The following is a 144,179-nucleotide window of genomic DNA, read 5'->3' on the forward strand; positions in this document are numbered from 1 at the left end:
CATTCCAATCATTTTGGTGACTGGGTGTTGAATGTGAAATTACCAAACAGTTTTCTCACGTAATCTACAAAATAGGGCCTCAAGGAAACCAAAACATCTCCCAAATAGTAACGAATTTTAGGAAATTTCTCTTTAGAAGCCTAATCTCGATGAAAAACCCATGTTTTTGTTTTCCAAAAGTAATTTTCATTTTCCCAGAAAATGTGTTTGAATTTGAATGGTCAAATCTGGTGTGTTTTTCCTTTGATTTCTTGCTATAGGTTCACGCGTGCAAGATGGGTAGACTTTAACAAAAAAATTCTATTTTGGAGCTTCTAGGAACCTAGTCCATGTGCAAGATTTCCTTCTAAAGTGGTGCTACTACCTTAACCATGGTGATAGCTACAAAAATTGACTTGAGCTGCCGAATCTTGAACTATCCAAACTGTCATTAGTAAAAACAAGAAAATTTCTTCTTAATTCATTATAAATAATGGAAATAATAATAATAAATGATGTAAACATGTATGTGGGAATTCGATGTGTTTATGGAGAAATATGGTTAAAAATGTTGACTATGGGTGAATGGAATGATGCAAAAATGGATGGTTTCATCAACATAATCATGACAAGTTGGAGGCCCAAAAAGAATCTACAGTGAAAGGAAGCAACTCTTAGCAAAAGAATGAGAGATCAAATACTTGTCATGCAAAACAACCATACCATAATAAAAGGGCAAGCTACTCAAGAAGGAATTATACTCCCAAGTAATCCTACTTCCATGGTCAATGCTTCACTTGTCACAATTTTGGTTACAAAGTTGTTTATTGTGTTTCTTATAAAACTATTATGACTAGAAAAGCAAGAAAACATAAGAATGAGATCAGGGAAAAGAAATCTTATTACAATTTTTCTCAACACTTCAAGAAGAAATTGAATTTTCTCTTTGCAATAACTTTGGTTATAAAGAAACTGAATGGAGAAGCAGAATGGGGCCATCTTACTAGCATGAACAAAAGACAATGCCACCCAAGGTATGGAAAAAGAAAATTATTGACTCTAAAAATTGTGGTCTAGTTTTGTATGCAGGAGATCAAGAAAATATGTGGTACAATGACATCAAATGTCCAAATCATATGACAGGTGACAAAGATAATTTTATTTATTTTAATGAAATAAGAAAAGAAAATAATGTAAATTTTGGTAATAACTCATTTGCTGCTATCAAAGGGAAAGGAACTGTGTTGTTAAAGAAAAAGGTCAAGGTTGGAAATGTATTATTTGTTGATGGATTAAAGCATAACTTGTTAAGTGTTAGTCAAATGTGCGACCAAGGGTATGAAGTTGTTTTCAAATCAAAGAATTGCATGGTAAGAAATATGGATATAGATAATATCATAATAAAGGGAACAAGAACTACATGTAATGTCTATGTCTTAGAAGGTGGCCAAGAGCATTGTTATTTAGGAAAGCTTGCTGAAAGTTGGTTTTGGCACAAAAGGTTGAGACACTTTAGCTTTTCTCAACTATAAAAATCAAGCAGAATGGGCGCAGTTCGTGACTTTCCCAATATCTCTCCACCTGAAAATAGAATCTCCAAATCATACCAATTTGGTAGGCAAACCAGAGTTCATTTTAAAGCTAAAGAAGGTACTTCTAGTAAGCCACTTCAACTTATTCATATTTATTTATGTGATCCTATGAGAAATAATTATCCTCGTGGTGAACAATACTTCATATAATTCAATGATGATTTTATAAGAATGCGCTGGATTGGCCTACTAGAGTAATTTGATAAATTTAAAGTATTTAAGGCTCTCACAAAAAATGAGTTAGATATGAAAATAAAATGTCTTATATATGATAGAGGAGGATATTATATATCAAATGAATTTTTCAATATTTGTGAAGAACATGGCATTAAAAGATAATTTTCCATAGCTCAGACTTCTCAACAAAATGGAGTGGTAGAAAGAATGAACAGAAAAATCCAACAAATGGCATGTGCCATGCTTAATGAGTCTGGAACACCTCACACTTTTTGGGGAGAAGTTGCACATACATTCATGGATATTCTTAACAAATATCATGTTCGAGTAAACATTGATAAAAATCCACATGAACTATGGTTTGGTAATCCTACAACTGTAAAACACTTTAGAATTTTTGGAAGAAAATTTTACATAAAGAAAAATGATGATAAGCTTGGAAAGTTTAAATCTAGATCTTATGAAAGAATCCTCCTTGGATATTCTTCTAGAAGTAAGGGATATAAGTTTTATAATAAAAGGATTCAAAATATTGTTGAATGCATAGATGTTGTGATTGATGAAGCATGTACATGTACCAAAAGAGAAGCACTAGTAGATGATGAACCTCTCCCTACTACAAGCCAAAATGTTGTAGGAGAAGGAAATACAGAAGCATCAAACAAGGAAATTAAAATATAGACACATAAGAAAAGACTCCATCAAGGTATGTTCATAAAAACCATTTTGAATCTCAAATTCTAGGTGAAAAGGAAGCATAATACAAGATAGAAGAACTTTTGTTGGAACTTCTAGTCACATAGCCTTACTATCCATAATTAAACCTAAAAATGTGAATCAATCATGCAAATATGAATGTTGGGTTAATGTAGTGCATGAAGAACTTGATCAAATAGAAAAGAACCATATACGGGAATTAGTACCAAGACCTCATGATAAAAATGTAATTGGGACAAAATGGGTATTGAAGAACAAAATAAATGAAAATGTAGAAGTAATTCGAAACAAAAAAGACTTGTATGTAAAGGTTATGCTCAACAGGAAGGTATAGACTTTGAAGAAACATTTCCACTTGTAGCTAGAATGGAAGCCATAATAATGTTTCTTTCATTTTCAAGCTTTCAAAACTTTAAGGTATATCAAATGGATGTTAAATTTGTATTATTAAATGGGGATCTAGAAGAATAATTCTATATTGAACAACCTGAAGGGTTCATTCTTAGCAATGATAGAAATATTGTGTGAAAACATAAGAAGGTATTTTATGGGTTAAAACAAGCTCCTCGTTCATGGTATTCTCAGCTTGACAGATATCTTCAACAACAAGGATTCAAAAAGGGGTTTGTAGATGGAAACCTATATATCAAATGTTATAAAGACAAACTTTGGATAATTCTTGTTTATGTAGATAACATCATATTTGGAAGCAATGTAGAATCTTTGAGTCAAGTATTTGCTTCAGTTATGTAGTAAGAATTTGAAATGTCTCTACTTGGTGAACTAACATATTTTCTTGGCCTTCAAGTTCAACAAAAAATGAATGATATCTTTCTCTCTCAAACCAAGTACCTCAAACATATTTTGAAGAAATATGGAATCGAAGACTATAAGCATGTATGCATACCAATGGTAACATGATGCAATCTTAATGAAAATGATGATTCTCCTTCATTCAATCAAGCATAATACAGATCTATGATTGGAAAGTTCCTTTATATTATAGGTACAAGACTAGATATTAAGCATGCAATTGGCATTCTTGGCTTGTTTCAAACAAATCCTAAGGAAACTCATCTCCTATCATTTATGCTAATATTCAAGTATATGCAAGGAACCCAATATTTTTGTCGAGGGTACCCCAAAAATGCAGACGTTTCACTTTAGGCTTACACAGATGCAGATTGGGTAGGTAATGTTGACAATAACAAGAGTACTAGTGGAGGAGAATTTTATTTGGGACCTCGCTTGTTTTCATGGTTCAACAAGAAACAAGGTTCTATTTATTTATCTACTACTGAGGTAGAATATGTTGTTGCTACATCTTATTGTACTCAACTTTTTTGGATGATCCAAACATTGCAAGATATTCAAGTCACTTGTCATTAACCTATACCCATTCACTATGACAATGATAATTCCATAAGTATCTCTAAGAACTGTGTCATGCACTCCCAAACCGAGCACATTCCAATCAAATATCATTTTCTGAGAGAACATGTGCTTGAACAAAAGGTCAAACTAGAGTATGTTCCTTCAAAGGAACAAGTTGTAGATATATTTACAAAGACACTTATACGTGATTCCTTTGAATATCTCAGAAAGAAATTAGGAATGATTCCTGCCTCATCACTCTGTTGAGTGTTAAAACAAGTATATCATGTTTAGGGGGAATCTGGACCGTAAAATTAATTTAGTTTAACTTTTGTACGTGGATGGAGTGAAGGATAGTCCTGTATGTACATAGTTTCTAAGTTAAATAGACACATATACATCTTAGTGATTAATAAAAAATGGCACAGATTCAGGGGGAGCCTCCTATATGCATTCACCATTTCATGTTTGGTCTTTCGTTCTAACATTGGTTTGCTGAAGTCTATTGGTCAAGGTAGATAAACTATTATAGCCCTATAGTACCTTCTTGGCATTATGGTTTCATAAGCATGTCTTGTTGCATATCATTGCTAATGTCTGGATATTTATACTATTACTATTGGAGATTTATATGTGGTTTTCTTGTCACTAGTTATCAATGATGCATGGATTCCAAATGATAAAGTTATGAATGATGAATATCTATTGGCATGCTTGATGAGAACAATGTGTTTTCTATTGTCAATATTGATGATTGAACATAGTTATCAATCAAACAAGAACTATTACCTCAAAATGGGCACTCTAGCCCCAAAACCCCCAAAAAATGAAAAAGCAAGATCAAAACGAAAAATGTTGATGTTGGAATAACATTTTCTTTTTCGAGGTATAATTTCAACATTTTTTAAAAATGGCAGTAAAAACCAAATTTTTGTGCACAAAAGGCAGCCTAAAAAAAAGAGTGTTGATGCTAGAATAGCGTCCTTTTTTTTACGGTAAATTTCCAACATTGTTTAATAATGGCGTTAAAAATAAAATATCATGACTCTGAAATACTTTAAATTTCCAACAATTTTGATGCATGACATTAAAGATAAAATATCATGTCCTAGAAAAACCTTAAAATTGCAATATTTTTAGGCATGGCATTAAATTAAAAATATCACGTCTTTCAAAAATCTTAAAATTGCAACAATTTTCACGCATGGTGCTAAAGAAAAAATACTTATAATTGTTTTCAACCATAGCATTAAAGATAAAATATCATGACTTAGAAAAACACTAAAATATTGACAAATTTTCAACCGTGGAATTAAAACCAAAGATTATGACTACAAAAAAAATATTAAGTTTTCAAAATATTTCAAGCATGACATTACGGAAAAATTTTATGACTAGAAAAACTTTAAAAATGAACACCTGAATGAAAGAGTTATTCTACCAAGGGTATTTTATTTTTTAAATGGTAATTGTATAGCAATTTTAAAATCTTTTCTTTTTCACAAAATCGGTTGCTGGCTTATATTCAAAAGAAAAAAGGAGGGAGACGGATCTCCAGTTTTCCAACATCAGATGCAGTTGATGATGCTGTATAAACTCTGACAAACTATAATAAAATATAACAGGTTTTGCACTTCATTTTTAATTTTTGCAGATGTGTCGTGTTTGCTGCCCACTGAGGTTACGATCTTTCCGCAAGCCACCATATATGAAAACTAGATCACCCATAGCTGCAGTAGCATGAGGACAACACCTTGTGAGTTCAAGCGATGCTTCCCAACCAACAACATCTACACTATATCTTCTTGTCCGAGGACTAGTAATCACTGACTTCCTGTCGCACCAGACTCCAGCTGCTGTATCCAGAACTAAAAAACAAGCAGTGCAAATATCTTTTATTTCCAAGGGTTTATAACGGAAAGCGCATAAAAACGTTATGCCACTTGTACAGGCAAAATGGACTAGACAAGGACACATCAGAACCTCCTGTAAATCGGACTCGGAGGAATACAAGGTTGCCAGAGGACTAAATTTGGGAGAGAGACACTCTGTCTGGGGGAGTTGAGATGCTGTGTTCGTAGAGCCATGTCCAATATGCGCCTGAGACCGATAGGCTGGAGATAGGAAGAGGTCAACAGGAGTAGGAAAACAATTGATTGAGTGCGAAATGTTGGAACCACTGAGAACGCAGAGCTTTGAGGGATTTGAAAGGGTGGTCCAGAGAGAGTCTGAGTTTGGTGCTGAAGAGGTTAAATCTGTGGTGGCCAATGCCATTGGATAGGAGGCAGAGATTTGGTTCTTCACAGAGAGGCAGGGCAGAGAGCTTCGGAAACCACGAACAATGATCTGCTGTGGGGTGGATCTACAAAGAGGATAGAGCCTGATCATGGCAAGAAAAAGTAATGGTCAGTGTCATTGCACCGAAGGTTACCAACAGGGTGTGAGTAGGCTTTATTTGCCAATTTATCTGCAGTTTTGTTAAGAGATCGAAGGACGTGGTAATAAAGATTGCCTTTCATTTGCTGGTCCAGAGAATGGCATCGCTCAATGATTTGCTGCAGACTCAGATTTTGGGCTTTTCTGTTGCTTATCATCAGACCAATGATAATGGCAGAGTCTCCAATTATAATAGCCTTGGATATACCAAGTTTCTGAAGCTGGAGCAAACCTTGAAGGAGGGCGAAAGCTTCAGCCCTATTGTTTGAAGCATGGCCCAGACCCCATTCATATTCAGTTAACACATCTCCATTACCATTGCAAATAAGACCTCCAGCCCCAGCCATTCTTGGGTTGGATTTGGAGGCTCCATCGTAAAAAAGATAATGAGTATTGCTGTTTTTGAGCCACTGAGCAAATTCTTCATCTTTCATCCTGATTTTCCAGCTGCATCTGGGGTTGTCTCTGCTATTGGGATCACGTCTTTTTTGTTCTATGCTGCTTCTGTCCAGAATATGCCCTATTTAATTCCTTTCTTTGACTGTTAGGTCCAGCACCTTGAGATTCCCATGACATTTTGTGGATAGAGTTTCCAAGTTGAGATTCCAAGCTTTGTTGTAGAGCTTTCTAACATTAGTTTCTATGCCTTTGAAGATCATTCTGTTTCTTGCTAGCCAGATGTTCCAGAGAAGTGTACAGGGTAGGGCATTCCAGACCCTTTGAGTTGTATTGTTTTCTTTTCTTCCCCACGGGTAGCTCTTTTTCCATATGTGCAACACTTCAAATATACTAGTTCCAGGCACCCAGGGGGGATTGTGACTCCGAAAGGCTTCCTTCCAGTAGGCTGAAGCAAAAGAGCAATCTATAAATAGATGTTGGATTGTCTCTTCTTCGTTTTGGCAGTTTGGACAGCGTGATGGTCCAATTATTCCTCGCTTTCTGAGGTTCTCAGCAGTGAGGACTTTCCCTCTTAAGAGGATCCATAAGAAGAATTTGATTTTTGGAAGGGTTTCTGCCTTCCAAACAAGTCTCCAATGTGCCCAGATTGCCATGGGATACTCGTTGGTGCAGATCTGATGATAAGTAGCCTTAATAGTGTAGATAGTGCCTGAAGGATCCCATCAAAATTCATCAGCAAGGTAGCGTTTGGAGGGCGCTATACCATGAAGATAAGTTTTCAGGTTGTTGAGACTGATTTCTGCATCTGCTGGTATATGAGGGAAACTCCAACCTTTCCAGGTTTGGGAGTGGGCTTCCCATTGAGAGATCTGGGCCAGAGTTTGAATACCTACACTGCTGAAAAGAGCTAGAACCTGCTGAGTACCAGGCCGTTGGCTTATGGGCTATTGCCCCATTATTTTGTCTTCTCCAATTCTTATGTAGTTGCCTCCTTTGGGCACATTGGAAGTGTTTTGGTCAAGAAAAGGTATAGCTTTCTTACACATCCTCCAGATTTTAGAGCATGCTCTGTTGGGGAGCTCATGATCCAAAAGCTAGTGCCTTGGGTGGCTGAGGTATTTTTTTTCGAGAACAGTTTTCCACCAAGCATTCCTTCTAGTTATGAGTCTCCAAACTAGCTTGCCAACAAAGGCGAGATTTAGGAATTTAGATGACCTGATTCCCAACCCTCCATTCTCACATGGTTGAGTGACCTACTTCTAGCTTACCAAGTTGTATTTTTTTTTTCATTTCTCCCTCCTTGCCAAAGAAAGTGACGAAGGAGAGCATCCATTTTAAAATGGAAGTTAGCGGGGGCTTGTATAAGTGTAAAGCAGTACAAGGGCAGGGAGGAGAGGCCTGCTTTCAGAAGAATTATGCGCCCTGCAGGGTTAAGCCAAGAAGTGCCCCAATGCTGTATCTTCCTTTTCATTTTGTCAATAATAACTTCCCAAGTTGTAGCTTTCAAGTTTCCGGCACTTACGGGCATGCCCAAATAAGTAAATTGCTCCCAATTCAGCTTACAAGGAACCCCAAGAGTACGAGCAATCCTATGGAGAACATGTGCCAAAGTGTTCCACCCATAGATACAACTCTTAAGATAATTTATCAGACCTCCAGAGTAGCTCATGTATTTGTCTAGGAGGGTTTTAAAATGACGGGCTATGATGTTTGAAGCTCCCCCCATTAGAAGAGTATCGTCGGCAAACTGAGAGTGATTGATGTTTTTGACTCCATTGTCAAATTTGATCCCGGTGATGAGGCCCATGCGACGATTGTAATCCAGAGCTCTACTAAAAGACTCAGCCATTAATATAAAGAGATAAGGTGAGAGAGGGCAGCCTTGTCTAAGGCCTCGAGAGGATTGGAAGGAAGGTCCAGGTCTACCATTTAGAAGAGGGGAGATCCAAGGTCCTGTAATGCAGGCTTTGATAAGGCTAATAAAGGATGTGGCAAATCCCATTTTTTCAAGCACAACAAACAGGAAGGAATGTCTGACACGGTCAAAGGCATTGGCTAAGTCTAACTTTAAGATGAAGCCTTTCTCATTTTGGGTTTGATTGGAGTGTATGGCCTCTTGGACAAGAAGGATGGAGTCCGTAATTTGCCTATTGGCCAAAAAGCCCCCTTGATTTTCAGATATGAGAGTGGGGAGGATAGGTTTTAGACGAGTAGCCAAGATTTTTGTCAAAATTTTATATGATGAGTTACACAAGGATATTGGGCGAAAGCGTGAGAAAGTCAAAGGTCGATTTTCTTTAGGGATAAGGGCAAGATGGGTGGCATTAGTGAATCCTCCAATTTTGCATTTACGTTGGACCCATCTTAGCATTTTGACAAGATCTTTTTTTATTACTCCCCAGTATGTTCTATAGAAATAGATAGGAAAGCCATCTAGACCTGGGGCTTTATCTGGCTGGAGAGCCCAGATGGCATCATGTATTTCTTCTTCATTGATCTCCTTAGTCAAGTCTGCATTAATATCCTCACTGACTCCTTTGGGCATATGCTGTAGGAAGTCTGAATAATCCTCTGTTTCCTTTGTCTCAGTTAGGAGAGTGTTGTAATAGGCTGAGGCAGTTTGCTTGATAGCTTCTTGGGTTTTTTGAGGGCGGCCTTCCTCATCGTTGATCATGGTGACATTATTTCTGACTTTCCGGACAGTTGCTTGCTTATGGAAGAAAGCTGTATTTTTGTCTCCTCCATGAAGCCAAAGCTGTCTTGACTTAATTCTCCATTTCTGCTCTTCTTCTCTATTAACCCGGTACAACTGATAATATATATCACTTTCTAATGCTTTATCCTCTTGGGACAACCCATTTTCCTCAATTTTTCTGTGAGTTTCTTTCAATTTATTTTTTAGCTCATCTTTGACATTTTCTGGTTCTTTGTAATGCTGCTTCACCCATTCCTTCAGGGTGTGTTTTGTATTCTTCAGCTTGCATTCCCAAATGAATCCCGGTGATCCTTCTATATGATGATGCCAGGCTGTTTGGACAATCTGATCCACAATAGGATTGCTACGCCAAAGAGAATTGTATTTGAAAGGCAACGGCCCCAATGGACAATGTGCTTCAAGAACAATGCTAATGGGATAGTGATCAGAGGCTGAATAAGGCAGAATATCAGCATGAGCAGTGGAAAAATCAGAGAGGAAAGAAGTATTTACCAAAATTCTGTCAAGGCGCTCCAGAATGTTATCTCTGCCCAGCCTGCGGTTGTTCCAAGTGTACCTCCGATTTTTTGGGATGATATCTACTAAATCGCACTCTTGCATGATGTTTTCTAGCTTTGCTCTATAAGGATCATGAGTAAAAATGCCTCCTCTTTTTTCATTGGAGTGTAATATAAGATTTAGATCTCCCCCAAAGATGATATTTCTATTGTCTTCAGTTTGGATGTCTTCCTGAAGTGTGGCCCAGCACTGATCTTTATCTCTGAAATGGTTCGGAGCATAAATGTTATAAATGACTATTTGCTTATCCTCTGCTTGTTTTTCTAGTGTGACTTTGATCCAATATGGATTGATAGTTTTGGATGTGCATTTCCAAGTATTTTTGTTCCACATTGTGGTGATACCGCCAGAAGCTCCTCTTGCTTCACATATTTGTCCCTCATAGTGCCTGAGTTGTTCTATAATTCTTGTCATCTCTTGCAGTCTTTGCTTTGTTTCCTGAATCATTACAATTCCTGGCTTCTCATGAGCTGTGAGATCTTTCAGGGCAGCAATTTTTGAGGGGTGCCCTAGTCCCCTACAGTTCCATGATATGACTTTAATCATTGAGTATTTGGGTTTCGGAGGGATGCTTGTCCCCCTTGCTCCTTATGTGTTGTTTCATTGCTATTTTGCCCCAATATATAAGTTTCTATGGGATTTTAAGTTCCCATGGCGATGTCTTTTTGAGCATTTTCGTTCCTTTGCTGTTTACTTGATTTCCTACTAGGTCCTTTTTTTTGAGATTCTTGATTGATTCCATGCTCTTTCGAGGAGCTTCTAGTAGATCGGGCTGGGGGTGGGGTGAGGGAATGGGAGGGGGAGAATTGAGGAAGAGAAAGAAGGATGGGGGGGTCATTTTCAAGGGGGATTAGGGCATCATTATCAGGGAGAGAGAGGGTGCCAAAGGGATTTGAAGAGATCAGGGGAGAACCAGTGGATGGCCCCGAGGTGGGGAAGATGGGTGGACCAAGAGGAGAGGAGGGAGAAGGGACAACTGAGGAGGAGGCTTTGGGCGGAGCTGAAGGGGGATTAGGCTTGGGAGGGGCAGTTTTGGGAGGAGCCTCTTCAAAGTTTGCTTTCAAGCCAGAGGCAGTCTTCTTTTTCTTTACAGTTTCCCATTGTTCTTCTGATTGAGCAGGTTCAACATTAACAATTTTAGAACAGCGATTGGCAAAATGGCCATATTCGTGGCATACCTTGCATTTGAAAGGAATTTGTTCGTAGTCCAGTTGCTGAATATGCGTCCAATCGTCCACTTTTAGTTTGATTGCTTCTGGAAGACCCTTGCCGAGATCAACTTCAACACATATCCGTGCACATGCCTTCATATTATCCTTGGGCTCACATCGATCAATGTATTTTCCAACAGCATTGCCGATGGCTCGAACCGAGTCATCTCCCCAGCAGTGGAGCGGGAGGTGCGGAAGACGAACCCAGATCGGAACAGCATTAGGGACATCCAGCTCAGGATCGAAATCTGGAGTCCATTTGTTCAGGTACAGACCACGAGAGTCCATGAAGTACGGCCCATTTCTGAAGATTAGGTCCTTGTCTGCTCTAGATTCAAAGTGGAAAGTATAATAACCTTTTCCACAGAAACGAATGGAGATTTTTCCATTAACTTTGTCTGCCCAGTTTCTTTCGATCCATCGTTGAACAGTTTTCGGGGAAGGCCATAGGCCGGTGAACTGTCCGATGAGCCCCCGCTCAGCTAAAGAGAGAGCAGCCATTCATGGTATCGAAGGAGGAAGGACAACCTCTTGCAACCCATCCAGTTTCTTGACAAACTTGGACAGCGCAGGGCGAGCTCTCTGAGGCTGAAGAGATTTGACTAAGGCAGAAAACGCATCTGCAGCAGATTGGAAGCACGCATTTGCATCGGGCTGATCAACAGGGCCCTCCGTGGCAGGGTTCGGAGAGGCCATGGAAGGCCAGAGGCCAGAGGCCTCGCGCTGCAAAGAAAGGACCAGCAGTCGGCTGCTAGGTCAGGGGAATGCGCAGGAGGCGCGTGCTGTCGAATTCGAAAAAAAAAACAACATGCGATTTTAAAATCTTACCCTAAGACAACTTGATACATTGCAACAAAAATTTAAAAATCAACCATCAAATTGACACATAGAGTAGGTGAATTGGACCCATTGTAATGTAAACTTAAAGACCAACCATGAAATTGACACATTGTGGAGACAAACTCGATTCATTGTAAAGAAAATTTTAAAATCAACTATCAAAATGCACATAAAGGGATCATGTAGCTAGACAAGCATCCACATGGACCCTATAGAAAAAATAAAAAGTAATAAATAAATATATAAACAAATAAAAATGAAAATAGAAAAGAAAAAAAAAATTCAAATACTAGAAAGAAATAAAAAACAATAAAAAAAAACACAAAAAATTATACAAAATTAAACAAAAATTGAAATATTGAAAAAATAATTAAAACAATTAAAAAAGAAACACATAATTTTTTAAAAAATAATAACAGATAATAAAATATAAAAGATAAAAAAAAATCAAATATAAAAACGACAAAAAAAGGCAAAAAAAAAATATAAATGTAAAAGAACTCAAAATTAACTTGTAAAATTTAAAAATTTAAAACAAAAATATAACAACCAAAACAAATTGGGAAAATATTTCAAAAGTACACGTAATTTAAGAAAAAAAATTAAAAATTACCCAAAAAAGAAAAGAAAATCAAATCAATATTTTTTTCAAGTTAAAAAAGTAACATAAAATAAAAATAGAATAATTAAAAATAAATAAATAAAATAAAAAGATAAAAAAAATCAAAGCAAAACATTAGAAAAAACAATTTAAAAAAAATATTAAAAAAAAAAAACAGTCTCAGGGTGGCAAGGGCCGATTCCGGGAATCGATCCCTGCCACCTGAGGCCTATTGGGGTGGTCAGCAAGGAGGGAGCTGCATGGAGGTCCATCCTCGTCCAACCCCGCAATCGAAACAACCTTGGTGTCATGCCCCTATCTTGGCGGTGGTCTTTCAACCACACATAGGTAGGTGCATCACCACTACCCACTTTCTTTTCACCAATACTTATGAGTATGGGTTATGCCTAACATTCAACACTTAGTTATTTTTCTTTAATTCTACTAAGTATTCATCATTTACATAGTGGAATAACATTTACATCATCATCATCATATCATAAATATGCACAATGGATTACTTTCTTTTTAAGTGGGAGGGGAAACTCCCACGTTAGAGTCTGTCCAATAATCAATAATTCAATATTTTACAAATACATATACAATCACAGTCTTTCTAGGAAACTCCAAATTTACCCTGAGCAAACTTTCCAAGTTTTTAGCAGCTCAGTCTGTTCGTGCTGGGTAGCCCACCTCACCGGGTCGGGTCGCCCTTCGTTCAGTAGTGCCCACCTTCTTTATTCAAGATTGCCCACATCTATCATGTCATGCAACTTGTTAACGGGTAGAGGAGCCCACCTCGGATCACCCTCTGCAGTTCGTTGCTAGGTAGGAGTGCCCACTTCATCGGGTCACCCTCTGCAACTTGTCTACCAGTAGAGGTACCCACCTCGGGTTGTCCTCCACAGCTCACCGCTAGGCAAGAGCACCCACTCCATCAGGTTTCCTTCCACAACTCGTCCACTGGGCAAGAGCGCCCACCTATAGCTCACCTTCTACAACTCTTCGGTAGGGCAGGAGCACCCACCATGGAGACGTGCCCAGAACTCTCTGCCTGAAACCTGCAGCTCATTCCTCCTCGACTTGTCCCTTCGAACCATCCACTACCTATGCTTAGACTAAGCTCGATTGCTCTTCACTTTGTTTGCCCAAGTGTTAGCTCTAAGCTTGTCTGCTTAAGTTTGTTGGATGCTTCTCTCCAACTCACCATCCCCAATATATAGGCATCTTGCATGAGTTAAGGTGGGTCGGCCTACCGAGGCTAACCACACAAATCACCCATGAAATGTACCAAACAACACCTCGGCCAAACAACTTGCTTGTTTCCACACGTCGGCCCGCCCAGGGCATCTGCCACCATCCGTCAGCCCATCTCATCAGTTTTTTGAGACCTCATATAAACTCGTCATGCGTGCACCCATACTTAGTCGATTTCCCACTTCTCGATTTTTCAACTCTCCAAGTAACTCATTGCTCCATCACACAACTTGTCATCGCACAACTGACCGTCGTACACTTGCCGGGGCGTGTTTAACCAAATGTACCTGCTTATCGTCGTAAACCTGACTTGTCTTACATAACCAGAGTTTGTCTCCCACCATCGCTCGTCATGTATGAGCACGCTCACCTTCTGGTCATGACGTACTCCCCCAGTTTAAATGGTTGTCTTCCTCGACAACACCATCTCAACAACCACGATCACTAAGACTGCAAATCCATATATATGGGTATCGAGATGTGTCCACCTCCGACCTACCTCATGCCATCGATATGTCAAACTCTGCAATAAAATCATGTGTTGGATCCCCCTGTGTTGGTGAATAGTTATGTAGCTAATCCAATTGTACATCGCCTCCACAAGAACGCATGCTCCTACATCATCATGACTCATCTCTGCACACTACTGCCAATCATGCCCATCTCACCCCAGATGTCTCCTCAAAATATTGGAGACTCACTGCCATGAGTAGCTGACAATGAGCCTCATCCCCATGTCAGTCTAAGAAGAGAGGGAGGAAGTGGAGCCTGAAGGCTCTTCCTCTTCCTCAGCTAATAGCTCAATCCACTTGTCTAGATCTTCCTCCTCCAATCTCTGCATGTATGCTTCTCGACTCTCCATCTGAATCTCAGGTCTAGCATCTCGAACTCCTTCCACTGCCTCTAGTATGCTTGATATATCCAAGATACTATCAGACAATTCTATAATCACCTGTGACTGCTCCATAAGTTTTTCCTTTGTACAAGACAACCTCTTATAGACTTCTTCATCTCACTTGACTTCCTCCACATTCATCGTTGTCAACTTACACTCAGCTATCGTAGACCCTATGGTTGGTACACCAATGGGATCATCATCATGCCCATCGTAAATGTACAACTTCTTCAAGTGAGACACTATCATAGCTTCAAAAAATTTCATGAATTCCATACCCAGTACAACTTCATAGTCATCTATCTGCACAATCGTCAAGTTGACTTTCCCAGTCCATTCACCTATGCTCACATCAACTTTTTCTGCTACACCGATCATTGAATCTGGTGGACAATTCACTGCTTTCAACTGTGCTTGAACTGGTATAAACTTCATCCCAATATTCCTCGTAGTGTCTTCAGTCATAAATTTATGGGTTGCACCACTATCTACCATCGTGAGAACAAAGTCTTTCCCAATCTTTGTCTCCACATATTCCAAATTGTTCCTTTCAGAATCTTGCCGTGAGACCGCTTTCGTAGCTACCGCAGCTCCCAAAATATGCATCACTCCAATGAAAGCTTCTTCTTTCCTATTCTTCATGACGGCTTGTGCCACAACTTCCACTTTTGGTCCTGAAGGACAATTATTCACCATATGTGGTTCTTAAGAAATCCAACACTTCAGAGGCTTCTTCGTCTTTGTGTTTCCGGGAAAACTAGTGTCTTTTCGATCGACTAGCCCTCTAGGATTGGCAGCTATCCTAGAAACAAATAATCAAAGAAATTTGGGATTTCTTCTATGTATGATAGATAAGAGAGAGGCAAAGGAACCAACCTGGATCTTCTGCTTAACTCCTTGCTTGATCTCTCTCCCCCTTGATAGAGCTTGCAACTCCTCTCCTACTCATCCCGCTTAGAGAATACTTGTAGAAACATAGTAACAAAACACCATCAAAGCATCTTGATCTATTATATCATAAGCATTGTAGAATCAGAAATACAATGAACATACAATGGCATTCACAAATAATAACATTCACAATTGCATAGTTGTATGGAAGAAAACTCAAAGAACTTTATTAAATAGAAGGGAGAATTACAACCCAATTGTCTGATCTAGCATCATCCTCCCAACATCAAAGCCATCTTCACCTCATGAAAAGCAAGATCACACAAACAATACAATGCTCTTTATTAACCACAAACTATCAGCACTTCCTTGCAGATTACAAAATTCTATCCTCTAGATCTCTCAGATGAGGGATCCATTTATAGATGTGTGCAAGGGTGTGAGTCATCTCTGGGGTTTTTATTAGTGTCATTCCACTTGTTGTTCTTGGTTCCACTTGGAGATTTCTTGGATCTCTTACTGATCCTTGGGCGAATTTAGAGAGGCAAGTGTCATAGGAGAAGTTTCTAGAAGATTCCATGAGCATCCACTTAGCAAACTGTTTCGGACATTTGTCCATCCTCGCTCATCACACCCTACAGAAGGCCTCATCTATATGCATCGCATCTGGCTAGTGTAGGAGTCAGTATGCATCACACCCTGACAGTGGAGCAGTCAGTATGGTCCTATTTTGGCTAGTTCTGGATGGCTTTTCAGGTGGAACTTTTGGGGAATGATGTAATCAGTTCACCATGATCCTTTTAGGGTATGAAACAACAACTTTAGGGGTTAAAGAGCCCTAGTTTATTGACATATAAGATTGTGTTTTTAGTGCCCAAATATGTCTATAACAGTTTCCCCCTAAAGCATGAAGTCATAAATCTTTGATGTGGGTGAAATGCTTTATCAAGAGGATCTGAGGTTTTTGAAACTGGAAGGTGACCTATATAAGATACAATACATTAAATCATCATAATATAATTTTCATGATCTAGTTGAGGTGGGCATTCCCATGCTCAACTTTATAAATTCATTTCATGTACATAGAAAAGATATTCATCTGCATATGCAGACTGGTGATTATTCCAATGTAGATTCATCATCCCTGGCTCGGATGACCATCTATGCAGTTTTTGTGTACATTTGATGTCTTTATATCCCTAAATATATCGCAGCCCAGATGGATGAAACTAGATCTGGGGTCTTCAATCTCATTCAATCTTCGCCCCAATGTACGAGTTGATCTATGTGAAGAGATATTCTGAAGTTGAACATGGAAAGACATCGCCTGATTAGTAGCCAATAATGTGAGCTGTTAACAGACACGAGAGGAATCATTGATAATGATAATGACCCTCAAGGTACTACAGTACAACTCACGTCGTGTGAATATATGATTCGATGTCGAAAACCATGCAAAATCTTTCAGTCGAAGGTCGTTGATGTCAACCTGTCACTGGAAGTGAGAAACTTGCCATTGAGGCATGCAAGCTTCAAAGTACTGAAAGGGGTGTTTCTAAGTCAACTTCTTAGATAATGAGCTGATGTCAAAAAGAAGTGACCCATCATAGGAGGGCCTTAATGTATCCCACATCTACGACATGAAATGAAGCAAATGATTTTTGGAGGTGAAAATGATCTGACGACACAAGGTTCAAGAATGGCAATCATGAAAAATGGAGGGTGAAGGTATTGCAGTGGATGAGGCATTAACTGGATGGTGGTTTCTCAACTGAATGACTTCTCTTGAACATATCAGTGACACTGAGATGGATTGGTAGCATTAACCCAAATAGATGGATGGTGCGGAATACCAATTGTGAAATGAGCGGTGAACGGAATAACCCAACCCGACTCAATCAAGGTGACGGAGTGAAAGTGTCATGTTCAAGAGCGACCTGCTACCATAACATTCTTCAAGTTCTCTTCCCTTTTTCCCCAGTCATTGCTGACCAGTACCTCTTTATTTTTGTCAAGCTTGAGGATGATAACATATGATTGTTCTATAATTTTCCCTTCGAGCAAACCTGTCGCCATGATTTAGCGAGTCTAGTGACAGTGAAACTCGTTCTTGTCTAGGTGGACAAGTTTGTCGCTATTGCTTTAACAAGTTTAACGACAAAGACAACTCAGTCCTTTTCATGTTTAGAGAGTTTGAAAAGGAAAAAAGGGACACTCCAGTAGTTCTTTTTCATAGCATAATCCTTGAAGTCTGAAAGAGGATAATATAATATAGAAGGGATGATTTTTCGATCACTTTAGCGAGCCAAAAAGACAAGTGCCTGAACTTCTTCATGAGATAATCCCTCAGGTCTGAAAAAAGATTAAAATAAACAAGAGGGATAACACTTCCAATCACTTTAGCGAGCTGGAAAGGCCAATAGCTCGACAATATTTTCATATTTAACGAGTCTGAAAAGAGTTTAAAGGAGACTCGTTTTTGAGGAACGAATGGCGTTTAGAGTAGCAACTGATTCTGGGTAAGCTTGGAACTTCTCAAAACATGGTGATGTGAAGATGTTGGCTAATAGGACCACTTGTCACAGCTGTTCCTCAAAAGGGTAAACAATCAAGTGGAAGTGTATGATCGGCCAAAAGGATGGAGGTGATGGCAGGAACACAACCAAGGCTCAAAAGGTTGATAGCATGGCAATCACAAAGGTCATTTACCAAAGGCAGGTTCATTTTTTAACGAGCTTGAACTGTGGGGAACTATGCTTAGTGGTAGGTTTATTTTTTAACGAGCTTGAACCATGTGACAACATATGCTCAGTGGTAGGTTTATATTTTAATGAGCTTGAACCATACGATAACTATGCTCAGTTTTTAGTTTTTCCTTTTATGTAAGCTAGAAATGACAAAACTAAGAAGCTAGAAAAACTACAAAAGCTAAGGAACTACTGAGGTTAGGTAGGATGGTTTTGTCTACAGAATAGACAAAACACTTCGTTTGCTTCATCCGTAGCATGGAAAAAGGTGAATGGTGTGTTGGACCAATCACCTAACCTAAGAAGCTAAACAATTAAAAAGCTAAAAAAGCTAAAAAGCTAAAAAACTAAAAAAAAGCTAAAAAATGTAATTGAAAAGGTTTGCATGCCCCCAGCATGATGAAAAGGAGAGTCTCCTGTAACCATATGGAAACTTCTATGGTTACCTAGGATTGTTTCATCCGCGAAGCAGACAAAACACTTCCTTGGCTTCATCCACCAAATAGACAAAGGTGAATGGTGTGTCAGACCAATCACATAACCAACAGGGAAACTCATATGGTAGGATTGTTTCGCCTGTGGAGCAGACAAAACACTTCCTTGGCTTCGTTCGCCAAATATACAAAAGTGAATCGTGTTTCAGACCATTCACATAACCTACAGGGAAACCTAACTTTTCTGTTGGGTTCATTCGCCAAATAGACAAGGGTGCATGCCCCCTAAGCTTCATTACATTCACCGGCCTACTCCCGGCAATCAGGTGGATGGAGTCAAGGTTGAAGAGACACTCTTGATGAAAAAGGACCATTTAGGGATGATGATTGACTTGGAGCTATGCTTGAACCGGGGAATGAAAGCTGGTCAATGGTGACAATTTTGCCTTCATGCGGGAAACACATCACTCGAAAGAGTGTTGAAACAATAGCTTCCATGTTGTAAACATAGTCATGTCCAAGGAGTAGATTGTAATCTAATGGTCCTGGGACTACCATCACATTCAGGTGAATGGTTTTCCTTCCCAAAGTTATCGGTAACTTAGGAAGGATCCCTAACAGTTGACTGATCCCTTTGTTAAAGCCTGACAAATTCTGTGTGACAAGCATAAGCGATGGCGAACCAAGCGCTTTCCAAGCAGTTGAGGAAAGGATACTCACTGATGCCCCTTCATCTATGATAGTGCTAGACATGATCATTTTGTAAACTTGTACTATGATCCGGAATGGTACATTAGAAGGAAGGCGGGATCTTGCTAGTCGATTCCAATCAAAGGAAGTGACCAGAATACTTGGAGGGGGTATCGAATAAACGGTTGAATTAACCCCTTGAGTAGTGCAACTGTGGGATTCTCTTCTCATTGTGAAGGAATGGGTGGATTTCCCCCAAGTTCATTGGACTCTGAAGTGATAAAAAGAATTTGAATGGTATCGTTCTCACTCTCTTCGGGAAGGGTATGATCTTCTGAAGGTAAAACTGGGTCGACTGCCATCTCGACCTATTGACTTTGGTCTGGTATGGACTCACAAAATTCACTTTCAGCAATAGGTGCTTCGACCGACAGTTGAGTTATGTCAGTCAGATTTTCAACTATTAAAGGACTTGGGGAGAGTTTCATGTATCTAGATGGAAGTCACTGCGGTGAAGCAGGACGGCTATGCAAGACTCTTTTGTCTTCATCCAAAAAAGGATAACGGGGAAGGGTATGGTCCCCTTCACATCACCTAAATGGAATTTTGACCTTTCCTTTCTATCCATGAACTTCATTATTACTAGTTGATGGTATACTGTCAAAATGATCACAAGAGGTTGATGACACCTGACGGTGTGAATGGGGAGACCATTCTCTCAAGATCTGAGGAATGCACAGACATTCTCGATGAAAATGGTCTCCTCTACAAATTATGCATGGAGATCTGGGTTTGGAAAGTTTAGGGTGTTGATTTTCACTAGATGCTGCATGGTTTCCCCCTTGCTGATTTGACTTCTTCTTCTTCTCCTTCCCTTTCTTCTTCTTCTGAGCCACTTGGTTACTAGCATCACTACTTTCACCAAGCGAAGAGGAAGAAGGGGAGGGAGAAACAAACGAAGAAGAAGGTGAAGGGTCAACTTCAGTATTAACTGGATGCTGATTCGATTGTTGAGGAATCACGGTATTTTGAACCACAGAGGTTGAGAATAGCCATATTGGCAGGCCAATTGTGATTCCCGGAAGGGACAATGTAGCCATATACAGAGCACCAATATTTCCCCAAGAAGAAAATGGACTAGGATTCCCCTCAAAATGGATCCCTTAATTGGTGGAATCCATTATCTCAACCTAAGATCAACGAAGGAACAGGGCTGTTATTCAGAATTTAATAAATTTTAGTGACACTTTGACACAACTTTGCTTTTTCAATTTTTAAGAGTCGAGAAAAGCTAAAGATGACTCTAGTCCCCTTCAATTTTTAATGAGCCTGAAGTGAGAAGTGTTCAGATGGACCTTTTCTTTTAAAGAGTCGAAAAGGAACGAAAGTGACTACTCTAGAAATCTAGATAAATGGATTACCAAACCAATCGAAAAACTGCAATATACACCTTGGTGATAAATTAAAGAGAAATTACCAAGGACTTATGTACGATAGTCAATCTTCCTGAATGTTGTGTTCAGTACATTACGATCGATAGGGTGGCAGACACGGCTTCCTATGGATAAAGGATGTAAGCCTATTTTGGTCTCCCAATATATACTCGACAATACAGGGAGCACAAGTCTGTGCTAGAACTTGTCGTATCAAAGAGGAGGAATCACCCAACCTTCAATGAAAATGATAGTTACTAGATTTTACAACACTGGAACATGTCTCTAGCCTAGACCTCTAGATGTGTTGCATTAGGTTCCAAAGCGTTGTTAGGTTCATTGAGATTTATTTTAGAGTTCATCTTGTTTAAAAGTTTTCCTTTCAATGGTTCACCGCGTGATGTTGATTTGAAATTCCTAAAAATGCAATCTACAATGATAAACAATTGTTGTTTATTTTGATCAATGAAAATCCTAGCTACTAGGGAAAGAAAATTATGATTCTTTCAAACAAAGAGCAAAGAGCACACTCTAAATGCACTTTCCTAAATCATTTTTTGCACACAAGCTAAACAAAAATGCAAATGCATGTATTTGTTTTTCATTCCCCTTAATGTGAAAAATTTCAAAAAGGAAAACTAAGTATAGCAAAGATCTGAAATATTTCATTCAAATCGACATTTAGACAATTTCTTTTTCAAAATAGAAAGGAAGACTAAACGACACTTTTCAATTTCGAATTGAAAATGCTTTCAACACTTCGAATAATAGCAAATCAAATCAAATACATGGCAAAAAGTTCAATCAACTATTCATAGAAGGAAGACTCCACGACACTTCTCTTTTTTTTTTTTTACACAAAATGACAGTTACGACACTTTTTGTACCAAAACGACAGATCGATTTAAGCAAATATTCGACAAAGGATTATAAATGATGGAAAATACATAAAAACATTTACTAATCCTAACCAATGGAGGCTGATTTACCTAATGCAAGCAGGCTTCGGTAATGAGGCAATGTTCATAAGCAGCAAATCAACTAGACAGAGCTGAAAACAAGGACCAAAAACCCAAACTTCAAGAAGGGAAATAGGCTTAGTCAGTCATCGCACCTGGGCTTTACAGAAACAGGGATGAATCACAATTTTCAGGCTCAGGATGTGTGATGCATACTGGTTGACAGTGACAGACAGTGCGATGGGCCAAGGAGCGCAATTGAGGTGGGTTTTGGCTCAATTTTGCAGCTGATTTTAGTGATTTAAGATGAGATATTATGGACAGTAAAGAGCAAAGTACAGAGGAATGATCTTGGAGGTTACTAAGCTACCAAAATGGCATCTAGAATTCTTGTAAGTAAAATGTTCAATTCATAAACTAAACCAGAGATTGACTAAAGCAGCATTCATCTACTATGCAATTGCAGAGCAAGAGTAGTTCGAAGGCTATCTAGCTAACTCCAGGCTCTGTCTATAGTTTATAAAGCAAACAACAATAACAAACAAACATCTATTCGAAACCTAGCGGAGTCGCCATTTTGTTTCTAGGAAAACTAGTGTCTTCTTTATCAACTTGCCCTCTAGGATTGGCAGTGATCCTAGAAGCAAACAATCAAAGAAATTTGGGAATTCTTCTATGTATGATAGATAAGAGAGAGGAAAAGGAACCAACTTGGATCTTCCGCTTAGCTCCTTTCTTGATCTCTCTCCCCCTTGACAGAGCTTGTAACTCCTCTCCTACTCATGCTGCTTAGAGAATACCTATAGAAACATAGTAACAAAACACCATCAAAGAATCTTGATCTATTATATCATAAGCATTGCAGAATCATAAATACAATGAACATACAATGGCATTCACAAATAATAACATTCAAAATTGCACAGTTGTATGGAAGAAACCTCAAAGAACTTTATTAAATAGAAGGGAGAATTACAACCCAGCTGTCTGATCCAGGATCATCCTCCCAGCATCAAAGCCCTCTTCACCTCATGAAAAGCAAGATCACACCAATAATAAAATGCTCTTTCTCAACCACAAACTATTAGTACTTCCTTGCAGATTACAAAATTTCAGCCTCTAGATCTCTCAGATGAGGGATCCATTTATAGATGTGTGCAAGGGTGTGAGTCATCTCTGGGGTTTTGATTGGTGTCATTCCACTTGTTGTTTTTGGTTCCACTTGGAGATTTCTTAGATCTCTTACTCATCCCTAGGGGAATTTAGAGAGGCAAGTGTCATAGGAGAAGTTTCTAGAAGATTCCATGAGCATCCACTTAGAAAACTGTCTCAGACATTTGTCCATCCTCACTCATCACACCCTATAGAAGGCCTCATCAGTATGCATCATATCTAGCTAGTGTAGGAGTCAGTATGCATCGCAACCTGATAGTGGAGCAGTCAGTATGGTCTTGTTTTGGCTAGTTCTGGATGGTTTTTCAGGTGGAACTTTTGGGGAATGATGTAATCAGTTGACCATGATCCTTTTAGGGTATGAAACAATAGTTTTAGGGGTTAAAGAGCCCTAGTTTATCAACATATAATATTGGGGTTGCAGTGCCCAAATATGTCTATAACACTTTTACTTGTCATTTGATCTTGAAGGCTCTTCTTTCGTAGACTTCTCTTTTGGTCTACCATTCTTCTTCTTACGTTCTTTGATTCCTTCATTGTAATTTTCTACCAAGCGATCAACTGTTGCAAATGCTTCCTATAGTGTCTTGATCTTCTACCTCTTCACCTCATTGCATGCCCAAGGTTTCAATCGTATAATGAAATTAAATACCTTGTCTTTCTCTGCCATATCAGGTAATTCCAACACTGCACTCGAGAACTCTCATTGATATTCTTCTACACTTCTTGTTTTCTTCATGTATTTAATCTTTGTCCTTGCATCCCAAGTATCATGTTGTGGGCTAAAATGAGTCTGCAAATATTTCTTCATGTCATCCCAAGAAGAGATCTTCGTTGCCTCACCATTGGCAATCTGATCCATCTTTCTTCTCCACCACATCTTAGCATCTTTCATCAAGAATTGAGAAGCTACCTTGACTTTGGCCTCATCATTAGGTATACCCAAATGCTACAAGTATTGCTCCATATCCCATAAGAAATTGCCAAGAGATTTCACACTCCTTATCCCATCATAAGATTCGGCTTCTTTGACCTTCACATGGCAACTCCTCCAACATAACCTTTTCCCAACTTCTTTCTTCAAAAGAGCTATCTCATTTCAAGCATCATCAAGTTCCTTCTGCAACTTCGTGATTTCAGCCAAACCTTTATCCCTAGCAGCTCCAATGTCCATGAATTCTTTCTCTGCTTTCACATACATCCATTCTATATACTCGTATCAGACTTTGAGGTCTTCAAATTCTTCCTTCAACTTCATGTGCATCTCCCGAAATTCAACATTCTCAGTTTTCACCAAATCCACTTCAGAAGCTAATTCCTCCATTTTATTGACTACCCTCTCCAAGAAAATTGTTTTTGCATCCCTGCTAGATTCCCCCATCATAACTTGAGGTTGTTCCACTTGATCATGCATCAACCTCACTTGTGATCTCATTGGCACCATAAACTTATCCTATAGTTCAACTTGACCCTTCACTTGTCCCTATCAAACTTTCCAAAGCCTTGCGAAAAGTTTGATACTTGTTACCAAGAGATATCTACTTCACTTCCAGAAATCAGGGGCTCTAATACCATCTGTCACGCCCCTATCCTAGCCGTGGTCTTTCAACCACACATAGGTAGGTGTGGGACCACTACCCACTTTCTTTTCACCAATGCGTATGAGTATATTATACCCGTAACATCCAACACTTAGTTCTTTTTCTTCAATTCTACTAAGAATTCATCATTTACATAGCGGAAATAACATTTACATCATCTTCATTTATCAATATGCATAGCAGAAATACTTTATTTTAATAGGAGGGGAAATTCCCAGATTAGATTCTGCCCAATAATAATAATTCAGTGTTTTATAACTTTATTTACAAGTACAACCTTTTCCAAGAAATCCCAAATTTCACCTTAGCAATTCTCCCAATTTTCAGCAGCTCGGCCTACTCGTGTTAGGTCACCCACCTCACCAGGTTAGGTCACCCTTCATTCAACAGTGCCCACCTTTCATCGTTCAGGGCTTCCCATGCCCATCGTATCGTGCATCTCATCACTGGGTAGGGGCGCCCACCCTGCCAGGTTGGGTCACCCTCTGCAACTCGTCACACTGGAAACCTTCCACAGCTCGTCGCAACTCAGCACCTCCACAACTCATTACAAGTTGGTGCCCTTCACAGCTCTTCCACACTGGGAAAACTTGCCCACAAATCATCTATATCGTAGACCTTTCTGCAGCTCATCCGCTGGGCAGGAGCGCCCACCCTGCGGGGTGGCCTTCGGCAACATGTCCACTGGGCATGGGTGCCCATCATTCATCTCACCAAATGGTTTTCCCACTACAGCTCATCTTATATTTTTCCTGCCCGAAACCTGTAGCTCGCTTCTCTTGGTCATGGCTAGGTAATGCGGCCCTCGGTTTGCTTGCACCTCGCCCTTGCTCCAATTGTATTTTTCTTTGCTCGCCCAAGTGTTGGCTTAATGCCTTATGGTTGAACTTCGATGGTTGCTCTTCCTCCAAGTCACCACCCATACTTATATGTGTTCTCCACGAGTTAAGGTGGGTTGACCTGCGTAGGCCAACCACATAATCTACCCATGAAAATGCCAAATAATATGTCGGCCAACCAACTCTTTCATTTTCCGTACGTCGGCCCGCCTAGGGCATCCACCACCATCTATTGGCCCAACTCGTCATTTTTTCAACACCTCATATAAACTCGTCGTGTGCCCATACTTAGTCAATTTTCTACTTCTCGGTTTTTTGACTCTCCAAGTAACTTGTCGCATCGTCGCACAACTAGTTGTCGTAGAGTTTCCAGGGCGGGTTTAACTGAACACACTCGCTCGTTGTCACAAAGTCAACTCGTCTCACATAACCAAAGTTTGTCTCCCACCGTCGCTCATCACACATGAGCACGCTCAGATCATGATCATGACATACTCCCCCACTTTAAATGGTTTTCATCCTCGACAACACCATCATATGACATCACAAAGTGTCTTTAGCTCCAACATTTGCAAAATATCCATGTTGCCCATCTCTACTCCTTCATCACATAAACCACCAAGGTTCATGACTTCATAAACATGAAGTCTCTTCAATCCATGACCATCAACCACATATGTTGCAATCCCACATGCTGCCCCATCGTGGAAGGTTGGTCCCTCCAACTCAAGCTACATGTTATCACTACAACATATATCGTGTCAACCCCATCATTTATCGTCATCATGTGAACTGCTGCCATGATACTCCAAGTCAACTCAAACACATCTTAGTACACTAATGTCCCCCACGACTCGAACTAGTCGGGTAGCTAATCCAATTGTCACGCTCAAACCATGAGAATTCACCTCCTCATGCCATCATGAGTCGTTTCTCTGAGCATCCTATCACAACATCAACTTGATCAAGAATCCATCCCATTTCCATCAAAATGTAAAGTAAGCCATGCCCATATCGATGAAGTAGTCTCCATCTCATCTACAACATGTTGTCCATGATGTTGGTGTTGATGTGCTGCATATCAATCAGTCGCATCTAACCAAACATCATCATCCATATGTGTGAGGTCCATCTCATCAAAATGAGTAACTCCTCCCATCAAACCAACTCTCAATGTGCCACATCGAGGTCCATGAAGAAACCTCCATCACATCTGTAATATGCCATACCTCAAGTCTATCAAAGGACAAGTATACACCTATCTCATCATCCATGTGCTGCCCATGGTCATAAACCAATCAGCCTCCATGTATATCAAAATGTTTAAGCCCGTTCAACTCAACCCATGACTAAGTGCTACCACCAAGGCATCACCATCACTGCAAGTCCATGAACTCCAAAGTGTCTTGTCTTAATCATCTCCATCAAGTCACTCCTCTGAACACACCCCATAAATATGCCCAAAAGTATGCATCCCATACTGCATCAAAATTAGGTACATCACTGACCTCAGCTCCTCAATGAATCAAATAATCCAAGACCACTATAACATGAATTCTCCAATGGCCGTAACTATCTCAAGTCATCATGAGCTCCATGAATCATCTCCATCCAAAATCTTGGTAAGAATACATGTCTCAACCTCAAATGCCACTGCAAGATGCCTTTGCAATCCATGTAGTAGGAATACTCTCATAGTCTACTCACAAATCCAACCCATCCATGACCTTCTTGTACAAAAGTGCACAACATCCCCATCGACTCATAAGTAAAATATCTCCATGTCACATCAGAAAACCCATCCGCACTGTAGGTTTTAACCCTGTACATAAATTACCCGCATATGAATTCTAAAGCACAGAAAATAAACAATGCAAGAGCATGACACATAAAACACATATACACAGAGATTTTCCCCTACATCCCAAAATCAGGACTACCAGCTTGATTTTTCATTATGTTCCTTTTAATGTTACAATACATATTTATACATGCCGAGGCATCCAATACCATGGATCGAAAACCATCGCGTCCAAAAAACATGTGCAAAATCATGCACAAAACCATAGGTGGGTCCATCCAACCTAACATAGGGTCTAAAACAAAAATTTTCTGGGGCGCTACCTTGGACCCCATAAAGTGGGGTTACTGGTACCCCTCAAACCCCCTGTGACCTCCCCCCCTCTAACCCCCAGTTAACTACATGGGCTAGTCGTGGAAAGAATATAACACAACCAAACATTCTCCCACTTGTTGTTTTCTTTCCACAGGGGGCCACAAGAGAGCTTAGTCATTTATCCATCCCTGCAATGCCCATTGTTTCTCTACGCCAAGAGAACTTCTCAGAGCTCACAGATTTTGTCAATGAATCTGTAGTATTTTTCAAATTGTCCACCTTTACCAGCAACACCTTTTTGTCTTCTATCATATCCCTCACAAAGTGATACTGAACATCAATGTGCTTTGTCTTTGAATGATATGCAGGGTTCTTTGCCAAGAAAATTGCACTTTGGATGTCACAGTCTATCCTTATAGCCTCCTGTACTAACCCCATACTTGAACACAATCTCTACAACCAAACTGCTTCCTTGCTTGCATGAGTGGCTGCCATGTATTCTGCCTCTATAGTTGATAGTGCCACTACAAATTGTTTCTTACTCATCCAACTCATTGCACCTTCAAATAGGTTAAATGGATATCCACTTGTAGATCTTCTCTGATGCAGATCTCTAGCCTAGTCTACATCAACGAAGCCACAAATATCCAACACTCTGTCCAATCCTAGTCTTCTTTGGTAGCACAAACCATAATCACTAGTGCCACGCAAATACCTAAAAACCCGCTTCACTATTGTCCAATGCTCCTTTCCTGGTTTTGACATAAACCTTCTCAATACTCCCACTACATGTGAAATGTCTAGTCTAGTATAGACCATTGCATACATCAGGCTACCAAGTGCACTTGCATATGGAACACGGGACATGTCCTCTTCCTCTTCTTGTGTCTTGGGACACTGTTTAGCAGATAACCTCACACCTACAGGAACAGGAACCTTCACCGGTTTACTATCCTGCATATTAAACCTCTGCAATATTGTCTCGAAATACTTCCTCTGGTTTAACTAGAGCTTCATCTTTGCCCAATCTCTTTTAATTTCCATGCCCAAAATATAGTTTGCAGCACCAAGATCTTTCATGTCGAATTTGGATGACAATTGGATCTTCAAGTCCTGGATACTTTCTTTGTCATTTCCAACCAGCAACATATCATCCACTTACAAGACCAGATAAATAACATGGTCACCAATTAATTTAAAATACACACAGTGATCTGCTTTGCTTCTGGTGAAGCCAAGTCCCGGTATAAATGTATCAAATTTTTGATACCACATCCTTCATGACTATTTTAACCCATACAGAGACTTCTTTAACTTGCATACCAGTTCTTTCTTACCCTTCACCACAAATCCTTCAGGTTGCTTCATATAGATTTCCTCTTCTAGATCCCCTTGAAGAAATGTTTTCTTCACATCCATCTATTCTACCTCAAAATCAAAGTAGCAGCAACAGATAAAAGTAATCTAATAGAAGTTACCTTGACAACAGGAGAAAAAATATCACCAAAATCAATTCGCAGCACCTAGGAATAACCTTTTTCTACCAACCAAGCTTTGTATTTCTCCACTTTTCCTTCTGCATTTGTCTTCTTCTTGAACATCCATTTGCTGCCAATTGGTTTCCTTCCAATCGGCAACTCCACCATATCCCAAGCCTCATTTTTGTGTAAAGATGCCATTTCATCAACCATGACCTCTTTCCAGAGTTTTCCATCCTCTAAATCCACTGCTTCCTTCACAGTTCTGGGATCATCATCAGTAACATACAAACCAAAATTTGAATAGAAAGTAGATGGACTATACCTTTCTAGCTGCCTTGTTTCTCGAACTGATCTTCTCACAGCCAGAGTTTGTGGCTCTTCATATTTTGATTCCTCCTCTGCTATAGAGTCTGATTCTTCCTCCTTTAGCTTAAACTCTATCTTCTCAGGTTCCTAAAGTTGGACTTCATGTTTAATAACGTCTTTCACCTCTCTAAATACCACATCTCGTCTGTACATAACCTTCCTTGTTACTGGGTTCCAAAGCTTATAATCCTTTAAACCATCCTTATACGCAATAAAGATGCATTTTTTAGATTTCCTATCCAACTTGGTTTGTTTCTCCTTTGGAACATGTACACATGCATCACATCCAAATACCCTTAGATGTGAAAGAGATGGTTTTTTACCAGTCCATACCTCTTGTGGAGTCTTATCCTCCAACGCTGATGAAGGTGACTTGTTGACTAGGTAACATGCAGTATCCACTGCCTCTGCCCAGAATTCCTATCCTAACCTGGCACCACTTAGCATGCTTCTTGCCCTTTCCATCAACATCTTGTTCATTCTTTCTACAACTCCATTTTGCTGATGTGTATATGGAGTAGTCTTCTGCTGTGCTATACCACACTTCTTACAGAATTCTTTGAATTCCTTACCACAAAACCCTCCACCGTTATCTGTCCTCAGCACCTTTATCTTCTTCTCTATCTAGTTTTCCACCAGAGCCTTAAATTCTTTAAACCTGTCAAAGACTTCAGATTTATTCTTAAGGAAATATATACATGTATTCCTTGAGAAGTCATATATAAATGATACATAATAGACAGACTTACCCAGTGATGGAACCTTCACAGTTCCAAACACATCACTGTGCACAAGCTCTAATATTTGTTTCGCCCTCTTACTACCAGAGGGGAAACTCACCCGATTCTTCTTCCCATATACACAATTTTCATAGAAATCAAAATCCAAAGAGCTATTACTCATACCTTCTACCATACCTTTACCATGAATTATTCGAAGGCCCTTATCTCCAATATGTCCAAGCCTTTGATGCCATAGCATGGTCCTCTGTCCAGAGACCACTAGATTTTCTGCTCCACTTTCAGGAACCATAGAACTGTTGCACCCATCAACAACAGTCCTACCTTGCAGCTTGTACAAAGTTCCAATCTGAACTCCCTGCATCAATACTAGTGCTCCCTGAACCATCTTAAAGGTATCCTTCTCAAACATTGATTTTACACCTGCATCATCCATCTTGCTTATAGAAATTAGATTTCTGGCCAATGTAGGAATATGCAGAACACCCAGAAGTGTTCTAACCCTTCCACCTTGCAACTTCAACTTTACTTTTCCGCGACCAACGATTCTAGCCTTCCTCTCATCCCCCAAGAAGACATCACCACCATCATATTTCTCATACTCGCAGAACCACTCTCTATGGGGAATGAAGAGAAAGGATGAACCTGAGTCAATCAAGCAAGCCTCATGATGTACATGTGTACTTGAAGAAGCCAAGTACACATCCCCACCTTCATCTGAGGTAGTTTTCGTCTCTGTAGGAGGAGCATCATCAGATATGTTTCCTTTATCAGGAGCTTTAGATTTACAGTCCCTTTTGTAGTGCCCTTCCTTTTCGCATTTCCGACACACCATTTTTACAGATTTTCCAGAAGATTTATATCTCCCACTCGATGAATTATTTTTGTTTTTGTTCTGGGACCGTCGTCATACATGTAAGGCATCACCTTTCTGGCAATAAATATTTTTCTATCTCATCTCCTCCGTCAGCAAGGATGAGACTATTTCATCAAACTACAAGGCAGTTGCATTGCTACCTATTGCAATAACCAGACTATCCCACGAATCTGGTAGAGAACACAACAAACTGATGCACTTATCTTCATCTGAAATTTTAATATCAATAGATGCTAACTAACTTACCACAATATTAAATTCATTCAGATTCTCTATCCCCTTGAAGCCAAAATAGCTCTGATACCAAATGTAGGTTTTAACCCCATACATAAATTACCTGCATACAAATTCTAAAACACAGAGAATAAATGATGTGAGAGCATAACACATAAAACACATATACATAGAGATTTTTCCCTGGATCCCAAAACCGAGACTACCAGGTTTATTTTTCATTATGTTCCTTTCAATGTTACAATACATATTTATACATGCCAAAGCATCCAATACCATGGACCGAAAACCACCGTGTCCAAAAAACATGTGCAAAATCATGCACAAAACCATAGGTGGGTCCATCCAACCTAACATAGGGTCCAAAACCAAAATTTTCTGGGGCGCTGCCTTGGACCCCATAAAGTGGGGATATGGCTACCCCTCAAACCCCCTGTGACCTCCCCCCTTCTAAACCACGGTTAACTATGTGGGCTAGTCATGGAAAGAATATAACACAACCCAACACGCACGACATCCTTTCCTTGGCACTCCTCATTGGATGCCCATAAGTGACATCTCTATAGGTGCTCCTACATAATGTCCCTACACAATGTTTTTCATGCTCCATCTATCCAACTCGATGTCCATGACTCAAGCTGCCCATTTTGTATAACTAAGTAGACCCCTCACAACATCAGTCATCTCATCCTAGTCCTCAATCACATTTAGTGCCCTTGGTCAATGAAACCATATATATCACATCATATCATGTCATAGGTTCCTTCCATCATCGCTACCTCCCCCACTAAAGCTCCACCAAGACTTCCTCTTGGTTACAACGATGAAGAAGTCCTCCTAAGTACCATATCATCAAAACTCTGATGTGCTCTTTCTCCAATCAGTCCATGAGTCGTGTCGGGCACTTAGCCAATTCTCCATATGGCTAAATCATGACCCATCCTCCACAATGATCATCATCTTCCACCCTTTCCATGAGATTTTTCACCCCTTGCCATGAGGTCACAAACTGCCCCAAGAAGCTCTGCAATAATCAATGTTCCTTGCTTCTCTACACAAGGTGTCATTGTAGACATCCATGGTAAGGTTTTCCATTGCATCCGCAAACTACCTCTGCCCTTTCCTTGTTGGGTCCCTATAATACTAGTAATTACCCCATTACTATTGTAGTTATACGCCTTATTTATATTGTTGTGACCCCATTGCCCCCATATTGTTATTAATGTGCCCATAGAATCCCTCTATTGTTATTTTTGTGGCTTTATATTATTATTGTTAGGTCGGCTGGATTATATTGTGACTCCATAGACTCCTATATATAGAAAGGAGGTTTTGTCATTTGAATCATCCAAGAATTTTTCATTTATGTAATGTAAAGGAGGTTTCCCCCTCGAAGAGGCTGAATTCTAGGGCGTTGATCTATCTTTTCTATCTTTTCTTGAGCTGGTTTCATAACATTTGGTATCAGAGCTTTGGATTCTAGGGTTTCGCTGCTCCAAACAGGTCATCGTGGTATTTTCGCTATAACTTTTTTTTCTGTGACATTTCAAAAGTCACAAAAAAAACCCATTTGAGAAGAAATCGCGCTGAACCTTGGGTCCGAATTTCAGAGCTTTTCACGTGATATTTTCGGAGATATGATCTCAGGAAGTTGGTCTTTTTGTAGACTCCTGAATTACATTCAAAACAGGTGACCTGGGGAAAATCATCATAACTTTCTTTCTGAGCATCGGATTGAAATTTCGTAAGAAGGTACAGAAATAGGACGGACTGTAGTTTTTGTTTATATATTTTTTAGAGTCAAAGGTTGAAACAGTGACACGTGGAACTTCATACAAGTTCGCTCTACTAAACTAGTCTATAATCAGGTCACTGCGGGAGATTGTGCATAACTCTTTCTTGGAGAATCCAATTTGGATCAGACTAGTGGCATTGGAAAGAGGACATAGAAGGCTACTATAGGTCATAATTTTAGAACTGGATGATTCGAAATTACAGAGATACATCAGATTCAATATCAGGCTTCTACAAAGTAAAAAAAGGTGTGTAGTTTTTATTTTTTATTTTTGCATAAGCTTGGTTTGAATGAATTCAAAGGGCATAGTAAAGCATTATTATCGGTAACTGATGCCCCGAGGAAAGAAAATGCAAACACCTAGTAAGGAACCTGAAAGCTCTAGCATGACTCATGAAGAAGAGGAAGAAATGCTACATGATATATCAAAATTACAAGAACAAGTGCAACAAATGTCACACTCACAAAAGCTAACAGATGCTAAGATAAATGGCGTGGAATCTAAGATAAAGGGCATGGAAGCTAACATGGATGATCTGAAGACAGATTTGAGGACAGATTTGAAGACAAACATGGCAGATTTGAAGACAGATTTGACAAATTTTCTACAAGAAATACTTACTAATGGTGAAAAGGTTGTAAAGGAAACTCATGATGTGAACAAAAGAAATGTTAATCATGATTCCATAGACTCTAATGTTGGATCGAAGACCCACCATATTCCAAAAATCGATATGAGGAAGTTTGATGGCAAGGATCCCGCCACATGGATATTACAGATGGAGCAATTCTTCGATCTCAATAATGTGCAAAACACACAAAAGGTACGTATGGCAACTTTATATTTGGAACCAAATCAGTTTGTATGGTATCAATGGCTTTGTTCTCGTAAACAATTTATCACTTGGGCAATTTTTACGGAAGAATTGATAGCACATTATGAGGATACAAAAAGCAACACTTTTTTTAGCCAATTGATAAGTCTCAAACAAAAGGGTTCAATAATGGAGCACATTGAGGAGTTCCAAAAATTGAACATAAGGGTAAAAGATATTCCAGAGGAGCATAGGATTGATGTGTTCATAGGGTCTTTAAAGGATAATATCCAACATGATGTTCGCCTTTGGGAACCTGATTCATTAGAGAAGGCATTCAGGTTAGCAAGAAAAATGGAAAGCAAAATTATGGCAACCAGGAAGCATACCACTCACAACTATAAAGACGGAAGTGTTGTTGCCCCTAGTCTTCCACAACCTATAAGGTTGACACCACAACAATTGGAAGAAAAAAGAGCAAAAGGGCTTTGTTACAGTTGTGATAGCAAATACACTAAAGGTCATAAGTGTGCTGAGAAGAAATTATTCTACATAGATTGTGAAGAGGAAGAAGAAAAGGAGCAAGAAAGGTCAAAAGAAGAGGATATACTCCAGGAACAAAGCCTAGATGAAGAACAAATAAATCCGACCATATCTTGTAATGCATTGGCGGGAATTACCACTCCTCAAACCATCAAGATAGAAGGACAAATCAAGAAGAAAAAGGTAATAGTGTTGATTGATTCAGGAAGCACCCACAATTTTATTCATTGTAGGGTAGCAAAAGAATTGAATTGCTTCCTATATCCAGCACCAGAGTGTCAAGTGATGATTGCAAATGGAGGAACAATAAATTGCTCTGGAAAGTGCCATAATATCAAGCTATCCATGGGAGAATATGTATTGACTAGCCCAATGCTTTCCATTCCAATGGGAGGTGCTGATGTTGTACTAGGAGTCCAATGGCTACAATCCTTGGGTACAATAGCTTTTAATTTTCAAGAACTTTTCATCAAATTTTCTGTGGAAGGAAAGGAAGTTGAATTAAGGGGTATTGCAGGGAAACCAGGAAAGATAATCAGCTCTAATGGTATGACAAAGCTTCTAAAAAAGGAGCAAAGAGGTGTAATTGCACAATTATGTTCGCTAGATGTTTCCACATTGGAATCATCTATTTCTCCAGATCTCCAAAAAGTCCTGGACAATCATTCCAAGGTATTTGAGACTCCCAAAGGTCTCCCACCTATGCGTGATCATGATCATGCTATTCATCTGATTCCAGGAAGTGTTCCTCCAAACATCAGGCCGTACAGATATCCCTATGTCCAAAAAAGTGAAATTGAACGTATGGTTGCAGAAATGCTAGAGGCTGGTATAATTCAACCGAGTCAAAGTTCTTTCTCTGCTCCAGTAGTATTGGTGCACAAGAAGGATGGATCATGGCGCATGTGTCCAGATTATAGGGAGCTCAACAAGCTCACTATTAAAGATAAGTTCCCCATTCCTGTCATTGATGAATTACTGGATGAATTGCATGGATCAATTTACTTCACCAAGTTGGATCTTCGTTCAGGATATCATCAAATCAGAATGAAGATTGAAGACATTCCGAAAATGGCATTTAGAACTCATGAGGGTCATTATGAATTTTTGGTCATGCCTTTTGGCCTTACCAATGCACCTTCAACATTTCAAGGTTTGATGAATTCAATTTTCAAACCATTCCTTAGAAAATTTGTGTTAGTATTTTTTGATGATATACTAATCTACAGCAAGTCTTGGAAGGATCATGTTGAACATGTTGACAGGGTGCTACAACTATTGGAGGAGAAACAATTATATGCAAAAAGATCCAAATGTTTCTTTGGAGTCCAGGAGGTGGAATATTTGGGTCATATTGTATCTCATGAAGGAGTTAAGGTAGACCCTAGCAAAATTAAAGCCATTAAGGAATGGAAAATCCCCACATCCATAAAGCATTTGCGAGGATTTCTTGGGTTGACAGGGTATTATCGCAAGTTTGTTAAGAATTATGGGAGAATAGCAGCACCTCTAACAACATTATTGAAGAAAGATGCATTTTCATGGACTCCGGAAGCAACAAAGGCCTTTGAACATCTTAAAGAGGCAATGTGCCAAGCACCGGTCTTAGCTACACCGGACTTCACAAAAACCTTTATTGTGGAATGTGATGCTTCAGGAAATGGAATTGGTGCTGTTCTAATGCAAGATGAAAGACCCATTGCTTTTGAAAGTCGTCCAATCAAGGGAAAGTTTTTAAGCAAAGCTATTTATGAGAAGGAAATGTTGGCAATACTCCATGCACTTAAGAAATGGCGACCCTACCTAATGGGAAGACACTTCAAGGTAAAAACGGATCATGATAGCCTTAAATACTTTTTAGAACAAAGATTATCCTCTGAAGAGCAACAAAAGTGGGTCACAAAGATGTTGGGTTATGACTTTGAAATCATCTACAAAAAAGGGAAGCAAAATGTGGTGGCAGATGCACTCTCAAGAAAGGATGAGGATGTGGAAGCATTGTTGTGCGCCATTTCTATTATCCAACCAGATTGGATAAATGAAGGGAGGAATGGAAGAATGACGAAGAAGTGTGGGCACTTATTCGAAAGCTACAACAAGATTCCAGTACGTCTGATACATTTAGCTGGAAAAATGATTCGTTATGGTACAAAGATCGCTTATACCTCTGTAAGAATTCCCAGCTAAAACAAAAGATTCTTATGGAATTGCACACTTCTCCCTTAGGAGGGCACTCAGGATTTTTAAAAACTTACCACAGGGTTAAGAAGGAATTTTTTTGGGATGGCCTTAAATCAGATATTCAAAAGTTTGTGGCAGAATGTTTGGTTTGCCAACAAAATAAAGTTGAAACAATTAAGACACCGGGTCTATTACAACCTTTATCCATTCCAAGCCAACGTTGGGAGGAGGTTTCAATGGATTTTATCACAGGTTTACCCAAGTCTGAGGGAAAGAGTGTCATCATGGTGGTAGTTGACAGACTTACCAAGTATGCACACTTTTGTGCATTATCACATCCATTTAAAGCCAGTACAGTTTCTACTGCATTTATGGAAACAATTCAAAAGCTACATGGAAACCCAAAGATTATTGTAAGTGACAGAGATCCCATTTTCACTGGAAATTTTTGGACAGAATTATTTTCTTGTCTTGGTACTCAGTTAGCTCATAGCTCATCTTATCATCCTCAATCTGATGGGCAAACTGAGATAGTAAACAAATGTTTGGAAGGATATCTTCGTTGCTTTGTATCTGATAAACAGACACAATGGGTCAAATGGTTGCCTCTGGCTGAATGGTGGTATAACACTTCCTTCCATACAGCAACAAAAATGACCCCATTTATGGCACTTTATGGGTATCAACCACCATCCATCACATCATATTTAAGAGAAAATTCTAAGGTTCAGGCAGTGGAACATCACATCGAACATCAACAACAAGTCCTCCAACTCTTAAAGGATAACCTCGTGTTGGCACAGAATAGAATGAAACAACAGGCAGATCAACATCGCAGTGAAAGAAGTTTTGATGTAGGTGATTGGGTATTCCTACGGCTACAACCATATAAGCAAATGTCCCTCAAGCAAGCTAAGAAGGATAATAAATTATCACCAAAGTATTATGGTCCGTACAAGGTGTTGCAAAAGATTGGTACTATGGCATACAAATTGGAGCTTCCTGCAGCTTCTCGATTGCACCCAGTTTTCCATGTTTCATGTTTAAAGAAGGTTATAGGCGACAAGCTCCCAGTTCAAACAATATTGCCAGAACTTGATGAGGAAGGAAAAATTATATTGGAACCAGAAGCAGTTATAGAAACAAGAACTCGACAGCTACGAAATCGATCAATTTCAGAGTATCTTATCAAGTGGAAGAACTTATCCGCTGAAGATTCCACATGGGAGGATGAGAATTTTATGCAAAAGTATCCAGAACTACTCAAGCGTTGAGAACAACACTTTTTTGAAGGAGAGGGGCATGTTGGGTCCCTATAATACTAGTGATTACCCCATTACTATTGTAGTTATACCCCTTATTTATATTGTTGTGCCCCCATTGCCCCCATATTGTTATTAATGTCCCCATAGAATCCATCTATTGTTATTTTTGTGGCTTTATATTATTATTGTTAGGTCGGCTGGATTATATTGTGACTCCATAGACTCCTATATATAGAAAGGAGGTTTTGTCATTTGAATCATCCAAGAATTGTTCATTTATGTAATGTAAAGGAGGTTTCCCCCTCGAAGAGGCTGAATTCTAAGGCGTTGATCTATCTTTTCTATCTTTTCTTGAGCTGGTTTCATAACATTCGTACATATGTCCCATCCTCCAAATCTCCAATCAAACAAAAGTAAAAGTAATACTTCATCATGAGGCTCCTCCATGTGAGCGCCTTCATCCATCAATGTGTTCAATATGTATGACCCTGGTCCAACTTGAGAAATTGAAGTTGTCGCAAGTTCTTCCTCCATCATTGTCACAACTGCAACATCCTCATATCTCACGATTTCTTATTCTTCATCATAATCTGCAGCTACATCCTGCTCCATTACCCAACCAAGTCGAAGAATCTCTCCTTCAACATTTCTTTCCAAGACCTCAAGTTCATCTCGAATCCAGGGGTTATCTTCTTTCATAAGCCTCAACCTATATAAGGTAAGCAAGAGCCTCCCTTGGCATTCTTCCCAACTTGCCATGTCCTTTCATTCAGCTTGGCCCAAGCACAATGCTTCACGTCTTCTAAACCTATCACAAAGTGCTTTAGCTTTAATACCAACTGCAACCCTGTTGTCATACCTTTGCTTGAATTTTCAACAAAGACCGTGGAATTGGGAGCTCTAATACCACCTGTCACGTCCTATCGTGGCAGTGGTATTTCAACCGCACATAGGTAGGTGTGGCACTACTACCCACCTTCTTTTCACCAATACTTATTAGTACGGGCTACGCCTAACATTCAACACATTGTTAGTTTTCTTCAATTCTACTAAGAATTCATCATTTACACAGCGTAATAACATTTACATCATCATCCTAATATCATAAATATGCATAGCGGATTACTTTCTTTTTAAATGGGAGGGGAAACTCCAAGAGTAGAGTCTGCCCAATAATTAATAATTCAATATTTTACAAATACATATACAATCACAGTCTTTCTAGGAAACTCCAAATTTACCCTGCAAACTTTCCAAGTTTTCAGCAGCTCAGTCTGATCGTGTCGGGTCACCCACCTCACCAGGTCTGGTCACCCATCATTCAATAGCACCCACATTCTTCGTTCAGGACTGCCCATGTCTGTTGTGTCATACATGTTGTTACCAGGTAGAGGCACCCACCTCAGGTCACCCTCTGTAGCTCGTCGCTGGGCAGGAGCGCCCACTCCATCAGGTCACCTTCTGCAACTTGTCTCTGGGTAGAGGTGGACAACTTGGGTTGCCCTCCACAGCTCATCATTGGGTAGGAGCACCCACTCCATCGGGTCGCCTTTCGTAACTCGTCTGATGGGCAGGAGCACCCACCTACAACTCGCCTTTTGTAGCTCATCCGCCGGGCAAGAGTGCCCACTTGTAGCTCGTCTGCCAGGCAGGAGTTCCCACCTGCAGCTCATCTGCTAGGAAAGGGCACCCACCTGCAGCTTGCCTCTACACCCACCGTGCATACCCACCCAAAACTGTCCTCGTAAATCCTCTAGCTAGTTCCTCCTTAGCTTGGTACTTCGGCCCGTCCACCACTTGCTCCTTACTTAAGCTCAATTTCTCTTCGCTTTTTTTGCCAACTGTTATCTCTAAGCTTATTTTCTTGAGTTCCTTGGATGCTTCTCTCCAACTCCCCATCTCCACTATATAGGCATCCTCCATGAGTTAAGGTGGGTCAGGTTGCCCAGGCTGACCACACAAATCGCCCATGAAAAATACCAAACAACACGTCAGCCGACGAACTCACCCGTTTCCACATGTTGGCCTACCCACGGTGTCAACCACCATCACTCAGCCCAACTCATTGGTTTTTCGACACCTCATATAAACTCGTCGTGTGTGCACCCATACTTAGTTGATTTTCCAATTGTCTTTTTTTCAACTCTCCAAGTAACGCGTCACACCGTCACACAACTCGTCATCACAAAACTCGATGTCACACACTTGTCGAGGCGTGTTTAACTTAACACTGCCTCTCGTCATTGTAAACTCAATTTGTCGCACATAACGAGAGTTTGTCTCCCATCGTCACTCGTCGAATATGAATGCGCTTAGCTCTTGGTCATGACATTGGGGGTGGCAGGGACCAACTCATGCACGCAGCTCCCTCCAATCCCACCCCTACAACCTAGCTGACATAGGCGTGGTAGGGTAGACGATGGGGGTGGGCGTGGAGGGAGTTGCATGTAGCTCCCTCTCCGCCCACCCCCAAAGCCCAACAACCTGGGGATAGCAGGGGTCGATTCCCGGAATTAGCACTTTCCACCCCCAGGCCTTTTGGGCCGCAGGGGTGGGTGGGGTGGGCACTGCGCAACTCCCTCCCTGCCCACCCCGGCAGGCCAACAAGCCTAAGGTGGTAGGGAATCTACCCCTGCCACCCTAAGCCTATTTTTTTCAATTTTTATTTTTTATTTTTTTCTTATAATTATAATTTATTTATTTGTTTTTTAAAATTATTTTGATGTTAATGTTTAATTTGTATCCATTTTTAATGTTTAAATTTAATCCCTTTTTTTTAATTATTCTGTTTTTATTTTATTTTATTTTTTTAACTTAAAAATAATTATTTTTTACTTTGATTCTTAAATTATATGTATTTTTGAATATTTTCCCCTTTTTTTATTTTTTATTTTTTGTTTAAATTTTTAATTTTACATTTTTTTTTAAATTTTTTTAATTTTTAACTTTTTTTTTTTTACATTTTGGAGTTTTTTTGTGAATTTTTGTGGTGTTTTGATATATTTTTTATAATTGATTTTTTTTTTCATGTTTTTTTATTTTTTATTACTTGTTATTATTTTTTAATTTTTTTGTGTTTCTTTTATTCTTTTTATTTTTTTCAATATTTGAATTTTTTGATATTTTTTATTTTTATATTTTACAAGTTAATTTCGTTTTTTTTTTTTCCCTTTTTTATATTTAATTTCTTTTTTGTCGTTCTTATTATTATTATTATTTTTTTTTTATGTTTTATGTTTTATTACCAACATGAGAATCACCAACATTTTAAAAAAAATATCTACACTTAATACATTACAAAATTTAAAGTGTAAAAAATAAGCCTTCTAAACAAAAAGGGTTGATGTTGCATCAACACTTTTCAAAATCAAGATGAAAATCACTAACAAAAAAAAATGTTCATACTTGACACATAAAAAAAAAAGTGTCAAAAATAAGCCCTCTAAAAGAATGTGTTGATGTTGCATCAACACTTTTCAAAATCAGCACGAAAATCACTAACATTTAAAAAAAAATGTTCATACTTGATACATAAGAAAATTTAAAGTGCCAAAAATATGCTCGAGAACAAAAATGTGTATTTTGAATCACCGCTTTTCAAAATCGGGTGATTTTTTTCTACCTCAAAAAAGCGAGTAATAGGTAATTTTCTCATTTGATCGGTAACTATGTTATTGGTTGATGTTTGTTGAAGTTACTTAGTGATGCTTCGAAGCATTGCATACTTGGTACCATGTTGATGATGCTGAAGAGTTTGATGCTCCATTGCCCTATCTGACTATCATGATCTTACAAACTCATTGTCGAGGTCCTGGTTTTGGTTATAAATGTCATATCTTTCCCTTGATGTAAAGGTCATGTAAAGACCCATCTTGTAAATCATTGTAAAATTTCGTCATGTATGGGCTATTGGGATCAAGTTATGTCATGTATGTAATCCCATTTTGGGACATTGATGTAAACTATGGGTCGAAAATGTAAACCCAATATGCTGGGTACCTGATGTAATAATGAGTCATTGGTGATAGGAAAGTTCATTTTTGATTGATTCATAAAGTCTTGTACATTATTGAATATCTTCAGAAGATTTAGCATATGCTCAAGGGAGGTATGGTTAGTATGTAGTTTTCATATTCAACAGATCAGACCTACAATGATCCTCTCTACAAAGGGAGAGAGAAGTCTTCATTCAACATTGGTCAGCCATTTTCCCTTGATGTCAAAGGGGGAGAGAAGCTTGGTGTTTGGAGAAGAATGCTTGGAGAAGCTTGGTAATAAGTCTTGGTATTTGCAGGTGTGTTTGCAAGTGTTTACAGGTGATGACCAAACACCAAAGTGGTTTCCATCAAGTCCAAAGGGGGAGATTGTTGGAATTATGGCTAATGTGTTGTCCTTAATGGCAACCTACTTGATAAAGATATCAACATGATGGTTATGTAGATGCTACATATGGTATGAATAGGGAAATGATAGATAAGAGATATATGAATGTTAAAAATTGAAGTTTGAGAAAGTATACACGGATCCTATGAAGAATGGTCACGTGCATACGTTGGTCCTACAAGGGAAAGTTGCATATCGAATCTGAACCATGGCATTTTGGATACCAGGGGTCATTACCATGGTATTGGCCCATAGTGATTGGTACAACAACTATTATTTGATCCCGTCAAAGAATACCAACGAAATTACTAAGGGATTGGCATAAGGTATTGGCTAAGGCTAAAGCTATATAAGGAGATGGAGATAAGGGTGTTATGTGTGCAAAGTAATGGGTTATCTATGTATCATCTGATTTGGAATAGGTGTGCACCAGGGAGCAAGGAGAAGACTCAAATATGAAAAATGTGAAGTATGTTGACATATATGTTTGTTTGATTAACTTATTGAAAATGTCTAAGTAGCTAACAATGATAAATTTGTGGTTATAATGATGATGTGATATGAATGATGTATTCAAAATTCTAACAGTAAAGGTTGTAGACAGTGAAATTGTGTTTGCAGCGAAAGTTTTCATATTTGTATGCAGGTATGTTTCGGAATAGTCGCTTACATACGTTGATTCTACAAAATGTTCTTTTTAGTATGACCAGATATGTACGCGAGTGTTGTGAATTGTAAATGTGTACACCCATGTATATGCCATGTGGAAATGGCATATACAACTAGGTTTTCAACTAATGCTTGATGTTTACAGTTCATGATGTCTCATTTATTTGTTGTTGTATGTTAATTATGTCTCTATCATGATGATATGTGTATAACAATGTTCATTAGGTTTAACTGATTGTGGAATGGAATGTTGATTGATAATGATGCTACAGTACGATCTGTGATTGGTTTAGTGATTGATTCAGTAATATATGACTGATACAACATATGATTCTATGTTTAATTTAGTATTATAGTTATTCAGATTCAGTATTTAATAAATTGAGATATGTACGTGGGTTTTGTACAAAGGAAACACGTACCTACGCGAAAATACTTGAGAAAAATAATGTATACATTTTGAAGTATATCTTATCATGGTTTGCAATGGCAGCACTTTGTTTCAGTGATTTGGTATAATGGTTGTGCATTGGTATGATCTGATGGTTTATATCTCTTATGGATTTTTTTGATCTTGTTGTAATGGATGCTTGAGACTGAGTGATTTGTTTGAAGTTAATACAATGATTCAATTGGTTCAGTGTTTGGTTTCATAATTGTTACTTAGTATTGGGTTTAATGTTGGAAGTAGGTCCAGTCTAAAAATATTGGGCTTAAGAAAGAAGACAAAGAAACAATAGTAGTGCTTTTCTGCCACATTAGGCTTCCACCTAAAAAATCCTAACGTTCTATGTGTGTTGATGTCATTTCTTTATTTTATTTATTGCATACTAAAAAGGTAATTAATCTACTCATAAAATGATTAAAGATAATCATATGATAGAATACATGGAAAAATTATTAAACTGGATATATGCACATTTATTTCTCTAAAATAGCATACATTAGCAGGTTGATTCAATAACAGTAGCGTACATATTTCATAATAAAAAATTTGAAGGTTGAAGTTTTAAAATATTGATTAACTCCCCCTCTCATTATTTTTCCCAACAGATATTTCTTTTCCATAGACCTCTCATGAGACATCCATGACTCCAATTTCTATGAAAATCCCTCTAAATTATTATCTTTTTAAACCTTCCATTGATGTTGAAATTGTTCCTAAAAGTGTTCCATCATTGACTAAGTATTACTTTAATACTCAAACTAAGTTAATTTTTTAAAGAACCAAGAAAATAAAGTTTTAAAGTTTCAAAACCATTTCAGAATTTAGTTGGGAAGCAACAGAAAATGTTGAGGAAAAAGCTGAAGAATCCTCCCAAGTTCTAGGAGCCTTTGTCAATTATAACCAGCACGATGTTGGTGAAATTTCCATTGCCTAAAAGAATAGTTTGCATAATATTAAATATCTAAAAAGTGAAATAGAGAAAAGTAAAGAATTCAGTCAATAAAGTAGGGAAAACCATTTCGCAACCCTTGTAGATAGGTTTACCATTGAAAGAAAAAACTTATAGAATCAATTTCAAAATGAATTGAATTAATTGAAAGTGAAACACTCTACAGAGATCCATGAAATCCAAAAGGCACATGAACAACAAAATAGAATATTGAAGGAAGAATGTGACAATAACATTCTAACTATGACCATAGAAATGAAGGAAGAAATTGAAACTCTTAAGTCTCAATAAATTCAAATCCATGAAGCAGAAAATAGTCTCAATAGTTTTAAGGTGCAATCAATACAAGTTATCCAAATATTGAGGAAAGACCAGGCTAAGTTTTATAAACAAACGGATAAAATTTGTTGATTTTATCAAGAAAATTTGTATCTTCAAGAGAGAATAAAATCTTTAGCAAAATAAGATAAGTACATTAAAGAAAAATTCACATCAATTCTTTAATGGCAAACACAACTCCATCCTAATGGAATTTAGAAAGTCTCTAAAATAGATAAAAGGCTAATGCTTTTATCTTTGATTCAATAACAATTTGAGGTCAAAAAATCCAAGAATGCATCAAAAGGGCCATTGAACATGTTTTGTCAGCATGGGAGATGGGAACAAATTTTATAAAGGAATTCAGTTTATCATTATCCAAATCATTAAAAGAAGAAGAAAATAGGTCAATGGCACATCATCTCAAAGAAAACGCCACGTATGACCAGAAAGTCATAGACAACCTTAGAACCTGTAACCAAGAAAACTTTTAGATATTTCTGTAGCTTTTCTTTGAGAAAATCAAACTAATTTCTAAATTTAGAATCAAATATAAAAAAAAAGGAAAATATTTGTACAAAATTTCATATCTATAGGCCAAGTCAATATCACTTATTTTCATCCTATCCACTTAGGAATTTCTCAATTGTACTTAGGCTAACTACATCCAAACAAATGCACCACATTTTATCAACATGAAGAAAGAATACTCAAATGAGGAAGACGAAGCTTGAATGACCTACAAGATTTCTTTAGAGAAATCCATTAAACAAGGATTGAAATTTTAGAGCACAAATTGTTCTTTTTTGCAGAGAAAATTTATAATGTTTTTTTCATTCTAGACAATTGCACAAACTTACCTTATTTTCGTTAGTATCTATATGACCTCTAACATTGGAGTAAGGGTAAGTATCTTGATGAAGGCCAAGACTTTTATTTTCCAAAGTATTTTTTGAACCCAAAGCTTTTTCAAGATGAAAACTTAGAGTTTAATGCATGTTGCACTGCCACATTCATTTACTTTGGTCACTTTAATTTGTTGATGGATGTATTTGCTACTCAATTCTTAGTTTTACTCATGTTTATCTTTGGCTGAATATTAGCATATTGTGCTCAAGAGTTATTGCGATATGCTACATCTTATTTTGTTTCTCAAAGAAATTTGTTACTTTTCATGTCATTGCATATAGCCTGATATTGAAAATATCACGCACTAAATTTCTATCATTTTTAACATAGTTTCATTTCAAGCTCTTTATTTATAGGTTTACATGCAATCATATTTTTCCAACATCACTTGTATTTCCCAAGAAATTTTTCAAGTCAAAGTTATTTGAAAAAAAAAAACTCTTAGTTGAATGTGTATTGACCTATGGCATTGATTCCATGTCATCACTTCTATTGTTGGATGGATGTATCTGGTGCTCAATTCTTAACTTTATTCATGTTTATTTATGTTTGAATACTACCACATTCTCTTAAACACTCCTTACGATATGTCATACTTTATTTTTCTCCATCAAAGAAAATTGTTTTTTGTTCCATGGTTGCATATCTCTTTGTAAGTGGACCATGGTATTGAAACCATAGTGCAATAAATTTCTCTTGTTTTCGAGATAGATTCTTTTTTATTTTTTTTATTTCTAACATTACACACAAACATATTTTTGTAGCAATACTTGTATTCTGCAATCAATTTTTTTATGAGAAAGCTTTTTGTAGAACAAAACTTGGAGTTGAATGTGTATTGAGCTATGACGTTGATTTCCTATTGTCACTTTAATTTATTAATGCATTTATTTGCTACTCTATTCTTAACTTTATTCATGTATATCTTTGGCTGAATATTAGGATATTCTCTTAAAATCTTCTCAAAATATATTTTACCTTTTTTTCCCTATCAAAGAAATTTGTTATCTATTCTAAGATTGCATATCTATTTCATAGTGAACTGTCATATTCAAACTACAATGTAGCTAATCTCTCTCATTTTAAACATAAATTCTTTTCAAGTAATTTATTTTTTCCATTACGTGCAAATATATTTTTCGGACAAGATTTTTATTTCGACATGAAATTTTCAAGGGAAAAAATTTTGTAGAAAAAAAGTTTGAGTTCAATGTAGACTCATCCAACACAATTATTTGTTGTCATCACTTTTATTTCTTACCGGATGTATTTTGTACTCAATTGTTAACTTTATTAATGTATATTTATCTAAATAAAAGGATATTTTTTTGAACACTTCTTAGCATATCTCATTGTTTATTTTTTATGTGAAATAAAATTGTTATATGTCCTTTAATTGCATATGTATTTCATAGTGAAGCCTGATATTCAAACTACAATGCACTTAATCATTTATGTTTTCATCATAAGTTCTTTTCAAGTAACTTATTTCTGACATCACATGCAAATATATTTTTGGAACAACATTTGTATTTCCCAATCAATTCTTGAAGTGAATGATTTTAGTAGAACAAAACCTTGACTTGAATGTGTATTAAGTTATCACATAGATCTGTTGTCATTAATTTATTTTCTTAGTGGATGTATTTCATACAAAATTCTTTACTTTATTCATATCTAACTCTATATATATATATAAGGATATTTTGTTCAACACTAAGGATATCTTCCACTTTATTTTCTCTATGAAAGAAAATTGTTATCTATTGTGTGATTGCATATATTTTTTATTGTGAACCCTAATATTCAAATGACAATGCACTTAATTGTTCTCCTTCTAAACAAAATTTCTTTCCAAAAAAATTATTTTTGGCACTAAATGAAAATATATTTTCGATAAAATATTGTAATTAAAGAAAGTAAATATGTTACAATGATATTGAATTTAATCATTCCTCCTCTTTCTTCGTAAGTGTGTCATGCATTGTTTTTCATTTTACCAAAATGTTGAAATGAAAAAGGAGTTGAAATATGTAAACCATCCAACGATTTCACTCTTGATATAGCTATAAATGTCAAACCATGCCTCTCTCTATCTCCTATATCTACAATAGCACATTGGAAAGTCACCGCCTAGTATTTGTGTATACTAAAGGTCCACGTCATCTTTAAAGTCATATGTTTAAGATTCCCTATAACAACATGTGTTATGGGCATATTTTTTGGACAATTTATATCAAATGGAACACCTGTGTACTTCTCAAAAATAATTGTAGTGAACATTCAATGTTCAGGTGACTTCTAACAAGGCATATATAAGATATCTTCAACATATCAAATCACACCATTTAATATTCGAACCTCAACCCATAAATTACATGTCAACATGACATGCCTTCCACAACATAAGAACACTTCATGCTCCAACACATCATCATCATTGTCAATTGTTTCTTTTCTTTTGGTGTGCTCTACAAGACACCTCACAATTGGACAATTCAATTATTTTAGCATCGTCCAATTGTGCAAGTTGACCAAACTATTCGTTGCAAACAAGTGAACATAACAATCAAATAAAATATTTCCTCTGGACATAGGCAACATTCAAAACATGACATGATAATATCCCAATCATGCAAAATAAGATCAACATTTCTGATATTATTTAAAATATTGTGAAATGATGTTTGTGTAGGATCATCTCCTTCTTGCCTGAAGATCTTATCCGAAGTCACAACAATATTGAACCTTTCCCACAACACTTTCCTTCCTATTCTTCCTGCATATAAAGGTTTATCCTTGATAGGAGGCAACCGCCCAAGGTCACCCCAGAGAATCATCGACCTTCCACCAAAAGGAGAATCCTTGTCTTTAGGAAAGGCTTCTCACAAATGTGAATCTATCTCTATAAAAAACCTTGGACCTATAAAGCTGATTTCGTCAATAAAAACATAATGAATGTGCCTCATTTTTTCTTGAAACGTTGCTAGGGCTTTCCTGTTCAATGAATTCATATCTTTTATAGGAATTTTTAAAGTTGAGTGTATTTTTTTTCCATGTATATTAAAAGCAGCAATGCCAATAGGAGAAAGAAACAATAGTGGACTTCTAACATCCGTTGCATAAACAAAATGAGCATGAGAAATATAATGAATAAGAGAAGGCTTTCCAGTTCAATTTTTGCCTTGAATAATCATTTTCAAAGAATCATTGTTTCCAGAATCAACAAATTGGCATAAAATTATTTCAAAAGAAGCTTGGTGTTTCTCAAATAAAGAGACAGGTGGAACTATTGTCTCCCCAATTGAGTCACCATTAACAACACTCATAAACTAAACATATTTAATAAAATGGATAGATTGTTCCATAATTTCATCTAGAACCATCGTTTCTTGCTAATTATAATGAATATCGTAGTCCCTTTTGCCAAGATTATCAAGATCATAAATGGTTATATTGTTTGGAGGAATAATCTGAGAATGAACTTGCCACTCTTCAAAATCTATATCAACATCATCTTTATGAACCAGGAACTTGATATCAGTTAAAAATAATTAATATTATTTTGTATTAACGGAGAAAATGGTTACATTGTTGTAACGTTCTCCCTAGTTTAGGATTAGTTCCTAAAGTTTAGGGGTTTGGGTGCAACTTCCTAATTCCTAGTATTGTATTTAATGATGTAATCTTTCATTGATGAATAATAGAGTGTACGAGAGTGATCTCTCTGTTTTGGTGAGTGTAGTCTCCAGGTGCAGGCCACACCTGAGAGCTACATCTCTTTCTTTTCAATTTTGTTCACATTTTATCTTGGTATCAGAGCTCAGATTGGGTGAGCCTGATCTTTTGTCACCTTTGTGGCTGAAGTGCCTTTGTAGCTAGCTTACCTGTGTGGTAGAATTGCCTGTGTCGCATAATTGCCTGTCTGGCTTGAAGTGCCTCTGTGGCCGCGTGTACACAAGAGGTCTGTGCTCAATTGAGTAGGTGGACTACAGAACACCTGGCTCAAACTCATATATATATTTTTTCTGAGTGAAGAGGATATTGGCGCGCTTTTTTGCGCTGACAGAAGCGCCAGGAGGGAGAATTAGCATGGATTTGTTGGGATTAATGGCGCTAGAGTGCCAGAACGTCCAATTGGCGCGGAATTTAAGGAGGAAATCGCGCCAGCAAAAAATACTCTAACCGATTTTTAATTGGCATGGATTTTTTGCTCGCTGATTAAGGACGCGCCAATCTTCCTTCAAGGGGATCTCCGGGAAGCCTTAACTTCATTTGGCGGTTTGCAAGGGGTGTAGATCGGCGAAGTTGTAGATCTATCCAAGAGAGGCAGATCGGATCAATTTTTTCATCAGATCGGATCTTCAGCTATATTGAAGACGCCGAATTTGCTCGTTGGAGCGGGATTTCCAGACACTGTAGATTGGTGGCAGAATTGACAGATCGATCTGACAGGTATTGTTTTTTTTTGTTGGGTAGATTCAGAATGAGCAATACGATGGAATCTTACCTTAACGAGTCTGGTAAACTTAATGGATCTAACTTCACGAATTGGAAGTTTAAGATCCAGACCTTGCTTGAGGGTGCGAATGCTTGGTCCATAGTTACAGGCGATGAGCAGAAGCCGAATGGAGGGCCACAGAAGCAAGATTGGGAAAAACAAGAGAACAAGGCCAAAGTCTTGTTGAAGATGTCTGTGAAAGACAATGTTATTGCACACATTAGAGACTGTAAAACATCCGCTAACATCTGGACGAAAATCAAAAATTTGTATGAGACCCAGAATACAAGCGGAGTCTTGGCACTTAAAAGAAAGCTATTTTCAATGAGGATGAATGAAAGGGAGACTGCTACTGCATTTGTTGCACGAATTAAAGATGTGAAAGACGGATTGGGGGCCATCGAAGTGGCAGTGTCTGATGAAGATCTTGTTGCAATCACAATGAATGGGATGTGTGATGATTTTTAAACCTTCATCACTGGAGTGTCGGCAAGGGAGAAAGCACCCACATTTGATGATCTCACTGGGATCTTGCAGCAAGAGGAGGAGTGGCAGCAGAACTTGAACCCCCAGAGTGATGATCTTGCATTGATGGTGAAACGATGATCATCCAAAGGAAGGCAGTCACAGTAGCAATCAAAACAGAAACAAAGAACATCACATAAGAATCTGCATTCTCATAAAGGTATGCTTGTTGGCATTATGATCCATGTTTTGTACTTGATGGCAAACAACTCATAGAAGATCAACTCACTTATATATATCTAGATGAATCTACGGAAGAGATATCAGATGACAATTCTCAGTATGACAAGTCCAAAGGGGGAGATTGTTGGCATTATGAGACAAGTGTTGTCCTTGATGGCAAATCACACAAATGATAAATTATAGTGCAACAAATTTATTTGATAAATTATAGTGCAACAAATTTTCCTTCATGTAGAGAAAAGTTCACGCACTTTTATGCAGAGAAAAGTTTATTCCATGTAGAGAAACGTTCACGCACTTTTATGCAGAGAAAAGTTTATTCCATGTAGAGAAAAGTTCACGCACTTTTATGCAGAGAAAAGTTTATTCCATGTAGAGAAAAGTTCACGCACTTTTATGCAGAGAAAAGTTTATTCCATGTAGAGAAAAGTTCATGCACTTTTATGCAGAGAAACGTTTATTTCATGTAGAGAAAGTTCACGCACTTTTATGTAGAGAAGAGTTTATTTCACGTAGAGAAATGTTCATGCACTTTTATGCAGAGAAAAGTTTACGCACTTTCATGCAAGAGAAAAGTTCACACACTTTCATGGTTGGTTCATGGTATTAGTCTGACAGTTTTTGATCCTATGGTTTTGGTCCGTGGTATTGCATCCAAAAGTGTTGATCTCACGCACTTTCATGGTTGGTTCATGGTATTAGTCCGACAGTTTTTGATCCTATGGTTTTGGTCCGTGGTATTGCATCCAAAAGTGTTGATCTCACGCACTTTCATGGTTGGTTCATGGTATTAGTCCAACAGTTTTTTGATCCTATGGTTTTGGACTGTGGTATTGAGAAAGGACTAAGGCTATAAAAGAGAAGGAGATCATTTGGCAAAGCATCATCTGAATTATTGAATATCTGATAAAGTGATAAATCTGGAATACTATGATTGGGTTATGGTGCAGATCTGGATCTGAGCTAAAGAGGGATCTCACCGGTTGATGGAGAACAAGATCTAAGGATAGATCGGGATCAAATGGTTTGAAATGAACTATCTCTATATATTTGATTATGCTTATTCTAGATCTGTATATTGAAAATGATCTGAACTGGGTATAACTTAAGTTTGAAATCACTGCAAGTGATGTTTGAATATTTATAAATCTGTACGTGGGTTGGCTTTGGTGTAAGCGCGTATGTATGCAGGTTTGGCTCATTGTAGTAGCGTATACAATTTGAGCTATGATATTTGAAGTCACAGGTGGTTCTGGTTATTGATGGGTTCTGATGACAGTTTAAAGGTGTTAGTATTCTGCATATCCTGTTTGGTTGATTGGGTTTAGCTTTAGTATTGATGGATGAGAACTAATATTGGATCAGGATCATAATGACTCATATTTATGTGATCTGATGGACTAGATCTGGGTGCTAACACATATATTATCCTTGTATATGTATTGATCTAGTGTTTGGGTGATTCAGAAGATTGATTGATTATGTGCTTCAATGATATTAATGGGTCCAGTATGAAAATTGGATGAAATGTGGCCTTTCAGACTATGTGTTGTGCTTCAGGAGTATCCAGTCTGAAAATGTATGAAACGTGGTACCTGGAGGAGAGAATATTGTAGGTCGGCGCCTACGTACTAGTATCTTAGCTAGTACAAGAGCTAAGGGGGTGGTAGCTCCCTTCCAGTAGCAGTTGAAAACTTTGGAGCATTGTAGCAGGTAGTAGCCTGCGTACTAGTAAATGGATTGGCTAGTACAAGAACTATGGGGGTTGTAGCTCCCTTCCAGAAGAGACTGGAGAACGAGATAGGGTTGTAACTCTCTGCAGGTAGAAGCCTGCGTACTGGTATAAGACTGCACTAGTACATAAATATTGTAAAAGGATTTTGTTATTAAGAAGAAGATTGAGATGACTTGCAGTAGGTGGTTTTCTCCCACATTGGGTTTCCACCTTATATCATTGTGTTCATGTGTGTGACTTATGTGTGATGATCTGTTCTATTTTGCTGCACCTGTTTACTGTTAATATGGTTGATAATGTTTTAATGCACTCATTAAGGATCAACTAACTGAATCATAAGAAGTTGTGGAAGTAGCATATATAAATCTGAATATGGAAATAAAAAAGTTTTATTGATGTGATAATACTGATTCACCCCCCCCCTCTCAGTATTATTTCCAACAATTGGTATCAGAGCAGGTCCTTTGGTAGAAGCTTGATCGCTTGAAGGAGATCCGTGGAACAATGGGAAAGAAGCTTAAGAAGAAAGCTCATAAGAAGAAGAAGACATCTCAGAAGAACTATGATAGTGGGAGAATCGATTGGGGATTAGGTATAAGAAGCTCTTCAGATTCAGATTCAGATTCGGAATCATTTCAGAATGAACATGAACTATCAGGTATGAATTTGCTATCCTCTGATGTTCCAGCTATCTGTCCATTTGGAAAAGATGGAAGTTATAACGAAACAACTGAATGTGCTCTTATGGGTGAGGAAGAAGGATATCAAATAGAAGCAGAATTTAACAGGCTGACAAACAAAATTAGTGAACAAGAAAGACTTCTGAACATAAAGAGTGGTGCCCTCAAAGAAGCTGTTACTAGACAAAAGGCTCAACGAGAATTATTCAAGGAGAAATATCAAAAGTTGCAGGTTGAAGCAACATCTCTAAGAAATGAAGTCAATGAAACGAACACAACCATCAAGAAACTCAGAGGTAGATCCAGTTACTATGAAAGTCTTGAAGCCACGATCCGCTGTCTAAAGGAAGATCTTGAAGAATCAAAGAAGCAGAATAAAGATCTAGTCCAAGATATTGAAAAACAGGGAAACGAAGTTATCAGCTTAAAATCTCAGCTAGAATGTGCCTTCAGAATTCGTCAAATGCAACAGGATCTGAATGAAGAACAAGAAAAGGAGATTCTCAAGCTAAAGCATCAGTTGGAAGAAGAAAGGAAAGTTGAAGAAGGCATGAAGCAGCAATATCTAGAAAAAGAAGAACAACTTCAGGTTGAGGTAAATATCTTCAAAAGTAAATTAGAAGAAAAGGATAAGCTCTTACGTTTTCAAGATAGTACTAAAGTCTTGGATGATATTCTTAATAGTCAAAGATCTCCTGCTATCAAAACTGGTCTTGGCTTTCATAAATCTGTTGAAGGTGAATCTAGTTCACAAGGTGAGGCAAGGAACTCTAAAGAGAAATCTAAAATGATCAACAAGGAGATAAGAGAGATGAAAGGTCAATCTCATCATCAACCAAGGAAAGAAATTCTTCAAAGAAAATCTTTTACTTCTCCTATGAATAATGTTGAATGTTATGTATGTCATAACCTTGGACATGTTGCAGCCAGATGTAGAAGAAGAAGCGTTCAAGATCATCAAACAAACAGATCATCTCAGTCAAGGTACTTTAATGGATATTTCTTTGCTTGCAATATGGTTGGTCACAAAGCTGCTGATTGCTACAGGAGAAATATGAAACATGTAAGATGTTATGCATGTAACAAGCTTGGACATATAGCAAAGGAATGCAGGAACAAAGTACAGACATCACACCAAAAGGAGAAAACATCATCACACTTGAAGATATGGAAGAAGAAGGAAGTACAATCAGAAAGATGTGGCACAGCACAATATACGCAGACACAGCACAACACAGACATAACAAACTCAGAGGGAGCTGGAAGTGTAAAACTTCAGTGTCCTGAATCACATACGCAAGTTCCATAAAGGGAAGTAGCGTATATACGCGAGTTTGATATTGCACAGTCGCGTATATGAGTATCTGAAGAAATGCAATAGGGACAGGTTCAGGAAAAGGATTTGTTATGTCTCAGACCATTATTTTCTCTGTTTGATAATGTTTACAGTTTGCTAAGGGTGTGTGAAAATGTCTTGTTACTTATAAGATGTTTAGAAGGGTTTGAACCTAACTTGATGATGATGTCTTGATATTTATAGATGATTTATGCATGATCAGATCTAACAGTAAACAGATGGCACAGGTTGAGGGGGAGCATATGTCTTTAATAATGCATTGTTGGCATTATGGGTAATAGTCCTTGGTGATGATGCTTATATGGCTAAATGATATATCTTGCTATGATGTGGTTATGAGTTGTCCATGATAAAATCTCATATGATTCTTGGGGTTACATAGTTGATGTTCAGATCATATTTATGGATTGATTCTTAGATGGTGCATATATGATGCTTACATGGTGATCTTCATAAGGATAAGGAGAAGTACAAAGCTTGAATACACATCTTCATTACTTGATGATGAGTCACTCATATGTTGCTGTCATCATATGCATAAAGATCATATAATACAGTTATGATGCAGATATTCCCAAGTGTTGATACATGGATGATCTTGTTGATAAGATGGCTATGGTGTTTTTCACATATCATGTGAATGATTTTATGATGATGAGTTGATATCTATATGCAGACATACCCTGTTATAGGACATTTACAGGTTGCTGATCTGGAAATGGTTGTACGTGAGTTTCATAAGGAGTATCCGCGTATATATGCTTGGTTTTGTGGAAACAGTCACGTATATGTTAATATGCAGGAAATCAGTGGGCTAGACTCAGGGTGAGAAGAGTCTGATATGGGTTAGATAGAAACCATCTGGCACAGGTTAAAGGGCAGCAGATTAACTTCTAATAATGCATTGTTGGCATTACCTTAGAAGTTTTTGGTGCTAGTTGTTGTTGGTTTCAGGTGGAACAAATGCAGAAGGAAATCATGATTGCTAATCTGAATGGTGATTGACAGATGCTGCTACTATCTAGTGACTTTCATAAGTCTTGCTCTAAATATTTTCTCTCTATGTCATGTATCTCTTTTATGGTGTCAAGGTCATGTAATGACCTATTTTGGTTTCCCCACTATGCCTGGGATGAAGATGTAATTTATTTGGTTGTCATATTTATGATGTATCCCCACTTGGTTGGGTGATGGATGAATGTATTGAATCTTTTGGTGATAGGAAGGTCTTTCATGATGTATAAGTCTTGGTTCTTCTTGAAGAACATCTTTTTGCAGACCTTGCTTACATTCAGGGGGAGCATGAACAACACACCTCAGTAGAGCAGAGATTTCAGCATGTAGCATGGACAGATTGGTTCACCTTGGCATATACAAAGGGGGAGATCATTCAGAGATTTCAGCAGGTACTCAGGGGGAGTATCGACAGCAAAGGAAGAGAATATCTTGGTTTGCCCTTTGCCCTTGATGTCAAAGGGGGAGAGTGATTTGGTATTGTTGCCATCAAGTCCAAAGGGGGAGATTGTTGGCATTATGATGCATGTGTTGTACTTGATAGCAAACAACTCATAGAAGATCAACTCACTTATATATATCTAGATGAATCTACAGAAGAGATATCAGATGACAATTCTCAGTATGACAAGTCCAAAGGGGGAGATTGTTGGCATTATGAGACAAGTGTTGTCCTTGATGGCAAATCACACAAATGATAAATTATAGTGCAGCAAATTTATTTGATAAATTACAGTGCAACAAAGTTTCCTTCATGTAGAGAAAAGTTCACGCACTTTTATGCAGAGAAAAGTTTATTCCATGTAGAGAAAAGTTCACGCACTTTTATGCAGAGAAAAGTTTATTCCATGTAGAGAAAAGTTCACGCACTTTTATGCAGAGAAAAGTTTATTCCATGTAGAGAAAATTTCACGCACTTTTATGCAGAGAAAAGTTTATTCCATGTAGAGAAAAGTTCACGCACTTTTATGCAAAGAAAAGTTTATTTCATGTAGAGAAAAGTTCACGCACTTTTATGCAGAGAAGAGTTTATTTCATGTAGAGAAATGTTCATGCACTTTTATGCAGAGAAAAGTTTATTTCATGTAGAGAAAAGTTTACACACTTTGATGCAAGAGAAAAGTTCACACACTTTCATGGTTGGTTCATAGTATTAGTCTGACAGTTTTTGATCCTATGGTTTTGGTCCGTGGTATTGCAACCAAAAGTGTTGATCTCACGCACTTTCATGGTTGGTTCATGGTATTAGTCTGACAGTTTTTGATCCTATGGTTTTGGTCCAAGGTATTGCATCCAAAAGTGTTGATCTCACGCACTTTCATGGTTGCTTCATGGTATTAGTCCAACAGTTTTTTGATCCTATGGTTTTGGACCGTGGTATTGAGAAAGGACTAAGGCTATAAAAGAGGAAGGAGATCATATGGCAAAGCATCATCTGAATTATTGAATATTCGATAAAGTGCTAAATCTGGAATACTATGATTGGGTTATGGTGTAGATCTGGATCTGAGCTAAAGAGGGATCTCACCGGTTGATGGAGAACAAGATTTAAGGGTAGATCAGGATCAAATGGTTTGAAATGAACTATCTATATATATTTGATTATGCTTATTCTAGATCTGTATATTGAAAATGATCTGAACTGGGTATAACTTAAGTTTGAAATCGCTGCAAGTCATGTTTGAATATTTATAGATCTGTACATGGGTTGGCTTTGGTGTAAGCGCGTATGTATGCAGGTTTGGTTCATTGTAGTAGCGTATACAATTTGAGCTATGTTATTTGAAGTCACAGGTGGTTCTGGTTGTTGATGGGTTCTGACGACAGTTTAAAGGTGTTAGTGTTCTGCATATCCTATGTGGTTGATTGGGTTTAGCTTCAGTATTGATGGATGAGAACTAATATTGGATCAGGATCATAATGACTCATATTTATGTGATCTGATGGACTAGATCTGGGTGCTAACACATATATTATCCTTGTATATGTATTGATCTGGTGTTTGGGTGATTCAGAAGATTGATTGATTATGTGCTTTAATGATATTAATGGGTCCAGTATGAAAATTGGATGAAACGTGGCCTTTCAGACTATGTGTTGTGCTTCAGGAGTATCCAGTCTGAAAATGTATGAAACGTGGTACCTGGAGGAGAGAAGATTGTAGGCCGGTGCCTACGTACTAGTATCTTAGCTAGTACAAGAGCTAAGGGGGTGGTAGCTCCCTTCCAGTAGCAGTTGAAAACTTTGGAGCATTGTAGCAGGTAGCAGCCTGCGCACTAGTAAATGGATCGGCTAGTACAAGAACTATGGGGTGTTGTAGCTCCCTTCCAGGAGAGACTGGAGAGTGAGAGAGGGTTGTAACTCTCTGCAGGTAGAAGCCTACGTACTGGTCTAAGACTGCACCAGTACATAAATATTGGAGAAGGATTTTCTTATTAAGAAGAAGATTGAGATGACTTGCAGCAGGTGGTTTTCTCCCACATTGGGTTTCCACCTTATATCATTGTGTTCATGTGTGTGGCTTATGTGTGATGATCTGTTCTATTTTACTACACCTGTTTACTATTAATATGGTTGATAATGTTCTAATGCACTCATTAAGGATCAACTAACTGAATCATAAGAAGTTGTGGAAGTAGCGTATATGAATCTGAATATGGAAATGAAAAAGTTTTATTGATGTGATAATACTTATTCACCCCCCCCCCCCCCCCCCCCCTTCTCAGTATTATTTCCAACAATGCTTGCAAATCATTCTGAAAAGAAATGTTATTATTGTGGAAAGAAGGGTCATATACAGAGTGAATGTTATAAGAAGTGGGTTGATGATGCAAAGAGGAAGCAGGCAAATGAAAAGCACAGAGGATACTTTGTTGAAGAAGAAGACTTCAGTCATGAATTTCGACTGTTCACAGTCGACTGTGCCCTTTCAGCATCTAATGAAGATGAAATTTGGTATGGCGATTCCGGAGCATCCTCTCACATGACAGGTAAAAAGGAATTTTTTGATAGTCTTGAAGAAAGTATAAATGGATCAAAAATATATCTAGGAGATGATAGTGGATACGAGATTAAAGGTCATGGGGTGATTTCAGTTAAGTTACCAAATGGAAAAATTAGTCACCTTACAAATGTTTTATATGTACTTGGAATTAAGAAAAATCTGATATCTGTATCCATGATGGCTGATCAAGATATGCAAGTCGAGTTCTTCAAGACTCATTGTGTGATAAAGGATTGCAGGAATGAAATAGTTGCAATAGGCATGCGAGTTGGAAGCCTATACAGACTGGATGCAAAAAGCATACCAAAGCAAGCCATGGTTGTAGGAGGATCGATAGCCGAACAACTCTGGCATCAGAGGTTCGGTCATTTCAATTTGCAGGACCTCATGTTATTGCAGAAGAAAGGTATGGTCGAGGGACTCCCTATCTTTCATAATATTCAGTTAAATTGTGATGGTTGTGCCTTAGGAAAAATGCATCAAGAATAGTTTCCTGTGCATGATAGGAGGAAGGAAACAGATGTTTTAGAACTAGTGCACACTGTTGTATGCGGACCTATGCAGACAAGGTCGCTAGGAGGAGCATATTATTTTTTGTTATTTACTGATGACTGCACTAGATATTCATGGGTTTATTTTTTGAACAAGAAAAGTCAGACTTTCCAATGCTTTATAGAATTTAAAACCTTGGTGGAAAAGCAGTTTGGTAAGAGTATAAAAATTCTCCGATCTGATCAAGGGGGAGAATACAAGCTAAAGGAATTCATGAAATTCTACAAATCACACGGGATTGTTCAGTAGTATACAGTGCCACACACACCACAGCAGAATGGAGTTGCAGAGCGCAAAAACAGAACCTCGATGGAGTGCGCAAGGAGCATGTTACAAGGTAAGGGTCTGTCTAATAGCTTTTGGGTAGAGGCTATTAATACTGTTGTATATTTCAAGAACAGAAGTCCAACCAGGTATCTTGGATTTTTGAAGCTCTATATGGATTTAAACCAGCAGTAAACCATCTAAGAGTATTTGGGTCAAAAGCATTTGCCCATATACCCAAAGCTGATGGGAAGAAATTAGATCCTAAAGCTGTGAAATGCATCTTTGTTGGTTATGGCACAGAATTTAAAGCATAGAAATTGTTCAATCTTGAGTCTCGTAAGACATTTGCAAGCAGGGATGTAGTGTTTCATGAACAGGTATAGGAAGGGAAAGATGACATTGGTGATGATTGGCACATTCCATTGTTGTTAGAGGAAAGCAGCGAGGATGAAAGAGAGCAGGAGCAGAAAGAAGAGCAGAAAGAAGAGCTGTTAGGGTCCCACCCTAACCCCCTTATTTACGTCATGGGATCACGTCATAGTCAAGAGTCAATAAAGCCCATATTAATAATTGTAAGTGGTTAACCCGCAATTAATGATGGGACCACAGTTAGTTGCAAATGGGCGGTAGTATTAGTTAGATGGTAAATGGGCGGTAGTATTAGATAGATGGTATTAATAAAATCCACGATATTGGCTCGTGGTATTGCATGTATGAGTCATATATAAAGGATAGAGACTCCCTGCAAGGAGCATTGTGTCTTGTTTTGTAATCGAGCTCTGCTCTATTGGAGGTTGCCCCCTCGAAGAGGCCTGTGAACATTTCTGGATAATAAAATCATTACTATTCTGTGCTCTGGGTATATTTTCTTCGCATATTTTGTGTTCTCAGTATCTTTTCTTCGCAAATTCTATGTTTGGGTATCGCTTTGCAGGTTAAGAGCATAACAAGTGGTATCAGAGCACTTTCCAGGGCTCGGTGGGATCTCCAAATTTTAGCAAATTTTTTTTAGGCTAGAGACGTGTTCCAGCGTCTTTAAACCACGGGATCTGTCGTTAAGCGCATAAACCTGTGGATTTGGGGAGGCATGCACGCAGGAAATACAAGAGGTGGTCACGTCTGTTGGACTCCCTTGTAACCCCTGTGGGTACCCCTTTGAGTAGTAGCGCATTAGACAGAACCGCGTACGGACTGTCTTCCACGTACCCTCTGGGTATATAGGAAGCCCCCTAGCTCCCTTGAAACCTCGCCATAGATAAAACTTCGGCCGTCTTGTGGCTACATTACACCGAGAACAGCACTCGGAGAGATTACTCGCCCGTGCGATAGGGTAGTCGGGTTGTACGGCTAAGGGTACGGTCGATCCTCCTTAGTTAGAGCCCTGAAACATTGGGCCGAGTACTACTGTCAGACCCTTATGTATATTGCGATCTGTAGCACCTGACACTCCCCAAGACCATAGTTCCCTTTCTCTCGAGGGATCACACATCATCTATTCCAGATCAGCAGCAACAGTTGTTCCACCATTCAGATCTCTCAGATCCACTAGATCGGATATTCCAGATTAGCAGCAGCAGTTGTTCCACCATTCAGATCTCCCAGATTCGCCAGATCGGAGTAGTTGGAAAGGGTTCCTGTACCTGGATATAATTTTCGCAGGACTTTTGGTGGCATTGACATTTTGAGGATTTAGCGACTGCAGTATTGATCAGAAAGGAGTAAAACTCCGTTAGGAGTTCCAGGGCGCTTATTGGTGACCTAGCCCATCAGAATCAGGACGACGAGCTGAGCAAGGTGGTACCATTCAATTCTTAGTAAAAATTTTTCGGCGGTCCCAAATTTTCGTCAGACGGGTGTATGGTAGAAACTCGCGCTCAAGCAATGGCCAATGAAAGGATAGAAAAAATAGAAGAAGATGTGCACTCCCTCCACTCTGCGGTGGAAAGGATCGAAAATCATCTTAAAGGATTAGATTGCCTACTACAGGACAAGGGCAAGGAGCCAGCCCACGAGGAGGCGTATAAGGGTCATGAATACCATGAGGGGGAGTCTAGCCACTCTCCTCACGTCTGGCACACCCATCCACCACCCAATCAGAGACCTCCCAAGTTGGATATGCATAAATTTGACGGTTCTCACACGTCCGCATGGCTAGCACAAATGGAGCAGTGTTTTCAATTGAATCATATCATAGATGAGGGGACTAAGCTTATGGTGGGCACCATGTACTTGGACAGTGAACGATGGCAATGGAAGGAATGGTATCAGCGTTGCAATGGACAATTTTAGAATTGGGGCCAATTTACCAAAGCTCTTTGAAATCGCTTTGAACAGGAAGACTCTTTTTTGGGGCGTCTCACTAAGCTCCGACAGACGGGTACAGTGGATGAATATATTACCGATTTTGAAGCCTTAGCCTTCCGCACTAAGGGTCTCACAGATGAGTTCTACATGTAATGCCTTATCAGCGGTCTTAAAGAAGCCATCAAAGCTCAGGTTCTACTCCACCACCCCCCCACATGGAACGAGGCTTGCCAGGTAGCCCGTAAGGTGGAACGGGCATTAACAGCTCAATCCAGCTGCCCCAACTTTGCTGCTAAAGGTCGTCCATCACAGGCTCCCAATATGACCCAAACACTTAAGATTCAAAAAGTGTCACCTGCAGAAATGGCTGAAAGAAGGAAGCAAGGACTATGTTACTACTGTGATGAAAAATATTCCCCGGGTCATAAATGCAAAGAGCACAAGTTTTTTCAAATAGATGCCACTGACTACAGCTCCACCGAGGAAGATCCACCACTTGAGGAACCAGAGGCGACCGAAGAAGATAACCAATAGGAGATGGTATCTGATGAACCAATGATTTCGCTACATGCATTGGCAGGAATTTCTTCACCTCAAACTCTCAAAATCAGGGGTTTTCTTAAACATCGGCCAGTAATAGTTTTGATTGATAGTGGAAGTACCCATAATTTCATCCACCAAAAGATCGCTGAAGCAGCACATTGTTATGTCGGAGCAGTTTCTAACTTCCAAGTCCAGATTGCAGATGGAGGCACAATGAAATGTGAAGGTCGCTGTGAAAATGTCAAAATTCAAATGGGGGATTATCAATTGAAAACCCACATGTTTGCAATACACATGGGGGGTTGCGACATTGTCCTAGGTGCGGAATGGCTCCGCACTCTTGGGCCAATCACAATGGATTTCCAGGAGTTATATATGAGTTTTAAGCAGAACGACTACACACATACCCTCCGTGGGCTACAAGCGGGAGCCCCTTCTATCATAAGCTCGCATCGTATGGAAAAATTGTTAAAAAAGGGCCATCATGGAGTAGTAGCTCAATTTAATGCCATCCAGGTAGTAGATACCATGTCTTCGCCAATTCATCCTGAGATGCAACAGATTTTGAATAAACATCAGACGGTCTTTGACAAACCTCATGAACTTCCACCCTCGCGAGGGGAACATGATCATAGCATCACATTGGTCCCAGGGGCCCAACCCCCAAATGTGCGGCCATACAGACATCCGTTCACCCAAAAGAATGAAATAGAAAAAATCATCAAGGAATTGTTGGAAGCAGGTGTCATTCGTCCTAGTATTAGTCCTTACTCATCTCTAGTCGTCATGGTCCTCAAGAAATATGGGGAGTGGAGGATGTGTCCAAACTTCAGGGCCCTCAATAAGTTAACAGTGAAAGATAAATTTCCCATCCCAGTGGTTGACGATTTGCTGGACGAACTCAATGGGGCTCAATTCTTCACTAAATTGGATCTTCGCTCAGGCTACCACCAAATTCGCATGAAGGAAGTTGACATTCCCAAGACAGCTTTCAGAACTCATGAAGGCCATTATGAGTTCTTGGTCATGCCATTTGGTCTCTGTAATGCCCCCTCTACTTTTCAAAGCCTTATGAATCACCTCCTCAGACCATATCTCAGAAAATTTGTCCTGGTCTTCTTCGATGACATCCTCATCTATAGTGGCACTTTGGCGGCACATCTTAAGCATGTAGATATCCTCTTGCAACTGCTCCGCAAGCATAAACTATTTGTCAAAATGTCTAAGTGTGCGTTTGGCATGGAAGAAGTTGAGTATTTAGGCCACATTGTGGGCCGTGAAGGTGTCAAGGTTGATCCCAAAAAGATCCAGGCAATGCAAGAATGGCCTCAACCTAAGACCTTGAAAAGCTTGAGAGGATTTTTGGGTCTCACAGGCTATTATCGTAAATTTGTCCGCAACTATGGCCGCATAGCGAAGCCCTTGACGCAACTTCTCAAGAAAAATTCCTTCTTCTGGAACGAAGAAGCACAACAGGCATTTACCACTCTCAAAACCGCCATGTGTTCCACTCCGGTCTTAGCACTACCGGACTTCACCAAAACATTTGTCATTGAATCTGATGCTTCGGGAACAGGTATTGGAGCAGTCTTAATGCAGGAAGGGCGACCATTGGCCTTCACCGGCCAACAACTAAGTGGGAAGAACTTGGGCCAATCTACCTATGAGAAGGAAATGATGGCCATCTTACATGCAGTTGAGACCTGGTGACCTTACTTGTTGGGGCAACGTTTCCAAATCTGCACAGATCATCACAGTCTTAAATATTTTTTGGAGCAACGCCTATCTTCCCCCCAACAAAATAAATGGTTAGCCAAAATGCTAGGTTATGATTATGAGATCATTTACAAGAAAGGGAAAGACAACAGGGTAGCAGATGCATTGTCACGCCAATTTGAGGAGGAAAGTACTCTGCTCGCAATATCCCTCCCCATTCCAGACTGGATTGAAGAGGCTCGCGGGGAATGGTTTTCACATCCTGAGCTCTCCCAACTCATTTCTCAATTACAGGCAGACCCTAATTCCAGCAAGGGCTACTCGTGGCAGAATGATATTCTTCGCTACAAGGACAGAGTCGTCATATCACCAACATCCACCCTCAAAAGTCGCATTTTGGCGGAATTGCACTCCTCTCCCATTGCAGGACATTCGGGCTTTTAGAAGACATACGCTCGCACCAGAAGATCATTTTTTTGGACCGGCATGAAACAGGACATCCTTACTTTTGTAGCAGAATGTGACGTCTGTCAATGCCACAAGGGGGAAACCGTCAACACACCAGGCACATTACAACCATTGCCCATTCCGGCGTCAATTTGGATGGAGGTCTCCATGGATTTCATTACAGGTCTTCCAAAGTCTGGGAACAAATCAGTCATCATGGTGGTTGTGGACCGACTATCGAAGTATGCTCATTTCTACGCTCGACCCCAACCATTCACACCTACTTTGGTTGCTCAAACTTTCATGGATCAAATCTTCAAATTGCATGGCATGCCCACTTCGATTGTGTCCGACCGCGACCCAATCTTCACCAGTAATTTTTGGCAAGAGCTCTTCAGAATACAAGGCACTCAACTCAAACTCAGTACTTCATATCATCCGCAAACAGATGGTCAAACCGAAGCCGTCAACAAATGTCTAGAAACCTACCTTCGGTATTTCACTTCAGAAAAACAACACCTTTGGGCTCAGTGGTTACCTCTGGCGGAATGGTGGTATAACACCAACTATCATGCCACCACCAAAATGACTCCCTATGAAGCAGTCTATGGACAACTTCCGCCATCCCCTACTTCTTATCTCACGGGGTGCTCCAAAGTACAAGCAGTGGATCAAATCTTACAACACCATGCAACCATGCTGGCCCACTTGCGCGAGAATCTTCATCAAGCTCAGAACCGTATGAAGCAACAGGCTGACCAACATCGCTCAGAGCGCCAATTTCAAGAAGGGGATCAGGTCTTTTTGAAGCTGCAACCATATAAGCAAACATCACTCAAAGACAAGGGCTGTCAAAAGCTCTCTCCAAAATTCTACGGACCATATCAAGTACTTCAGCACATTGGAGAAGTGGCTTACAAGCTGGCTTTGCCACCTACAGCAAAAATCCACCCAGTTTTCCATGTATCGTGCCTCAAGAAAGTGATTGGGAACAATTGCCGAGTTCAAACCAGTCTACCTGAATTGGATGAAGAAGGATCAATCTGGCTTCAACCTGAATAGGTTCTAGACACACGAGACAAGCACCTGCGTGGCCGCGTGATTAAGGAGGTCCTAGTCAAATGGAAAGACACCTCGCCGGAAGATGCAACTTGGGAACCAGCCGCTATTCTTCAGCAGTTTCCGCAGCTTCAGCCTTGAGGACAAGGCTAGTCTTAAGGGGGAGGGCATGTTAGGGTCCCACCCTAACCCCCTTATTTACGTCATGGGATCACGTCATAGTCAAGAGTCAATAAAGCCCATATTAATAATTGTAAATGGTTAACCCGCAATTAATGACAGGACCACAGTTAGTTGCAAATGGGCGGTAGTATTAGTTAGATGGTAAATGGGCGGTAGTATTAGATAGATGGTATTAATAAAATCCACGATATTGGCTCGTGGTATTGCATGTATGAGTCATATATAAAGGATAGAGACTCCCTCCAAGGAGCATTGTGTCTTGTTTTGTAATCGGGCTCTGCTCTATTGGAGGTTGCCCCCTCGAAGAGGCCTGTGAACATTTTTGGATAATAAAATCATTGCTATTCTATGCTCTGGGTATATTTTCTTCACATATTTTGTGTTCTCGGTATCTTTTCTTCGCAAATTCTATGTTTGGGTATCGCTTTGCAGGTTAAGAGCATAACAAGAGCTAAAAGAAGAACAGTAAGAAGGTGACAATGCAAGCCCAATTATAGCAGAAGAAAACAAATTTGAGGTAAGTCCTCTACCAAGGAGGTCAGGTAGGAAGACTCAATTACCACTAAAATTGAGAAACTATGCTTTGATGTCAAAGGTTTTGAACATTGTAGAACCCTCTAATTATAAAGAAGCTAGTCAATTTAAGGAATGCAGAGCTACAATGAATGAAGAAATGGAATCAATTCTTAGAAATGATACTTGGGATTTAGTTGAGCTGCCTAAGAATAAAACACCCATAGGATGCAAGTGGTTGTTTAAACCAAAAATGAATGCAGACGGAAGTATAGATATGTTAAAAGCTAGGTTGGTTGCAAAAGGATATTCACAGCAGGAAGGTATAGATTTTGATGATACTTTTGCACCTGTAGCAAAGTTAAACACAATCAGAATGATTATTGCTTTAGCTACTAAATGTAATTGGGAATTATACCAGCTTGATGTTAAATCTGCATTTTTAAATGGTGATTTAAAAGAGGAAATTTGCTTAGTACAACCAGAAGGGTTTGTAAAGCAGGGGCAGGAACATCTTGTTTGCAGATTAAAGAAGGCTTTATATGGTTTAAAGCAAGCACCCAGGTCTTGGTACGAAAAGGTTGATTCTTTGTTTGTAGAGTATGGTTTCCATAGAGTTTAAATGACCCAAATTTGTATACCAAGTACAATAATTAGGGGCAGATTATTGGACGGTAGTGAATACTTCCGAGATTATTTTGATTTCTTTGTATGTGGATGACATGATTATAACAGGAAATGCAGATGATTTAATCAGAGGAATCAAAAGGCTTATGGCATAAGTTTTTGAGATGAAGGATCTCGGAAGCCTTCACTACTGTCTGGGATTAGAAGTATTCAGAGATATTTGGTAAACTTTTCTTACCCAAGGGAAGTATGCCAGAAATCTGTTGGAAAAGTTTGGTATGGATCAATGTAGAGCAGCAGCGACACCTTTGCAGCAGAATCTGAAATTGAACAGTGATGATGGCACTAAAGAGGTTGATGCCACAATGTACAGACAACTGGTTGATAGCTTGATATATCTTACAATAGCCAGACCTGACTTGGCATACTCTGTTAGCGTGTTGAGCCAATTCATGTCGAAACTGCTTGAAAGTCACTGGATAGCAGCAAAGAGCGTGTTGAGGTATCTTTGTGGTACTGTTAATTATTGTATTTTATACACTGATGTATCTGATGTTACTCTAGCAGGTTTTTCAGACTCAAACTGGACAGGTAGCCTGGATGATCGGAGGTCCATCACAGGTTATGCATTCAACATAGGTTTCGGGGTCATAGCTTGGAGCAGCAAGAAGCAGAGTACTGTAGCCTTGTCTTCATGTGAAGCTGAGTATCAAGCATTGTGTGCAGCAATGTGTGAAGCGATCTGGTTGAGAAGGCTTCTCAAACATGCAGGAAAAGAACAGAAGAATCCTACTTCCATCAAAAGCAACAACCAGAGCACCATTAAATTAGCATACAATCCAGTGTTTCACAAAAACACCAAACATATAGACACTCAGTTTCATTTTGTTAGAGAGAAAATACAATCAAAAGAAATTACTGTTGAATATTGTAAAACTTGTGACAATGTGGCTGATATCTTCACAAAGCCTCTTGCACGAGTGAAATTTGAATTGTTTAGAAAGATGCTAGGAGTCCAGGAGAACCCTTTCTCCATTAAGGGGGGAGTTAAAAATAATTAATATTATTTTTGTATTAATGGAGAAAATGGTTACATTGTTGTAACGTTCTCCCTAGTTTAGGATTAGTTCCTAAAGTTTAGGGGTTTGGGTGCAACGTCCTAATTCCTAGTATTGTATTTAATGATGTAATCTTTCATTGATTAATAATAGAGTGTACGAGAGTGATCTCTCTATTTTGGTGAGTGTAGTCTCCAGGTGCAGGCCACACCTGAGAGCTACATCTCTTTCTTTTCAATTTTGTTCACATTTTATCTATATCCTCTTCATTAATCTAATTTGGGAAAGGGACCCAATGAACATGCCACAAACAATATCTTTGACTCCTCCAATTCTCAATGATAGTTTCACTTGAAATTCCTATATTTGAGGCAATGTCCTGAAATGGCTTGTACGAAAGAAACTCACTCCAACACAAATTTTCAAAATCTTTTGTATCCTTATTTGGAATATCATAAAATTGTGGCCACACATGAATAATAGCATGAAAATTTCACAATCTCTATTTCTCTTTCCTACGCTTGGCATCATAAAGCCACAATGTTTTCGTTTTGAACACAAATGTTCCCAAAAATGGTAGCAATTTTGATAAAGCTAGATAAAATTGTTCTCACATGAAATTTCATCTGATTGCACCAAAAATCTTTGGATTAATTTCTTGCCAACATTCAAGGGAACAAATTTGTGATTGCACACAACAAGAGTCAACTTTAGTAACTTATGGCATGTTTCTTCTGCTACAATCTCATGCTTAATAAGCATTTCTACAAGAAATATTCTATATGGAGATAATGCAAGAGCATCAGATCCATGTGCACTTGCAACCCTTGTCAACATTTCATGAAAAATTTTAGTTCTTTTTTATTCCTTCAAAGCATATTTTGCAATATATTTGAATATTGCATGTCGAGAAACAATTGTTTGACAGTCAACATTTGCTCGCCACATTTCCATAAGATCAGCATTGTGAACATTTAAACAGTCATCATTCCATGTTGCGTCATATTTATTTCTTCATTTTTCATCTATGTACATTGTAGACTCAACACACACCTCCCATGAAGCATGATAATGGAATGAAGGGATCGACCCATTTTTCCATCAACAAGAATCAACACTGCATTTTGTGTGTCTTTGAACTCTATTCACCAAATACTCATAACATTCATTAGGATTTTATCACAAAATTTGTCAAGTTCTGAAAAGGAATGGGTCATTATTAGCACTTCGAGAAACCATGACATTTCAATGGTGTTTGCCACTCGGATTCTAGGTTGTTACATATTTATCAAAATAGCACTTTTCTTCATGATTATTTAAAGGGTTGGACCGATCTAGTGTTTCCATATTTGGAGCTCCTGGAAGCCACAAGAAACCATGGATTTGCATTGAACCCTTGTGATGTTACTCATACCTGCCAAAAAATAAACTTGTAGTTAGCATATAAAAACCAACCAACAGCAGCCCCAACGGCTAGCTTAGTTGGTCAAAATCTATGCCTCATCGTTTTGGAGGTCACAAGGTCCATTCTGCCTGAATCCTTTTGTGTTAGGCCTTACTAGTGGGCTGCGGGGCTAGATTCCCTTCGGGGTCGATCAGCCCAAAATTTTCCATGGACGTAGCGGCCACCCATTGACCAAGGTGTCTGTGAACCACAGCCCCCCAATAAAAAAAACAACCAATATAAAAAACACATCATTCCAAACCCATAAACAATATAACAAAAGAACCAAGCATAAACATATACCAAAAGTCTTTAGCTCCAACATATTTCTCAAGGACCAACTCTCAAAATATATTAAATATTTAGTGCATGTACATAGCCACTATATACAGGTACTGAAAAACTTCTCAATTTTTTTGGCATGTTCATTTTATGGATAGCAATGTGTGTTTGAAGGCATAAGACAATGCAAGTTAGACCACTTAGTGCCAACCACTCTTAACATAAAAAACAAAGTTGGGAAACCCAATTGCATGATCATGTCATTGAGTTCAGAATGGAACTTTGTCCAATATGCCATTGCACACCTAAGATAACAACCATAATTCCTTAATTTCTCAGCCAATTTATTGTCAAGAATATCCCCGAGTTTTTGATGAAACTCTTGAACAATTGTAGGTGCAGTTTGATGGATATTATTTTTCAAGAAGAAAAAAATTTCCCTAGCCATGATGGTGCATAATAATATTCGATGGGAAATATCGAATCTAAGAATGGATTCCAAAACTTTGATCATAATACCTAAGTAGATGCAAAACATAGTCATGAATTTCCACATTGCAAATACTTGGATCCAACCGATCACCATCACTAGTGAGAAACAAAGTTAGAAAAATCATGTCTAGCAACCCTTCAATGTTATATTAATTGATGGGATATGTGCCAATATCTGGCCATTCCACTCCTTCATCAGTTCTAGAATATGTGTTTTCAATGAATCTTCTTATTTGTTCCACTCCCCTACAATCATTAGGCATGGGAGAAAGAAAAGATGATGGATGAAAGTGAAAACCACTAGACGCAAACATTTCAATGCCCTCATCAACTCTCCCTATTTCACCCAGATCAATATCTACATATTGCAGCCTACCAGACACATCAGTGGGTCATTCTGGGAGAGTTGCAACATAATCCATATCGATTTCAACATCCCTGTAATATTTATCCATCTAAATTTTGTAAACAAATGCATCTAGCACACACTGTCTCTTGACAGAACATTCATAATATTTTGACTCAACACCACGTCTTCTACCAATCAGAAAATTAATTTTTTCTACGCATCATGGAATCTTCTTTGCAATCAAAGATATATCTTGTGGAAAACCAAACGTATGCCCTATTGGCTTAGGTGGGATTGACGTAGGTTCAAAGTGTACTGTGCACCAACAACACCCTAAACCATTGTCCCTCTTGGCAATGACCTGCAAGCAGATCGCAATCTCACCCGAAGCGATTATGGGAGGTTACAGAACCACATTTATGTAGCCTAAGGGATACCATGTTGTGGCTACATTATATTTTCCTTATGCTTTAATTCTTAAAAACAAATTTGCATCAATAAATTACTTCACACTTATATATTACTTCACATAATTACATTTATCTCTTAAGCATAACATAAACATTCATAAACTCTGCAGTACTGAAATAAAGTGCAGATAGCAAGCAAATAAACACTTGAGAGATAGATTTTACCGTGGTTCATCCCAATGTGAGACTACATCCACCAGAACTGTTGCTTATAATATGGAATTTAACACAACAAATAGTTGTTCCCTATGCACACAACTGCAGAGTGTCTGGGCACTAAGTTACAAATTGTTTATGCACTAAGTTACAGATGGTTTACACACTAAGCTACAGACCCTGGCCTCCGCACACATAGTTGTGGAACTCACCCTTCATCCAAAATACAAACCACAAAAATATCACATAACATAGATTTGGATCAATTCGATGATTTGATGGCTTCCTTCTTTATTATTTATCCCTATATATACTATTACATGAGGAATGTCATCGCTACATTACCATGGACCTGATACCATAGTTTCCAAAATACAAGGGACTATGGCCCAAAACCAAAAATTTTACAATATTTTAATTCTTTTACAAAAGGGAAGGGACTGCGCTACAAAGCCCTGATGCTACACGGTCACTTTACTGCATGGTATTCATCATTATTTGCTGCTCTGTTGTGTGGTTTACTTTGTAGTCTATGACATCCTTTCTACTGTGCACTTCTACAAAACTTGGATTTCGTCCCAAAATCTACACCAAACCTAGCCAAGTTGGGCTGCGCCTAACAGGCCCCAACCACTCACATGTGACTTTTCCCGAGTCACTCAACTATTTTTCCATGAATCTTTGTTGTGATGCTCATGTAGGCCTCATTATACTGTTGAAGTGTTTCTGCTACCTATTTCTCCAGTCTGCGCACTTCTTCCAGTAGTGCCTCTGTTGTTGGTCCGACAATCTTTTGTAGCACTTCTTTCTCTATTTTTCATATCTCCTTGAGACTATCACCTACTACCTACAAAAGATTGAGGACCTAATCTTTCCACGGGTGAGTCCAATTTTTCAAAATTTGTTCTTTTCTCTAAAGGTCTTCAATCTACTTTTGAAGAGTTTGTCCTTCAGTGATTTTGGTGAGCCGGTGTGAGACTAGTAAGGTCATCAAAGTTGTCTGAATTTATTACAACTTCTTCTGCTTCATATGGAGCTCCTCTTCAATCCTCTGAATGTTTGGATCCTCCTATAGTGAGGTTCAAATCTGTAGAGTTTCATCTAATAGTTTGCCACAATCTGCCACATTGTCGGAGATGCCTTGCAATTCATATTTTGGATCCATTTCCCTTTGCTTACTTACTTCAAGTGGCATGACTGTTTACAACCTCATTTGTAGCTCAGTAATCTTCACTTCATACTTGAACTTAATTTCGGCAAACTTATTCTTTGAATCCCTTATTGCGAAGCGAGCTTCGCAACCTCCTCTGTTGGTGACTCTTCTTGGCGGACCTTTACGTCTGGAACTTCACTACAAGTTTTTGTGATGAATTCCTCTAGCTACTACTATTGCTATATCCCTTGGTGGAAATCATGTAGTATCCGAGTTGACAGTCCGATGATGTTCATATTAACACGGTCCCACCATTTTTCTTGCTCTTTGTCTTCAGTTGATTCAAACTATAATGCTCGAGCTGGTATGTACGTAATCCTTAATCCAAATTTTGTCTCTATCCATTTCTCTGGCTGCAGTGGTTGACCCGTCTATTATGGTTGTTAGGCTGTGTTTGATAGTGCCTTTAACTCTACAATACCTTATTGAACATCTACCAAGAGTGTTCTGTAGCGATTATCAATATTGTCCCATGTTTTTGTTGTTACATCCTGGACTTTGTCTCTAATTTCATCAATGTCCCCATCAATAAGGACAAGTGGTATTGCACCCTTAGATTTGTCTGTCTTCTCCTTCTCCCTTGTGCTTGCCATAGGAACTATAGGTATCCTCTTCTTGATGATGAACAATGATTCCTCTATTGCCTCTTTATCATTGCGAGGGTCCTGGGTACCAGGTTCGTGCTTTGGCTCTGCCTCTTCCACATAATTTCCTTTGTCCTTTGCACTTGGACCTACATGCTATGAGGTGTCCTTATCTGCTTCAATGCCTTCTATGGTTGGATTCATCCACTTTGCTTATCGGTGATGTATTATGCCAAGAAGGTCATCTTCAGTGACCAAATATGGCAAAGGATGCCATGTCTCCATCGGATCCTTCTGAGCGTTTACATATATCATGTGAAAGTCTACCTTAAACTCTACTATAGTGCAATACTGATCATACAAACTTGGTGATAGCCTGGATGATGGTTCACCACCATGTGAAATTCCATGTCCAATAGTACAAAGAAGATCTTGTTCTCTCGTGTGCGCAATGGCTCCGTGGTATGCCAAAGTGAGGCATACCACATGACTTCATGTACATATGCTTTGACTAGAGGAAACTATGAATCCTCTAGCTCCTTCCATGCTAAAAACATGATGATAAATACCAACCACGCGTAGTGAAATGTCTTACCCTATTCGTGTGCTTCACAGAAGTCCTCCAAAAATTCCTTGCATAAATATCTAGCTAAGATGTGTGCGGAGAAGCGCACACCTTGGTCATTGATGGAGTTAAAATCATAACCTCATGAATTTTTTATTAGCCCTTACTTGTCCTTCATGGTTTATGCTATTGCCTTGTCTTGGCTCTTGCCGACCAACTCTTTGACGGGGTCCTTTCCTTGGTAGGGAAATCTAGTAATCCTTCATATTAACATTTAATCAATTGAGATCCTCTTCCCCAGCAGGAGGTATTCGTCATCCACTAATACTAGTAACTGCCAAACACATCCTATGTTAGAAGTGCTCTTACAGAAGTGTGGTATATTTAACATGTTCAACAAACCCAATCTTTAAAATACTTGAGCCCACTGGTGTGGCTCCAACCTTGTAACTCCATTCTTTGGATAGTATACCTGCTGGTGCTGCTTGCTTGGCTCATCCTATAGATACTTACTTTGGTCATTGAAGTCACAATCCTCCATATTTAATTGCAGAAACTTTTCTAGTAATTCTCCTTCAAATGCCACTCTTTTGGTAGCAGTGGTGTGAAAGTTTGAAATTTCACGTCTTTGGGATCTTTAATTGGCTTGGCACCTAGATTCCTTGGTGGAAAATATGGTGGTAGCACAGAAAAAATTTCTGCACTCTCTGGCTCCATCTGCTACATCTCAGCTTCCTTCTCACTGTCATGGATTTGTTATGGTTCTGCTGCACTGGTTTCTTTGCCTTCTGTGTAGGATTCTTATCCCACTTGTTCTTTGTCCACTGCTCTTTCGCTAACCTTTTTCTTGGGGATGTCCTTAGCTCTACTCCAAAGGCTTCAACTGGTCTCTTTTCTTGTCTTCTTTGTGGTTGTTCTTTCGTGGCTACTTGTTTTCGCGGTGACCTCGTGCACATTTGGGGGACAGGTACACTTGAATTTGTTGATTTACCAGTATGGGATTTCATGATGCTTGCTAGCCATTTCTCCACAAACTTTCTCGAAATCTCTTTGAAACTTCTCTAAGGCATACAGCAGTACACTTGTCTCACACTTGGTCGCAAATTCTCAAACTAAATTCTCTAGATAGTAAAGTGTAAAATGTGGAGTGGGAGATGGCTTTTTTGGCGAATTTGAATTTCGAACCCCAAGATTAGCTGAGATCTTTCTCATTCAATGTAGATATGGCTCTAGATCTGTCTAGCTATGCTTCATAAATGTGTTTCATCCCCATCTCTTAACGGAAAATTTCTTTTAACGACAACATTTTCCTTCCAGCAGTCATATTTCCGGCGAACTTTGATGAACCATCCCTTATGGCACAACAATCCTTCCTTTGTCATGGTTCTTTCAGACTTCAACATACTCCTGAATATCATGTAGTAATCTTCGTTTGGCGAAGTTCCCTTCTATATAGTAGTTTATAGTCCAGTGCCCACTTTCAACTATAGGTGGCACTAAGACTCTTGTTCTTTGGTTCCTTAGCCTAAGGCTCTAGGGACAAAGACATCCATGGTCCCACAAAATCAATAGCCCATTTGTCAAAAGCCTACAATGTTAATTGTGGGACTAGTGGAATTTCATCTCTTCTTGAAGGTTTTCCTATTCTTTGGCAGATATCCCAAGCTTGACAATATTCCTTTGCATATTTGTGTAATGTAGGCCACCATAGTCCTGCTCTTCAAATTTTCTGTGCAGTGGTTTTCCGTACATAATGTCCACCAGCTGCACCACTATGAACTTCTATCAAAATTATCTGTCTTCGTGTTCAAGAACATACCTGCTTAGTATTTCATCTAGTCCCAATTTATACAAATGCTCTACTATCAGTGAAAAATTTGTTTCCTTAACCACTAGCTCTTTCTTCTATTGCGTAGTGTATTCTGAAGGGGCCATTCTTGTGGTTAAGAACTACATAATATTAGCGATGTTCTCATCTACTACTCTGATTGAAAACAATTGCACATTAGGAAGATTATCCTCTATATTTGGTGGTTCTTCTCCTATTTTTATCCTTGAAAAATGATCAGGTCCAACATTTAGTCTTCATGGCTTAACAATAACTTCAAAGTCATACTCCTGAAATAATAATATCCACCTACAAAGTTTTCCTCCTAAAACAAGCTTGTTTACCAAATATTTTAGTGCAGAGTGATCTGTGAACATCTTGAAATGTGATCCCAACAAATAATGTTTGAACATTTGTAATTCATATACCATAGATAAACCTTCCCTTTCTGTAGTTGTATAGTTATTTGCTGCTTTAGACAGTTTCCTACTTGCAAAAGCTATTGGGTGATCTATTTATCCTGCACCAGGCTATGTCAATACCACTCCTAAAGCTATGCATGAAGCATCCACATGAACATGAAATTCCTTATTCCATTATGTCAAAACCAAAATAGGTGCAGTTACCATCTTTTATTTTAGTGTGTTGAGGCTCTTTTGACACTCTTCATTCCATATAAATGTTACATATTTCTTTAGTAGCTTTTCCATAGGCACAATGATCTATGCATATCCTTTGATAAACTTTCTGTAATATCTTGTATGTCCCAAGGTGGTGCGAAGATGCCTCAGTGTCTTTGGTGGAAGTAAATTAACAATAATAGCAATCTTTGTAGGATCCACCATCAATCCTTTCTTGCAAAAAATATGTCCTAGCAATATACCAAAGGGTACATAAAATATACATTTCTTGATATTCAAAGAAATCTGATACTGTATGCATGTGTCGAGCATCAACCTTCAGCTCACAACATTTTTCTTCAATAACCCAAACGTTGTCCAATCATCGAAGTATACTTCCAAAAACTTGTGAATATACTCTTTGAAAGTTGTGACCACTACTCTTGAAAATATGGCAGGGGAATTATTCAACCCAAAAGGAATTACTATATACTGATATGAACCCCATTCTGTAGTGAAGGTCATCTTATGTTGATCCTCTAGTGCAATTTTGATATGATGGTATCTTGAAAATCCATATATAAATGAGTAGGCTTCCTAACCTGCTACATCTATTAATGAATACTTCATCAGTGAAAGGAGTAGGGAATGAATCATGTAGACATTCATTATTTAACTTCCTTAAATCAACACAAATATTGCTTTCACCCTGTGTTTTCATTTCGTGTACTACCATAGGACTTACCCAGTTTGATTCTTCCACAAGTTCAATGATTCCATCTACTATCATTTTCTCAAGTTCTTTCTTCACTTTTTCTTTGTATTTTGGATTCAGCCTATAATGCCTTTGTTTAATTAGCTTTTCGTCAGGCTTTAGAGGAATCCTCATAACTCCTAAATCTCCTACAATTCCCTTCATATCTGAAAAATTAGTGGGAAATAACTCCTGATATTCATGCAGAAGATTTGTTACCTTGTTGATTGTGTCTTGATCCTAATAATCTCCTATGGTTGTAAAGTTGCTCATCTTTTAGCTCTATATTTATTTCCTTTGTCTTTAATGGTTGCATTATATTAGGCATTTCTAACTCAAGTCCATTCACTTCGTGTTTTAGTTGATATTATATTATGTCTATATTGCGAGGATCTTCATCTTCTTCTGTAGTGATGTTATATCATTACAATACATTTTATAGTTGCATAACCCATTCAGGCTGCCAAATGAGTGGAATTTCATTCTCAAAAATATTCTTTATAACTATCCAAAGGGATAAATAGATATATGGATAGTAGTATTCAAATCTAAATGGCAATATAAACCCAACAACCATCTCTATCCAACTCACAGTACCATGTCGAAGTTCTGTTTCCAAATACTAGTTTTGAGGAACTGTCTCCAATGTATGGATGAGCCCATGCACCCATTCTTCTCATGGAATATCCCTCCATGTTTTCATGCAAAGTTAGATGTGCTCTCTAGGATCAGTTTGACCATCATATTTATCTATCAATTCTATGTCTACCTAACCAAAACTTACCCATATCAACCTTTGGCATTCTTTCGAAGTTCCTATATTACTTTTATGTGTATCCCACCATCTAGCAGGAGTAGCTCTTAAGGCTATATCTAGGGCTAATAATCTTTGAAATTCTGGTATCTGTTGTAAATTACATACCTTCGAGGTTATACAATGATGTGATTTAGTCATTCTTACAAATCACCTTGTAGACACATCATGTAACCTGTTTTCCCAATTTTCTAATTCTTCTTCTAAATCTGAAGCATAGGAGTTATCATGCTCCCATCTCAACTTTACATTTGTAGTGGTTTTAATCCATTCTTTTTCTTTGGTTATCACTTGATAGATGTTATCTATATCAACTGCGTTATACTCCTCTTTAATAGGTTCAGTATACATTTCTCCTTCTCATGGATCCAAGGGAATGATCACTCTCATATTTTTGCTTTCAAATATCATTTGCCTCTTCTTCAAGCTGATTATAGCCATGTTAGTAGATTCCTAATCCAATCCAAGTAATGCAAGATAGTGCTTACAATCATCCACAATTTATATTACCTCAAAAATTGTAGTAGCGCACACCCCTTCAATGTACATTGTAATGCCTGATAACCTTCCTAGAGGAATAATTTTTGTAAGTATTAGGGGTTTACGCAGTGCATTATATTAGATATCGTTTTTTTTTGGGATTCAACTGTGTTAAGTAAGTCATTAACGTATGACCATTTCCATGAGAGGTAGTCGTAACTGACTAATTTCTCATGATTTTTTGAATTGTTCACTTAGCACTCATTGCATCGGGTGATGCTCATAGGGGTGAAGAAGTGGGATTGAAACTAGTGAAATGAATCACATAGCGTCAATCGTCACTTCCGGGGCTTGCACCCGGTAACCAGGACTTCCCGGGAGGTCACCCATCCCAGATCTCCTCTGGCTCAAGCGTGCTTAACTATGGAGTTTTCCCCACAATCAAGCCCACTTAGCTTGCTACCCCATTTGCAAAACCTTAGCAAGTATTGTGCCTCATGAACCATTCAAGTAGAGATCCCTTCACTCTTTTTGAATTTAAGTATTAGGGGTTTACGCAGTGCATTATATTAGATATCGTTTTTTTGGGATTCAACTGCGTTAAGTAAGTCATTAACGTATGACCATTTCCATGAGAGGTAGTCGTAACTGACTAATTTCTCATGATTTTTTGAATTGTTCACTTAGCACTCATTGCATCGGGTGATGCTCACAGGGGTGAAGAAGTGGGATTGAAACTAGTGAAATGAATCACATAGCGTCAATCGTCACTTCTGAGGCTTGCACCCGGTAACCAGGAATAATTTTTTTTTCATTCGTTATTCTTAGCTGAATAGGTGACCATTATAACTTCGATTTACCGATTAGTTCCCATGTTTTCTTCATCAAGAAATTACCTTCACATCCCATATCTAAAATAACTTGGTCCATATCATATTATCCTAATTATGCACTAAGCATAATTTCCTTTCCACTTCTCTTTTGTCTATATAAATTATTTGCCTCACGCATTTCACTCTGTGGTCCTTCCTTAGATGCGCAAGAGTCTATCAATTCCTGCATTCCTTCTACAACTTTTTGGTTTCATAACAACTTCATGCAAGTTTGTAAGAAATATTTTAAAATACCTGGATCCATATGTTGTGTCATAGATGCTATTATGTCGTTGTTATTCTTCTACTTCGGTTTCATGATAGATGTCGAAGATCCTGCATTCATAAAGCTTTGCTTCGCCTCCATAAAAACTTCATTTTCCTTGTCAATATCGAACATTGATGCTTTCTCTGTAGTCTTTCTAAGCCATGTATCTTCAACTAGCTTCTTCCCATCTTCTTTGTCATTTCCCATCGCAGCTCCACTCCTTGTTACAATATTGATGTGAGGTTCATCTGTCCTCAGTTCCACAGTCATCATCTAAATGTTCCAGGTCAACTGTGGATTCTTATTTTCTTGCATTTTAGCTATAAGTACCAGACACTCTTCAATGACATGATTAAATTCTTTACAATACTTACAGGTCATAGTCAAATTTTAACAATCTCTTGCGAAGTGACCTACCTGGATGCAGTTATAGCAAATAATCTGACCTCCACCTCGACCAACTCCTCCACCTTGACCTTGTCATGTATATCCACCTTGGCCACGTCACTGTCCACTTCCTGCATAACCTTGTTCTTCATCTTGCATTCTATACATATCAGCGCCATGATCCATCATCAATTCATAAGCTCGACTATTATTTTCATCATGCCCCACCGAATTTCAGAACTTGCAAAATAAATTCTTCACAGTTTGCACATATTTTTGTAACAAATAGCAATATTTAGAGCAATGTTCACTTGTAGTTCTGCATATCTTGCACTATCAAATAGATCCATCATTCAAAGTATTAGGTACTCCGTTAGCTATCTAATTTCTAAAAATAGGACACTTCTCATTATAGTGACCTTCTCCTTTGTAGACCACACCTCTTCGTGATCTCTTTACTCTTCTTCATGTCCTGTAACTGCAGAGTCAAATTCGTTAGATGACTTTGTATATGATACATACATGCATTTGTATCACCTATCGTCGAAGCTTCTAACTTCATTTCCTACTCCAAAGATTCAGCTTGAGTCTCTATTTTATATTGTGTCACCTGATCCAACAATACCTTGAACCTTTGATCAAATTCCCATACTGACACAGCCGGCCTCTGTTTGATTTCCTTTAGTTTTTTGATGCACTGCGACTCGAATTTTGGTTTCTTGAATTCTTTTACCAATGTTGATTTAATGTCTGTGTAAGATTGGATCTGGGTGCTTGAATATTTCATATACCAATTTAATGTTTGATCTATGAATGTTGTGGCGGGTTGCGCCTTTTTCACATTCCTCTGATCCAGTTCCTTTAAATATCAACAACTTAATATCATTAATGATCATTCTTCTTAGGGGTGGAGGATGGGGGTGGGGAAAACCAAAATTTGTCTAACTCTTGCTAGATTCAGGCTTTAATAAACTTTCAGGCTAAAAGGGTGAATAGTGCAGAGTTCCATTAGGATTTTCAAGGGAGTTTCATTTACCTTCCGATTCACTCAGCAGAGGGCTATAGTTAGTCTCTATGAAAAGCTTCAGATCTTGGCCATGAGATCTCTTCTTTGTGTCTACTCTATACCTTTTTCCACTTCACGTTGTTCTAGTCTCTTCTTCATATATTTTTCCAAACATAATCCTGATGTCATTCGAAGAATTCCCTTTTCACACAAAAGCATCTTAATCAAGAATTTAAAATATCTCAAGTACTTACGTCATGGTCCCTTAAAACTTTTTTGTTCAGCTTCATTGTAGGACACCATCAAGTCTACTGCGAAGTCAATAATAAATCCTCCCAAAATGATGTCAACCCCGAAATCAACAACTTTTGAAATTTTGTTATCAATGTTCTTGAGTTTCTTTATGAATTGTGGAGTCCAATGCTTAGGTTCGTCTCCTTTAAAACAATTCTTTCTCTCTATCAACCTTGAAATGCACTCATAAATCTTGACATGAAATAAACCAAATAATATTTCATACTGATCTTCAAAGTTATAATTCTCCAACCGCATTTTACATGACAGTTTAGGATTTCTGTTCTCCTGACCTGCAAATTCCTATTCATTTTGTTCTACCCACTCTTGGATTTCATTCTTCAATGAATGCCAAAACATATCCCTCAAACATATCCTGCTGTTGACAACGAAACCTTTTGTTGGCTTAGGTGGGTTGGACCTAGGTTCGAAGTGTATTGTGCACCAAAAAAACCCTCAACCACTGGCCCTCTCAGCAATGACCTGCAAGCATATCGTAACCTCACCCAAAGTGATTATGGGAGGTTGTTGAACCAAGTTTTTGCATCCTGAGGGATACCACGCTGTGCCACCATTGTATTTTATTTATGCTTTAAATCTTATAAAGAACTTCCCATCAAAAAATTACTTCACACTTATACATTACTTCACATCATTGCATTCATCCATTAAACATAACATAAACATTCATAAACTGTGCAGTACTGAAATAAAGTGGAGATAGTAAGAAAATAAACACTTGAGACATAGATTTTACCGTGGTTCATCCCAATGTGGGACTACGTCCACAAGAACTATTGCTTATAATATGGAATTTGATACAACAAATAGTTGTTCCCTGCACACACAGTTGCAGGGTGTCTGCACACTAAGCTGTAGACCCAGGCCTCCGTGCACAAAGCTACGAAGCCTCACCCTTCCTCCAAAATACAGACAACAAAAATGTCATATAATCATAGATCTGGATCAATTCGATGATTTGATGGATTCATTATTTATTATTTAATCCATATATATACAATTACATGAGGAATTTCATCGCTACATTATCATGGACCTGAGACCATGATTTCCAAAGTACAAGGGACTATGGCCCAAAACCAATAACTTTACAACATTTTGATTCTTTTTCGAAAAGGAAGGGGCTTCTCTGTGAATCCTTGATGTTGAGCGGTGACTTTTTTGTGCAGTCTTTGTTGTTCTCCGCTACTCTGCTGCACAGTTCACTTCGTACTCCGCATATCCTTTCTACTGCATGCTTCCACAAATCTTGGATTTCTTTCCAAAATCTGCCCAAAATCTGGCCAAGTTGGGTTGTGCCCAACATGCCCACTATATTTATACTAGCCTCCATGACCATGTGTTATGTACAATATTGGATTCACTCATGCTATTAACATTTCTTCAACCTGCATCAAAACTCTTAGAACCTCAAGTTGCTCACTTGGATCCATGTTATTAAAAAGAGAGAAACGATGTGCATATCTCTCATTCTTATGTATTTTACAAATGGGCCCTTCATGCCATCTCACAACTTGTATACTAGGATAGGATTCATTACGGACTTGACACATTTCCATAACAGACAAGTTATCAAATCTTGCACCGAATGTTTTTATGCACCTCAATCATCTCTCTGCTAAAATGATGGTGACCATGTTATCACTCAGAATTTTCTCAAGGTTAAAGAAAGAAATTTCCAAGGTAACCAAAAACCAATCTTTTAGACTCAGGTTCTAGCCAACCTAAGTCTACAGAGGGCTCTCTCTTTATAATTTAGTATTTTTTTGATATGATACGAGGCTAATTAATAATTCTTAAGGAACTTGTTTTGATTTGTTTGGTGGAATTATGGAAAAAACGGGGCAGAGTAGGTATTCAGGCCATTGGGCCGTAGAGGCAAGTAGGAACGGTTTAATAGGATTTGATTAATCACTGAGCTAAGAGTTCACAAGGCAAGCTAGCATAGCAAAGATAAATCTGAAGGTCTCAATGGATGAAAATCTTAAACAGGGCCAAAGGAAATGAAGAATCCTTAACGGGGATTAAGATGAAGAAGGGAGGTTTAGCAAATAGCAAGGTCAATTAAGAATCTTGTACTAGGGACTAAAAGAGGGAATGAATTATAGAAGTAAGGGAGTAACTAAGAATTCCTAGACTTAAGCAATTTAGTAGAAATCATTAAATAAGCAAACAGTTAAAACGGCTCGGGCACTTAAGCTAATTCTGATGATATTATTCCTTGTTTGCTTTTAAGAACTATAAGAAATACATATGATATTTCATAACATAAAGGAAAACAATAATCAAACTCATTGAAATGATACTTGTTTGTTTCCCACAGTGCACATGAATCGAGTGAAATGTCCTCAACTTTATTTAAACCAATAAACCAGTCTAGCCTTGATTACAATAGCTCCTTTAGCTCCAAACAAAAAATGTCTACAGAAATGCTTTTTAATCCACCAAAAATACTTCAAATGAAGAAGTATTTATACAAATTCTAAACTAAAATATCTTGAAAAAATATCAAGATTGGTTTTACAAATATCTCAAACTGTTTTACACTAATAGAACTTAAATAAAGGACATTCAAAACTAATGAATCTATTTGGCACTATTTTTATGTATTTATGGTGACAAAGAAGAGAAAGTATAATTTGATAGAAACTCTTAAGTGATGATGAGGCTTCCAAGTCACTAACTGCCTCCTTCCTTTGTGCATTCTGCCCCAGAAATTCTACAACCTTAGGGTCCAATGATATCATTGTATATCTCAATCCGAGCTAGATATGTAAAACATGAAAGAGGTTAGTTTAGATAGGAATGTTTTTGAGATAAACTTCTCTCAGTGTCAAAAAATTCAAGACTAGTTTTTCACAATATTCTATGCAAAAATATGTCTAAAACAGGGCTTTACACAGTTTTAAACATAGGTTGTGGAGATATGCACTTATCTCATGTTTTGTTATACCTCTGTAAAAAGTGAGATAGGTTTTTGTAGATTGGTCTGTTAGGAACAAAAACCTCCTCGAGTTTCTTAAAATACTTCATTGATTTTCCACAATAGTTTCTGTAAAACTATGACTTAAACAGGAAATCTCTGAAGAATGTACCATTTCTGCTCTAATTTCATCTTTTAACCTCAAATTTCTTTTAATTGTTTTTCACTTTTACTTTGGATAAACTTCATTGTTGCTAGTGAATGTGTTTTCGTCTCTGTTTAACCCTTACTGCATCCAAGATTTCTTTTACTATTTTACTTTTACCGGTTTTTTTTTCATCTGTCTTCACTTTGACATGAAATTGTATGCTATGATTTGTAACTATCTTTTGTATTGTTTATCTTCATGCTAGCTGATTTACATGACCTGGTCTTCAGTCTGATACTCTTTAACCTTGATACACTTTGATTGTTCTTTATTGTGTCCTTTTACCTTCACTGTATATTTTATTGTTTACTATGCATTTCAATCAATAATTTCTTTTGTTCTTGTGTATATCAGCATCAAGTAGTGGATATAGGCTAAGCCCATGCTTATTGTATTTATCTACCTTGTAACTGTATTCTCTGTCTAGTTGCTCTGTTCTGATTGTCAATGCTCGGTGTAGTTGTCTTCTCTTTTGTTTCCTTGTACAATTGTGTTCATCCTCTGAGCATAAGTTCTAAAAGATGTTTTCTGTTGATTCTTGGAATAAACCAGTTCTATGACTAGTATTAGAACTATCTATCCAAGCTCTGATCTTAGTTTGATAGCCTGAAAAACTTCAATATTATTCAAGAGAATATAGGTTTTCATGAAGGTTGCTTGATCGCTCTCTGGCACAGGGATGACTAGGAAAGGGGTCACAACGGAGTTTTGGACAGAAAATAGATGGTGAAATCGTGTTGCAGAGGTTCAGGGAGGTGCTGGAAGGTTTCAAAGGTTTACACAGTCAAACGGGCGAAAACCATGAAAACACAGGTTTTCACGTTATAAGGTTTAACAGGCATAATTTCGAAATATGGCATGAAAGTCAATTAAATGAATGGACGGGTGGTTTATTGAAATGGTGGGGAAGTGGTATTGAAAGGGCCATTGCACCACATATGAGTCGTGGGTGGTTTTGAGGGGAGGTTGCCCGATGCCATTCATCAGGTGCCACGTAGTAGCAGGGTGAACAGTGAAACTACTCACATCAGGCGGGTAACGTTCGGCATCGGAGGCCGCCCGATATGAGCGTCAACTGTCAGATCTGAAGGGGTTAGATCGTATGGTGGTCGGGGGTGTGATTTGATCGGGGAGTTAATGGAGGGGCCCGACAGGATAGCAACTACGGTTTAAGGGAACTTAATGATGTCGGGGACAATTTGATTGGTGGAATAGGTTATTAATTAATCACTGTTTTGATTAATTAACCCCTTTTTGTTTGGCAAAGGGTTATGGCTTCTAACTAGTCTTGATCAGCTAACTAATATATTTAATTAATTTACTAAGTAAGGTTTATATTTCAAACCTCGGGCGGGATATTATCATATGGGATTTAATAAATATATGGGAAAGGGGTTTATTTTAGGGAGTTAAATAAATATAGTGAATATTAAAGTTAATATGAAATGGAAGGGGAAAAGTGGGTTTTTGCGCTAAGTATAATGTGTTGAACATTTATTTACACAATTTGTACCTACACATTATAACTTAGGCTAAATGCCTTTTTGTGGGTTTTTTTTGTTGAAAAAGGGGTTTCGTGGGGGGTGATCACTTTTCTAAGGTTTTATCCTTAGGAAAAGGGGTTTATTAGGGAAAATGAGTGAATTATGGAGGAGATGAATGCTTATGAGGGGAATTTTAGTACTTGAGATCTATAAGTTTTTGGGTCGAGGGTCTAGTCCCTCCAGAAGTCAAAGAAAAGATCTGAGCCCCTTTAACTTAAGGTTTTAGGTGCTTTAAGACTTTCCTTGGAAATTAGTTAAGTGAAAAATGTAATGAATGAGGAAGGTTAATCAATTGACTTTGTGTACTTTGATAAATGCTCAATTGTCATCCATACTTAGAAATTTTATGATGAAGGTGAATAGTATGATCTTATCTGATCAATCATCACAATTCTGCAACCATTCAACTACTTACCCACCTACTCATCCTACCATTTTTACTTCTCTTTGTTAGGGTGCACTTAAATTGGCAAACCCTTATCAACACCTTTTATTTTCTTTTGAAATGGTATTCTAACTAAGTCTAACCTTATTACATCTAAGGGCTTAGATTAAATAGTTCAGCTCCTTTTATTCACTCTACCTAATCTAATTGTCTACCATGGTTAAACAGTTTGGTCAAATTTTCATTCTCTATCTATAAACATGAAATTGAAAACATGGAATAACCAAAATTGAATTGTTTGGTTACCATGGATTGTGGCATGAATAACAAGTTCCACACAATCATTATTATGCAGAAAAGTAAATAGTACTGGCATTTGGACTTGCAAACTTTCATGGTCTTTTTGTTTTTGGGGTTCATATTCTTTCATTTTTTTTAACCTTCTCTTATTCCTTTTGTCCTTTGATTTTTCTTTTAGGACATACCCTCTTTACATTTTTTAATTTTTATAATATGGAAAACATTTGTAGAAAGCAAAGGTATGTACATATTACAGAGTTAAAATCAGCCAATCATAAGTTATGACACCTATTGGTAAAGGAACCTAACAATGGCTCCTTGGGGATGGAATTTCCTTGCGAAATGCCAAGAACACCGTTGACTAATAGCCTAATCGAAATGGCCAATCCAACACATGTATATGCTCTGTTGTATAATCTTTGTGACTGAAAATCTTGAACTGAAATTGTAGCCTTTTCTGCAAGCTGAAATATGATATAACATCAACTTGTTGCTGAAAATTGAATTTATTCAAACTAAAATCCTGCCTACTTACTCTAATCAGCTTTCTGACTCCTGGTTAGGTAAAATGAAACAACCAATGCAACCACTCAAGCATTATATACGTTGGTGACTTTTGTTGCTTGTGCTTGTTGGTGGTTAAAATTGAGATCTTGAAATCAAATATAGCTTTGTTAACCTTTGAGAAGATAAGGAAATTCATGATTTCCTTTGTTGACTCTAGAAACTGTACAAAAGGATCTTGTAAAATATATACACTATTCTTGAACTGATTCAAACAACTATACATATGTTGTGTATGGCCTGCATGTTTTGAAACTGAAATAATACCTTCATCTTTATCACCCTACATGTTTTCAAATGAGCTTTTTTATGATGTTTCTTCTGAAAATGGCAAGAAAACTAGTTGCCTAGCCAAGTCTGTATCAATACATTTTTCAACGTCATAGTTAGCTAATGGAGAAGGACTTTGACTACAAATTCCATCCATCACATTAGCTATTGGATCATGAAAGACTTGAAGAGACTTTTGTTGTCTATTTTCTATTGGTTCTAATGGAAATGCATGATTTTCTAAAAAATATTCATCCTTTTTTACAGATAGATTATGTAAATTTCCTTTCAAAAACTAAACTGCCTAAGAAAAAATGGTAGGGAATCATCTTTGATCATTTGACCATATGTTCCAGCTTCCAAGTCTTCTTCTGCAACCTGACATTCAACGGCATTTTGGGGCTGTAAATCTAGATAAGAGAAGTCTTGAACAAGGACTTTATTGCCTTCTAGATGGTTAATATCAAAACATGTTGACGTTTGATTTTTGATTGCATGAAAGTTATCTCTAATAAACTGAAACCAAGCCAAACATAATGGCAAAGTTCCTTCATTGATTTCAAATTTTTTTTCTCTTTCCTCCTCATTCTCATAGTTGAAATGGATAAGCTGATCACTATTTTCAAGTTGTTGAATCTGAACTTCCTTATCCCTCAAATTATCTTTTGATTCCTCTACAAGGTTAATTTTGATTTGAGGAAAATAATCATTATTATAGTGATCAATCTTAGGCACATTATCATAAGAAGTAATGTCACCAAATGTACATATTAGATTAGCAAATTGCCTCTCCACATATGGTTCTATAACTCTATCTTCAGATCTATGGTAGTTGGAATTGAAAGGAATTTGTTCATGGCTGTCAACCTCTTCTTTTTGTGAAACAAATATTTCATGGTGATTTTGAACAAAAAGTTCATCTTTCATGGTGATCTTCTGTATCATTTCCTCTATTTTCTTCCCCAAAATGTCGAGTTTTTCCTCTATTTCTGCTTTCAACTTTTCTCTTCTAATTTGCAGATTAACTTCTACATCTACTGCCATGTTTTTCATCTGTTCAAGTGTTGAGGGGTTTCTTTCTCTTAGCTAAAATTCTATCTCTGGATCAAATACTCTTGGGTAATGCAAAAGAGCTAAACCAGGGCGAGGTATTATATTTGATGGCATTGAATAATAGATTTGATTAAATCTGTCTGAAAATTGTTGTATTGTTTCATCTCGATATCTTTTTAACTGATTATATTCTTCTATGATTACAAGAATATTGACTTTGATTATCCATCTATCAAGGAAGAGTTTGAGAAATTGCTGGAGATTTGAGATGCTTGCCTCAAGCAGGGTTTTGAACCAACTCTTGACTTTGTCTTGCAAAGAAAGAGCAAAAGCCTGATACTAACATCCACTTCATCTACTTCAAATAAGTTAAGATAATTCTCAAAATATTGAATATGTTTTTGGGCAGTGATACCATTCTCTCCATCAAACCTAGGGAGGTACTTGTAATAATCATTAGGGAAAACATGGAGTCTAGAAGGTAGGATGAGGGGCTTATATCTATCAGGAACTTTATGAGGTACGGGAATATGTACAGGGATTGCACGATTAGTCTTAATTTTTTGATTCTCCTCAATTGGAAAATGATCTTCATAAGAGTTAGAAGATTGTTGTTCAAATGTGTAAGGAGACTTTATATCTACATTTTTCAAAGTAAAATAATAAAAATTTGATCTAAAATCATCTCTAAAATACAATATACATTGAAAAACATTATCAATGAGAAAGAACACAATGTCTTGGATAACAATCCAAGTTAAAAGCCTGATATTTTCACATAGTGCTTTAGGGTTCATTTCTCCAGTGGAGTCTTGATTGTAGAATTGATTTGGAGTCACCAGGTGGATGATTTTAACCTTTTTGTGTCTGATCATTGTCCACCATCATAGATCAAATCTAAACCTGTAAAACAATTCTAAAGATAATGTTAGTTCTCCCCAGTATGGTCGCCACTATTTTATCACTCAAAATTTTCTGAAGGTTAAAGAAAGAAATTTCCAAGGTAACCACAAAACAATCTTTTAGACTCGGGTTCTAGCCAACCTAAGTCTAGAGAGGGCTCTCTCTTTATAATTTAGCATTGTTTTGATATGATATTAGGCTAGTTATTAATGCTTAAGGAACTTGTTTTGATTTGTTTGGTGAAATTAAGGAAACATATGGGCAGAGCAGGTATTTAGGCCATTGGGCCATGGAGTCAAGTAGGAAAGGTTTAACAGGATTTGATTAATCACTGAGGTAAGAGTTCACAAGGCAAGCTTGCACATCAAAGACAAATATGAAGGTCTCAATGGATGAAAATCTTAACCAAGGCCAAGGGAAATGAAGAATCCTTAACAGGGATTAAGATGAAGAAGGGTGGTTTGGAAAATAGCAAGGGAAATTAAGAATCATGTACTAGGGGCCAATAGAGGGAATGAATTACAGAAGTAAGAGAGTAACTAAGAATTCCTAGACTTGAGCAATTTAGTAGAAAACATTAAATAAGCAAACAGTTAAAACAGAGAGAACTTAAGCTAGTTCTGATGATATTATTCCTTGTTTTCTTTTAAGAATTAAAATAAACACATATGATATTTCATAACATAAAGGAAAACAATAATCAAACTCCGAGAAATGATACTTATTTGTTTCCCACATTGCACATGAATCAAGTGAAATTTCCTCAACTTTATTTAATCCAGTAAACCAGTCCAGCCTTGATTAGAATAGCTCCTTTAGCTCCAAACAAAAAATGTCTATAGAAATGCTTTTTAATCCACCCAAAATACTTCAAACGAAGAAGTATTTATACAAATTCTAAACTAAATCTCTTGAAAAAATATCAAGATTGGTTTTACAAATATCTCAAACTGTTTTACACTAATAGAAATAAAATAAAGGAAATTCAAAAATAATGAATCTATTTGGCACTATCTTTATGTATTATGGTGACAAAGAAAATAAAGTCGAATTTGATAGAAACTCTTAAGTGATGATGAGGCTTCCAAGTCACTAACTCCCTCCTTCCTTTGTGCATTCTTCCCTAGAAATTCTGCAACCTTAAGGTCCAATGATGCGCTTGTATATCTCAATTAGAGCTATATATGTAAAAAGTGAAAGAGGTTATTTTAGATAAGAATGCTTGTGAGATAAACCTCTCTCAAATTCCGAAAATTCAGCTCCAGATGTTCACAATATTCTCTACAAAAATATGTCTAAAACAAGACTTTACATAATCCGAAACATACGCTGTGAAGATATGCACTTATATCACGTTTTGTAATACCTGTGTAAAAAGTGAGATAGGTTTTTGTAGATTGGCCTGTTAGGAACAAAAGGCTCTTCGAGTTTCTTAAAGTACTTATTTTATTTGCCACAATAGTTTCTGCAAAACTATGACTTAAATAGGATATTTCTAAACAATGTACCATTTTTTCTCTGATTTCATCTTTTAACCTAAAATTTCTTTTAATTCTTTTCACTTTTACTTTGGATAAACTTCATTGTTGTTGGTGAAAGTGTTTTCATATCTGTTTAACCCTTACTGCATCCAAGTTTACTTTTACTATTTTACTTTTACTATTTTGTTTTTTCATTTGTCTTCACTTTGACATGGAACTGTATGCTATGCTTTGTAACTATCTTCCCTATCGTTTATCTTCATGCTAGCTGATTTAATTGACTTGGTATTCAGTCTGATACTCTTTAACCCTGATACACTTTGACTATTCTTTATTGTGTCCTTTTACCTTCACTGTATATTTTACTCTTTACTCTGTACTTCAATCAATGATTTCTTTTGTTCTTGTGTATATCAGCATCAGGTAGTGGATATAGGTTAAGTCCATGCTTATTGTATTCATCTACCTTGTAACTGCATTCTCTGTCTAGTTCCTCTGTTTTGACTATCAATGCTCTTTGTAGTTGTCTTCTTTTCTGTTTCCTTGTACAATTGTGTTCATCCTCTGAGCACAAGTTCTGAATGAGATTTTCTGTTGATTCTTGGAATAAACCAGTTCTGTGACTAGTATCAGAACTATTTATCCAAGCTCTGATCTTAGTTTGATAACCTGAAAAAATTCAATATTATTCAAGAGAATACATGTTTTCATGAAGGGCGCTTGATGGCTCTTTGGCACAGGGATGACTGGAAAAAGGGGTCATAATGGAGTTTTGGACTGAAAACAGATGGTGAAATCATGTTGCAGAGGTTCAGGGAGGTTGTGGAAGGTTTCATAGGTTTACACAGTCAAACGGGCAAAAACCATGAAAACACAGGTTTTCACGTTATAAGGTTTAACAGGCAGAATTTTGAAATATGGCGTGAAAGTCAATTAAATGAACGGATAGATAGTTTATCGAAATGGCGGGGAAGCGGTATTAAAAGGACCATTGCACCACTTATGAGTCGTGGGCAGTTTTGAGGGGAGGCCGCCTGATGCCATTCATCAGGTGCCACGTAGCGGTGGGGTGAACAGTGAAACCGCTCACATCGGGCAAGTAACTTTTGACATTGGAGGCTGCCCGCTATGAGAATCATTCGTCGGATCTGAAGGGGTCAGTTCATATGGTGGTCTGGGGTGTGATTTGATCAGGGAGTTAATGGAGGGACCCGATGGGATAGAAACCACGGTTTAAGGGAACTTAATGATGTCGTGGATGATTTGATTGCCGAAACAGGTAATTAATTAATCACTGTTTTGATTAATTAACCTCTTTTTGTTTGGTAGAGGGTTATGGCTCTTAACTAGTCACTGATTGGCTAATTAATCCATTTAATTAATTTACTAAGTAAGGTTTATATTTCAAACCTCGGGCGGGATATTATCATATGGGATTTAATAAATATACAGGAAAGGGGTTTATTTTAGGGAGTTAAATAAATATAGTGAATATTAAAGTTAATATGAAATAGAAGGGGAAAAGTGCATTTTTGCGCTAAGTATAATGTGTTGAACATTTATTTACAGAATTCGTACCTACACATTATAACTTAGGCTAAATTCCTTTTTGTGGGTTTTTTTGTTGAAAACAGGGGTTTTATGGGGGGTGATCACTTTTTTAAGGTTTTATCCTTAGGAAAAGGGGTTTATTAGAGAAAGTGAGTGAATTATGGAGGAGATGAATGCTTATTAGGGGAATTTTAGTAATTAGGACCTATAAGTTTTTGGGCCGAGGGTCTGGTCCCTCTAGAAGTCAGATAAATGCTCTAAACCCCTTTAACTTAAAATTTTAGGTGTTTTAAGACTTTCCTTGGAAATTAGTTAAGTGAGAAATGTAATGAATGAGGAAGGTTAATCAATTGATTTTTTGTACTTTGATAAATGCTCAATTGTCATCCATACTTAGAAATTTTATGATGAAGGTGAATAATATGATCTTATCTAATCAATCATCACAATTTTGCAACCATTCAAATACTTACCCACCTACTCATCGTACCATTTTTACTTCTCTTTATTAGGGTGCACTTAAACTGGCAAACCCTTATCAACACCTTTTATTTTCTTTTACAATGGCATTCTAACTAAGTCTAACCTTATTACATCCAAGGGCTCAGATTAAATAGTTGAGCTCCTTTTATTCACTCTACCTAATATAATTATCTTCCAAGGTTAAATAGTTTGGTCAGATTTTCATTCTCTATCTATAAACATGAAATTGAAAACATGGAATAACCAAGATTAAACTGTTTGGTTACCATGGATTGTGGCATGAAAAACAAGTTGCATACAATCATTATTATGTAGAAAAGTAAATAGTAGTGGCATTTGGACATGCACAATTTCATGGTCTTTTTGTCTTTGGGGTTCATATTCTTTCATTTTTTTTTTAACCTTCTCTTATTCTTTTTGTCCTTTGATTTTTCTTTTAGGACATACCCTCTTTACATTTTTTAATTTTTATAATATGGAAAACATTGCAGAAAGCAGAGGTATGTACATATTACAGAGTTAAAATCAGCCTATCATAATTTATGACACCTATTGGTATAGGAACCTAATAGACCACATTCATTTTCTCTGCGAAACAAAAATTTAGATCAAGGATGATGTGAAATAGCTTATGAGATTGGAGCATTGCCTTGAACATTTATTTCCATAAATGCATGGGGATTGATTCTTTTATATTGGTTATAGTTGGGTTCATTCTCTTACATAAATTATAAATCACAATGCTAAAAGGAAACATATAAAAAATACCAACTTAATTTTTTGAAGTCCACAGAAAGTTGAATAGACGAAAAACATACATTTTCTTGTCGATTGCACCATCGAAGTTGAACTTGACCAACTGATAAAGGTTTCCTTGGTTTTGAATTTATTTCTCCACCACTATTCACTTGAATATTTCTTTGCAAAAAAAACCATGAAATAAAAGATACATTAGGAAATTTCCAAATATATATTGAAATGCATAAATCCAACAAGAATAAATCCACTTGTACTACCTATCCTATTTGGCAACAGGGACTCTGCATATATTCTCTACCAATAAAAATATTGTCTACAGACTTACCTCCAAAACTGCTTATTCCAGCATTCGAAACTAGATGTCACAAATTGTCAACCATCCCAACAAGCATACTACTATCAACAAAAACATGAAATGCCCGAGGTCCAACTTGAGGAATGCACAAAGGTTTTTTTCCTTCCGCTTGTCTTTTTACACTGTTGGCTTAGTGGGTCCTGACCCACGTTCAGAGTTAGTTTTTCCAAACAAATCCCTACACTAATGGCCCTTTTGGCATCAATACATGGAGCGCAAACTAAAGTCTCACCAAAAGTAGTATAGGGGGATGTTGGAACCAAGTTTCCACACCTAGAGATAAACGCGGTGTCGTTTTATACCCTAAATGTACGTTCATGCAGATCGATAAGCCTTTAGGGCTTATCGATATAACTACACTTAATTAGCTTCTATACCTCTGCGAACATGTACAACTGTCTTTCATGGACCTCGAATATTCTAATCAGCTACTTACACACATGGAAGATTACTCTTAACCCAGTAATTACTCAGATCGGCTTAAGTGTTTACTAACTCTCACATACAATAAGATAATCTTCGCATAAATAGTTAACAATAATTGCATTCATGTAACAATATAAATCATGTAAATTTGCGCATCAATACATCATTATTTCATAAACCCATTATAACATAAGGTACATTCGTATAAACAGAAGTAAAGAGATAAACACAAGTATTTCTGCAACAATCTTCTTTATTAATACTGAGTTTTGCTTATAGACTAAAGACTTCCTTGTGCTCTTAGCTGCAAGGGTCCACACACTCAGTTATGGACTCTACTCTAGGCCTCTAGCACACAGCTGTAGACTCTTCCTTCTACTCTAAGACTTCTATGCTCTTCTTTCTCTTGACCCATTACATTTGTCTTCCTCTCTATTTATTTTTTTAGACATCCTAAGACACACCTACATATACAATCCCGTGGTCCCCGAACCATGGGTAGATCTTCAAAAGCCGAGTCAACTTACATAAAAGAAGCGTAAAACCATTTATGACACTTTAGCTATGTACACACTCTACGGCCATAACTTGCGGAGACTTTATATTTTATACAACGAAACTTGGGCTTTTGCCACAAAACTTGGGCTTTTTCCCCAAAATTGACCCTAGGGGACCCCATCCCAATAGGCCCCCAACACAAAGATCGTGACTCATCCTCGAGTCACTCTGCTAGTGTAGAGATCTTATTGTGAAGACCTCCCAACTCTACTTGTGTCACTACCACTTCTGCCACACTCTGCGTGGCTTCCTATTTGATCTCCTCCACCAACTTCTCTGTTGTCGATCCTTCACTGTCCTCCTTGATTTTCTGTTGCATGCTCTATAGGCTTGCCAACTTCTCCTGAATGTTGGTGGAGATAATGTAGGCCTCATCCAGCTAAGGCCCCAATCTAGCCTTGAGGACCATCTCTTTCTTCTGTGCTGCTACCACCTATAGATGCAGCTGCCTCACTTCCTGTAACTTAGAAAGGCGTTGTGCGGCAACAATGGTGCATGTCATTTCCCTTACTTCATCATACTATTGTTGGGGTTCGTGAGCTGCTATAGAGCAGTGACTACCTCCATTACATTCTCAAAAAGTACGGTGCAGTCTGCCATCATGGCATCCACTATCGCAACTCCATCCTTAACAACGACTTCATAATGTTCCTTGATCTCTAGCAGAGATGAAGGCTGTGACATTAACTCTAATTTTGTGATATTCAAGTTCAGCTCAAACTGAACTCTAGCCACTTCTCACTTGGTGTTGAGCATGCTTGCAGTCATCTTTCTGATCTTCAGCTCCAATGGTGGTTCCTCTGGTATATGTAGTTTAGGGACTGCTCTACAGGCTTCTGCTACCACGGAAGTGTGCACTTGAATTTTCTTTTATGCCTCCAGCACCTCTGATTTCTCAACAAACATATGTTTGGTGTTTAATCTATAATCCCTTATAAGGATAATTGCACACTGCTCTCAAGCTTTAACCTCTATTATCACACCTTCTTGCAGCGTGTGAATAAGCTCACTGGGGAACGCGACCAAATTGAGGATGATGTTCTTTAGAGAGCTGAAAATAGCCTTGTCAGTGGCCGCTTCTGTGCTCAAAGATCCATCTAGTAGTTCGAGTGCCTGGAGATCGAGTGACTGAACCATCTCAGCTGCTTGAGTGGTCCCTGGTGGCAAAATTCTTGATGTAGCCTTGATCTGCTCTGCGCCAACCTAGATCTTATTCGCATGGATCTGCAACTCACGCAGATCCTTCTGAATAGCACTCAGCACCTGTTATTGTTGTTTTTCGAACTGTTGCAACAGTTCTGCAGTGGTATCCCACACCTTATCACCTATTTCATCCAGGTCTTCGTCAGTCAAAGTAATTGGGTTTAGTGACAACTTGGTGGATTTTGTTTTCTTCTGCAACCCTTTCTTTTCCTGCTCACTGTAATGCTTCACTCGGAAGGGAGTGCTTTGCTCGTCCTGACCACCACCACCCTTCCCTGACTACTCTTCCACCTCCATTTGGGACGAAGGAGACTTATCAGTTCGCTCGGAGCTGCGCACTTCTTGTTCTACTTGTTTCTTTGAGGCACTTGTCTAGTCAATTTAGTGTCCTAAATTTCTACAGATAAATTATCAATCCGGGTATCATAAACTGATGAAGTGTGGTGCACTATATGCACTTAGTTAACCTTTTTCTTACTTCGTTGTTTTATAGTTTATGTTGTTTTTTGGGGTTTTGTTTCTTATGCTTAAGGAAATTAATCTAAGAAAGAAAAGTTATGCTTCTAGATGAAAATCTCTAAATGTTAATGGACAACTAAATATAATGACTTTTAATGTTAAAATCTAATTTCTAAAGAAGGGAGAAAATGAAATGAACATTAGACAAAAACAAATCAAAAATTTAAATAGTTAGATTAATCTAAGCCGACGAAATGTCTATGAAATGAAAGAAAAAAAATGATAACAGCTAAATGAAGTGTTTTATCACTTTGCTATACAATTTTGGGAGAACTACCTCCTTGTGATAGGATTTTGAGGGACTCCATACTTCATTGTTCTAAAACTAAAAATGAAATTTAAATGAAAGACTAAGACTGAAAGTGAAATTTCAACTAATCTACTATAACAGCTAAATGAAGTGTTTTATCACTCCACTATACAATTTTGGGAGAACTACCTCCTTGTGATAGCATTTGGGGGCATTCAATATTTCATTGTTCAAAAATTGAAAATGAAAATGCAACAAAATTAAATACAAAACATGTAAAGGAAAACTAATCTACTGTGTGCTCTAATGCTGCAAGCACCAATTGGAAAATACTTTCTTCGACTATTTTTCTAAGCATAGATTACACAGTTAGATAAATCTACAATCAACTGGTTGAACGCACTTGTATGAATTAAAATTGCATGAATGCAAAATCTAAACTATTAAACTTGAAAACAATAAAATGACATACTTAAATGAAATCAAAGCAAAACTACAAAATTAAATCTACTCTATCTTAAATTCTAATATGCTCCATGACATCTCCTACTTCACATCTCCTTCCATATTGGGAACTTCAAAGCTTTATTCAAATTCTTCAAAATTACAAAGTACAACAAGTTGAGCTAATAAAGTTTACAAAGCTTTTAAATAAAGGAGAGAGATCTCCTATTTATACAAAAGGATGAGAAGTCATCTCATTAATGAGAGTCCATGAATCTCTCCCTATACCTCTAGAGTTATAATCAAATTGGGAAATGATAAGACACATGTCTTCTTAGAGTTTCAATGCAAATAGGAAATGTGACACATATCCTCATGATCCCATGATCCTCTCTACTCAAATTCGAATTTGGCCTTAGGATGCCACATAGAGGTCTTCTAGAAGCTTCCTTTTGACCTACACATGTCAAAAATCTCATCCCACTTGTTAGGTATAAGCATATGCACATTAATTTCTAATTTTTAACCACACATTGACTTAAAAATGCTAGAAATTAATAAAGTTTGGAAAAACATAAATGTGAGCCAATAATGATGAAAGCGAGATGAATGCAGTGACATGGTAGTGAAATGAAGGTTAAATGGAGGTGATATAATGGACATGATAGTGAAAGTGTAATGGAAGTGAATGACAATTTCAAGACCCAACATACCCCCCAACTGAAGCTATTGCATGCCCTCATGTAATATATATTACATTAATTCTTTTGATCCTTGAGCTTTGGCTTAACTTTGCCTGATATCCTTTGATAACTTCATACTTCCGCAAAGTGTTTTACTTGAATTGAACTTTGCATAATGATAATTTGATTATTGTTGTAAAGTATATCTTTATTGGATTGTATCATGGTTGGTTCTTGTGTGACAACCATGATAGTTTTTGTATCCAATTATCCTTTAAGCACTTTCAAAAAGCCATTGTATGCTCATAATAATAATGTAATAGTTAGTATATTTTGGAAGTATGTGGGTTTCTAAATATGATATGAACATGGAAAGATATGAATATGAATGTATCCCCCCCCGCAAACTGATGGTATTGGCAATTTTATGAAATGAGGAAGAGAAATGTTTTTCCAACAACTATCATTCTAGCTTTTTAAGGAATTCTATGGTAAAAAGTTAGAAAATGACGTACCTTAAATTAGCCTTTGGAAATGGATGAGTTGTATGTGTGGTGGCTACAAAATTCTGATCATAATCTTCTTCAAGTGGCTGCACAAAAAGAGTCATGGATAAAAGAGTCAAGATGACTTTTTATTGCTTCTACTAAAACTTGTTGAATGTGCTTCAAAATGCTGAAAATAATAGTCTTCATGTCTTCAAAATTCATTGGAACAATTACTACTATGTGAATAGATGTTCCGATGTCGAACATAGCAGGAAATTGTGGACTTAGTGGCCATTAATGGATGCCACTAGTCAACACAAGAACTCTCACCATTGATGACAATGAGAGTCAAGATGCCCAAACACATCTTGCTAAGTATGAAAAAATTTGCCAATGTCGAGTCACCGAGAAGATCTGATGAACAAGGGACATTAATGTATTTCCATTGTTCTTCGGCATCAGGACTTGCCATTAATGCATGTAAGCCTCAAGGTGCTTTTGCAAGGAATTTAGACTCAAAGGACTATGGACTCAATAATTTGCATTGAAGCAGGGTTTATTTGCGAAGTAAAAATGATAAGAAAGGGAAAATGAAAATGGAAGATGGCAATGGAAAGTAATAATGGCAATGGGAAATAAGCATGTAACTGAGCCTCTTTCTTTTATTTGTCGATTAGGAGTGGACAAAAAGTAATGGAAAGTGTATGTGAATGTAAATGGAAAATATGAAGGGAAATGAGGTGAATGGTTTATTATGAAGCATGGATGTAATGGAGACAATAGTATCTGAAATTTTTGCAAGTTCTTGGATCTGATTTTGCATTAGCATGTGCTCATACATTAATGTCTCTTCTTTGTTGCTAATCATCCTCTTATGAAACAAATTGGTCTCTAAGAGAGACACTATTCACTTGTAGCCATTTGTCTTTCCACTTGGAACCTGCAAAAAAAACTAATACTTCTTCTACAATGGAATGTAAGACTATCAAAAGAGAGAGGTGAGCAATCTCTCTAGTTATGATATTTACACAAAAAACTAAGAATTCGTATTAATGAAACAAGTTCACAAAGGAAAACCAAAATAATTTATACCTGCTTCAGAATTAGTGCCTCAAGTTAATTGTTATATCTTTTGGGAAATTTATTCATTCTTGACTATTTCAAACTCTGATCATGGATTTCTCATTGTGTAGATCTCGTTGATATCTTTCCAATGACACTTGAATCATCGAAATCTGATTTTGTATGAGAATGTTAGGCTGATTTCAAAAGTGAGGTTTTTCAACTACAGAATTGATGTTTAGTTGTGGAATGGCTTTAGCTGTGGAATGACTTTAGCTGTGGAACGTGCATATTTTCTATAGCTAAAAATCTTGAATAGAAAGTTTGCTATCCATTTTTCATCATCAATCCAAAAATAATCAATACCTTCTAGAAAAGTGAGCAAATAATCTACTTATTTCATTGATTCAATTATTAATTTTTTTTTTACCTTTGAACCTTTGGTTTTGTTTTTCATTTTTCTCCTTGAAGTCAAGAAGAACATGCGACGACATAGTGATAACACACACCTTGAAAACAATGATGGCTTCTTCATTTTGAGACAATGAACCAAATCAAAATTCTTGCCCTGATATTTTCCAAGCTATCCATGTAGTCATTTTTCCTTCTTGACACTTGGAACTTGCAAAAGTGTGAAAGTAGTTGCGGAACAGCCGATTAGCTGTGGAATGTGGCTATGTTCCATAGCTAAAAGATAGCCAAGACATCAGTTTTCCAATTTAATTTTTTGGAAAATAAATTTTATGCAGTCAAGTACCAGGAAGGAAGTCCAAGACCGCAACTGGTGCACTTGGATGAAAACAAAGTGAAAAAAACCATTTGACAGGTGTGCGGGAGAAGTCTAGTTGAGTATGGATCATTGAGTTTAAAATAGAGGTTGAATCATGAATGTTGCACCACTGAGCAATAGTCATACCATGAAAGACAACAACACTGAAGTAGGCATCCAACAAAAGTATACGATCTGCTGAAATAGAAGCCACATCTAGCAGTGGTGGCTCAGGCAGTGCATTGAAAGAATAAGAAATTAGCGATGGCTGGATCATAACTACAGAATTGTTGACATTCTCCCTATTCAGTAACATGCAGAAGTAAGCTGTCTCATCTGGGCTATTATTAAAAACCTGTACAAACTGAGAACGTCTAAGATTGAATATGAATTGTGGCAATATTGCAAAACTTGAGTTCAAGCTGAATGAAGAGACGTCATCCTTTCAGTAATTACCAAATCTCGAACACACACGAATGACCGTTAGCATTAAAGATGGAAGGTGTGGTGAATTGGACTCTTAGATTTTCCATATGGATTGAATGCCACATCATGAATTTGATTTCCCTTTCTCAAGCGTACCGTGTTAAAATAGTGTTATGTACATTTAATAAAATTCATTTTTTCCTCACGCAGCATGCCAAATGGGGCTTTAGATAATCGAAAAATTCTCCCGAACCGTTGCAAATTTATCAAAACTGTTTCTGGGTTATCTAATTAACATCGTTCACCGAAAAAAACCCATATTTTTTTTTTTCTTAATTCGTTTTTATTTGGCTGTAATTTGCATTTTAAAATCTGAGGTTTTTTAGTTTTGCATTTTTCTGGAAAATGCGTCTTTCTATCAAGAATGCAATTTCAGCACAGACAATAGCTAATGAACAGTGATCTGAACACTTGCACGTCATCTTAGCGGGAATTTTTCAAGGACACCCCGAAGCGCTGCCCCAAGTCTAAAGGTAGTCCCTTTCGATCTGTAATCTTCCGTAAACACATCCTCTTGATTGTTGTCTGTTATGCCAAAAAAATATTATTTTATGTCAAATATTCTATCACCCTTCACTGAATTCCTCTTTGAGTTGTGTTTTAATTTGATTGTTGTTGCAGGGCCGAGCAATGGCTGAGAAATGCAGTGACTGCGTGACTGAAAGGAATACGGGCAAGTGAATGACCTCCAGACAAGAAATGCAAAGATTTACTATGTCCACCATAGCTTCAAAAAATGCAAAAATTTATTTGTTTTATTATGTGAAAAAAAATAAATTAAAAAAATAAAAATAAAAATTATTTATTTTGTTAATAAAATCACATATGTTATATTTTCAAAAATTAAAAATATACATATATATTTTACTAAACAAAATAATAAAATTTATTTATTTATTTATTTATTTATGTTAATTGATTTGTTAATAAAATTATATGTTATACTTTCAAAAAAAAAATATACATATATATTTCATTAAACAAAACAATTATTTATTTATTTATTTTATTTTTTTAATGATTTGTTATTTAAAATTATATATATATATATATATATTTTTTTTTTTTTTCAAAGATTTAAAAATATACATATATATTTTATTAAACAAAACAATTTATTGAAATTAAAGTTTTCATTGAATCAAATGAAATGATGAAAATATTTCTTTTTTCTTTTTTTTCCTTTTTTTTAACATAAAAATTCTTTTTCTGATCCTCCAGATCACACAAAGTGCAGGAGGAGAGCATACTCGAGAAATTAAATTTTTTTAGATGTAAGAAACAAGGTCTCCTAATTACACTTCCGTGACAACGGCGCGAAAATGTCTAGTCAATTTAGTGTCCTAAATTGCTCCACATAAATTATCAATCCAGGTATCGTAAACTGATGAAGTGTGGTGCACTATATGTGCTTAGTTAACCTTTTTCTTACTTTGTTGTTTTATAGTTTATGCTGTTTTTGGGGGTTTTGATTCTTATGCTTAAGGAAATTAATCTAAGAAAGAAAAGTTATGCTTCTAGATGAAAATCTCTAAATGTTAATGGAAAACTAAATCTAATGACATTTAATGTTAAAATCTAATTTCTAAAGAAGGGAGAAAAGGAAATGAACATTAGATAAAAACAAATCAAAACTTTGAATAGTTAGATTAATCTAAGCTGGCAAAATGTCTATAAAATGAAAGAAAAAAATGATAACAGCTAAATGAATTGTTTTATCACTTTGCTATACAATTTTGGGAGAACTACCTCCTTGTCTTAGCATTTTGAGGGACTCCATACTTCATTGTTCTAAAACTGAAAATCAAATTTAAAGGAAAGACTAAGACTCATGGTGAAATTGAAACTAATCTACTATAACAACAATGAAGTGCTTTAGCACTCCGCTATACAATTTTGGGAGAACTACCTCCTTGTGATAGCATTTGGATGGATTCAATACTTCATTGTTCTAAAACTAAAAATGAAATTGCAACAAAATTAAATACAAAACATGTAAAGGAAAACTAATCGACTATGTGCTCTAATGCTCCACACACCAATTGGAAAATACTTGGACTATTTTGCTAAGCATAGATTACACAGTTAGAAAAATCTACAATCAACCGGTTGAACACACTTGTATGAATTAAACTTGCATGAATGGAAAATCTAAACTATTAAACATGAAAACAATAAAATGACATACTTGAATAAAATCAAAGCAAAACTACAAAATAAAATCTACTCTATCTTACATTCTAATATGCTCCATGACATCTCCTACTTCACATCTCCTTCCATGTTGGAAACTTCAAAGCTTTATTCAAATTCTTCAAAATTACAAAGTACAACAAGTTGAGCTAACAAAGTTTTCAAAGCTTTTAAATAAAGGAGAGAGATTCCTATTTATACAAAAAGACGAGAAGTCATCTCATTAATGAGAGTCCATGAATGTTTCCCTATACCTCTAGAGTTATAATCAAATTACGAAATGATAAGACACATGTCTTCTTAGAGTTTCAATACAAATAGGAAATGTGACACATATCCTCATGATCCCATGATCCTCTCTACTCAAATTCGAATTTGGCCTTAGGATGCCACATAGAGGTCTTCTAGAAGCTTCATTTTGACCTACACATGTCAACAATCTCATCCCACTTGTTAGGTATAAGCATATGCACATTATTTTCTAATTTTTAACCACAAATTCACTTAAAAATGCTAAGAATTAATAATGTTTGGAAAAACATAAATGTGAGCCAATAATGATGAAAGTGAGATGGATGCAGTGACATGGTATTGAAATGAAAGTGAAATGGAGGTGATATAATGGACATGATAGTGAAAGTGTAATGGAAGTGAATGACAATTTCAAGACCCAACAGTGCTTTCTGCTTCCACCCAGGCCTTCTCCTCAGCCTCTTTCCTCCATTTCTCAGCCAATTGTTGAACCTTTTGTTTGGTTGCATCCTTCTTCTTCTTCTCTCTGGACTTGCTAGTACATGCGGCAAGATCAGAAGTAGAATGCCAATCTATTGGCCAGTGCTTAATGACCTCCTCAATAGTGTCATCTGTAGTAAGTTAAGGTAACTCAAACCTTTTATGCTCTGGATCCTTCCGCGCCTAGATGTATATGCGGTGGAATTCACCTTTGAACTCTGCGTATCCTGAAAGTTGTTCAAACACAATTGGTGACAACTGTGGCTTCTGGTTTATGGCCATGCGAATGCTCGCCTCCATCAGCACCCAAAATACTTTGGTCGTTGTGACCCACACAACATCTTTCATGGCCCACAAATATGCAAAATTTGCAGCCTTCGACAAATCTTTCTGTGGGAGGAAATTTGCTATCCTCCAGCAAATCCCAGGTGACCAGCACAATCAAGATCAACAACCATGAATAGTGGAATGTTTTATTCTTGTCTTGTGCCTCTCTGCAGTTCGCAAGGAACTCACTACACAGGTAGAGCGCCCAGTTGAACTGCACACCCTCCACGCACTATGCAGCCAAAGGAACCACTAGTGCTAGCACCTCATTCACGCGACACTTTCTCATAACCTTGCCAGCTAGGATTTGCACGGCAACCTTTACCAGGAGGTTAGTGATCGAGGTAATAGAATACCTGCACAGATTCTTCACAAGCTTAAACTTGTCCTTCATCTTCTCCGCGAGGTCATGCTCGCTTGTCTTTCCACTGAACTCCTTGGTTGGATTTAACCCTGAGTGTGGAAATAGCATGATCCGATGGATCAACATATCGGTGATAAGGATCAGATCAATGCACTCAACCAGAGGCATCCATCATGCACTAGGCACAACAATTGCTTAATGAAAATCAGGTTAATATATGAGCAATGGTAGTGGGGCACCCACAACAGGTTCGACAACCCCGACTAGTTCACTCTGCGAATCCATTCCACAGGCTCCAATGCAGTGACACCAAATTATTTGTCGAAGACCCTCTTCATGTACGTGTTTGTAGCAAGGTTTGGGAACTGCTTGTGGTCCACCAAATCCCAATCCTCTAGCTTTAAATTTGGGATTTGCGCCAAGCACAAACCTTCAAAGGTTAGGTTCCCTAGTAGCAGGGGTGTGTTGAGGAGGAATTGTCCTCCATCTGGGTCGTTAGGGACCTTCAATTTTCCCTTGCGTGGAGGGATATACTCCACAACATAGATATAGGATCCACCCGTTCGGTGTCTATATCCTTCGCGCCCTCTTTAGCCTCCAAATCCACCACATTCCCCTTCTCTTTTGCGCTAGGTTTTTCCTTCCTCTGGGCGTGTGTAGTGGCATGCTTCCTCGGTGACTCACGCACCGACACCAGATTCTTTTGCTTATCTTTCTTTGGCTTAGGTACCTCTCTCATCAGTGTAGGCTTTAGCCTAGGCAACCTCAGCGCCGTAGGCACTGCTGCTAGAACCTCCATGCTCATCACCTCCGGGGTAGCTCCTTCAGAGCCGATAGTTCATCTAGTGCTAGCGGTTTCAGTGGGACCTTGTCCTAACATGATGTCAGTGATGAGTTTTCAATCTAACTCAGGAAATTTTTCGAACACAGGGCTTGCGATCAAAGCTTCGAAATGCTCACAATTCATATGCACCAGACAACACAACACAAAAATTATATGGATGCAAAGTGTTTTTCATTGGATGACCACACGTAATTTATAGGCGAATTCGAATTAAAATTTGGTCATTCCTCCCAAAATCCATCCATAAATGCTAGATTGGCAGTAGATTCCAAAGATTTCACTCTTAAATTTAGCCTTAAATTCCTTAAATGCCACCCCCCCGCTCCTCTTAACCATCTTTTGGCAATCAACTAATGAACATTGACTGTAACGTTTAAGTTTTGGCTGTGCTGTATTTTTTCTCCCCCTATAGGGCATCTCCCTTTGCGTTTCTTCTCGTACTGTGACACCATTTTGTTTCATGCAAATCCCCTGTCGTGCAGTTCTACAAATTGGACAGTGTAGTTTATAGTCCCACGCCTCCTTGGAACTGCCTAGAGTGCTAATACTGTGCTACTGCCATGTAGTCATTGGGTCAGATCCCCAATGTATGGCTTTAATCGGCTTTCGCTTACCCTTCGTGGAAATGGATCTCCATTCAATTTCATGAGCTGAATGGCTCCACCATCAGTAATCGCTTTGATAACATATGGCCCCAGCCAATGCATCTGAAATTTTCTTGGAAACTTATCAACCTTATTGTCATTTGATAAAACTAAATATTTTACCTTGAAGGTGCGCAGATTGATGTGCCGATCGTGCCTAGCTTTTTCACGTTCCTTTTGAACCTGCTCTTGGAATCTAGCCAAAAATCTATCTTCCTCAAGCTCTGTCGGTTGCACAAGCCTCTCTTCTAAACCTCCACAGTTCGCCATTCCTGTGAAAGCCTCTATGCATAGACTAAGCACGATATACTCCATAGGCATCACAACCTCTACGCCATAGAGCAGCATAAAAGGTTTCTTACCAGTAAGCCTTTTACAAGTAGTTTTGTAAGCCCATAACACGACTGGTACGCACATGTCCTAATAGTTCTGTTGCACATTTCACACCTTTCTCAACACATTCTTCAATATCTTATTAAAAGCCTCAATTGCTCCATTGGCTTGAGGATGATATGGGGTACACTTCTGATGATAAACCTAGAACTCTTCTGTCAGCGTGCTAATTGTTTCATTGAGAAAATGTGTACCGCGATCACTCATCAAAATGTTCTCACAACCAAACCTAGTCAACACATATTCAAACAAGAATTTCACTGTTGTTGTCCCAGTACAGTCCTTCATAAGTTGTGACTACGCCCACCAGGTAAAATATTTGGTCGCAGTGATGATATACCGCGCACCTGTCTTCTTGCCTGGAGGCTGAAATGGCCCTACAAAATCAATTGTCGACTTCTCAAATGGCTGCAATGACACTTGCGGATTCAGGGGGAGCTCATCCCTATGTGTTAGCCTTCCCATTCTCTGACATGCATCGCATGCCCTACAATATGATTTGGAATCTTGATGCAGCGTCGGCCACCACAACCCAACACGTAAAATCTTTTGCGCTATCGCTTTCCCTGCATAATGGCCTCCTGCAGCTCCTCCATGAGCTTTAGTTAGGATATTGTGTCTTTCAAAGTCGGGCACATAGCATTGAAGTATTTCATCTGATCCCATTTTATACAAATGGCCTGCAATAACTGAAAATTCTGTCGCGCGCACCACCAATTCTTTCTTCTGTTGAGTAGTGTATCCCTCTAGAGCCGTCTGTGTGGTTAGAAAGTGGATAATGTTCGCAAATTCATTTTCCACTACATGCACCATGAAGAGCTACACATCAGGAAACCCTTCGTCCAAATTGGTGAGCTCCTCTCCTATTTCAATGCGCAATAGATGATCTGGCCCTGTATTCAACCTTCCTGGATTCACAATCACCTCAAAGTCATACTCTTGAAGAGGCAAAAACCACCTGCATATTCCCCCCGACAACATAGGCTTATTAACTAGACATTTCGATGCAAAATCCTCTAGGTACATCTTGAAATTCCCACCTAGCAGGTAATGTCGAAAATTCTAGAGTGTGTATACTATAGCCAACACTCTGTGCTCTGTTTTCAAATAATTCTTTTTCGCCTTAGATAACTTCCTACCCAAAAATGCTATATGGTTATCTAATTCTCCTTTCTAGCCTATGTCAGCACTACTCCTAGCGCAATACATGACGCATCAACATGGACATGAAATTCCTTCTTCCAATTCGGGAAGACTAGGATCGGTGCGGTGACCATTTTTTCCTTTAATACATCTAGACTCTGCTAACACTCTTCACTCCAATAGAATGTAGAATCCTTTTTGAGTAGCTTTTCCATAGGCACGGTAATCTAAGCATAACTTTTAATGAACTTCCGGTAATATCCAGTATGACCCAGTGTTGTGCGCAGCTGTTTAACACTCCTTGGTTCCTCCAAATTAATTATAATGGTGATCTTAGTAGGTTCCACCATTAGTCCTTTCCTGCATACCACATGACCCAATGAAATGCCAAAGGGGACACAAAATAAGCATTTCTTCAAGTTTAGTGTGATTTGATACCTTCAGCATGTGTCCAACATCAAGCGTAACCTAGATACATGGTGCTTTACCAGTCCAAACACCGTCCAATCATCAAAATATACCTCCAAAAATTTGTGAATGAACTCTTTAAATGTCGCGATGACTACATGCGAGAAGATCATCGGCGCATTTCTAAGTCCAAAAGGCATTACCGTATACTGAAATCATCCCCACTTAGTCATGAAGGGGCTATTAATCCTGTCTTCAAGCATGATATTTATCTGATGATATCCAGAGAACCCATCAGTGATATCCAATACTTCATTTGTGAACAGAGTTGGAAAAGAATCATGAACACAAGCATTGTTGAGTTTCCAAAGATCTAGGCAAATCATTGTTTCATCCTTTTTCTTCTTTCTCTGAATGAACATTGGAGTCACCCAATCAGATTCCTCCACTGGTTCAATAATACATGCTGCAAGAATCTTATGTAACTCCAGATAGAACTTTTCCTTGTATTTGGGATTAAGGAAGGTGATATGGCCTTTGCTTAATAGGCTTCACATCAGATTTCAAAGTTATTTTCATCACTCCCAAATCACCTATGATGCCTTTTAAATTTGAAAATTTGGTAGGGAATAAATCTTGATATTTGCATAGCAACTCAACAACCTTATCTACTGTGGCATCATCCCACTAGTCTCCAATGTTCGCAAACCTTGGCTCCGCTTCTATGCCAATGGTTACTTGTCTAGCTTTCAATGGCATGGTGATATACGGATTCTCTATCTGTGACCCCTCAACTTTGTGGTGGCCTTCTGCCTCTGGGATGTTAATGTTCCTTGGATCCTTCTCTTTATCTTCAGCAGTCACATTATAGCACTCCAACGCATGGCACAGCTAGGTGCTCCAATCTGGTTGAATCAAGTCCAAACGATCATGTGGTGTTTTGAAGATCACTGCCTTAACATTCTACAATGCCTCATCAATGCATTTGAAACCATACTCAAACCTGAATGTCATCAGGAATCCCTGTCTCAAAATGTCCCACTCTTCAGTGTCGTGGCGGAGCTCTGTTTCCAGGTTCCAATTCATTGGTATTATATCCAAAGTGTGACAGAATAAATGCACCCACTGAGTTTGTGGCTCCGTTCCATAAACCTCAGTCCATTTTGCTAAATGATCGCATAGACCAATCCTTCCATCATATCTCTCTGTTAGCCGAACTTTTGGGTGACCAAACCGCAATCTCATCATTTTTCTGTACTCGCGCCACCCATCAAAACTATCTTTATGCATACCCCACCACCTTGTGGTGTAGGGCGCAATGCCAAATCCAGTGCTTAGAAGCAGTGCTTCTCAAGAACTTCAGTTTCAAATTCATCCAAGAATTTATCTATGCAAGTTAGACCATCATAATAAGGAAAACTTCTTACCTCTGATGATACATAGTGCAACGATTTAGTCATCATATTATAGCACAACATGGATACTTCATGCAATCTATTCTGCCAGTATTCCAATTCCTCATCCGAATCTGATGTACAGGAACTTTCACGGTCCCATGAAATGCATCCATCAGTAGTCAGATTAACCCAATCTTGGTCTTGTGCTGTTATTTTATAGATCTAATCCAAATCATCATCACTCTCCTCATAATCGCGGAATGGTTCAGTGTAATGTGGTCCTTCTGTACGGTCCAAAGGTACTACTATGCAGAGCGATTTCTTCTCAAATGACATTGTCCACTTCTTTATATTGATTACCCCATTCATATCAATAGCCCAATCAATTCCAAGGAGCGCGAGGTATGGATTGTTGTCATCAACAACCTCTATCACTTCGAAATTGGCCAACGTGCCCGCGCCTTCTATATCTACTATTACTCCATGCAATCTTCCCATAGGGATAATCTTTTTTTGATTTTCCATTTTTAATGGAATCAGAGACCACTGCAGCGCAAGTCTCCCCATTCTTTGCCATGTTTGTTTAGGCAAAACATTCGCATCTGACCCCAGATCTAGAATGACCTAGTCCATTTCATACTCTCCTATTTGCGTAGTGAGCCTCATCTCACTCCTTGTTCTCATCTTGTGTTCACCTATCTTTTTGACTGTGTGGTTCCCTTTAGGAGCAGTTTCCTTACCATCACACATGTTTATCAATTCTTGTAACCCTTTCATAGCCCTTTTCTTGCACAATAGCTTCATACAAGCCTCCAAAAAGGTCGTAATCATAGAGGGGTCAACTTCTTCAGATAAATTATGCTGACATCATGAGGTAGAGGCATCAGTGAATCTTTTTGTCACTTCCATGAATGTTTCCCTCACGTGCTCCAGATCAAATCCCACCTCCTTTTCTGCATATTTGTGAACCCACTCACTTTCTTCAGGTTATTTCCCTTTATCATCACCAGTCATCATCCCACTTTACAGCACAATATTGACATTGGGAGCTTCTTCGTGGGGCTCAGCCCTCATCATTTGTAGATTCTGGGTAGGTTACTTAGGTTGTGCCTTCTTCTTCTACATCTTAGATATTAGTATAGGGCATTCCTCTATTGCATGGTCAAACTGATTACAGTACCGACATGACAGTCGTGTCTGTCTCATGCACTTCCGCGTGTAGTGTCCTGGTGCTCCATAATTATAACAAATAACTTGTCCTCGACCTCTACCAGGTCCTTCTCCCCCTTAGCCTCGTCTGCGACCTTGATATCCTCCATGCGCTCCCCTAGCGCCTTGATCCAAAGGCCGGGTTTTTGTTTGCATTCGATATGCGAGCATTGTTTCCATCATCAATTCATAGCTACGGTAGTTATGCTCATCATGGACTACTGATTTATAGAAATTTCAAAATTACAAAATCTTGCTACTTGATAGATAGCGCACCACAACATGGGCCCTGTACTCAGTCTTGCTTGTGCTTCATGCCTTAGATGCAATTTCAGAATTACAGAATCCTGCTACTTGATAGATAGTGCACCACAGTGTGAGCCCTGTACTTAGTCTTGCTTGTATTTCATGCCTTAGATGCATGGGCCCTCCTCTTGCCACATAATTCGTGAAAACAAGGCAATGATCCTTATCATGCCCTTGGTTTTTACACTTGAGGCACCAAACTTCTTTGCATACCTTTGGCTGAGCCACTTTCTCCTTTTTCAGACTTTGACATTCCAAGCAAAGATCCTACAAATTTTCATGAATCTGTTGAACTCCCAAAGTTGCATCTGGGATAGGTGTCTCATGTATGCAATTTCTAGTGCTACTACCTGATTCCCTATCTTTTGCTATGACAAGGAAATTCTTAAGTGAGGTAGGAGCCCAACTATAAACCAATCCGAATGATGACTCTCGGTGAGATTCATATTGGCTTCGTGGATTCCACACTTCAGTGTCTGATGTAGCTCTCATGGCGTTTAACCAATCCTCATTGCAATTTCCTTGAATCCCACTACTGATTTCCTTTCATACTTAGGCCTATCGAACTCCTTGTTCAGAGAAGTCTGAGTGTCCACTAATAATGCCAATAGATTATCAGTGCAATACTTAATGTACCATGTCAACGTGCGATCTTGTAAAGCAATGACAAATTGCGCTTTCTCCATATGATCATCTCTAATATCTTGTGTTGTCCATACGGCCTTCACTACAAACCAAAAGTAGTTCGAGTCCTCATTTCCTAAGCCCTTGAAAATGGGAAAATTCATTGTATTTGACATATTGAATGGTGGCGGAGGTGGTGGTTGTGTGGACAAAGGTGTATGTTGTGGAGGTGAAAGTGGAGGTGGTGTGGACGAATGAGGTATCCATGTAAACCCTTGCCTTATCAATTGGACAATGCTCGATGATGAAGCATGTGCTTCTCCCTCGTCGTCACTCAAAGGAGGCTCAATCAGTGAGCTATATTCAGGGCATATTCTCCCTCTATCCCTGAAGAACTTTCCACTTCGCGTAGCTCCAAACATCAAGGTAATGGCATAACCCTCTTTTCCCACAAGAGAATTTTAATCCAAGTATTCAAAGATCTTAAATACTTACCTCGTGATCCCTTGAAGAAGTGTCTCTCTTCTTCATTGTAGCTGACCGAGGTATCGACTGTAAATTCTATCATAAATCCTCCTATCTTTCAATCAAGCCAGTGATCGACAACGTGTGCAATCTTATCTTCAAAAGCTTCCAATCTCCACACTAGCTCTGGGGTCAACACTATTGGACCATCAAGCCTCCACCTTCCTTATTCATCTGGAAATTTAGTGATCCACTCGTATAGTTCTATTGGGAAGGTGCAGAAGAAGATTTTGTGTATCTCTATGTATAGGTATCTGTCCAACCAATGTTCTTTCGTCAAGCGTGGATTTCTGTTTTCTTGCACCATGAATTCGTGGATCTTTCTATCCAACCACTTCTCAATTTCTTTATTTGTCAGATTCCAGTGATGTGACATCACACATCTCTTTATGCAGATCTCGGTCCTAGCAATGGAACCATTTTTTGGCCTAGTGGGTCCTGACCCAAGTTCAGAGTTAGTTTTACCAAACAAATCCCTACACTACTAGCCCTTTCAGCATCAATCCACAGAGTGTGGACTAAAGTCTCACCTGAGGTAGTACAAAGGGATGTTGGAACCAAGTTTTCGCACCCAAAGATGAGCACGGTGTCATTTTATGCCCTAAATCTTCCTTCATGTAGATCGATAAGCCTTTAGGGCTTATCGATATAACTACCCTTAATCAACTTCTATACCTTCGCGAATGTTTATGACTATCTTTCGCGGACCCCGCATATGTGAATCAGCTACTTACGAGCATCGAAGATTACTCTTAACCCAGTAATTACTCAGATTAGATTAAGAGTTTACTAATTCCCACATACAATAAGATAATCTTTGCTTAAACAATTAAATGTAATTGCATTCATGTAACAATATAAATCATGTAAAGTTGTGCATCAATGCATCATTATTTCATAAACCCATTATAAAATAAGGCACATTCATATAAGCAAAAGTAAAGATATAAACGTAAATAATTATGCAACAATCTTCTTTATTAATACTCAATTCTGCTTATAGACTCAAGACTTCCCTGCGTGCTCAGCTGTAAGGGTCCATGCACTCAGCTATGAACTCTACTCTAGGCCTCTGGACACATAGCTATAGAGCCTTCCTTCTACTCTAAGACTTCTATGCTCTTCCTTCTATTGACCCATTACATTCGTCTTCTTCTCTATTGATTTTTTAAGACATCCTGAGACACACATTTATACAATCTCATGTTCAGTGGACCATGGGTATATCTTCAAAAGCCGACTCAACTTACATAAAAGAAGGGTAAAACCCTTAAGAAAAATTTAACTATATGCGCACTCCACGACCTCAACTTGTGGAGACTTTACATTTTATATAGAAAAGCTTGGGATTTTTCCCCAAAATTGACCCTAGGGGACCCCATCCCAACATACACCAATATTCCTTGGAACATTGTTGTGCACAAAGAAATGAAACAACAAAAACATAGAACAATTAATATATTCCATTCACATGTAAATATCCTATCAAACCAAAAATACATCAAGCACCTATTCTCTTCCAAGAGACTAAGTGCGAACAAATTCTAGAGGATCGACGATATTCACTATATAGTTGTTGGAAGGAATTCCTGACCCAACATTGCCACCAGAATGACCAAAATTTCATACCATGTCACCAAGCATATTTTTATAACCAAATAAAATCAATGGTGAAAATTGTTCATTGGCATCGCTGTTCCCATGTTCTAATACTCCACTTCTTGCATTATTTGTAGAGGACCCTTGGTTCCCGCTTGCACCAACACATTCTTTGTAAACACAATGTTCCCAAACAACATTATCATTAGAAAAATTTGGTTCATTGAAAAAATGTCAACATATTCAACATTCGTGTGACGGAGCATTTCAAGAAATTTCTCTTCCCATGATACTACTCATGTTCCCATACGATTGTCGACTCCATCATGTTGATGATTTATTGAAGCTATTTTATTTTCCTAATACACAGCTCTTTTGCATGCATTTACTCCCTTATTTTTTCGATACCATTTTCAGTGATATCCATTCATTCTCTCAGATGTACCAGGCGACCAAGCTCTTTTCAAAGCATGCTTTCTTGTTCCTTCACCTAACATTTCTACAACAACTTTCAATTATTTTAGAATTCCCTTTTGAATCTTTTATCTGATGTCACATCTTCAACAAGTTGAAGTGTTTATGCTCACTTAATTTATACATGAAGTCAATTTCAATACTAAATAACTAAAAATAATAACAATTAAGCTTCCATATTACAAAGACATATATATATACATATATATATATATATCTATATATATATATATATATATCTATATATATATATATATATATATATATATATATATATATATATATATATATATATATATATATATATATATATATATATATTTATATATTTAAATAATATCTCAAATATTGCAATACAAAACAAACCACCATTTGCATGGTCTCATATAATCAATTGCAAAAGACTTTATACAATCCATAAATACATAACAAAAAATAAAATTGAAGTGCATTGTTTGATATGAAAAATAAGATATCAATGCAAGAAATATCCAACAAAAAGAATGTGAAATTTACATCGATATCTTTTCAATGAACAATCCAAATGTGATGTACCCAACCCCGCCAACCCTGTAACACCCCTATGACTCTGCTTTTTGGACAGTTACTATTTCTAAAAGCTAAATTATTATTCGATTTAATGGCAAGGGAAGCCATGATGGGACTTATGTCATGATCTAATTATATTAATATTATTGAGTTAATAAATAAATTTCTTGTAATATTCAGGAAAGAGAACTAGAGAGATCGATAATTGTTAATTCATATGAATAAATTTACCTTGGAGAAAGAAGTGTGCACTAATGGAATGATTAGAGGTAAAGGGTGAGCATGAACATTTTACTTCAACCATGAATAATATGAAATAATGAAGTACAAGGATCAAAAGTGGAAAGTATCATAAGAAGAATTGAGGAATCATTAGTTATTGTTATGCTTAACAAGTATGTCGCAACTCGAAAAGAAAAGAATCATGAAAAGTTAGTAGTTAACTCATCAAACATTAGGCTATAAATATGCCCAAAATATGTTTATGGAAAATGTACATCTGTGACTAGGTAAATAAATAAAGCATAGGGTACTTTTATAGTCATATACTGTTGGTACAAAGTTACATGAGTTACGTACTCTCGTAGCATTACAACCTTCATAACTATGGAGGTATAATGAGATTATCCTTCAATTTATTTACTATGCATGTATGTCTAACATGGGTTGTTGGTGTTGAAAATTATAACTAGGTTTGATCTTCATAATGGCATGTGTAATCATGATTTTATGTAATTTATTTATACAAGAAAAATAAAATTATTTTTGTAATGCTTGAGTCATGGGTTTCATGCTCAAGGAATTTCATTTTTAGTTAAGGTTCCCATTGTGAGCCTTTGGTATTAGTCATCATGTCATTAAGTCTATAGAGTCAATGTCAAAGATGAAAGACCCTTTTGGGCATGTATTTAAGTCTAGAAGATCCTCCAAGGCCAAGTAAAATCACCTCCAAAAAGTAATCCTTCATCAAATAAATCAAGGTCAAGACAACCTAGAAGCAATTTCAAGTCAGCCAAAAGTCATGATCAAGAATTCTATATAAGGAGGCATTCAACCTTCCTCAAATAGGCACTTCACACTTGTTATTCGAGCAACAACAATAGGAAGAATGTGAAAAATAAAGAAGGACGAAAAGAAGACAAGAAGTTCAAAGTTTTTGGTTCATTTTTAGATTACTTCTCTTCACACGTGCGAAGAGATCTAGTGTTTCAATATGTTGTAAGAAGGTCGAATTGCAGTCATATCAAAGTATCAAAGAGTGGGGTAAACAAGGTATAGTTTGAAGGATGAACTCAATAAGAAAGAGAAGGAGGAATAGCGAAGGAAAAGGGAGATATATCTCTCCATTATCTTCTCTCTCATATGATCTAGGGTTTCTGAAGTTGTGGCTGAAAAGTTTCAGAAATTGCAAGTGAGCCGAAGTTGTTAGAAGGAAGGACGCAATGGAAGTAAAAGTGTTTCTAAGGTATAAGTGTAAGTGAAGGAAAAAACTACTTTGATTCAAGGGTTGCCTTGGTCTTGGAGGATTCTTGGTCAAGGGTCTAGGTTTTAGAATTCGTCAATTGAAGTCTCTATAAGAAGAATAATTCGTTTGAGTTTTCCTCTCAAGTTGGAGAGCTTTTGTCCCTGTCTCATCACCTATATTCTATGTCTCTTGTCTCTTTATTGTTTATGCTTTGATATGTTTTTATTGAGAAGAAAAGTATAATAATCTAAGTAAAGAGAATATCCTAATCTAAAGAAGTAAAATGCATTCACAAGAAGTTATCATTGATAAAGAAATATCCTAGTTCTGATGCCCTAGATTTCTCAACATGCTATCAAAGCTAAGGTGACAAATCAAGGAAATGGAATCCCATCAAGGGACACACAAGCACTCAAGGATCTAATCTCGAAGGACATCAAATAATAGTCAAGGTCTATAAAGAAGCGTCAAAACCATAGATTGAAGAAGAAGTCTACACCAGAAGAAGTCTCGGGATCCTCAAAAGACTAGAAATGCCCTACTCAAGTTGAAGGGTCCTACAAATCAAATTATCTTGAAGACTATTCATCCAAGAGAAGCAAGATCAAGGATGTTGTCATCATCTTCAAAAGGTTCTAAGGAAATCCCCCTCTCATTGAAGAAGGGTCCTTACCATTGAATACGATCATCCAAGAAGCATAAATACATCATAAAGACATCATCAAGAAGTCATCATTGATCATCATAAACAAGGAAAACACCATCAAAGGATATAAAGTGATCTCTATCTTTTTTGATTCAAGGATCACTCTTGAAGAGAACTATCTTCATCAAGGAGAAGTTCTCTATTATCTACATCATCATCAAATTCAATGAAGCAACTAGTGGAAGAAGAACCTTCACAAGTATATTTATGTCTACATATGAATCTCTCAAAAATTATTTTTGCAAGGAAAGGAACACATTAGTTGGGGCTTAAAACTTTCTTGCATGGAAGAAGAGTACAAATATGAATCTCATTGAAAATGAGGTCATGGAACATGTCAAAGGCTCAATTACTAAACCATCGAAAGAAGATGCTCAAGCACCTACAAAATTTATGAAAGAGGAAGTAAGGGCTCAAAGGATTCTCATAGAATCCATCAAGGATATCCTCATCCCATATGTATCTAAACTCAAAACCTCAAAAAAAATATTTAACAAACTGGTAGTGTTGTTTTCGGTAAGCATTGTAGGAGAAGTTATATAATTAAGGAAAGAACTCTACAATCTAAGGATATTAAAAGAAGAAGGAATAGCCTCATACTTTATGAGGATATCTGAAATAAGGGATCAACTTCAAGTTCTAGGAGAAATCATTTTTGAGAAGGAGATGACCACTATAGTACTAAATGCACTACTAGAGGAATGGGGTAACTTGACTTCAAGCATTTATGGGAAGAAATAAGCTTCTCGATTCCATGATCTATGGTCACTATGCAAGATTGAAGAAACCAAGCTCAAGGAAAAAAATGATGAAGGATCAAATGAGAAAAATAAAGCATATGCTAGTATGGAAAAGAGAAAAGGAAATTTTGAGAAATTTGGTCCTCAGAAAAAGAGGAAGAACATGGCTAAACTTCAATGCTATGAATGTAAAGAATATGGCAATTATGAGAGATTGTCATAAGATCAAGAAGGACAATAACAAAAGAGGTCGAGAAGAAACCCATATCATAGAAGAAGTGGAGGAAGCTGAAAAGAAGAAGTCAAAGAAAGAGGAAGTAAAAGATCTCTACTATGATTGAGGTAGTCTTCCTCACCTAGTTCTTTTCAAGTTTCTATCTTTAAGTTTTCTGTTGTAAGATACGGCCATCATGGGTCACTAAGGAAGCATGATACAATGTGTCATGGCATCATAGGAGCATTAAAATCAAGAGATCATGACATAGTCATAGAGAAGCATGAAAGATAAAAGTATATGGAAGTATCCTATGAAATGATATAACTCTCGGTAACCTCATTAGAAGAATAAGTGGTGGTTATGAGAAGAAAAAAAGGTCATATAGTACAAATATCATCATACATTAGTCAAAAGGAAACATTTTCTGGATGAGGATACATAAGATCCCCTATTGGAATCTTCATTGGAAGATTCATCATTTAAAAGGAAGCAAGGGTTTCACCAAGAACTCCATCTTGTAGGAATTCATGCGATGATGTTATGATGTCAAAAGAAGTGAAGTGGGTCAATGAATTGAAGATATTTCAATCAAGGAAGTTGTTGAAGGAAGTCTAGATGACCAAATGAAAAATGAGGTATGTATGCTTGTATTTGATATTGTAGAGTCATGTCATATGGTTGTATGTAACATGAATGAATGCTCTACCTAGAGAGAATGATAAAAATGAAGGATCAATTGTTTTAAAAAGATTGAATAAGGCATGGGTCACACATAGACCAAATGAAATCAACGTAATATATCCTCATATGAAATATGAGGTGATTGACAATGGTTGAAGGAAATTTAATTGAAAAGTTCATGGGAATAAAAATGTGTGAAGAAATAAGGGAAGAGATCATGGAATATGCAACTATGAAGAAGGAAATCAACATCCAAGGAATGAAATATTTGACTACGATATCTAATCCATGAAAGATATGAATGATCTAATGAATTCTGAAAAATAAAGAGACCCTTGACGGTATATATATTTTGGAGATATGTCAATATGTATGCAGGATGTTGATGCAAACTAGAATATGTCATGATGAAAGACCATCACAAAGGAGATTTTGATTTAATGTTCATTTCTTACTTTTTAATGATATATGGATGGGCTTATGCAGGGCTACCAAAGGAAAAACTATGGATGTCTTCCACAACTCATGTCCATGTAGCAGGATGAAATATCCTTAAGCAAACATGGCATGAAGAAGGCAATGTGGAATGGACGAAGACCAGATATGGACTAATGGATCACTTTCCAATGAAATAAGTAATGACATGACTGACTCATGGATGAAATTTATGGATTTTTTGTTCCCTTTGAAGAAATCCCAAAATATTTATACTCTATGACAAAGAAGACATTCATGAAATCAAAGGAAACAACTCTACAAGAATTTGGTTGTTCCATGATCTCCACCTGAAGAGTTGCTGAAAGCAAGTCTGTGATCAAAAGGGAGATAAATCAAGTCCCTAGCTAAGAGGGATCTTGGTTACATTCCTTCAGTAGAATGGGTATTTCCTCCCTAGATTGAGAGGTAGAGATAGACACATCATTCTTGTCTTCACTTGCAAAGACAAAATGGAGGATTGGGTAAACATCTGGCATCTGATACTCTTTGTGGATGAGTTAGGGTATCTAAGATAAGAGTAGTTGTAGAGGACCAATATTCTTTTAGGACAAGGAATCGAAGATAAGAATAGTCCTGGCAGAACATACTCTGATAACCTGGGTAGGGTATGTTCTGAGGGACACAATTATGAGGGTGTCTATAAATCATTAGTCTTGCCAGCATTGAGCTCTAATCTTGTGGAGAGATAGAGTTGTTATTCAAGGCCTTGATATGTGACAATGATGGTTAATATGATTCTAAACAGATGGGTTACCAATCTAACTCTTCTTATGAGAATCTTCATATTGAGAATGTTCAAGTACCTTGTATGGATTATGAATACCTCCCTAGTTAAGAGGGAGCATTGAAAAGTGTAACTAGGTTTGGTCTTCATAATGACATGTGTAATAATGATTCTATGTCACTGATTTAAATAAGAAAAATAAAAAAAAATGTAATTCTTGATTAATGGGTTTCATGCTCAAGGAATTTTATTTTTAGTTAAGGCTCCCATTGTGAGCCTTTAGGATTAGTCATCATGTCATAAAATCTATAAAGTCAATGTCAAATATGAAGACCCTTTTGGGAATGTATTTAAGTCTATAAGATACTCCAAGACCAAGTAAAAGAGCCTCCAACAAGTTGTCCTTCATCAAATAAATCAAGTTCAAGTTGTCCTAGAAGTAATTGCAAGTCAGCCTAAAGTCATGATAAAGAAGCCTATATAAGGAGGTATTCAAACTTCCTCATGTAGACACTTCACACTTATGATTCGAGTAGCAACAAGAGGAAGAAAGTGTGAAATAAAGAAGGGAAAAAAATAAGACAATAATATCAAAGTTTTTGGGTTAGCTTTGGATCACTTATCTTCACACATGCAAAGAGATCTAGGGTTTTGATCTATTGCACAAAGGTCAAATTGCAGTCACATGAAAGTATCAAAGAGTGGGGTCAACAAGGTATATTTTGAATTAAGAAATCACCAAGAAAGAGAAGGAGGCATAGCGATGGAAAAGGGAGATAGATCTCTCCATTATCTTCTCTCTCATATGATCTAGGGTTTTTGAAGTTGTAGCCGAAAAGTTAGACAAATTGCAAGTGAGTTGAAGTTGTAAAAGGAAGGGAAAAGTTGTAGTAAGAGTGTTTCTAAGGTCGAAGTTATAGTCATGGAAGAAGCTAATTTGATTCAAGGGTTGACCTGCTATTCAAGGATTCTTGGTCAAGGGTTTGGGTCTTGGAATTCGTCAATTGAAGTCTTTATATGAAGAAGAATTCTTTTGAGTTTTCTTCTCAAGTGGCAGAGGTTTTGGCCCTAAATGATTGCCTATTGTTTATGATTTGATATATGTTTGATGAAGAAGACCACTATAATAATATAAGTAAGGAGAATATCCTAATATAAAGAAGTAAAAATCATTCACAAACAATTAACATTGATATAGAAATATCCTAATTCTGATGCCCTAGATTTCTCAATAGTTGGTGCTCAAATTGTCCTCATAACTGAGGACATATGTAACCACATCACTGAGGATCCTATATCCTCTCACTCTAGGTGACAAGGGTTGAACTCCTTTCACAACAGGGGTTATTCCCTGGTAATAATATTAATTAAATAATTATTTTGTTTAGGAAAATAAATAAAGCCAATTTATTGATATGATGAAAAGAGGTATAAAGTGTGAGGGTCTAGGTGGGAGAAACCTATACAAGATGTAGTGAATCATATCAAGTTGTAACCTTGATTATGTGACAAGAAAAAATGATATTCCGAAAATAACTTAAAATTAAAGAAATAATAGAACAAAAAATAAAATAAAATTTAATTAAGGGTTAGATATGCTTGTATATTATTTTTGAAAACTCATCTTAATGTAAAATGTGAAAGGTGTAATATCAAGTATTATACATTTCTACTCACTTTACAAAAAGGCAAGTATCAAGATCAAAACATCATCTGATAATATGGATAACATGAAATGAGTAAATATTTTGTTGGATGCAAGAAAATAGTGTCAATCAAGTCAACTATTACCCTACCGACATATAAAAGATGTAAGAATGAGAAATCAATGAAAATTAATAACAAAGGAAACAAAAATAACATGTAACTATCGTAAATGATATTTACAAGAGATACTTTAACATAATATCAATGTTAAGAATTTGGAAATTCTATTAACAATAAAGCCTGTAAATAATTATATCTATTTGCCTTTGGTAGTATGTATATCTGAGAGGCAATTGGATCAGATAATGAAAAAAATTCATATGGTTGATCAAGTAAATTATTTAAACCACTATTGCAAACCAACGCATGTTCATAAATTAACAAAATAAAAAATTGTAGAAATATCAAGTTGAGATCATATAATCAAAGGTTACAAAATATTTCGAGTTCTGGCCTATGCATCGTGTGCAATTAGGCATCTAATACCTAGTTGTCTTCTCTCTCCTATTCACCCAGACTCTAACCCCCTCGAATGAGAAATTATAGGTTCTTATATAAATATTTTGAATAATTGCCTTACATATCTGTTACATAACTATTTGTTTAATATTCTAATCTAAAGGGAAATGAGAATAATCTCAAATAACTTTGGAACTTCAATATTTTCCCATGGTATTGATAATAAACGAAGAGTATGATTTATTGTTTGTCCATTTGTCTAGGCACTAATACATTGTAATCTAATTCCACATAAAACAAATTAGAGTCAATCCTTTAAATAATTAAATATAAAAATGTGGTTAATGTTGTTTCCTTACCTCATAATTATGTCACACACCTTTATTTTGGCAATGACTTTCAAAAATGTTGTAAAAAGAATTATTTAGGTAAAATCTCATACCTCATGCTTCTTTTACGAATTTCGTCAGTAAATCTGGAAAAACCCTTAAAAACACAAGAAATCATAAATTGCAAATTTATTTGATTATTTTCTCAATTTAACCCTTGGGAGTAAATCACAGTAAGTCTTGTACATAATTAAGCTATAAAATATTCTCGCATGGTGGATTTCATTTCAAACAAAACCCCAACCAAAGAAATCAACAAGGTTGAACAAACCCTAATCCTTGAAAAATATATTGACATATTGTATGCACATTTATTTACTATCTTATTGATTGAATTGTTCATAGTAATTCTAGATAATAGAACAAAATTCTAAGAGTTTTTTTACATGAACCTATCTCATGGATTTCACAGTAAACCACAATAAATCTTCCTCAATCATGTAATAAATCCCTAGCTACCAATATATTTTGTATATATGAATTCATGCAGGTGAATGCAACATGAAATAAAGCCTTGATTAGAAATTAATGAATTTGAGACATATTTTCGTGAAGATAAATTTATAGTGGAGAAAACCCCAAAATCCCTAGCCAAGGTGCAGGCCTAATAAAAGTTAGGGATTAGAGTGAAATTAAATGAATGGTTCTATTTTTGCATCAGGTAAGGAACGGGGAGTGTTCTAATGAGTATTAATCACCAAATGAAATCCCATACATTTATCTTGTTTTGATGAGGGGTTGACATTCATATCTGGTGTTAACCTCCTTTCTTGGCCCGATAACATTCATATGAATGTGTGGGGCCTTGTGCACAATTTTGGATGAAATTCCTTCATTTAATAAAATATTGTATGGTAAATGTTTTTACCTTCATATCCATTTGTTTTATTTATTAATAAACCATTCCAAATGTTTATTCAATAATCTTTATAATAAATAGTTTTAAAATCTTCTTCAGTTGATGATATTTTTTGCATGCAAATAAAAAAGTGAGAGTTTGTTGAGTTTATGTAAGATTCCTAGTTAAAAATCCATGTAAACAAGTTATAAGGCCAAGGTCATGGGATACTATCCCAAGCTGAATGTTGGGAAAAACATCATAGTGGGTGTTCATTTCAGTGATTATGGCTAAAGGAAATTGGCAAGGGAAATCGAAAAGGCTTTGAAAAGGCAAAGTGGCATTCTTTGGCATTTATTTATGAAAATAATGGAAATTAGGAGAAAAAGGAAGGTGAAAGGTCACATGTTGCATATGAGGAGGAAATTGAAGGAAAATAATGGAAAATTAATGAAATTAGAGGCCTCCTTAATAAAAAAGCTTCTAAGGATCAGTTGGTAACCTTTTGTCAGTTCAGTTTTGGAGCTCGCTCTTTCTACTCTCTCTCTCTCCCATACTCTTGAAAACTTAATCATTCTAGAATTGGATCAAGGAAAGCAAAGGAATGAAAAAGAAGGAAAAGGAAAGAAAAGATCAAGAAATGAAGAGAAGGATCAAGTAGCTACAACAGAATTAGTTACAGGTATCGATTTGCATGTGTGATTTCCCTGCTAGATTTGGCATGCATGGTACATGCATGTGTATATTTGGTTCTCTTGCTGTCATTGGTATGGGTTTTTCCAGGAGTGATAGTGATCTTCAACCCTTCCTTTTCATTTCTGGATAGCCATGGTGTGATGGTGGTTTCTCCTATTTGGTTGAGTTGAATTTCCAGATGGTATCGAAGGTGACTAAGGTGGTCTTTGAGAGAAAGAACACATGGCTTAGGAATCCGTAGACCAAGTTGGGATTGTGGAAAAGCCATATTTTATATACCTTTGTGGGCTTAGGAATCCTTGATGAATGAATGGTGGGATATACAATAAATCCTAGAGATGTGTGCCCTTGATTAGGCCTAGGAATCCTTCATTGGTGAATGGTGGGATATACGGGAAAGCTTAGAGGTTGGAGTCTCGATCATGCCTAGGAATCCTCGACTGGTGAATGGTGGAATATATGGTAAAGCTTAGAAACTGGAGTCTCGATTAGGCCTAGGAATCCTTGACCAGTGAGTGATAGGATATACGGTAAATCCTAGAGACTAGGAGGCATCCAAATTCCTCACGGTGTAGGTGGAGAGAGCTGGAAGAATCCATGGTTGTTTAGGGCCTAGTGATCCAGTGGGGATTGTGTAAAGCCTGAGGAAATCTAGTTTGGTTTGGTTTTTAGTCACAAATTCATGTTTGGAATATGGCACAGGGGTGATTGGCTGAAAGAAAGATTAGTTCAACCAATTTATGGTTGGGTGGTTTGTAAAAGTCCCATACCTGGTTGGATTTTGCATTCATTAATAAGAACTCCTTCTACTTGGTATTTCATGTGTAAATGTACTAGCTTATATGTGGATTTTTTTGTTGTTATATCGTTGTTATTTATGTTGGTTATATGTTGGTTATGAGTATGTTTTAAGGCAGACATGGTGTATGGTTCTCATCATGTTTTGACTTAAAAATGAATGTACAATGTATACATGACCTAATAGATTACAATCTAGCTATTTTGATATGGTAACAATGCTTCTTTATGAATCTAAGATAATTATGAGACCTCTATGCTCATATATATTTTTAAGCCATGCATATTACATATTTGTGACAGGTTTGAAAATATTCCTTTCATGGTTACTAGGGCTCTGGCCAAGTCTTTACTCAAATGCGTTTATTAGTTCCTTTGTTTCAATGTCATTTATCATTTTTTTAAGTTTCATGATGTTCTGGGCAATGGCTTAATTCCTGACCATGAAAAAGTGACATAAAATTTGGGGTTGTGGGCTGAGAACTAGGTGAAAAACTTCACAGTCATTAAAATTCCCTTGTTGTGGAAGCGATTGGAAGCCCTCAGTAGCATGCATGACTTTTCATGTGAGAGGTTGGGGGTCTAGAATAGTGAAATATCAAGTTTCCTAAGGGGTTGGTTACTTGGAAGGGTTGGTTGGCTCTTAAAGGTTTTGTAGCATGTGTGAAAGGTCAGATTGGTTTGGTTTTGTTGTTTTCACTTCCTTAACTATACATCGGGATTTGAATCACACCATAGTAGCGTGTCATCACATGTTTACCCCAGTGGAACAATTAGCTTGGGTAAGTGTGCGAGGAAGGTCTTACAGAGTGTTATCAAAGCATGATTCAACACTTGGACTGGATGGGCAGAATGTATTTGTCATGTATGCATGTAGATTTTATATATCTTTGTTGTGTATGCATGGTAGTGGTCATTGTTACAGTTGTGTTTCCATGTAGGAGTTGGTGATGTTGTTGTTAGGATGCTTTAGTCATGAATGCATGTCAGTTTTATATGCATTTTTTATGCATGATAGTGTCTATGTGTTGTTATGCATGCATTGTCATGGTTATGTTTGTCATGCATGAGATCATTGTATGCAATTTAGGTCATCATGATGTTGTTGGCATGCTAGGACGTTAATATGTGGGCTTAGATAGAGTAGGAGAAATAGATCATCATAGCAAGGTTGCAACATTGGACCACAGGTTAAGAGCGGATCATCATACAAGTTTGTATGTTTGCATGCAAGTATGTTGGTTAACGGTTGTTATATACATTAGGGTTATATACATGTTTTTCATTCTATTGTTGTAGTGGTTACATGATGATGATGATGATGATGGTGATTAACATCCATTGAGACCAAATTGGTTTATCAGACCTATAATTTTCTTAGTTTTTAATTGTCTAGCTCCTCGTCTTTCTTGGCGAGATTGGTGCTGTAGCTTTCTTTTTTTTTCTCTACGGTCTTCCAAATTTCTTTACCTTGCATATCCTTCATCTCATTTGGTTCTTGGGACATTAGTGTCTTAGCTTCATGATCTATTGTGTTCATCCTTTTGAAGATAGTCGGATAAGAAGTTTGGTCTAGGAGATATGCTTTGCTGTTAAATGAAGATTTATTTTGTGCGGTATTTGAATCCTCATGATTGTTGATGCTTGAGGGGTTGTCAGGTCCACTCTTTTGTTGTTGGTCAGGGCTTTCCCCCTACTTTTCTTGAGAGTTGTTTCTTTCTTGCCCAATTTCTTGTGATTCAGAGTTTTCTCGAGAGTATTCTTCTTTGATAACAGTGTAGTGCTCTTTTTGTACTCCTTCCCACCATGTAGATTTGTGGTGTGATTTTTTCTAGCAGAATTTTTCTAGGAGGCTTTTGGGCAATTTTTGGCTAGGTGGCATGTCTCAAAGAAGGATCGACATTTGAAGAGGACACTTTCATAATCAAGTTTCTGCTTCCACACATAGTCTTTACTTGTTAGGTGTATTTCAGCTGGGAATTCAACAGCGAAGTCCATTTCCACATAGATGCGTGCATAGGTGGTTCTGGCATATTCCTCTATTTCTGGGAACTTGCAGTAAAATTTCCCAATTGTATTTCCAATGGCTTTTAGTGAGGAGAAATTCCAGAGATACAAGGGTAGGTTTGGCAATCTCACCCAAACTGGTGTTGAGGTTATGACTATTATTGAGGGATCGAATGATGGGTTCCATGGCTTCATGAATAGGCTTGATTTTTCCCAAAACCAAGTGCCGGAATCTAGAATACATTGTCTACTTTTAGGGTTTCCAAAATCTACTATAAAGAAACCCTTAGCACAGGGGTAGATATTAATTGCATCAGGAATTATAGGCTTCCATACCTCCAAGATCCAACTGTGGAGACCTATCAGCCGTGGCCAAAAACCATTGAATCAGAAGATTAGGGCACTTTCAGAGAACTTCAAAGCCTCATCGAGTGAGGCCTAGACCACCTGGATAGTGGGAGCTAGGGCTTCACTAACGATATGGGCAGGAGATTCCCCCCAGAGGTGGATGGAACTGAGCCAATAGCTATTTTTGCGAAGTTGGGAGCCATCTAGAGAATGCCCTCCTACTGAGTATAAAATGTTTCTGAATTTTTTTACAAAAGGGAGCCATAGAGGCCTTTCAGATCTGTGTCTCAGATCTGTAATATCCAGCCACAAACTGCAGAAGATAACACTTTCCTCCACATCCGATCAAACCACGGCCCGATCTTCACTCTTAATGAGTGATATCTCCATAAACATACATTATAGATGTTATTTCATTAACATGGTCATATTCACATGCATCGGTTAGTTAAGAATGATAGTAACTTGTTGGTATATGCATTATAGTAATATGCATGATAAGTATGTTAATTGCATTTGAGATATTGATGTTATATGTATTGTGTTAATCTGGACTAGCCTATGCAGATGGTTATGGTTATGGTTACTTGTGATATTGTGTCGTACTAATCTAGACTGATTGTGTAGATGTCATTGTTATGCATGAATGGCAATTGTTTATGAGTTTATGATGTGAGCATGTTAACTAGTTACTATTATGAACATCATGATATTATTTGTGTTTGAGTTGAGATGTTATGAATTTATATCGTGCTAATCTAGATTGATTGTGCATACAAGATACCCTCCTCTGAGATACATTAAGGTATGAGTTTTCTTATGTCGTCTACCAGGTTCTTGAATGTTTGATTATGTCGCCTATTTCATGTTTTAATTTTTGGTGTCTATTATGTTGTATATATGTTGTTTGAATGTTTGATTAGTTGCATGATATGAGTTTGTGTCTATAATATTTCTTCAAGGAATGATCTTTTCTTAAGACAATTGTACTAACACATATGTGTTGAGACAACTGATATGCAGTTGAGTGTGTGTAGGTGCTAGTTGTATGAGTATGTGTAATGATTGTTAGTTGATTATTACATGGTTTTTAGACTTGGAAAAGGTTGATTTCAATTAATAGACGTGATGTTTTGATCTTTGGAACATGTGATTGACATGTGTGAGTAGTTGCAGGAAAACATGCTAGGTATTAGCATGACAAGGTAACAGTTGATTCGTTTATATAACTAACAACTATATGATGTGTTAGCAGATAATGAAACTGAATTGTAGAAAGGGAAAAATTAAAAGAAAGGAGCTAGGTGAGAACTCCTTTGGCAATGTTTGAAAACCACAATTTCAAACAATTGAATGCTTTGAATATAGGAAGTATTCTTAGCCTAGATTTTGCCTAATATTATGTGGATATATGTTATATTCCTAAACATGTATTTGAGAGGTATAACAGTTGGTTTCTACTTATATATGGAACCATCAAGGGAATTAGAGTCCCTTGAGAGATGACATGTATGTAATGAATTGAAAGGCAACGTGCTTGGCACAACAGGGTAAGGTAACTAGTGTATTTTTGTATTTATTTATACACTAACAATTATGTATTTATAACAATATGATTTAGGGATTGGATGGAAAAAGATACTTCCATGAAATCTTGAAGAAGGATCAGGTTGAATTTCCCTTGGAGGAATTAGGAACCCATGGGGTTGAGTCATGATGTTTGTTGGGAGTTTTGTGCCTTCGGTATTTTGCGATGTGTTGGAGCTTGACTTATGGGTTTTGATTGTGTCTGTTGCAAGGCCTTGCCACTTTTCTTATGATGTCATATTTCTATTGGTTTTATTCTTGTTGGATTTATTGTTCTTGCCTTTTATGTTTGAGGGTCTTGGGATTTAGTTGCGAAAGAGGGAATTTAATGGAGCTCTAGAAGAACTAAATGAAAGCCAACAGATAATGTAATACTTGGATGAAGCTCAAGGTATGTATAAGGGAAAATGAAGGAAGGAGTATGATAGTTAGTTGGATTGGTTGATTCAATTGGGGTAAATGGACAATCACGTGATAGTTGTGGGGAAGGTAATAAGAAAGGTGAAGAAAATGGATTTGAGAGGTCAGATGCCTTCACTAAGTTTGGAACTATTATTCTCAATGTTGTGCATGTTTTGCATGGATAAAGGAAGTTCTCTTAACTTTAACCTTATTATATCTGGTAATTATGTTGTGCTCATGATTATGTCAATGCCTATATATGCATATATGTATCTGTGTATGTTATTGTCTCTTAGGGTCATCAAGAATCATGATTGTTTTATACAATTTTTTCTACGTACATATGTATGTATGTGTGTTGTTGTCTGGAAGGGTTGCCAACAATGATTCTTATGGAGTAATGATTTCTTATGTAGGTGACTGGCATGAAGAGGTTATTCATTTATGGGGAATCAAGTGGGAAGAGAGGTCCTAACAAATATATGAGGTGAGTGTCATGTGATTATGAGTTGATATTATGTGATTACACTATGTCTATGTTATGGACAGACTATGTTGAGGGATACATTAGTGGAATGAAAGTAGTGTGCTTTGTAGCATGCTCGGACAAGCATGGATAAGACAATTTAAGCAAGATCGTTTGCTAAGGACAATGTGGTCTTAGGATGTGCAACACTAGTGTTGTATACATGTAGCATCTGTATTATTGTGTACATATGATGTTGTGTGTATATTTCATATGTAGTGTTGTGTATAGATGGTAAAATGTACATCTTGGATATGCGATGTTGCGTACATATCATACTGTGTGCATGTTGGATATATAGTGTTGTGTGCATATGGTGTTGTGCGCATGTTGGATATGCAGTGTTGTGTACATAATATGTTATGTAGATGTTGTACATGCGGTGTTATGTGCATATTGTGTTGTGTGCATGTTGTACTTGTGGTGTTACATACATATGGTGTTGTGTTCATGGTTGTACATATGGTGTTGTGTGGATGTGGTGTTGTGTACATATTGTACATGTGGTGTTATGTGCATGCGGTGATGTGTACATGTGATATTGTGTACATGTGGCGTTGTGTACACACTGTGTAGATGGTGCCATGTAAATGTGACATTGTGTACACGTTCTATAGGTGGTGCTATGTACATGTGGTACTGTGTACATGTTATACATGTGGTACTAGTATACATGAGGTATTGTGTGCATGTTGTACATGTTGTGTTGTGTATATGCGATACTATGTATGTGCATTGTGTTGTGTTGTGTTGTGTTGTGTTTTACATGTATGTGCATTGTGTAGTCAAATCGCAACATGTGTATTCATTTTGTTTTACTATGTGTACGTCCATGTATTATGTTCTACAATGGATGTAGGAGTATGTATTTTGTTTTCTTGTACACCACTTGTAGGTGTATGTGTCATGATGTATATCAGGTGTAGGTGTATGGATTGTGTGGTGTCATACACTTTGTGTGGATGTATGTGTTGTGGTGTACATTGTGTATGTGTATGTGATTGAAGAAAAGAAAAAGGCACTCGGTGTTTGCTAGGTGTGGTAACTGATTCGGTGTGCATTCAAAAAGGACAAACAATGATTGAAGGATAAGTATTGGTATTTTATTTTAGTTATTAATTTAGCATGTGATCCATGATTTTGATTTACGATGATTGCATGTGATATATGATTTTGATATATGATGGTTGTTTTTTAAGCTCATCAGAGGTGATATGCTTATACATGATGATTTGGGCAAGAGCTGGTTTGGAATGTTGTGACAGGAAGTAAACAGGATTGCAAGTGTACCTTATTGACAGGCCACTAATGAGGTACGATTTGAGTTTGTTTAAATTTATTTTGAATCTAATGGAATTTATGTGCTTAGTACAGGAAAGCATGGAAATGCCCAGTTTGGGTGGTTGAAACTGACTGCAAGCATTAGTAACATAAACAAAGGAATTGAAGTAGGTAGAGGTACGCTAGTAAAGCACTTCAGGAGCAGGGGCATTGTGGTACACTGGTACCAAATAATGCCCAATGATTTCCATGAGCATGCTATGATGGTTTTGAGGTAGGTATATGCCTTAGTTTTTTGACCTTTTGATGTGAGGAAGCCTTGCCAAGGGATGGATTGACCAGGATAGGGGACGTTGGGTAACTTGGAAGGTGAATGACTGTATGTAAGTGGGTGACAAAATTGATCGAGGGATTATGTAGCAGAGAAGGGAAGTCCATGAATACATTTTATTTTTGTCATTAGCAATGCTATATGGAATCATAAACACATTGGGAGTGTGCCCTAGAACAATGAGTCACTAACTGTTCACTAAGGAGAAAATTGGTGCATGATTGTGGCACTGGACATTGGACACAAAATTGACTTTGGAAGTGGATTCTAGACTTCGTAGGAAGGAGGTGAAACCTCCTACTTTTGAGGGTGGAGGTGTGAGCCTATGTACTCCCTTGTTGCAAATGCAGGCATTGTATCTTTTTATTTGCTGGTTGAGCAAATATGTATATGTGTATAATATTGTAAATATTATATCAAGATTTATTTTAAAGCCCTATAGGTCTTATAGTTATTTGCTAGTTGAAGCAAATGTGTATAAGTATATGTGGTTGTTATTGTAAATATTATAATGAGTTGTGTTAAAAAGCTCTAGTAAACCATATCATTGTCATGTTTTTAGTAGGATGTCATTATAAATATTGGGCGAGATGTGTTATAAAGTTCCATAGGTAGTATGTTTTGGCTTTTATTGGTTTTACTGGTTATAGGTGACATTGAACACTGACGTTGGTTAAAAATCAATGTAAGAAAAAATATAAGACCAAGGTCATGGGACACGTATTCCAAGTTGAATGTTGGGAAAAACATCCTGGTGGTGTTACATTTAAGTTATTATGGCTAAAGGAAATTGGCAAAGGATTTCAAAAGGAAAAGTGGCATTATTTGGCATTTGTTTATGAAAATAATGGAAATTAGGAGAAAAGGAAGGTGAAAGGTCACAGGTTGCATGTGAGGAGGAAATTGAAGGAAAATAATGGAAAATTAAAGAAATTAGAGGCCTCATTAATAAAACGGCTTCCGAGGATAAGTTGGTAACCTTTTGTCAGTTCATTTTTGGTTCTTTCTCTTTCTACTCTCTCTCTCATACCCTTGAGCACTTAGAGAATGCTTGGAGCATTGCAACATTATATCAAGGAAAGAAAAGGAAGGACTAAGAAGGCAAAGGGAGAAAAGATAAACCAAGGAAGAGCATGAACAAGTAGCTATAGTGGGATTACTTGCACGTATCAATTTGCATGTGTGGATTCCTTACTAGATTTGGAATGCATGGTACATTCATGTGTGCATTTAGTTCTCTTGTTGTCATTGGCATGCGTCTTTCCAGGTGTGATAGTAATTTTCAGCCTTTCCTTTCTATTTCTAGATAGCCATGGTGTGATGGTAGTTTCCCTTATTTGGTTGACATGGATTACGAGATGGTATCGAACTTGAGTGAGGTGGTCTCTGAATGAAACAACACATGGCCTAGGAATCCCTGGACCAGACTGGGATTGTGGTAAAGCCATATTTTCTATACCTCGATGGGCCTAGCAATCCTCGACCAGTGAATGGCGAGATATATGGTAAAGCCTAGTGGTGTGTTCCCTCGATCCAACCTAGGAATCATCGACTGATGAATGGTGGGATATATGGTAAATCCTAGAGGGTGGAGTCTCGATCAGGCCTACGAATCCTTAACTGGTGAATGGAGGGATATATAGTAAATTTTGCAGACTAGAGTCTCAATCAAGGCTAGGAATCATCTACCGATGAATGACGGGAGATATGATAAAGCCTAGAGACTAGGAGGCATCCAAATTCCTCACGCTATAGGTGCAAAGATCTGGAGGCATCCATGCCTATTTAGGGCCTAGCGATTTGATGTGGATTGTGATAAATCCTAAGGAAACCCAGTTTGGTTTGGTTTTGAGTCCCACATCCATGCTCGAAATATGGCATAGGGGTGATTGGATGAAATAAATATTTGGTTCAACCAACGTATGGTCGAGTGGCTCATGGAAGTCCCAAACCTAGTTCGATTTTTCATTCATTAATAAGAGTTATTTCTCCTTGGTATTTCATGTGTAAATGTACTACATTATATGTTGATTTCATGCTTGTTATAGCCTTGTTATTTCTGTTGGTTATATGTTGGTTATGAGTATGTTCTATAATAGACTTTATGTATGCCTCTCATCATGTTTTAATTTGCAAATGAATGTACAATGTATAGATGAGCTAATATATGATAATGCAACTATTTTCGCCTGGAAACAATTCTTCTTTACAAATCTCAGATAAGTATGAGGCCCTTATGCTCATATTTGTTGTTAAGAACTGTAGATTACATGTTTGCGACATGTTTGACGAAGTGGCTGTCATGGCTAGTAGGGGTCAGGTAAAGTCCTTACTCAAGTGTTTGCATTACTACCTTTGCTTCAATGTAATTTATTATTTCTAGAAGTTTCATGAAGTTTTGGGCCGTGGCATGAATCCTAACCCTAAAAAAGTAGCACAAAATCAGGGTTCGCTAACCCAGAACTAGATGAAAAAGTTCATGGTCATTGGCATGCCCTTTCTATGGTACTGAATGGAAGGCCTCCATCACATGGATGGATTTTCTTGGGAGCAGCTGGGGTCCAAACTAGTGAAATGTCAAGTTGCCTCAGGGGTTGATCACCTAGAAGGGTTTGTTGGCTCCTGAATGTTCTGTAGCATGTGTGAAAGGTTGGATTGGTTTGGTTTTGTCGACTCCACTTCCTTAATTGTACATGGTGAGTTGAATCACATCATAGTATCCTGTCGTCACATGTTCACCCCAGTGGGCTGGTTAACTTGGGTAAATGTGAGAGGAGGGTGTTACATTTTAATCATGGAAAATTTTAGGGGCTAAAGTTCGCCTAGTGGGCCAATTCTCCATGATTTTTCCACAAAATAGATTCGCCAATTTCCAATTTTTTTCAAAGACGATTCACCCAAATTTTAGAATATAAAATTATTTTACCTTAAAAATCACCAACATTATATAGAGACTATATATAAAATCATTATAAGTTTGAATAATTTTACAAATATATCAATAAAATTTTTATAGTTTGCATATTAGGTATTAGTGAGATTCGCCAATGTTTTTAAACTTCAAGAAAAATTTATATCCTTAAAATTTTCCTTGATTTTAATAGTAATTTTTTTAATCCATATTTTTTTTTTAGAATCTATCTTTAAAATAGTAAAAATTTAAATAGATGTTTTCTAAACTTTGTGTTATATTTCAACATTATGACATTTGGAACTGAAAGTGAAGGACAAGATTCAAAAAGTAAATCACGAGGAAGATCATATGTGGTAGAAAACCTTTACCCTTCATGAAACCATATTTTATACCATTTATTACTTTTGGAGATTGTTTCCCTTTTTGTGGACATTGTTTACCATTGTTAGGAGTTCTTTAGTTAGGAATACAAATGTTAATAGTGTTTAATGATATACCTTAATTAATGAAATTAATCTTTTACTTGTTGTGTTTTCAATTTATATGTGATTTAAAAAATTAAAATCATAATAAGGTATTACATGTGCATATTTGGCTTGTGACATTTAGAAAATGTCGATTAGTCATTAGCCCCATTTATATTTGTCTAATATTTTTGTTTATATTTCTTTTGTATTTTAGGGAGTCAAAAGAGACGAGATTAAGTAGACAAATTCTTGTGTGGGTGAGCGTCCGCAAAGGTAGCTTGGTTTTCTAGGCATTACAGTGAATGGGAGGTAGGGCAGAAACTCAAACCTTTGATTCAATAAGATAATCATTTTGTGGGGATTCACCAGAATAGAAAATGAGAGTTCACCTTAAATCCAAAACCACGGTGAGATAGACTTGGATTTCTCACGCCCACTAACTCAATAATATAAACCCCTTTCGTAAGCTCCTCCAATAATCTTAATACTTTAGAAGTTGAACCTCCTTAAAAATTCAAAGTGGGAAGACCAACAATGAGAAAGTAATAACCTGGTAATAAAGGGTGTGGAGGGTTGTTTTGGATTTTGAATCTTGGCACATAGGTGATGGTTGCTATAGAGAAAATGGTTCAGAATGATAAGCAAGGAAACTAGGTAGAAAATAAGCTTGAAACCTTGCGAAAAGGTGTATTTAATTTAGAAATGCCCCATTAAATATAGATAGGTCACCCCCTATGATTTCAATCGAATAGGAATTAAGTATGATCTAATATCAATGAAATTATACATCAATCGGGCCCGACAAGTGATTTAAATTCCTTACATGTTTCGGCCCAATTCTCTTATAGACCGTCGATTATGTGAACAATAGACGATTAGAACTCATTGGGTGGAGTGGGGTGTGTTAACGCCCTCTCTTCTTCCTTCTCGATGGGAAGGAGAGCCGTTATGTGAGAAAAAATCTAACAACTACGACTTATCAAGGAAAAGTGAGTTTTTTAACTGGTGAGCACATCTCACCCAATGGGATGTATTAACCATTAATTTGAAACAAGAGGGAAAGTCTTCATAGATTAAGATCTTGTGATAAACAATATGACAAACGTGAAGATTCTAAGCAGAAATATTGATCTTGACAAAATAAGATGGAATCATATGATGACGGAGGCACAAGGTGAAAATCACAGAAGGATAGAAGATCTAATTGGGGTGAAATTGGCAACAACACGGTTAAGGAATAGTTATAAGAAGTTACACATAAAAAAGGAAAAAAAGAGAGTATAAGAAATATGCATGGTTATTTCCATGAAATAGTTTACACTATTCCTATTTTAGACTCGACAAAGTCTAGGTCCTTGAAAGTTCTTGATTGAGACATGCTAAGGAGGAATAACGTAGAATGAAGGAGAAGTATTATAAACAATATTGTTATATTAGTTATTGTTAGAATAGAAATCTCACATCCTATTATAACCGGAGGAAAAAAAAAACCTAAACATTAAAATGGGGTAGCGGTGTCTAATAAATGGAATATCAAAGTTTAGTTGGAGGAACTGGTAAGGAAGTAGGGGACAGTTGGAGGAACTCGTAAGGAACTAGTTGGAGGAACTGGTAATGTTAAATTTAAAAAGTTAATCATACAGTCTCACCCAGATTTGTAGCTAGGCTAAATCTTGTATAACTCGTGTCTAATAGGTACAGTTAGGCCGTAAATAAAATTATTTGAAAGGAGTATAAACATTTTTCCCAAGAAGCATATAACTGTAGACAAGGTTTGGACCATTGAGGCCACAAAAGACCAACACCATGTCATAGGAAAAAGTGGGTCTAGTACAATAAGATGTTGACCTGGAAGAGAGCAAGTGGCACCAACAATTAACTCTAGATCAAGAGAAATGAATGTTGTAGGGTAATAACTGAGGGATAATTACCTACCAGCAACCGATATAAAAAACATAAATTAGTAATTATTGAATTAAGGCTTTTGTGATCCATATCATGTTTTTAACACATATTTTCGACAATAATCACATCAAAATTCATTTGTCCATGCGTTTCGAACCAACAAGTGTGGTTCATCTTCATGACAAGATGAAGAACCAAACTGTGGCAACAATTTAAATGGAGAGACCCATCATTCCAATGGCTAGAACGAAACAACTAATTTTTACCAAAAGAAATGTCTATATTTGACTCGACCAATGATTAGGGAAATTTTATAATTAATTAATTAATTAGTTTATATATTTATTTATTTTATTTATTTCTTTATTAAAATATAAATATAAATAAATATATATTCTTTTAAATAACTAAAAGTTCTTATATATATATATATATATATATATATATATATATATATATATATATATATATATATATATATATATATATATATATATATATATATATATATATATATATATATGGTGTTTTTACAATAAAATAAAAAGTAAGTTTATTTTACAATTAAATAAAACTATTTTTTTATATACATAAACAGATAAATACCAAATGCATAATTATTAAGGGATAAATCATTATATTCTTTTTAATTATAAAACTAAATAAAGTATATCTATACTTATATTAATACTATTTTTGGAATTATGATGACATATATTAGGGTTAAAGAAAAAAATTAAATAAATAAAGGCGATCAATACCTATTAAATTAAATAACGCAAAGGTGTTGGGGGGGGGGGGGGGGTTGACAACAAAGAAATAGAAAAGGGAACAAAGAGGAAGTAATAAACCCCACCGGGGACCATAAGAGACCCATATTCCATGAAATTCAAACAATTCTTGAGTCTAGGGAATAAAATTAAAACCATAAAAGAAAACAATAAAAACAAAGGAATGAAGAAGGGGAAAAAATTGTGGGGTGGGGGGTGGTGGGTGGGGGGGGGGGGGTGGTGGTGGTGGGCGGGCTTCTAAGAGGAAAGGGATGGGATCCTACAACTAATAATTTTCCATCCGTCATCTCTGTTAATATTTCTTGACCTCCTTTCAATTTCAATGTCCTCGCTAAACTTATGGTGATGAAAAGGAGCAATCCTTCCAATAACCCCAAGCCTTGACAATGCATATATGATGCTTAGTCTTCTCTACATTTTCTGCCAAAGTTGAAGGTTGGGTCCTCCCATGCTTGATGTAGACTGCATGCTCATGCATCCTCTAATTAATAGACTGCCCAATTTCACCACCCTAGGGGCTCCCACAATAACATGGTATAACATAAGCACCTTTCATATCCTTGGGGTCAACTGGGTCTTTTGGATATTTTAAGGAGCTACGAATGGTGTTAAGGGGTATAAAGGTTGAGGGAAATGCATCGAAAAATGTATTTTTATGTGATTATCGCCGAAAACATGTCTCAAAAACATAAATTAGTATTCGAGTATTTAATAAGAAAAAACTTGTAAAATCTTGGAGATAGAAACAAATTTAAAGAAAAAGGAAAATTACTTGTTGATGTGATAGTCAGTCTCTATGGCGTAGAACAGTGTCACTACGTTTTCCTTTAGCAAATGGATGTTAGAGATCAAGATATTTTGTCTCCTAAATTAGCGTTGAATGATGACAATTATCACAATGTTAGTGTAATATGTTTTACTTGCTTATGGCCTAAAACTGCCTTATTGTAATTACTATTACTTATTATACAAGGAATAATTACCGACTTGAAAATTTGAGCCAAAGGGAGAATATTCATGCTTTTCATAGAGTTTGCAAAATGTTAGAGCATATAAACCTAGTTCGCAGAGATTATAGACAAACAAACTTTATAAATGCGACAGGGGAACCATAAGTCACTTGTTATCAAGAACATTCCTGCAGGAGTCACATATATATTAACTATTAGCAATATAATAAAATGCAGTTTTGGGAATTATATCTATAAACGAGGCAGAGATAGGAAAGCGAGGAGAGTGATGACTTAACTAAGTAGCTAGGAAACATCAAATGAAAATAAATGAAATAGGATGAATTAGAAGAAAATGAATACTATAATACACCCCAACAAACAGAATGAAATATTCCACCAGTACATCCTAAAAGCTACATCACTAAGTTTTCTTTGGTTAGAATTGGCATGGGGAAAACAAAAACCTTGCAAGAAATTGATAGGAAATAAATGTGCTAGTAAAGAAGTGGAATGAGAACACGCGAAACTATTATTACATGAAGGAGTCATTGTTGGGTAATCCCCTTGGAAGTCGAGTCTATGTACTTCCCCAGCAAGAAGAATACCTTTAAGTGGAGTCAAAAACAAAGAATTTTTTTTATATATAATTAACCTCAACCCACCTTAATCCATAGGAACACATAGAACAAGTCACGTGTTAAATGGGACCCTTCCAACTTACCTCTGGACAACCAAAACTTTTACATGAGGTAAGGGATAGGAGTAGTTGAATGCCATTAGAGCCTTGTATTGGGCCACAAGTGTCTAGAACCTCTACTTCCCTCCACACAACACTCCGCGCCCATGACGTCGTTCAATAAAAAATAAAAGATATTTAAAGAAAAAAGAGTGTTGTTAATTCCAAGTCAAGGGTTGGGGTTTATGAAATCCATTCTCCACCCTTATATTTCACTAACATAATCCATACAATTCATTCAGGGTAGGAACTCACTACCCACATGGTCTTCACGTGTAATGAGTGTGTGTTCCAATGACCAATTAATCACATGCCTTCCAAGAACCCCACTCCCAACGTGCTTTTAAATTACATATGAAAATCTTGAGAAATAAGATAGAGAGTAGTTGAGATAAAAAAAAAATATGTCTCTTTTTATAGCCAACTATGTACTAAGAGGTATGTGTAAGGCGCAAAGGTGATCTTGATAAACAATAATTAATAAATTATAGCAATTTTTTTTAAATCAAAAGCGCGCCATTGGAACACACACGTGGTTTCACCAAGTCAACCATGAACAACATTATTCTAACATCATAAATATAAATATAGTTATTGTATGACTTCTTGAGTATGAGGAAGAGTAGAATACTACTGGGTAAACCATAGGTGGAAACCAACTCAATATATAACATATTGAGAAATATCAAGTGTATCAAATTGCATCACGATGGAGTAAATTTTTATAAAGAGCAATAAGTGGTCATCTTATGGTATAAGAAACAATATTTATATATATGAAAAAAATATAAAATGAAAAATCTAGTTAGAAGATGAGTATGTTACATATGGTATCAAAGTTGTAGGTTCAATATTGAGGCCTATGGGCCAAACGAAAACTGTAATAAAGGAATGAGCATCAACTAGATTAGATAAAGGTGTGGATAGAAGATGAAGTGCTACTTTCTGCAACATAATTGTTGGAGGGTATAACAGATTTGAAAACTGGAACTAACTAGTCGTAAAATAATTCGTGAATGGATTGAGGAAGAGAGATACTTGTAAACTGATATTAGTTAGTGCTACAGCTAAGATGAGATGGAGAAAGGAAAGAAAATTGATAAAATATGTGGTAGTGAAAACATTACTCAACTAAAGAGATTAAAGAAATTGGATGAGACTAATGGATGTCGCATGTGTACGTTATTTCCATGACAAAATGAGAAATGCCTCTTGTTAATTTGACAACTATATCAGGAAAGGGGAATAAAATCCATTATTACAAACTAAAGTACATCTATCAATATATAAGTTGAAAGGGATTTAAAGTGTTCTATTATTACTACCATAATAAATTGATCTATCTAAAGTAAAAGGGAGATAGGATGTCTTACAGGTAAGGAACTCATCTTAGAAATATAATCCCTTATATGTTAAATTCAAAATCTATAAAAGAAAATGATGTAATGACAGATTAGTTGGGATAGAGTGAGATGTGGAAAGGAACATAAGAATAGTTAGTAGTAAATATTACAAAGGAAATCAAGCGAAGTGTTCATAGCTGGAACAAAAACACATATGTATATAAATTTTGGTAACACCAAATTGTTATCAGCAATTTAGTCATAAGCCTTAAAAAGTAAAAATAAAAAAATTGTACAATATACAGAACCAATGCATAATAAATACCTATTGAATGAAAAATAAAATTTTGACACTTTGGAGGGTACCTACTATTCAAGTCTCATCAAAATAGGCCAACATATCCCTATATGAGAATTGATCCTAGGTAGATGGAGAAGAAAATCATTTTCCCAATCACTCAACGTATAGGGTAAACTTAAAGATCGACCTTTTCATTCTCTATTGGGTCAGAAAAACCTTAAGATATAGAGAACATAAGGTAAATGCAAGTATAACAAGAGTAAGAATAGAATAAATATTGGATAATCATTGTTACAGACTATAATAAGTAATTAATATTCAAGCCTATCTAATAAGGAATGCAGTTCTATAATACTAAAAATTGGAAAGTCCAAGGATAGAATTACATATATAATTATGAAGCAATACCAAAAGGAAGTCAAATAACTAAGTATGTATTTATAAAAGTAATATGCATAATTGCATATAATTGGGAGGTGCACTATTTTTCGATCCGAGAAAGAGATACGATGGAATAAAATAAGAAGGCAAGAACTTAAATAAGGAATTGAGTATACAAAGTATTCTTATGAGAAAATTATCTAAAAAAGGTTTCTGACCCTAGGAACAAGGAGCATGTGATGCATCCACAAGATACAAGACATTGTAATGTATATACATATATATAAACATGAGTAAAAAAATTGATTAAAAGAGGGATATTAAAACCATTAGCCTACAAATATGTTATAGCACAATACAACATGTACGGGAAACTTAGTTTTTCTTGAGCATATTTAATATTCATATTGGCACAACTAAAGCACTACTATCAAAAAAACATATGATAATAGCATACATGAAGTACAATTATTCTAAATATTATACCTTTATGGTTGAGAATCAAACTAATAAGGATGTTCTAAACATGTATGTTATGTGCAAATCATAATATTTGAGGATGAACTGATAATATGTTACTAAAGAAGTAGATAAATGATTTGGTGACCTCCTCAAGTAAGGAAACTTGGGAACTCATTCCCCTGCAGATTAAAAATTACAAATTTTGATATTTGAATGCCCTCAATAATGGGAGCACAATGTGTGATCATTTCAAAATTTTGAACAAGAAATCATGGAAAAAAAGTATTATATATATGAAAATCCTTAAGAGGAAATTAAAATGGCCTTGAAAAGCTATAATACATTCTTGATTGGTAAATGTGAAGGACGAAATGGTCCTCATGAATATAACAAAAAGAATTGGTTGATGAGAGGATACTCTAGGGAAAATGTTGATAGTCATATATGTGTATAATTTTCTAAAAATATGATACATATATGCAAGACAAAATAGAGTATCATGGTAAATGGTGATAGGAGAAAAATCATCAAACACAAAGATAGCAAAGAGGGTGGAATAAGTGGAGAATACTAAGATGAAAATAATAGTAAAAGTGGCATTCTAACTTCTCAAGGAATTAGAAAAATACAAAGGCACTCGCAAGTAGTGCTGAAAAGATGAAAAAAAACCATCAGCCTTGCACAAAAATGCATAAGAATAAAATGTACCAAAGTTAAAATTAAGCGTGAAATATGTAATCCATCAAGCGAGATTGCAATAGACCCTAACAAGGGCAAATAAAATACTTGATTTCCATCAAACTTAGGAATCAAATGGTCTCAAAATGGTATGGGATTAGAGATCAATACTTTGTTTCTTTATAAATTTTCACAAGTAGTTGATAAGGATGACGTCAATGGGTAATTGGGATTGCTGAAATAATTTCCAATAATAGCCTAATGAAATGAAAAAAAAAGAAAAATATATAAAACAAAACATTTGTGGAATGGGGGCATGCATAACTATGATAGAAAATCCCTAACCTTAACTTTTGCTAGTGATGTATTGTTTGAATATACATGAATATATAGGTGTGAAAATGTTTGGAATCGATGAAAACGATTATCTTAACACAGTGTGTGTTCCAAAAACCAACTTACATAGAAATGGAAAAGGAAAAGAATCCATGGTTGTATACCAGAGAAAGATCCAAACTGAAATAGCTCAAGGGAATGAGTAAAGGAAAATAGTATATAGGTATAAAAATGAAAGGTGTGTTGTCGATATGTAAGGTTATATTTTTTATTCGACCCTGAAACTTGAATTTGTCAAAATACACCCTAATTATCTATGTATTATTGTGAAATTACTCATACATTTGTGGATTTCTAGGAAGGTATTAAAAAAAGTGGAAGAACCACATGGATGGACTTTCCTGAGTCTACCTTGGAATGAACTTGACAAAATATACCAACCATGGAAGGGGAAAAGATAGTAGGATTTACTACACCTAAGTGTGCATCATAGATGTGTATTTGATCCAATGGTATAAAAAATAACAACTATAAAATAGGATGATATGAGAAGCCATTAATTCTTATTTCCTTTGTGATATGAAAGGAAAAGTGACAATTCCATGTTTTGAATATCACATTAGATGGTGACCATGTCACTTGGTATAGTGGTGATTAAATGTACTACAAAAAGTACCACAAAAAAGGGACTTATGATATTTATTGTAATGCTATATCAATTATGTTGACCTTGTTGGGTGCATGTGGAATGCACGAAATGATTTTAAGAGTATGTGTATTGCAAAATTTAACCACTACTCAAAATAAAGTGAAGGGGAAGCACTTAGTACAAAAGAGACATGTGTTGGAATGAAAGAAGAAACACAACAGACATTTCCTTTTACTTCTAAGAAAATATGGAATTGAGGGAACAATGAGGACGGTGTTTTAATAAAAGGACAGAAGATATAACACCCTTATGACTCTGATTTTTAGATAGTTACTATTTTTAGACACTGAATTATTATTGGATTTGATGGCAAGGGAAGCCACGATGAGAATTATATCATGATGTAATTATATAATTATTATTGAGTTAATAAATAATTTTCTTCAAAATATTCTTGAAAGATCCCAGAGTGATGGATAATTGTTAATTCATATGGAAAAATTGACCTTAGAGAAAGAAGTTGTTATGAAACCAGCTCAAGAAAAGATAGAAAAGATAGATCAACGCCTTAGAATTCAGCCTCTTCGAGGGGGCAACCTCCTTTACATTACATAAATGAAAAATTCTTGGATGATACAAATGAAAAGACCTCCTTTCTATATATAGGAGTCTAAGGAGTCATAACATAACCAGAGCCGACATAACAATAATAATGTAAGGGCACAATAATAACAATAGTGGGCTTCTATGGGGCACATTAGTAACAATATGGGCACTACATGGGTACATCAATATAATAAGTGGGTTGTACTAATAACAATAAGGGGTTACACTAGTAGTATAGGGGCCTAACATGCCCCTCTCCTTCAAAAATCGTTGTCCTCAACGCTTGAGTAGTTCTTGATGCTTCTGTATAAAATTCTTGTCCTCCATGTGGAATCTTCAGCGGGTAAGTTCTTCCACTTGATGAGATACTCTGAAATTGATCGATTTCGTAGCTGTTGGGTTCTTGTTTCTGTGACTGCTCCAGGTTCCAATATGATTTTTCCTTCCTTTTCAATATCTGGCAATATTGTTTGAATTGGGATCTTTTGCAAGTTTTGAATAAGTGGCCATACTTCTTTGTCCTTCTTCCATTCATCCCTTTCTTTGTTTATCCAATCTGGTTGGATAATAGAAATAGCACAAAACAATGCTTCCACATCCTCATCCTTGAAGAGTCTTCCCATTCGGTAAGGTCGCCATTTTTTAAGTGCATGTAGTATTGCCAACGTTTCCTTCTCATAAATAGCTTGCTTTAGATGTAGCAGTAAAAATACCTAATCGCCTACATCAAAACATTTTTCACTATGATGTTGATCTACCTGTTGTTTCATTTGATTTTGCACCGAAGTGGCGCTATCCTTTAAAAGTTGGAGAACTTGTTGTTGATGATCAATGTGATCTTTCACTGCTTGAACCTTTTTCTTCTTGATATGTCCTTCTATCTTTAGATTTTGAGGAGTGGTAATTTCTTCCAATCCTTTACAAGATATGGTCGGATTCATTTCTTGACGCTCGATGTGATCTTTCACTTCTTGAACATTTTTCTTCTTGATATGTCCTTCTGTCTCGCTAGTTTGAGGAGTGGTAATTCCGACCAGTGAATTACAAGATATGGTTGGATTCATTTCTTCTTTCTTGATGTGAT

This window comes from Pinus tabuliformis, chromosome J (genome assembly GCF_031772625.1).
Source record: "Pinus tabuliformis cultivar Carrire ecotype Pingquan chromosome J, CPIR1, whole genome shotgun sequence".
In the NCBI taxonomy this organism is placed as follows: Eukaryota; Viridiplantae; Streptophyta; class Pinopsida; order Pinales; family Pinaceae; genus Pinus; species Pinus tabuliformis.